Source organism: Chenopodium album, chromosome 8, assembly GCF_948465745.1.
Source record: "Chenopodium album chromosome 8, dcCheAlbu1.1, whole genome shotgun sequence".
Classification (NCBI taxonomy): domain Eukaryota; kingdom Viridiplantae; phylum Streptophyta; class Magnoliopsida; order Caryophyllales; family Amaranthaceae; genus Chenopodium; species Chenopodium album.
Genome location: NC_137841.1, coordinates 25,139,665 through 25,283,843, shown reverse-complemented (window position 1 = coordinate 25,283,843; position 144,179 = coordinate 25,139,665). Strand labels below are relative to the sequence as shown.

The 144,179-nt window shown below is 36.3% G+C and overlaps 5 protein-coding genes and 3 non-coding genes across 10 annotated transcripts; 5 read left to right on the top strand and 3 right to left on the bottom strand.

Moving 5' to 3' along the window:
* Nucleotides 1-30,158: 30,158 nt before the first annotated feature.
* LOC145556902 (small nucleolar RNA R71) lies at nt 30,159-30,265 on the top strand. Its single transcript, XR_014091993.1, has one exon. It is a non-coding gene; the product is annotated as a small nucleolar RNA R71 (small nucleolar RNA).
* Nucleotides 30,266-40,585: 10,320 nt separating this feature from the next.
* On the top strand, nt 40,586-45,630 carry LOC145641784 (pectinesterase 31-like). Its single transcript, XM_081692741.1, has 6 exons — nt 40,586-41,049; nt 41,167-41,271; nt 41,607-41,684; nt 42,681-42,868; nt 44,032-44,205; nt 45,188-45,630. Exons 1-6 carry the CDS (start codon nt 40,789-40,791, stop codon nt 45,348-45,350), a joined length of 969 nt encoding a protein of 322 aa, XP_081548867.1. The 5' UTR covers nt 40,586-40,788; the 3' UTR covers nt 45,351-45,630.
* Nucleotides 45,631-49,588: 3,958 nt separating this feature from the next.
* LOC145642852 (uncharacterized) lies at nt 49,589-50,911 on the bottom strand. The gene has a single exon (XM_081694015.1). The coding sequence runs from the start codon at nt 50,909-50,911 to the stop codon at nt 49,589-49,591; it is 1,323 nt and encodes a 440-aa protein (XP_081550141.1).
* An 8,639-nt stretch (nt 50,912-59,550) lies between these two features.
* On the bottom strand, nt 59,551-59,657 carry LOC145556846 (small nucleolar RNA R71). The gene has a single exon (XR_014091940.1). It is a non-coding gene; the product is annotated as a small nucleolar RNA R71 (small nucleolar RNA).
* Nucleotides 59,658-60,563: 906 nt separating this feature from the next.
* On the top strand, nt 60,564-62,965 carry LOC145642851 (uncharacterized). The gene is made up of 2 exons (XM_081694014.1): nt 60,564-61,130; nt 62,957-62,965. The coding sequence occupies exons 1-2, from the start codon at nt 60,564-60,566 to the stop codon at nt 62,963-62,965; spliced, it is 576 nt and encodes a 191-aa protein (XP_081550140.1).
* A 2,083-nt stretch (nt 62,966-65,048) lies between these two features.
* On the top strand, nt 65,049-68,973 carry LOC145555952 (uncharacterized). 2 transcript variants are annotated; one of them, XM_081617661.1, is made up of 5 exons: nt 65,049-65,353; nt 65,437-65,523; nt 67,655-67,804; nt 67,930-68,127; nt 68,637-68,973. In XM_081617661.1, the coding sequence occupies exons 1-5, from the start codon at nt 65,129-65,131 to the stop codon at nt 68,736-68,738; spliced, it is 762 nt and encodes a 253-aa protein (XP_081473787.1). In that variant the 5' UTR covers nt 65,049-65,128; the 3' UTR covers nt 68,739-68,973. The 2 variants fall into 2 exon arrangements, with proteins under 2 accessions (XP_081473787.1, XP_081473788.1); XM_081617662.1 differs by lacking the exon at nt 67,655-67,804.
* A 928-nt stretch (nt 68,974-69,901) lies between these two features.
* TRNAA-UGC (transfer RNA alanine (anticodon UGC)) lies at nt 69,902-69,974 on the bottom strand. The gene has a single exon. It is a non-coding gene; the product is annotated as a tRNA-Ala (tRNA).
* A 17,669-nt stretch (nt 69,975-87,643) lies between these two features.
* LOC145555951 (hyperosmolality-gated Ca2+ permeable channel 2.3-like) lies at nt 87,644-103,844 on the top strand. 2 transcript variants are annotated; one of them, XM_081617658.1, is made up of 11 exons: nt 87,644-87,737; nt 90,640-91,057; nt 91,165-91,317; nt 91,531-91,594; nt 91,831-92,040; nt 94,811-94,981; nt 95,807-96,105; nt 97,571-97,847; nt 99,446-99,721; nt 100,745-100,978; nt 102,726-103,844. In XM_081617658.1, the coding sequence occupies exons 2-11, from the start codon at nt 90,777-90,779 to the stop codon at nt 102,885-102,887; spliced, it is 2,127 nt and encodes a 708-aa protein (XP_081473784.1). In that variant the 5' UTR covers nt 87,644-87,737; nt 90,640-90,776; the 3' UTR covers nt 102,888-103,844. The 2 variants fall into 2 exon arrangements, with proteins under 2 accessions (XP_081473784.1, XP_081473785.1); XM_081617659.1 differs by having other exon boundaries at nt 87,687-87,702.
* The last annotated feature ends 40,335 nt before the right edge of the window (nt 103,845-144,179 follow it).

Below are 144,179 nucleotides of genomic sequence, written 5' to 3'. Positions count from 1 at the left end.
ATCCCCTTAATCAAAAGTAATTCCTAAATCCTCTAACTAATGTAGATAGGGAAGTAGGGCCGAATCCACAGAGAAACGAGTCTTTCTATTCCTAATTAATTAAAGTAATCTAAATTATAAAGTAACCAATATGTAAATTTGGATATAAAACTAAACTACGGAGATAAAGAATAAGGAGAAAACAATGAATAAAAGGCCTAGGGCATAGGTTCACCAATAAATAATATTCCAGGGTAAAACATAATAATCAATCATCAATGCATACATTAATCAGATCATAAAGGGCTTTCGCTACGTATTACAATCACACAATTAATTTACTGGTATTAAATCTCATCTCTCGAATCTCGACTTAACCATTCATAAATTAACCTGCCTATTGAAACTAGACCTAAACATTAATTCTCATCTGTCGAATCTCGAATCAATATTGTCAAACTCATGCATAAAATATCTGCGCAAATCTAGTCACAGAGCATTAAATCAATCAATAGGAAATTAATCTAGCATTGACAATTAACAACAATAAATTACCCCTTCATATTATTTATGGATCCCCATAAACCCTAGAAATAGAAATACTCACACATAATAAAAACTAAACTAATCAAAGCAATAAAACAAGACATGATGAAAGGAATAAAATAAATAACTAAGATTAAGAGAAGAGAAATTGTTACCAAAGAAATCAAGAATTAAGAATAAAGTTAAGAACAAAGTATATGAGAGAGATACTAATCTAAAAGCTAAGTAGAGAGACAAAATCTAAGAAAAATTAAGAAAGAGTAAAAAAAAGGTACTAAACTTGCTTAACGGAAAAAAGTATTTATACTAAGCATGAATCCTAAACTAAAACAAACTTAAACGACGCTAATCGTCTCTTAATAATAACAAGCGCCCGATCGGGCGAGGCACCGCCCGATCGGGTGCGCCTTTTCTCCATTAGGTACATTTCTCGCGCCCGGCCGGGCGCGACTTCGGGCACCAGCCTTGCTTCCCTCGCCCGGCAGGGCGCGCCTCTGGGCGCCACATCTTTGGCCGAGCGACATTCTTGGGCCACTATTTGGACTTTGATTAGGCTTCAATTCTTCGGGCCAATCTGGATTTCCTCTTCGGGTCTTGAATACTTGGTCCAAAAGCCCCGGTATCACATATACCGAGCCCTTAATCACCGGTTCGATGGCTCTAACCAGCCCTGGGCTATAGAAACTGGTTGTGCTTCTCCAATGCTTGTAGTTGCTCCATAATATCTCGGGAAAATGCTCCAAAAGTGCAAATCCCTACAAAAGTCAACCAAATCTACGAAAACACTAGAAAACACCAATTAGTAATAAAAGTGGCTCTAAAGAGCCAAAAACACTACTAATTATGACCAAGGGACGGGGGTAAATACTATGTAAAATAAATACATCAAACTCCCCCAAGCCAAACCTTTGCTTGTCCCTAAGCAAAGATCTCATCAATGAATAAATAAATACGCTTTACCCCAAAAAGTAAAATCAAGCACAAACAATTCAAGGTAAATCCAATAAACATGCTTCAAAGTCAATCAATCAAATCCATCCAATTACCCTTCCTCCCTAACAATTGTCAAATAGAGCAAACCACAAGAGCATATAGAATTCAAGACTAGTGCTCACCCACTCAACTCTCATTTATGTGGCGAGTAAAAAATGTACTCAATCGCTCTCCAACCAACCCCTTTATGTGAACAATGCCCTCCCAACTCACACTCTCGTGTGTTTAAAAAGATGTACGCTCAACCTACTAGTCAACTCGAAATATGTCAAATCATAACTTGCATTGATAAACAACACTTTCACATTCATACAACTGTATGCACAACGGTCGGAAGGTCTTTAAAACTTGTAATGTAAGGTTAGGGTAAAAGGTAGGAATCATTTGGGAACAAGTGATAGAAAAGCTATGCTTAAGGGAGCAAATCCTAGTAAAACCCATGATCAAAATAAATAATGATCAACATCTCCTACATAACCAACTCTAACAAAAATCCACCAAATACAACTCCAAACAATAAAAACAATCCCAACTCTTACAATTTCACTCATAAAAATATAATAATAAAGAACTGGAGTGAATAAACAAACTTTATTTTCCAAAGTTGAGTTTTTCATAGAAGCTCAAAATTTTTCTTCCTTTTAATCAACCTCCAACTAGAACATTTGAACATTGAACGCTTTTTCTTTCTTTTTGTTTTTTTTTTTCCTTTTGAAGTTAACTTATTTTAACTTTTTTTTTTCTTGAACTTCTCTTTTTTTTTTCATGACATCATACTTTATTTTTCTCAAGAAGATATAATTTTCAAACTCATCAAAATAAACATGATCAAGAACAAAATAACTTCTCAAAACCCGCCCAAATTGTGCAAATAATAAGCACACTACAGACTCCCTCACCTCACTCACTAATAGATCCTCCAAGCCAAGCTTGGGACTAGTAACCAATGGGGCAAAGTAGGCTTATAATGTGGCTAATAAACAACAAAAAGTCAAGGCAACGACATGGGTAGAAAGAAGGGAACAAATGTATCTACAATCATCTGAAGGCCACCTAAAAGAATGAACACCTTAGTCCTCCACAATGTGCATAATAATGAGTCATACAAACATTACTTATAGTTGCAAATCAATACTCAAATTCATTGACATACCAGGAATTAACACACATTCCTAACCAAATCAACTAGTTGTAGGGAATAATTTCAAGCCTTTAAAATCCCACTAGCTTGAACCCCACTGTGATCATACATTAAAGTACGGTGGCGTCCAAAAGGGAAGAAGATAGAGCAAAAGAGTCGCCAACAAGTTTTTAAGGAACTTGTAAACCGTTCACGAGGTGAATGTTACACCCCTTAACGATCCAAGAGATCGTCAACTCCATAAGGTCTAGAACCAAATAAGGGTTCGGGGATGAAGGTACAAATCCAACCTAAAAGAGATTGAACCTGCCCTAATAATAGGCCTCTACTTTATTCTGCTCGTATTCATGTGCGCTTTCTGACTAACATACAATCAATAGGATTAACCCTAAACCTGTTTAATCTATGTTGGTTGAATATTAATGCACAAATAAACTATTATTGGCGATCACTTGAAATTATAATCAAAGTTAACCTAACAAGATTATTAAATATCTTATTAAGCGTGATTGCAAGTACCAATTCCCTTTAACATGCATAAAAAGGTGATCAAGCAATAACAATAAAATAATCAAGCAACATAATAAATAATCATCATGAATAAAAATAATCAAAATAATCACATTTACCATGATAATCATAAATTATAATTATAATCATGTTAAAGCATAATAAAAATAGCAAGATCCTAGGCATGATACTAACAAGATTAATAAAAAACCCTAGCATGTCACTAAGCAATAAAAATCAAATCTTTAACCCTAACATGATACTAACATGAATAAATATTAGGAAGAGAATAAAAGGCATCATAGCAATCATATTTAATATTAAAAATACCCTAGACATGATACTAGGAGTATCATAACAATGTAAACATGATGTCTACATCATAATATCAATTAAACCATTAAAGCACTTACTTGGATGCCTCGTACCTCTTTCTAATAACAAAATACACACGTTAGTAACTTCAAGGAAAAATAATAATCAAAGCAATTAAATTAAATAATTGAAAGAGAGATTTGGGACCAAACCCTCAGAAATTAAAACCTTTCACGTCTAGGGCAAAGGCAACTTCGAATATGGCTAGGTGTTTCTAGATCTTGCGAATGCGGAATTTTGTATTAAAAAAGCAAAGAAAGAATCTTTATTCTAAAGAATTAAAGAAAGAAGAATGCTAAAGAATGAATATTATTGAAAGTTGATGAATGAATGAATGAAAAGAAAAGAATTGATGAAGAGTATTGATGAATGATGAAGATAGTTGGTGAATAAAGAGAGTTGATGATTAATAGATGTAGATGATGAATGAAAACGGAGTTTTTGATACGATATTTATAGAGAAAATCATCCAAAAAAGATAATTTAACAAAACAGAGTCTGAAGATCGAAAATCAACCTTGGCGCTAGCCCTGGCTAGTTGGCGCCAGGACAAGTGGCTAGCGCCAGGCGCCAATGGCTAGCGCCTGGCGCCAATCCTGGTTCCAGGCGCCAAGGCCTGGGGTTGGACGCCAAACTGATTTTCTACGTGTAGGGAATAATTTCAAGCCTTAAAATCCCACTAGCTTGAACCCACTGTGATCATACACTAAAGTACGGTGGCGTCCAAAAGGGAAGAAGATAGAGCAAAAGAGTCGCCAACAAGTTTTTAAGGAACTTGTAAACCATCACGAGGTGAAGGTTACACCCCTTAACGATCCAAGAGATCGTCAACTCCATAAGGTCATGAACCAAAATAGGGTTCGGGGATGAAGGTACAAATCCAACCTAAAAGAGATTGAACCTGCCCTAATAATAGGCCTCTACTTTATTCTGCTCGTATTCATGTGCGCTTTCTGACTAACATACAATCAATAGGATTAACCCTAAACCTGTTTAATCTATGTTGGTTGAATTTAATGCACAAATAAACTATTATTGGCGATCACTTGAATTATAATCACAATTAACCCTAAACAAGATTATTAATTATCTTATTAAGCATGATTACAAGTACCAATTCCCTTTAAACATGTATAAAAGGTGATCAAGCAATAAAAATATAAAATATAATGCATATCAAGCAACATAATGAATAATCAACATCATTAATAATAATAACATCAATCATAATCAATAATAATCATAAAATTATAACAATTATTATCATGATCATATTCATGTTAAAGCATAGCAAGATCCTAGGCATGATACTAACAAGATTAATAACAAACCCTAGCATGTCACTAAGCAATAAAAATCAAATCTTTAACCCTAACATGATACTAACATGAATAAATATTAGGAAGAGTATAGGAAGCATCGTAACAATCATATTTAATATTAAAAATACCCTAGACATAATACTAGGAATCATAATAACAATATAAACATGATATCTACATCATAATATCAATTAAACCAATTAAAGTACTTACTTGGATGCCTCGTACCTCTTTCTAATAACAAAATACACACGTTAGTAACTTCAAGGAAAATAACAATCAAAACAATTAAATTAAATAATTGAAAGAGAGATTTGGGTCCAAACCCTCAGAAATTAAACCTTTCACGTCTAGGGCGAAGGCAACTTCGAATATGGCTAAGTGTTTCTAGATCTAATGAATGCGGAATTTTGTATTAAAAAGCAAGAAAGAAAGAATGCTAAAGAATACTTGATTATGGAGAATTGGTGAATGAAAGATGATGATCGTAGATGAATGAATTGTTGATGAATGAATTGTAGATGAATGAAAACGGAGTTTTTAATAAGATATTTATAGAGAAAATCAGCCAAAAAAGATAATTTAACAAAACAGAGTCTGACGCTCTCAAAACAGGATTGGCGCCAACCCTGGCTAGCTGGCGCCAGCACCAGTGGCTAGCGCCAGGCACCAATGGCTAGCGCCTGGCGCCAATCCTGGTTCCAGGCGCCAAGGCCTGGGGTTGGACGCCAAACTGTTTTTCAACACGTTTTCGAAAATCTAATAAATTTCCCGTACTGGAAGATAAAATAATATAATTCCAATCGAAAATGCTATTTGATCTTGATTAAGACTCTGAAGAGTCCTAATTGAATTAGGAATGATAAGAACCTTCTAGAATGTTCTAGAAGACTAAAACCATTCCTAATCGCATTAGGAATGATAAATTACATTAGGCCCTCCCCTAGATCATTAGGCCGTACATAAAGCTCAAACCGGGCCCAGTTTAGTAAATTGGCCATAATTTCCTCAATATTCATCGGAATTGGGCTTATAATATATCGTTGGAAAGGTCTTTGCAAGCCCCATCCAACTACACCACTATTGGACCCATATCATGGACCAACCAAACTGGATTGGCTGTTTTCTTAAAATAAAGTTTTCAAGAACAGGGAGAAGAGATAAGAAATAAAACTTTCCGCAACACTAGACCTTTCCACAATTTCGTTTCATTCAATCATGATTTGACGTGAAAGGCACTCATCACTGGGTTTGGTTTTGGGGAGACACAAATGGGTGTCTACACTACGCGTTTTCGAAAATCTGATAAATTTCCCGTACTGGAAGATAAAATAATATAATTCCAATCGAAAATGCTATTTGATCTTGATTAAAACTCTGAAGATTCCTAATTGAATTAGGAATGATAAATTATATTAGGCCCTCCCCTAGATCATTAGGCCGTACTTAAAGCTCAAACCGGGCCCAGTTTAGGAAATTGGCCATAACTTCCTCAATATTCATCGGAATTGGGCTTATAATATATCGTTGGAAAGGTCTTTGCAAGCCCCATCCAACTACACCACTATTGGACCTATATCATGGACCAACCAAACTGGATTGGCTTGTTTTCTTAAAATAAAGTTTTCAAAAACAGGAAGAAGAGAAAAGAAATAAAACTTTCCGCAACACTAGACCTTTCCACACTTTCGTTTCATTCGATTATGATTCGACGTGAAAGGCACTCATCACCGGGTTTGGTTTTGGGGAGACACAAATGGGTGTCTACAGAAGCCCCCACTTTGACTGAGTTTGGAGAAACGTAAGTTTCGAAAATGAAAGCCAAAGTATCGATAGGGACGGAGAATGACTCAGAACGTTCTGCGATCCTAAATCACTCTTGTAACGCCGATACCTGCAAAACTAGCATTAGTTAAACAGATAACAGAGTTAAGAAACGCGTATCTTGCACCGTCGAGCACACGTCTCTAAAAGTAACCGATTTGCCGCTTTACTGTTGTTTTGATGACCTCCTGCAAGCCAGAGAATGCCATCCCGCTTGAAAACCGCTACGCCCGTAACTACTTCCAAATTAGAAGATTGCTTCGCCCGAAACTATCCTCCCCGCTATGATAAAATTCCACGTCCAAGGGAACATCATCGAAAATTATTTCTCTTGAAATAATTCTCATCTGCATTATGATCATCTTCCATGCCTCAAGAACTATGATCGAAGACAACTTCGCCCGAAATTACCTTCAGTTGTTTGTGACAACTTTCCGCAAGCTAGGGAATGATGTCGAAGACATCTTCTCTTGAAGTCATCCTCATTTGATGCGATAATTTTCCCAAGGAAATTACCGAAGATCCACGCCTGTCGATCTTTAAAAGTTCGCCTGAACTTTGCTCTTGTTATGCCTGTATGTCGGCGCTCTTTTGCTTTAAACCTGTATGTCGGTGCCTTTTGCTCTTGAACCTATATGTCGGTGCCTTTTGCTCTTGAACCTATATGTCGGTGCCTTTTGCTAATGAGCCAATGCTTAGGCGCTTTAAGCTAAGTGAGACGATCTTTTCATCAAGTCGATCACTTTACGTAATCAAGCCGATTACTTAATCATGTCAAATTGCTTAGAGGGGCTAACTGGCGTACCAAGGAACCTAAAATATATTGCAGGAGGCTAGCACAACCCCAACAGGTGGCTGACTGCTTTGGCGTCGCTGAAAATCAATCAGCGCCAGCCTAATGGCATTAGCGCCAGGCGCTGGCGTTGGCGTCAGGCGCCAAGCACAGAACGTGACGCCAATGCCTAGGGACTGGCGCCAGCACGGGAATCTCCTTAAATTCCCGTTTTCGTTCATTTTCTTGCTCTGGTTTGTCGCGAACGCTGCTCGAAGAAACCGAAATCTTCAATTGATCGTTGCTCACTCGTTTCTCAACCGAATTCGCTCAAATTTGTTGCAAATCAAAGCTCTTTTCATCTATATTCCCGATCTATATAAGTTTTCCTCAAACTCACACCGGTTTTTATGAATTCTTGGCATGCATATTCACGAATTTCATGAAAATTTGAAATTTATAATGCTCAATTTGCTTTGTTTATCAAGTTTTATGCCATGAAATTGCTTGATTATGTTTGTGTATTGCCTTGGGAGTAATTTGAGACTTGTTTGACTCAATTTGGTGAAGAAATGAGCAATCCGCCATTGTTGAACCTCTTAAGGTCGTGAAGAACAATGTAGCTTGTTCTTGATGTTTTTGCTAGCAATTCTTGTTCAATTTGTCACAATAATCACTATAGTGTCACAAGAAATTGTTTGATTGCTTGAAAAAATGTTGTCATGCTCGATTTGAATTTGTGCTCTGTTTTAGTGCTACGTACTCTGTTTTCTGCGAACATAGTATCATGCGGCTAGGCGAACCTTAGATACTATAGAACCTTAATTTATGATGATTCTGCACAATGTAGCATGACTAGACAACGAGGCTCGGGTTCACGGTCCCGAAACACTAGACGGGAGCATGAGCCTGTGGAGGACGACACCACACCGTCCACTTCGCTTGGTCGGCTCCCAGAGTGGGATGAGCAGACCTTGTTCTTTGCCCCTGTCCACCACATTTCTGAGAGGGTGAGACGGGGAACCGAGCCTGGGAGGACACGGCATCATGGCTCTGGCTGTGATGGTCTAGGCGATTTGTATAGGATGCACATCGCCAAAGACCGAGACACGAGACTCCTATGGGAGTCCTGCGGACTAGTTGCCTTGTTCGAGACCTCCGAAACTATGGTCGCCTCCAGCGGGGGTCACCACGTAGTACGCGCTTTGGTGGAGTTCTTCTGGGACACCACCAACACCTTTCATTTTCCATGGGGCGAGATGATGGTCACCCCTACAAACTTCAGTCTCATCACAGGACTGGAGATTACTTCTGTGCCGTTGCCATTTGACGGCGGGATCGACGTATTTTCTCCAGAGGTCGAGGAGTTGTTGGGGCCGATTGCTGTTCGGGCCCGAGCTGAGGTCGAGACGACTCAGTTCAGTGCTAGAGGGATTCGCCGCTCGACGCTGGCAGCGGCTCTCGATGACGATGCGACCACCCGAGAGCAGCGGGTGCGCATCTTCGTGCTGATGTTGTTGTCAGGGACATTCTCCCCTGACAGGGGTAGTAGAGCATTGCTTTACTACCTCCCTGCTGTTCGCGATCTTCAGCGGATCGGGACTTATGACTGGGCCAGCTTGGCCTACACTGATTTTGTTCGCGCGCTGAGGGACTCGTGTCGCCACCGGTCTTTTGGGACGAACGTCGCTTTGTCTGCTTTCTGAAAGGTCGTAGAGGTAAACATTATTCCCTATAAAGTTTAGCCCTACATGTTAGTTAGCATTTACTCACGCTTTTAACTTCTTGTAGATCTGGTTCTACGAGTACTTTCCTTCCATTGCGCCGGCGAGACCATCGCCGAGGGGATATCCGGTGAGCACCTCTTGGGGCGGCCACCATGTGGACATGTCTACTGCACGTGTCCGGAGTCGGATCATCTCGGTACGACTTTTAGTGTTTATCTTGCTCTTCTGTGATGTTTTAGACATGTTCTTATCTGATTGGTGCTTTTTATAGGGACCTGAGGTAGTATACCGACCGTGGGGTGGTTGGACAGTCCCTGGATTAGCCGCACAGTACTCTGCTGAGCGCCGCTACTTTCTGGGGACCTATGGAGCAGTTGTATACTTAGGGGAGAGAGTTGCTAGACAGCACTCTTCCGATGTTTTCGTTATTCTTGCTCCTCCACCACGTCACATGTTCGACGAGAGAGAGTTGTCGAGCATGGCTGAGGAGTCTGGTTCCCTCTGGCGGTCCCATGTGATCCTTGGGCGGAGTTATGCTGAGGAGCTACTTCCTTTGTTGGCTCCAGCCCCTGTACCGGCCGAGGATGTGAGGGTAAGATCCTTAGCTTTTTATCTTTTGCTGAGTAGCCCCCAAGTAATACCTTGCTGATTTCTTTCCGTCTTATCAGGATGGTCCCACTGAGTTCGTGCCACCCCGTATGTCCATTCACTACCAGGGGACATATGGGCCGATCGAGGAGATGATTTCTCCGGCTCCTGAGGGCGAGCGCTTCGTGGAGCGGTCGATTCCTCGTCACCAGACTAGGGTAAGTCTAGTTTTAATTCAGAATCTTGTATTCAGTTATCATGTATTTTCACTGACTTATTTTCTTGACAGTTCCCACGCGAGGTGGTTTCGGCTATGGCACGATGTATAGATGCCTTCCGGAGCCAGCTCGTCCGGATGAGGAACGCGGCTACCTGTCGTCGAGACGACGCTGTACGAGAGGTAACTTTTCTTCACTTATTATTTCTGCATTATGCTTCAGTTTTACCTTGTTTCTGATTTAATTCTTTTTGCAGGGTCAGCCGATCGCTTCTCACACCCGTACGAGGCCTGAGGGGCGGAGAGATCCGACGAGGTCTAGCTCGAGACGTTGTCGTACTTCGTCCGGAGGTAGAGGTGGTCGTTCTGAGGCTGCTCGAGCCGACGTTGCTGAGGGCTCAGGATCTTCTTCTGAGGGTGCTCTTGCTGCACCGTTAGGAGAGGCTACCTCGGCTTTCAGAGGTGGTGGGATGTACGAGGTTGGCTCGTCATCGCAGCAGCCTCCGCGGTCTCAGCCTCAGGTTGATCTTGGCTGGAGCGGTCCTGTCTTGAGTTTTCCTCCTCCTACGGAGACTGGAGCTGGTGCTGAGGCCGGAGCTGGTGGAGAGGTGACTCCTCGGACGGCGCAGTTTTATGGCATGATGGGCCTACGTCCTCCAGCGCCGTAGTTTGTTTCTGTATATGTATTTTATTTTGACTTTTTATAGAACTTTGCCTTAGACTCATTATTTAGACACTTTTTTATGTTATTGTAAATTCATTATTATTTATTATTATGTTAGTGTATGTTAGTCTGTGCAAGTGTGATAACAATTTTGCGCAAAAATTCCGTCATTTTTATTATTGATGGAGGGTATTATCCAACTCTCTCCCCCAAAAAGAAAAAATAAAAAGGGAAAAAATGCTGGTTTGGGTGGAAAAGGAAAGCTACCACTACAGACAAAAAGGTTTGGGTGGAAAAGAAGCATGGGGTGCTAGCGGAAGGGGAAACAATCTATTCCAAAATTGAATGTAGGTCCTCTAAAGGATGCCTACTAGCTAAAGTAATGGATGAAGAGGAGGAAACAGAAAAGAATTGGAAAAGAGCTAAAAAGGAGAAGAAAGATTAGAACATTGCTTAGCTTTAGATTTATTAGATTGATAAATTTTATTTAAAGTTAATTTATTTCAGCCTTATTTAAATTCCATTAACAATGTAATTTTATTTTATTAATGAAATTTCAGCTTTCAATTAAATTGCTACTTTAAATTTATTTTATTAAAGCAATGAAAAACCGAAAAAAATTAATTTCCCAGAAATTCTTCGAGTACGGAAGTCGAAAATTTTCCGAAAAACACCGAAATTTGCCCAGATTTTATTACTGAATTGGCGCCAGTAATTGCAGATTGGCGCCAGATATTGAGTTTTGGCGCCAGGCGCCAATACCATCGGCTGGCGCTAACTACCTATTTCTGGCGCCAGACACTGTTCTGCGACGCCAATAGTTTTTTGATCTTTTGTTGACTTCTAGTTGATTCTGGAACGCGGAGATGTCGAATAATAAAGTGGCCGCACACTACAAGAAAAATCACTTTTCGTAGCGATTATTTCGTAGCGATTGTTCATTCGCTACGATATGTAAGTATGTTTGTGAAATAATTAAGGATGTCGTATCATTTTTACAATCGCCTTGGTTTTCCCATATAAAATCGATACGGAAAGCATAATAATACATATCCACACTATTTTTACACATTTATATAATTTTGAGAAATCGTATCATTTACAATCGCCACTAAATCCTAAAAATCGATACGAAAAGCCTTTTCAACACTAGATATATAAATATTGTTTGACAAAGAATACATAAAATATGTCATAGCTTATTGGTGAAACATTTAATATAAGAGTTTGAGGTTGCATGTTCGAATCTTGTAAAGATCATACGCATGTTTTTTTTTTTTGAAGAAAATGAGTTAAACATTTATAGCGATTGTAATCGCTACAATAATCACTACGATTGGATGTAGTTTTTTGTATCGATTATTGAGGTCAACCCCAGCGATATTGAAAACCACTACTAAAGGCTAAGGCAACGGGGGATATTGTATCGAATGACCATTCTTTGGGAAAGCTTTTTGTTGCAATTACAATCGATACTAAAGGTTAAAATAATCGCTACGAAAAGGTTATTTTCTTGTAGTGGCACCCGTAATGGGTTGCCTACGTATCCTTTCCTAAGGAATCAGGCCGAACGTAGCTCTCTTGAGTGTCCTACTCAAGTAATTATGGGTAGTATTTTTTAAGTTGGTCAAGATTGGTCATGTTTGAGAATTCATTGCCATCCATGTCAGTTAATTTTGCTGCACCACCTGACAGTATTGTTTTGACAATGTAGGGGCCAGACCAATTAGGTCTAAACTTTCCCCTTGGATCTAAAACATTTTTCCTTAGTGCTTTTAATACCAAATCTCCTACTTTGATATTTCTTGTCTTGACCTTCTTATTAAAATGTCTAGCCATACGAGTTTGATAGCACTGAGTGTGATGTAGAGCTTCTAGTCGTTTTTCGTCGAGTAGGATCAATTCTTCATATCGTGCCCTAGTCCATTCGACTTCATCAAGTTTACTCTCTAGCGCAATGCGTAGAGATGGTATTTCTAGTTCGACAGGTTGTACGGCATCCATTCCATATACCAAAGAAAATGGTGTATTTCCTGTTGACATACGGATTGACGTGCGATAACCCCACAGTGCGAAGTGGAGCTTGCCAGGCCAATCTTTATAATTTTCTGTCATCTTCTCAATGATAGTCTTTAAATTCTTATTAGCTGCCTGAACTGCTCCGTTTGCTTGAGGTCTATAAGGGGATGAATGATGATGTTGGATACCATATTTATGTAGCAATTCTTCACATTCGGCTTGAAAGTGAGTTCCATTGTCACTTATCATTTCATGTGGGACTCCATATCGGCAAATGATGTTTCTCTCGATAAAGAGTGCTACATGTTTTGCAGTGAGTTTAGCGTATGATTGCGCTTCAACCCACTTTGTAAAGTAATCAATTGCTACTAGAATGAATTCATGGCCTCCTGTCCCTGGAGGAGTGATCTTGCCGATTATATCAATTCCCCATGTAGAAAATGGCCATGGTGATGTGTAGGTGTAGAGCAAAGATGGAGGAACGTGTTGTAAATTGGCATAAATTTGACACTTAGGACATCTTTTCACGTATTGATGACAGTCCCTATTCATGGTAGTCCAATAATACCCTTCTCGCATTATTTTCTGGACTAACATTTTGCCATTTACATGAGTTCCACATATTCCTTCGTGGACCATTCTCATTATTCTTTGTGCATCCACCTTTCCTACACATAGGAGAGCTCGACCTTTAGGTACCCTTTTATGTAGCTCGTTGTCTATGAGTACATATTGAGAAGCCAAAAGTCTCAAGGCTCGTTTTGCTCTTTTGTCAGCATGAGGAGGATATTCTCCATTGGTGACATAGTTGAGAATGTCTGTGTACCATGGTTCTTCTTCTTGTTCTTCATCTTCGTCTTGGACTGGGTCGTCGTCTTCTATAGCCTGTATATATGCTGGTTTGTGCTTTTTTTCGATAGTTAGAGGCATTTGCTCGATATCCGTGGGAATCCTAACCATTGAGGCTAATCTTGCCAAGGCATCAGCAAATTGGTTTTCTTCTCTAGGTAGATATGTGTATTCTACCTTCTCTAACTGGTCGGTAAGAGTTTCCAGATAAGTTTGGTAAGGGGCTAGGCTTTCGCTCCTTACTTTCCACCTTTTAGATATTTGATTGATAATTAGAGAGGAATCTCCGAATATCCTTAACTTCTTTACTCCCAATGCCAGGGCTGTTTCAAGGCCTACCACACATGCTTCATATTCAGCAGCATTGTTGGTAACGTCGAAATCAAGCTTTATTGAGATTGGGACGTGTTCTTCTTTAGGTGATACTAGTAGCACTCCGACGCCACATCCCTTTTGGTTTGAGGCTCCGTCGAAATACAAGGTCCAAGTATCATCTTCGGTGACCATCAAATCTTCGTCTGGAAATTCAATGTCCTGTATTGGTGTCGAGTCTTCTATTGGAAAATCTGCCAGAAAGTCTGACACCACGGATCCTTTAATAGCTTTTTGTGGCATAAACCACACATCGAACTGGGCTAAGTTGACTATCCATCTTGAAATTCGTCCATTGAGTGTTGATTTCTCGAACAAGTATTTGAGTGGATCCAGTCGAGATACCATGAAAACGGTATGCACCAACATGTAATGTCTTAACTTAGTTGTGGCCCACACCAAAGCGAGGCACAATTTCTCGAGTGGTGTATAGCGTGTTTCGTATTCGAGCATCTTCTTACTTAAGTAATAGATTGCATTCTCTTTGTTTTCTACCTCTTGTGCTAGCATGGCTCCCATTGTCTCTTTGTTAACCGTCAGATATAACCTAAGAGGTATTCCGGGAAGTGCTGGCGCTAATACGGGGGGATTTGCGAGATAGGCTTTGATCCTGTCAAAGGCTTTTTGACACTCATCATCCCATATTACTAGTACATTCTTCTTGAGCTTTTTGAAGATTGGTTCACATATCGTTGTCAGTTTTGATATGAACCTACTTATGTATTGCAACCGGCCAATAAATCCTCGAATTTGTTTCTCGGTCTTGGGCGGTGGCATCGACATGATTGCTTTAATCTTGGTTGGGTCTATCTCTATTCCTCTAGAGCTTATGACGTATCCCAAGAGCTTGCCTTAGGTGACTCCAAAAGCACATTTTGATGGATTCAACCTAATATTGTATTTTCTTAGCCTTTCGAAAAATTTCCTTAAGGCTACTTGATGGCCTGGACGGTCCTTTGATTTCACAATCATGTCGTCGACATATACTTCAACTTCTTTGTGCATCATGTCATGGAGTAAGGCAGTTGCTGCACGTTGGTAAGTAGCACCTGCGTTTTTCAACCCAAATGGCATTACTGTGTAACAGTAAGTGCCCCATGGTGTGATAAAGGTCGTTTTCTCCATGTCTTCTTCCGCCATGAGAATCTGATTGTACCCTGCATGTCCGTCCATGAATGAGAGAAGCGCGTGATTTGCCGTGTTGTCTACCAGAATATCGATGTGTGGCAAAGGGAAGTCGTCCTTTGGACTTGCCTTATTTAGATCTCGATAGTCGACACACATCCTTACCCTTCTGTCTTTCTTTGGAACTGGGACGACGTTGGCGACCCATTCGGGGTATTTGGATACCTTGATGAAACCTGCAGTTATTTGTTTTTGAACTTCTTCTTTTATTTTAAGTGCTACGTCGGGTTTCATTCGACACAACTTTTGTTTTACAGGTTTCATTCCTGGTATTAATGGTATAGTGTGTTGAGCTATTTCTCTGTTAATGCCTGACATATCTTCATATGACCAAGCAAATACATCGATGAATTCTTTAAGCAAGTTAATTAAATTGGTTCTTTCTTGTTTATTCAATGTTAGTCCGATTTTAACTTCTCTTTTATGAGTTGAATCATTTGAGATGTCAACTGTTTCAGTCTCTTCAATTACTGGTGTTTTCTTTTCAAGTGTTTCCATTTCTTTAATAATTTCTTTATCTTTTTCATCGTTAGCTAAGCAATGTTTGTCATCTTGGGTTAGGGAAGAACACGACAAGTAAGAAGAATGAGCGATATTATTATACTCTGAGATCATTACATCAAAGAGTGATATGTCCTCAGGGACTGGATTACTAACTATCCTAGGAGAAGAAATAGGAAGGGGAGGCATTATAGCTAAAGACTTAGAAGATTCTAAAGGGAAAGACTCTGACTCTGACTCTGACGATTCTTCAAACATCGGCCCTTGTCCTGTCGTGATTGATATCTTCCTTCCACTCAGAGTAGTCACCTTGATAGTCTTGCGCCACCCTTGCAATAATCCTTCAGCCGGAGTAATTAGCTTTGAGGGGTCGAAGTTTTCGCTTTGTAGGACCGTTTGAATGAGTGAGGAGTTACCTTCCTCATAAGCTGGCTCATTCTTTTCTCGCCCAAACAGTAATCCCATGACGTTAAAGTCAAAGCATGGGGGTGCTTTCTCTTTGTGGACGGGAGTTGGGATTTCGTCAGTGAAGTAGAAATCCAAGAAAATCTCGAATCCTGGTTGTCGTATGCCATTTAAAACAAATGGTTCGGGAAATTCATGGCATGGATAGTCCTCTCCTTCTTTTATAAACTGACCATTAAGCGTAAGAGGGTACTGATCCATTGGAATTGCTTTCTTTTGAATGCGAGCATCCCTACGTGCTTTCAACTTATCCTAGGCTCGCTTGAGATCTTTCCGAGTCGGTTCGAAACCAAGTCCGAAAGTATCTAGTTTAGGGAGGCCAGGTGACTCTATCGATTTTGCTATCCCTTTCTTCTTTCCTAAGGTCATCCCAGGGAAGTGTCCTTGTTTCTTCAGCATAGTGTTGATAATCATAATGGAATGGGGGTCGTGGCAAAGAGATGTCCTTTCATCCTCTTGGATTAAGGAGACTTCTTCGTTAAAGCCCCATAGGTCTTCATCATCTTCGTCGTGCTCCACGTTGATGATTGGATTTTCTATTGATTTGATCCTCATCGGCGAAGCGTCAATAGTGATGGGGATTCCTCCAACTATGGCTTTCACTTTTTGGTGGAGAGATGAAGGGACGGCCTTTAGATCATGGAGCCAAGGGCGTCCTAACAACAGATTGAATGAGGCTTTGATGTCTACCACTTGAAAAGTAGTAGCATGTTCTATTGCTCTTGCCGTCACATTTAGGGTTACTTTCCCAAGAGCTTGACGTCGAGTATTATCGTAGGCTCTTATTCCTTGTGTGGACGGAGTTAAATCCTCATCCTTTATGCCGAGTATCCTCGCGGTCCTAAGTGGACAGACATTAATAGTCGATCCATTGTCTACAAGAGTCATAGGAACATTCATCCTTTTGCAGACTACCGTGAGGTTTAATGCCTTGTAGTGTTTGTCACCTTCTGGGGGTAAATCTTTGTCAGAGAAGGTGATTAGATTAATCGGACTAGGGAGGTCACTTGTGAGGAAGTTAGCTAGTCCCTCAGGAGTAGTGTCAGAATCTATCCCGATTTTATCCAAGGCATTCATCACAGCCAACCTATGTTCTCGAGATGTTGCCAGAAGCTTCCATACATTCATCTCAACTTTTGTCTTCTTGAATTGTTTAACGATGTCATTGTCTTCGATGATTGGTATGGGAACTTGTTGTACAGTAGGCATAGGTTGTGTTGAAACGGGAGGTTGCATTCTCTCGGATCTTGTGAGGACGTCTATTGATGAATCTTCTTCAGCCCAAATGTCGTCTGTGGTGTATAATACAGAAGGTGAAGGTCCTACTATGTCTTTTAGGTAGACATCTTCTTCATCACTGTCCCATACTCCATTAACAGTTATGTCCTCTTCTTGTTGAACTTGGATTAACTCTTTTTTATCAATCATTTTCTGCACCAAATCCTTGAATTTGAAGCAGTTTTCTAGGGTGTGCCCTCCTGACTGATGGTACTGACAGTAATATCTATCTGTCCATTTTAATGATTCAAATGGTCTCGGTTCGAGAGGTTTGACCTTGCCCCTCTCGGAGAGCATTTCAAACATTTGTGCATACGGGATCCCAATTGGAGTATAAACTTTACTGCTCTTCTTGGGTCTTTCGGTGACTTGTAAGGGAAAATACTTTGCCTCATAAGTCGTTTTCACTGGTGTGGACTCTTTTTTAGGAAGTTCATCATATTTCTTGTGAAGTTCGTTCATAATTTTAAGAGTTTCACGTAATAGTTGCGATGTCTCCCTCATAAACAGTGTGAGCACTCGTATGTCTTTCTCGTTTGCTGGTTCTGGAAGGTTATCTTCGACATCGAAAAAGATCTCTTCTTCTCCTTCTTCGACATTGGTTGCTTTGACAAGCTTAATGAGATATGAGGGGTCAACTTCGCTTTCTTCATCGGAGATAGCCAAAGTATGAGCTAGAGGCGCATTGTCAATGCTTGGCTTCTTACTGGCAGGGGGCAACGGCAGCTTGTTATTGTCAATTAGGTCTTGGATAGCTTCCTTAAGCTTCCAACAGCTTTCAGTAGAATGGCCCCTACCTTGGTGATATTTGCAATGTGCGTTGGGGTTCCAGTTAGGCGACCTCTTCTCAACTGGTGGATCTCCAAATGGTCCAATGGGAGTTATAAGACCTTTTGCATTTAATCGATCAAATGCGGTGTCATAACTCATGCCAATAGGAGTGAAATTCCTCCTAAATGGTTTCTTTTGTCCTTGGTTGTTCATGGCGAGGACTTCTCCTAGATTAAAGGTGCTAACATTATTTGAGTGGGCGGTTTTGGAAGAAGAAGGATTGTCGCTCTTCTTTCCTTTCCAGCCACTGTTGGAGCTATTGTTGGCAGATTTAGATTTAGCCAAATCATCTTCAATATTAATCCCAATATCATAAACAGCCTTAAAAGTATGAAGGTTATTTTGATATTTAAGATGTTTTGAATATTTTTCTTGGAGGTTTTTAATGAACAGTCTCACGGACTCTTTTTCACTTGGTACCTCGATCATTTTAGCTGAGGTTTCTCTCCACTTGTTAAAGAAAGCAGTGAAGCCTTCATTCTCTTTCTGTTTGAGGATTTCAAGTTCTCTATGGTCAGTTTCGAATTGAATGTTGCACTTGTACCTATCAACGAAAGCGTTTGCTATGGATTCCCAGGTAGAGGTCTTTTCTTTTTCAAGAGAAAAGAACCATTGTTGGCAAACGGTCTCGAGAGATAGTGAGAACAGGGAAGGGAAGACTTTCTTATCGATACCCTTGATACTCATTATTGTTTCAAATGCTCTTAGATGGAAGTAGGGGTTATCGATTGCCCTAAATTTTGGGATGTCGTTGGCACTGAACTTCTGCGGAAGAAGATCTTTATCCACCGAGACCCCTTGGGATGTGAGTTCTTGAAACTTGTAGTCGCTGGACAACTTGCTTAGGCTCTCTTGCATGAGGTCCATTTGTTGTTGTTTCACGGGATCCTCGATCTTAAGTGCGAGAAGCTTCAGTGTCTCAGTTACAGTAGCCAGTTGGTTCTTGAGATCATTGACTTCTTCTTAAGTTACCATTATGACTCTTGCTTTCCTCTTGCGGGCTATAGGTTTATCGAAAAGTTGGACTTGTACGAAGAGGTTATCTTTGATTAATCGTCCTTCTTTTCTTGACCACGCGCTGTAAATTAAGCCAATTTGCATTTTAATTACTTGACTCGAATCATTTTGACTTTATGTTTTTTTTTTTTTAAAAAAGTATGCATATTTTTAGGGAACAATAATGTACATGTGTTTAGGGAACTAAGTATTATTATTTATTGGAGGATTAATATCCGACTTACCCCCCTAAAAAAAATGACGAAAAAACGTGCGCACACAAGACTCTCTTAATCATGGTCAAGACATGTGTATTGGTGTGTGTATTGAGTGTAAGTGACATGTTTGGACTCTTGTGTAAGACCATGGGACTTAGTTCCTAAACTCGAACATTGATTCAATTAAGCATCATTGTCGGCAAAATTAACCGAATTAAACAGAAAACTGACTAATTAGACATTAGGTGATGACTCGACAAATAATCCGAACTGTCGGCCAAGCGACAGGACTGGAGTCACAATATGGTGATTGGCGCCAGACTATTTAGTTAATGTCTGGCGCTACACACCATACAGTGGCGCTACAGCTCAGACTTTGGCGCCAACATTGGAGCTTCAGTCTGGGACTGTTTTCGGCATTATTAGTCAACTGGGGTATGCCTAAAGTCGTACTAGGTCAATTCCGATTAAAAAGAAACTTTATTGACTCAAATTAATTAATTAATTAATTAATTAGGCAAAGTTCTTTAAGTCATTAATTTTAATCTCAACACAAATCAACAAACGGTTAAGAGGAACATAGAATATATATGCACAACAAATAATGCACAATTAGTCAAGTAGGCACAGTATGATGCAATGAGTTCGCAACCTAACCATGGCTCTAGTTCTCTAAAGTTCGGGATATGGTTTAGTCAAATAGGGTCCATGGTTAATTGTCCAGATGCACCGCGTAGAAGCCTAACCGTGAAGGGTTAACGCGTGTGGATAGGACACCGCGAGTTTTTAGAAAAAACAACTCACTTCCATGGTTTGGTGAATTCAACCTCTCAGATTTACCCTTTGTTGCCAGGATCGTTCAATCGGGTAGATAGAGCATGAATTCCCAGAGGGTTATGTCCATATGTAGAACACATATGGGTTTCAGAAAAGTGAGAAAAAATTCAATCAGGAAGCAGGATCGAGAAAACAATACGAAAAACTGGTCGAAATTAGAACGCATATTTCTGGCTCGGTATTGGGGGAAATTGGCGCCAGCAAACAGAGACTGGTGCCAAATTTTAACTGTAGCGTCTGGCGCTACGGCTAAAAGTTTGGCGCCAAGCTTTGGCCCTTGACGCTACTTCCCACATGCCTCAGCAGCTTTCTGTGCTCAATAAAATCACCCAATTTCGCGCGGTGTTATTTCAGTCCTAGTTGTGAAAGACATTTCTCAAATTTCCTACGTGTAAAATCCTATGTTTTTGACTCATTACGGATGGTCTTTCCAATGAGAACCTTTTTATGCATATGACAATAATGTTAATCAAAATTACGCACATGAAATACTTAGAACTTTTCGAGTCTCATCCACTCATTCTAAATCATTGCCGAAACAAATTCAGGAATTAAAATAGAAATCCTCCCCAGTGGAGTCGCCAAAAACTGTAGGGAATAATTTCAAGCCTTTAAAATCCCACTAGCTTGAACCCCACTGTGATCATACATTAAAGTACGGTGGCGTCCATAAGGGAAGAAGATAGAGCAAAAGAGTCGCCAACAAGTTTTTAAGGAACTTGTAAACCGTTCACGAGGTGAAGGTTACACCCCTTAACGATCCAAGAGATCGTCAACTCCATAAGGTCTAGAACCAAATAAGGGTTCGGGGATGAAGGTACAAATCCAACCTAAAAGAGATTGAACCTGCCCTAATAATAGGCCTCTACTTTATTCTGCTCGTATTCATGTGCGCTTTCTGACTAACATACAATCAATAGGATTAACCCTTAACCTGTTTAATCTATGTTGGTTGAATATTAATGCACAAATAAACTATTATTGGCGATCACTTGAAATTATAATCAAAGTTAACCTAACAAGATTATTAAATATCTTATTAAGCGTGATTGTAAGTACCAATTCCCTTTAACATGCATAAAAAGGTGATCAAGCAATAACAATAAAATAATCAAGCAACATAATAAATAATCATCATGAATAAAAATAATCAAAATAATCACAATTACCATGATAATCATAAATTATAATTATAATCATGTTAAAGCATAATAAAAATAGCAAGATCCTAGGCATGATACTAACAAGATTAATAACAAACCCTAGCATGTCACTAAGCAATAAAAATCAAATCTTTAACCCTAACATGATACTAACATGAATAAATATTAGGAAGAGAATAAAAGGCATCATAGCAATCATATTTAATATTAAAAATACCCTAGACATGATACTAGGAGTATCATAACAATGTAAACATGATGTCTACATCATAATATCAATTAAACCATTAAAGCACTTACTTGGATGCCTCGTACCTCTTTCTAATAACAAAATACACACGTTAGTAACTTCAAGGAAAATAATAATCAAAGCAATTAAATTAAATAATTGAAAGAGAGATTTGGGACCAAACCCTCATAAATTAAAACCTTTCACGTCTAGGGCGAAGGCAACTTCGAATATGGCTAGGTGTTTCTAGATCTTGCGAATGCGGAATTTTGTATTAAAAAAGCAAAGAAAGAATCTTTATTCTAAAGAATTAAAGAAAGAAGAATGCTAAAGAATGAATATTATTGAAAGTTGATGAATGAATGAATGAAAAGAAAAGAATTGATGAAGAGTAGTGATGAATGATGAAGATAGTTGGTGAATAAAGAGAGTTGATGATTAATAGATGTAGATGATGAATGAAAACGGAGTTTTTGATACGATATTTATAGAGAAAATCATCCAAAAAAGATAATTTAACAAAACAGAGTCTGAAGATCGAAAATCAACCTTGGCGCCAGCCCTGGCTAGTTGGCGCCAGGACCATTGGCTAGCGCCAGGACCATTGGCTAGCGCCGGGCGCCAATGGCTAGCGCCTGGCGCCAATCCTGGTTCCAGGCGCCAAGGCCTGGGGTTGGACGCCAAACTGATTTTCTACGCGTTTTCGAAAATCTGATAAATTTCCCGTACTGGAAGATAAAATAATATAATTCCAATCAAAAATGCTATTTGATATTGATTAAAACTCTGAAGAGTCCTAATTGAATTAGGAATGATAAATTATATTAGGCCCTCCCCTAGATCATTAGGCCGTACTTAAAGCTCAAACCGGGCCCAGTTTAGTAAATTGGCCATAACTTCCTCAATATTCATTGGAATTGGGCTTATAATATATCGTTGGAAAGGTCTTTGCAAGCCCCATCCAACTACACCACTATTGGACCCATATCATGGACCAACCAAACTGGATTGGCTTGTTTTCTTAAAATAAAGTTTTCAAAAACAGGAAGAAGAGAAAAGAAATAAAACTTTCCGCAACACTAGACCTTTCCACACTTTCGTTTCATTCGATTATGATTCGACGTGAAAGGCACTCATCACCGGGTTTGGTTTTGGGGAGACACAAATGGGTGTCTACACTAGTCAAGCACTATATTCACAAGTAGTTGGGCAAAATTGACTCATGTTAAGGTTTCAAGGCAATCAAACATCAAATCATGATCAACAAATCCGCAATGCTTATCATCATATACCAAGAATCAAAACAAATTTTCTCAAGTATGGAGCACAGGGAAGCATGATTTACAATTCATTTGAACGTATTTTTGAATTTTTTTTTCAATTTTTTTTTCATATAAAAGAAAGCAATAAAACTAACCTAGAAAGCAATAAATCTAAACTAAGAAAACACACCAAAACAAAAGAAAAGAGAAAAAGAAAGATACCAAATCCAAAATCTCCCCCAAGCCAGAATCAGACAATGTCCTCATTGGCTCGGGAACTAGCCCAGCATAGCTAGTCCTGATCATCCTCATCCATGGAGCCGAACCCTGCACCTCCACTGCCACCTGCACCACCTGCACCAGAAGAGCTACCACCAAAATAATCAGCATGAAAATTCCCCCCCCCCCCCCGCCGGTCCCCCGAAAGGAATGTCCTGGCCGTACCCATGGAAGGCAGAATAGTCATTATAAATGTCATGGGCAGTGGGATCCCTATCGTATCCCTGGGGTGGAGGCTGAAACCAGTCAGGGTAGATAGCATCGTCGGGAATGTTGCCCCGACGAGCATCATCATCGTACATAGGGTAGAGAGCTCTACCCTGGTTCTTCTCAAGGTACCCTAACCTCTGGTCAATAGAGCCTACCATCCTCCTAAGGTCAGTGGGAATGCTCGATACAACCCAAAGCCTGACCTATACTCTGAAGGTCCTAAACTAGGTCAGAGTCAACATGGGGCATGGAGTGAGACATGCGAGGTGGAGAAAACGCTACCTCGGGCTAAGGTTGGGGTGGTGGAACTGGTGGTGGTACTGGTGGTGCTTGCCCCCTAGCGTTGGCAACTAAAAGGTCATACATGTAGGATGCTTGCCCGGGGGGAAAACGGTCAAGTCAGGACTAGGTAGGGAAAAGATGGGCAAAGGCTGCTCGGTCCCAGTCCTAATACACCAGTGGGGTGTCTGCTCACTGTCCAGTCGTACCCACCCCAACTCCTCAAAATACCTAGCAGTCATATAGGTATCCGATCCACAATTGGTAAGTTGGTGGGGTCCACTCTCAATAAAACCGACCTTTTTCACTGCTATTCTAGTGATAAGGCCTCCTATATGAATGGGGGTGCGAGACTGGGTACTGGCTGTGACATGTCTGTTCAGATGGTAGATGATGTACCTACCCATGTTTAGTTTCCCAAACCTATACACATAGTGTCCTATAACAGCTAGTTCGTTGGTTTGGGCGTTATGGGGCTCATTCCTACCCAGAAAACACAAACCTGCAAATCTTTGCCAGATTTTTGGAATAGGGTGATGAATAGGTTTGGTACTAGCATGTTGGGGGTCGGGGGTAGGCAAACCAGTAAGAGCATATTAAATGTCACCCATTTTATATTCAGCATGCCATTTGTATGGTAATTCAGAATTCAATTCATACAATTTACAAAATTCCACATATGTCAAACTAATATTTCTATTGTTCAATCTAAAATATAAATTCGGCCCATTTCTACTATTTACAACTTTCAAATAAGACAAGAATTCACAAGTTAATTCACGGTATGTAGGATAATTCATATCAACAAATTTTCTCATTCCTATGTCATTCAAAAATCGTTTCACAAAATCATACAAACCATAAGTTTCTAAAGTAGGGCGGTGTAACCACCATGAAAGAATTACCTCGCGCCAGGCTAGGTGTTCTAGCCGTTCCTTTTGCTCCTGGCTAGCAATACGGATCGTTGGCCAGTAGGAGAGTTGTAAATCTGGATCATACTCCTCCCTCGAGCTAGAACTCCTATCGAAAATAGATTAAGCCCTCTTTGAAGCCATAGTAAAAATGGGTATGAAAAATAATTTGAATGGAATTTGAAAATTTTTATATAAGATTGTAGAGGATGAAGAGTGGATTAAGAATATGTAAAAATATCTGGATTTGGGTGGGAAATGGAGAAGAAAACTTAGAGAGAAGGTAGAGGTTTTAAGTTTTTAGAGAGAGAAAGTTATGGAGGAAAGAGATAGGAATGAGAAAAGAAAGAAGAAAGAAGAAAGAAGAAATAAACCGGATGGCTGTCGCGCCCGGTCGGACGAGTGTTCGCCCGATCGGGCGATCTGAATTTTTTTCTGCTATGCTCTCGCGCTCGATCAGGCGATCTAAATGCCCGATTTTCTTCTACTCTCGCGCCCGGTCGGGCGCCCTTCGCTCGATCGGGCGATCTGATGCTTAAATTTTCATCTCTTCTTGCGCCCCGATCGGGCGATCGAAGATGTCCGTATACGACGAGTTTCACGCCCGGTCGGGCGGTCGTCGCCCGGTCGGGCGAAAAAACCGATTTTTTTAACCCCGCTCTCACGCCTGATCGGGCGAGCTTCGCCCGGTCGGGCCCGAGGCTAATTTGACGAATTTTCTACTTTCTTCTTTTCTTCGATTTTTTGGCTAACTCTTTTTTTTTAAACCTGTACAAAAACTCGTAAAACTCATTAAATTCTCTCATCTCTCCTCTCATAAGAAAAAGTGGTCTAAAAAGCATTAAAATACGGGTTGACTCCCGCAAAGCGCTGGTTTATCTAGGTCCCGCACGGCCTTCTTACCAAGTACAAGAACTAGGACCCTTGGCCTAACGCTTGGTCGGGTGGTTCCTCACCCGGTCGAGCGTTGTTTAGGCTACGACGCGGCTTCCTGACATACCCTGTGGGACGCCAATTCACTTTATCTGGTGGATCCTCCTTGACTTGGATTGGGGGATCTTCAATGCAACACACTAAAGATCCTTCTTTGATCGAGGGTTGCTTCAAATTTTCATTGCATTTAGCACTTGCAACTCGATCTGGCGGAACACTCACCGTAGGCTCAATTTCCACAACTTGTGTAACACCCTAGAAATTCCTTTCCTTTAAATACACACTTTACTCTTTTTTAAAATACGTTTTAGGAATATCTAAGACATTACCGCCACCGTGAAAACGGCTAAGGCAACTATCAAAGATACACAGCGGAAGACTTGAAAACCAAAACTATTTAAATAACACAATTTAAAAACTAAACCAACGAAGGTAAAGTTTAAAATCAACAAAACCAAAGTCAAATAAAATCCACTACAACTTGGAACCATTTAAGGCCCTTATTCAAAACCGAAACAACCAAACTTTTGTGTTAGTCCATAAAGTAATATAATAAAATATTCAATGCATAAAACACATCATATTCTAATGGAAGCTAGCATGATTCTCTCTTCACTCATGCCCCATCATGAACATGCTTCAATACCTGAAAAGTGTATCTCTACTTGCCCCCACTACTCTCCATTAAAATGGATCATCGTAGGGCCAAGATAAAGACATGGCCAGCCACAAACAACACACACAATCAGCAAATCTGAGTACATAAGCGTAATTAAACACACTAACATGCATTCTCCTATCATCACACACACACTTACCTCATTGCACCTGTTTACAAGCACACACAACAATCAACAAGACACTCTAACTAGACACTAAATAATTCATTTAGCGTTTATTACGCATCGAACGGGTTTCCAGCTATACCTATCCCAATAAATTGGGGTTAACTGACACGGGAGCTAACCGTGCCGGCAACAAACCTGTGCCACACATAGGTGGCGGAATTCCAGTGCATAAAAATAAAAAGGAATATACAGCATCCTGTACTCCGTTGGAAGTTATGGTTAAATATAAAACCCCATAACTCCCCCCATTGTTCATACTCAAGGTATATACGTTCCAAGAGTTTTGGTGCGTAATCTCTTTCACTTTACGTTATTTACATATTATTAGACTTGGTGATGACTCTCAAAGCATAATAAGTCAATCAACAATAATTATACAATCACACAAACATACCAATTTACTTCTTGAATAATTAATGACCACATGTTATTTATTGTTGAACCCTTTTTAATTCTACCTCAGTGTCAAAGACATCTTAAACGCATAATGCGCCAAAAATCCTATCCCTCGGTGTTAAAAACACCTTAAGTGCACAAAGGCACCAACATACAATTTATTACTTGTGTACATAGACACTTATATAGCTCCTTCCTCATGCTTAAAGCATCAATAAAAATTATTTGAACCATAATAAAATTCCTTTTCAATATTCCAAACACAATTAAACATGTAGTTTAATTAATCATGCCTTCTAACATGCCAGAAATAAAAATGTGGTTCAAACACAACATGCCCAAAATATAATTTTCCAATCCATAACCATCACGAATAATTCATGCTTCACAATTTAATCGCAAACACCATAAATTCACAATTCCATACATAAACCTTAGCATGATACTACTTGTAATTGATTGAAATCCAACCTAGCATGATTCTACATCATCAAAATATGCTAAGTACGCGTACGTACCTTGAATACGATCTTAAAATCGTCACGACTAGTAAAAATTGCTCACTTCGAAGTCTCCTACACATTAAAATTATAGTAGAGCATTAAACCCACTCTAAACAAATTTCCAGCAATATATACTATTCTAAAACCCCTCTTAAAATAATTAGAATAAGCTGAAATTATATTTAAAACACCCTAATTAAGTCTCACTTAATGGGTAGTTTAAATTTCCTTCAAAAACATAATATTAAGTGTTCTACATAAAATTCCAGCACTTTATTTCTAATTAAAACTTGTTGTAATTTAGCCTTAAAACACTTAAATTGAAGATCTAAACATTAATACCTCATATACTTTCATAATTTTCATAAATCAAGGACCTAGGGTTTCAAAAATTGGGGCTTTTTAATTAAAAACCAAATCTGAAAATTAATTCATACAATTACAATTATCAAACATCAAAATTAAACCCCCAAACTCATAATTTATATTTAGATCCAAGAATAGATAAAATTAAAACAAGAAAGCTTAGTTTTTTTTTTTTTTTATATATGTAGTTCGAAAAAGGGGAGGAAGAACGGCAGCCACCAGTGGCTACCGGCTGCTGGCGGCGGCGGTTGTCTGCTGCCGGCGGCTTGCGCTGCTAGCAGCGGCGGCCACCAGCTGCCGGTGGCTGGCAGCGGTGGTGAGGGGGGAGGGCAGCCGAAAAAAATAAGGGGAAGGGGAAAAAGAAAAAGAAAGAAAAAAATAAGGAGGAGAGGGAGAGAAGTTTACCTTGGGTTTTCTCCACTCTGGGCAAAGTTTGATTTGCCTCATAAGTGGGATATTTATACCCCTTCTCTACTAACCCTCTTCCAGGTTTTCCTAATTCCTTCCCTAATAAACTTGTTGAAAAATTAAACTTTCCTAAAATAAAACCCCAACTTTTAAATAAAATAATTAAATAAACTTTCCTTTAATAATAATATTAATTAAAATACTTTAATTAAAATAATTACAACTATTTAAATACTTTATAAAATACATACTTTAAATAAAATACGTATAAAAATACGGGTATTACAACTTGCTTGATTGATTCCACCTTTTCGTCCTCAAAACCAAGACTGACAGTATAGTGGGCTCTTTCTATCGCATCAACTTCCTTCTGCCATTTGCCTATCTCATCTGAAAGGGATGCAACACAAGATACCGCCTCCAAGGGATCTTTTACAAGAGCTTGAGGCTTGTTAGAATAACTTTGAACCACATTAACACTAAAACACTTCTCCTCTCTCATGGGGCTTTTAGGGGTATTATTTAGATTAAAAATAATTTTATCGTCCCCTACTGATAGTGTTAATTTGCCACTTCTCACATCTATAATTGCTCTTGCAGTGTTAAGGATTGGTCTACCCAAAATGACTGGAGTTTGCATATCCTCAGCCATATCAAGAACAACAAAATCAACAGGTATGTAGAATTTACCTGCTCTAACAGGAACATCCTCTAAAACACCTAAGGGGTATTTGAAAGAACGATCGGCCATTTGTAGAGTAATATTAGTAGCTTTTAATTTACCAATATTTAGCTTGCAACACACATATAATGGCATGACACTAACGCTAGCACCTAAATCACACAATGCATTATCAATCATTAGATTGCCAATATGACAAGGGATAGAAAAGCTACCCGGATCTTTTAATTTAGGTGGAGATTTATTTTGAAGTACGGCACTACACTCTGCAGTGAAAGCTATTGTCTCTACCTCATTAATAGACCTTTTTCTTGTCAATATTTCCTTCATAAATTTAGCATATGCAGGAATTTGTGTGATTAGTTCAGTGAAGGGAACTGTTACCTTCAAATCTTTTACCATCTCCAGAAACTTACCAAACTGCTTGTCCAAGTTTGTCTTCAAGTGACGATTGGGGAATGGAAGTTTGATAACTGGCTTTGGAGCATTATTTCTCTTATCTAGAGTGGCCACCTTCCCTGGAGTCGTACCCTGCAATGTAGAATTAGATATATTAGTACTACTCTTTAGCCCTGCGGGGTTATTAACTACATTGTCTGGTTTAACGGAATCAAGATTAGCATTATTTAATAAAATAGGTTCATCGTCTCTGGGCATAGGGGGCCCTTCATAGTTTAAACCACTCCTTAGAGTAATTGCATAGGCTTGATCCGTAGGCCTGGTCGGCTGTGCTGGCAGAGCTCCATGTTGGCGGGCTTGTAGAGTAGCGGAAAGTTGCGTGATTTGATTATCTACAATTTTATTGTGTGCTAGAATTGAGTCAATTTGGGCATCTCTACTCTCCATGTGCTTCTGCATATTAACCAGTATCGCTCTAATTTCTACCAAAGCAGGGTCGGAAGATGAGGAGGGTTGTTGTGGTTGGTTCTTCTGGCCAGCATTGGGATGGTAATATTTCTGTTGTTGTTGTTGTGGCGCCTGTGGTTCTTGTGGTGGTGGATTTTGAACATTGGTACTCCAGTAGGAAAGGTACGGATGATTCCGGTACCCAGGATTGTAGGTGTTGGAGTATGGGTTATTCTGCATATAAGCTTGAAAGGCATTAACTTGCTCCACAGAACTCCTGCAATCTTGTTCCCAATGACCTAAAATTCCACAATTTTCACAGAAAGCCTCATTAGCATTATTATTAATTGCAGAAACATTAGCTACATTAGCAGTGCTAAGATTATCTAATTTCTAGCAGATAGAGGTTAATTGAGCTTGCAAAAAGGATACAGAGTCAACACTATGCTTCCCCTTGTTAGCAAAGCCTCTGGGATTCCCATATTGGGAATTATGTATCGCCATATCTTCAATAACCTGACCTGCATCATCAACATTAAGATTCATAAATCTCCCACTAGCTGCAGAATCTAAGATTATTCTAGATGAATTTCCAATGCCATTATAAAAGGCTTGGATTAATTGTCATTGTGCCAAATTATGGTGGGGGCATTCTCTTTGTAGGTCCTTGAACCTCTCCCAAGCCTCATATAAAGTTTCATCGGCTTCTTGAGCAAAATTCTGAATTGTACTCCGTAGTATGGTTGTTCTCTCTGCAGGATAATATTTGTTATAAAAATTCAAAACAAAAGTTTTCCAGTCAGTTATACCAAGTGCAATTCTATTTAATCCATTAAACCATAATTTGGCTTTTCCAGTCAAAGAAAAAGGAAAGAGAATCTCCCTGATTTGGTCTTGTGTGACCCTAACTTGCCTGATGGTATTACAGTGATGACAATAGTCTGCAATATGAAGATTTGGGTCTTCACCCTTGGCTCCACTAAATTGCTTCCTTTCTATCATCGTTATAAATTGGGGTTTAATCTCAAATTGTACCCCATCAAGAGCTGGAGTGGGAGTGAGGTGTGGAAAATCTGTAAGCTTTGGTTGTGAGTAATAACTAAGCTTCTTTGGAGCCGTCATCTCTGATTCTGGATCTGATTATACCTCTGAATCGCTAGTATCAGCTGGAGGATCTCGGTGATTATTATTATCACCAGAATCCGCCAGAATTTGCTTGTAAAGGTTCTTCTGTCTATGGAAGGATCGTTCGATCTCAAGATCGAATGGGATGTAACCTAATCTGGAACACCTTGGCATAAACAAAAAAAAAAAAAAAAAAAAAAAACATAGACTACAAAAATAATCAGAAATAAAAAATAAAATCGTTTCCCCGGCAACGGCGCCAAATTTTGACAGGGTAAAGTCGTATCCCCTTAATCAAAAGTAATTCCTAAATCCTCTAACTAATGTAGATAGGGAAGTAGGGTCGAATCCACAGAGAAACGAGTCTTTCTATTCCTAATTAATTAAAGTAATCAAAATTATAAAGTAACCAATATGTAAATTTGGATATAAAACTAAACTACGGAGATTAAGAATAAGGAGAAAACAATGAATAAAAGGCCTAGGGCATAGGTTCACCAATAAATAATATTTCAGGGTAAAACATAATAATCAATCATCAATGCATACATTAATCAGATCATAAAGGGCTTTCGCTACGTATTACAATCACACAATTAATTTACCGGTATTAAATCTCATCTCTCGAATCTCGACTTAACCATTCATAAACTAACCTGCCTATTGAAACTAGACCTAAACATTAATTCTCATCTGTCAAATCTCGAATCAATATTGTCAAACTCATGCATAAGAGATCTACGCAAATCTAGTCATAGAGCATTAAATCAATCAATAGGAAATTAATCTAGCATTGACAATTAACAACAATAAATTACCCCTTCATATTATTTATGGATCCCCATAAACCCTAGAAATAGAACTAGTCACACATAATAAAAACTAAACTAATCAAAGCAATAAAACAAGACATGATGAAAGGAATAAAATAAATAACTAAGATTAAGAGAAGAGAAATTGTTACCAAAGAAATCAAGAATTAAGAATAAAGTTAAGAACAAAGTATATGAGAGAGATACTAATCTAAAAGCTAAGTAGAGAGAGAAAATCTAAGAAAAATTAAGAAAGAGTAAAAAAAGGTACTAAACTCGCTTAACGGAAAAGTATTTATACTAAGCAGGAATCCTAAACTAAAACAAACTTAAACGACGCTAATCGTCTCTTAATAATAACACGCGCCCGATCGGGCGAGGCACCCCCCGATCGGGCGCGCCTTTTCTCCATCAGGTACATTTCTCGCGCCCGGCCGGGCGCGACTTCGGGCGCCAGCCTTGCTTCCGTCGCCACATCTTTGGCCGAGCGACATTCTTGGGCCACTATTTAGACTTTGATTGGGCTTCAATTCTTCGGGCCAATCTGGATTTCCTCTTCGGGTCTTGAATACTTGGTCCAAATGCCCCGGTATCACATATACCGAGCCCTTAATCACCGGTTCGATGGCTCTAACCAGCCCTGGGCTATAGAAACTGGTCGTGCTTCTCCAATGCTTGTAGTTGCTCCATAATATCTCGGGAAAATGCTCCAAAAGTGCAAATCCCTACAAAAGTCAACCAAATCTACGAAAACACTAGAAAACACCAATTAGTAATAAAAGTGGCTCTAAAGAGCCAAAAACACTACTAATTATGACCAAGGGACGGGGATAAAATACTATATAAAATAGACACATCATTCACTAGTCTCATCACATAGGTGCTGAATTATTTTCCAAGTTTGGTGCTTGTTCCCCGAATCCGGCTTACTAGTAATCCACAAACATCCATATCTCAATGCCCTTAGCTACATCACCACATATGTGGTTTTGAGAAAATGAGATTAGAGTAAAGTCAACATCCTCTTCATTCAAAAATAAATATAAACCCCCAGCCTTGCCTTTGCTAGCCACCCCATAAGCATTTGTAAAACCAACTCTCCCTTTAATGCTTTCAATTGCTTGCTTACTAGTTTTAGTCTCTGATAAGAAACCTAAATCTGGGCTAACTGCTCTATTCCATTTATGAAGCCTTCAAACTATCCAAGGGTTGCCCAGAACCCGATAGTTCCAGCATAGAAGACTCATTTCAAGAGACGGGGTTGGAACTCGCTAACCTCCGTCAATAAAAAGATGGCACAGGTGTTTGGGAACTACTTTCATTCATTTCCTCACTCCTTCACTGCCCTCCATGGTATTCTCTGAGTCAACACTACTACCTCTCTTCTAAGCCACGGGAATTAAATTCCTACCTCCCTCATCCACCTTCATTGCCCCCTCTTCCTCCTCCCCCCCCCCCAATACCTCTTTTCCAGCTCTTCCCTCCACCTTTCTTTCCAATCGCACCAAAAGTAAAGGAAGGAGGCAATATGACCCCTTTCTTAACTCTCACTTCTTCCTCCAGTCCTTCTTTCACATACTCTATTTGCCCCTCCTGTAGCTCTTTCTTATTGGCAGGCAGAGCAAGCTGCAACTCCATGCCCTATCTCTATTTCACGATCCATCACAGTACATTGATATTTTACTCTCTTCGATTAGCCTTGCCTTCCACCTAGTCATCACTTGCGCCAAAAGGATAAGTCAAGGTCTGATCATTAGCATCCAAGTCTTTCTCCTTAGTTATAAATAGTTGTTTTTTGCTGCTGACAATGTGGTTGAGCTCATCAATATGATTTTTCACACCTTTCGGTGGGGAAGCATGAAGGAAAAGTCCCCACCCAAGTCTTCTAGTCCTCTCCTCTTCCGTCATCGTAGTGCAACCTTTCTCAAAGTGTCCTATGATACCATAAGCGAAGCAAAAATATGACAGTCGTTCATATTTGAACTCAATTCGCACCTCCTCCCCCTTTTTATCTTTTACCCATTGATACCTACGCAAAGGTTTTTCAATGTCCAACTGCAATCTAATTTGCCTAAAACAACCAAGTCCTAAGGTGCATGTCCTCCTCCAACTCCATGAATTCACCAAAAATGGATGGTAAGACTTTGACATAAGCATCAAACATGCAATTGAATGGGAGGTTCATAACTCGAATCCAGAAAGGGGATCGAGATAAATTGACACGATCATGTTGTTCATTGCCCTCTATTTCATTCAAAACAAGCAATTATTCTCCTAAAATCACGGTCTTCCCTTCATAATTTTCTCTTTATCCTTCCAATGGAAAAATTGGTGTAATCCCCCATATTTTCAACTTAACTATAATATATTTATTTGTTATTTATACAAATATTTTAATTTTAATTTTATAGTATGAATTATTTTGATGTAAAAGTAATAAGATTTTCATTATTTGTAAGCTAAAACTATTAAGTTTTTAGTTTAAGTCATAATCTTCTTTTAGTTAGTAGCCCAATGCCTAAGTTTTACTAAAGCCCAACCCACACAATCCTTATTCCTAATAAAATTAGGAAACTATAGTCCAAATAAAACCCCCCCAAAAACCCTCTCACCCTTTTCCCCTCTCACGTAAATAAAAAAAAAAACTCATTCACTTATCTTCCTCCTCCTTCTCTGTTTCTCACGTACTCACAACACAAAAAAAAAGTTGAACACTTACCTGCTGCCGCTGCCAGCTAGTCGCCGACGCACCCACCTCTGGCGCCTCCACCAGACCGTCGCCGCTGCTCCACCGCAAACCACTAGTTCACCCTGTTCTCCTCCTTTCTTTCATTTTCTCTCTTTGGTTAATTTAATTAAAGATTTAATCTTTGTTTAAATTTTGTTCTAAATTATTATTACTATGACTTGATTATGCATATAATTTGCAAAAGATTATGAAATTATAAATTTTGATATAATGCATATAATTTGCAAAAGTTTAAATTTCAAATTTGCAAACCACTACTATGACTTGATTATGCATATAATTTGCAAATGTTTAAATTTCAAATTTGCAAACCACTACTATGACTTGATTATGCATATAATTTGCAAAAGTTTAAATTTCAAATTTTATATTATGCATAATTTATGGTTTAAATGTTGATTTTTCATGTTTTAGGGCTTGAAAACGTGTTAAGCAAGTTAATTATCAACACTTGACAGGGTAAAGTCGTATCCCCTAATCAAAAGTAATTCCTAAATCCTCTAACTAATGTAGATAGGGAAGTAGGGTCGAATCCACAGAGAAACGAGTCTTTCTATTCCTAATTAACTAATATAATCTAGATTATGAGGTAACCAATATATATATTTGAATATGAAACTAAATTACGAAGATTAAGAGTAGGGAGAAAACAATGAAGAAAAGGATCTAGGGCATAGGTTCACCAACAAATAATATTCCAGGGTAGAACATAATAATCAATCATCAATGCATACATTAATCAGATCATAAAGGGCTTTCGCTACGTATCACACAATTAATTTACCGGTATTAAATCTCATCTTTCGAATCTCAAGTTAACCATTTATAAATTAACCTGCCTATTGAAACTAGACCTAAACATCAATTCTCATCTGTCGAATCTCGAATCAATATTGTCAAACTCATGCATAAAAGATCAGGCCTAATCTAGTCATAGAGCATTAAATCAATCAATAGGAAATTAATCTAGCATTGACAATTAACAACAATAAATTACCCCTTCATATTATTTTTGGATCCCCATAAACCCTAGAAATAGAACTAGTCACACATAATAAAAACTAAACTAATCAAAGCAATAAAACAAGACATGATCAAAGGAATAAAATAAACAACTAAGATTAAGAGAAGAGAAATCGTTACCAAAATAGATCTGGAATTAAGAATCAAGTTAAGAACAAAAGTATAAGAGAAAGAATTAATCTAAAAGCTAAGTAGAGAGAGAAATCTAAGAATAATAATTAAGAGAGTAAAGAAGAGAGTAAAAAGAGATGCTAAAACCGTTTTACGGAGAAGTATTTATACTCCATACGAATCCTAAACTAAAACAAACTTAAACGACGCTAATCGCCTCCTAACAATAACACGCCCCCGATCGGGCGAGGCACCGCCCGATCGGGCGCGCCTTTTTGCTCATCAGTACGCTTCTCGCGCCCTGCCAGGCGCGTCTTCAGGCGCCGACCTTTGCTTCCCTCGCCCGGCCGGGCGCGCCTCCGGGCGCCAGCCTTTTTGGCCGGGCGGCTCTCTTGGGCCACTAATTGGACTACGATTGGGCTCCAATTCTTTGGGCCAATCTGGGTTTCCTCTTCGGGTCTTGAATACTCGGTCCAAATGCCCCGGTATCACATATACCGAGCCCTTAATCACCAGTTCGATGGCTCTAACCGGCCCTGGGCTATAAAAACTGGTCGTGCTTCTCCAATGCTCGTGATTGCTCCATAATATCTCGGGAGAAATGCTCCAAAAGTGCAAATCCCTGGAAAAGTCAACCAAATCTACGAAAACACTAGAAAACACCAATTAGTAACAAAAGTGGCTCTAAAGAGCCAAAAACACTACTAATTATGACCAAGGGACGGGGGCAAAATACTATATAAAATAGATACATCAATACTATGATTTCATAATGACAAAACCCACAATTGTATAATTAAAATTATTTTTCAGATTTTATATTTTGTGAAATTGGAGTTTTATGTTGTTTATTTGAAGGATTTTAAGGTTTTAATGTGTAATATACTATTACAACTATTGAATTATGAATGTAGATCTTTAAAAGTTTGAAATTTACAATTTAATTTGTTTTTCAGATTTTATATAATCTGATTTTAATTATTTTTTATCCAAAAATAAAGGTTTAGAATGCTCCTATATGTTTTAAACAGCTAGTTATTTAATATGATAAGTATAGATTATTTGAATTGCAAAACTATTAATAAAACAAATTTTCAGCATATGTTAGTAAGCTAATGGAATTTTATAATTACGCTATATTTTCATGATTTTAGCATATAAACTTATAGTTGGAATATTATAATATTAACTTTGACTAATGGGAACAATTTAAAGAAATTATTTTGATGGTTTAAGAGGTTTTAAAATAGTTTGGTATTGCTGTAAATTTAATTGCTTGAGTGTTTATTTAGTTCTTGTTGTTTGGTTTAGGAGAGGACTTTGTAGAAGGCTACTTCTAGTTCCTAAAGTGTCCAACCGACTCCTTTATACAAGCTAAGGTACGTACGAGTTACGAAACGTTGCCTTTAGATGCATGTTTAGGGATGTATTGAGAACCTAGTATCATGTATAGAGAAGAGTGGACTAAATTGTTTAGTTATACATTGTGATTTTCGTGTGTTGTGCACTATTCAACATTGCAAGTATTATTTATGCATTAATTTTGCGAGATACGCTTAAGTATTATTTATGCATTAATTTTGCGAGATACGCTTAAAGGCAAAGGTATGTGATTTGGTGAAATGATTTATTTATTACTCGTTCATGATTATTGAAATAGAATGTGTAAAGGAAGAATGTAAGTCTTATAGGACGGGGTTAAGATTGTGGGGTGCTTTATGCACTCAAGGTGTTTATACACCGAGCTAGTTAAAGGAATCAATAATAAATATTGCTTGTCACTAATTAATCAAGAATTGAAATTGGAAACTTGCTTTACTTGATTGAATTGATATTAGACTGTCTGTATTGTTTTGTATACGAGTCATCACCAAGTCTAAACATGTAAATCACGTAAAGTGCAAGATGAATGAGCAATAAATAAAACTCTGGATTTGTGTACATCTGGAGTAATGACAATCAGGGGTTGGGGTACACGGGGTATTACTCGTGCACTTTTCTAGAGGTCGTCTGATCTACGAGTCTCTTATTTCAAATACTTTTCAAAAACTAGGAGTTAGATGAGATCTCATACTAGCTACAGTCACGGAGTTGCGCCCGTGGTCGTTAGATGTTTTATTGATGTTTCCGAAAGGAGGCATGTGGTTTTTCTTTTATCGATGTTCCAAATGGAGCACGCGCGGGATGGACAACCTTGTCTATTGCGTAATCGAATGAATAAAAGGAAATGATTTAACTACTATTAACTAGTGAAGTCTTAGTAAACTGACAGTTGAGTCGTGTGTTGAGTCTATAATTTAATGATGCGTGATGATTGATTATTAGTAGCATGCTAGGGATTTCTTATTATACTTCGCAGCTTGTATGTACTCAACTTTGCTGATTGCATGCTTTGTGTGTCTTTCTTTGGTCATGGCCTTCGCCTTTCAATGACCCTGTGACGTTCCAATTTTTACACTTGTAATATTGGGGAGCAGATTAACCATAGGTTCTTACACATGCAGCATTCGCATCTAGGTGGTGGGATTTTGAGTGGAGTGTTGGTTGCTTTTCACAATTTACTTTGCTACTTACTTTGAATTTATTTAAACTCGGTTACACTTTTATGCTACTTTTATTATGTTGGGCTTTGAATAAGGGTCTTAATGGTTCCAAGTTGTAAGACTTAGTTTGGTTTTGTTTGTTGGTACAGGTTTTGAAACTTATTTATAACTGAATTAGTTTTTCCGCTACCAATTTCTGATATAGCATTAACGTTTGAACACGTGGCAATAGCACGTCAGTAATTCTCTTGGATTTTGTTCAGGGTTCTCACAGGTTTAAAGAGAGAATTATTGGGGTGTTACAATTGGAAAGCATATAAATTAGGGCTAATAACCCTTCACTGGATCATTAGTCGAATCCCAAACCTTCATCATAGTTCTGTTAAAGGCTTTAACATTATACGGATGAGACGTATAGAGACTCCCGATTAGCAATAGGTCAATGTTTTCAATCAAATCACCATATTCAACCTCTCCTAAATCAATTAAACCTCCTTCATCATCATCCATACGGAGAGTTGAACACTTCTGAATCAATTCATCGACCATCGTCGAAGCAAACGTGGTCGTGACGAAGGAAATCGCTCGCAGCGAAGGGACGTCTTTCTTTCGAGGAACAAGGCCCTTTCTTTCAAGGGAGTTTATTGCTTAATTTAAGATTTGAATCAATCAATAATAATAACTATATACTAAAGGACACACCAACAATAACACGTGTCGTTTTTTGGTGTGTCCTTAGGTTTTTATTTTTTAATTTTTTTTTTTATTTGAAAGCTTATTTTGGGTAAAAATTTTAATGAAGTTAAAAAATAATTAACTAAAATTTAAATAGCCATAATGATAGCAAATTAATTATAACAAGAATTTATGTACTCGCAAATCAATCATAGCAAGAGTTTTTTTTTTTTTTTCTTTTCCAACAATATTCTCTACTTTTTATACTAGATTTAGGCTAGATCATATTTCATTGTTTCTTAGTTAAAAAAAATTAATTGATAAAATAATCAAATACTAATTTTTTTAAAAAAAAAAATTCAAATAATCATAAAACGTATTCCAGTCAAGTTTAATTGCACTCTAATATTTTAATTTAAGCAAAACAATATGTATATCTTCAATAATTTCTAAGTAAAAATTATAAACACTTTTTTAATGGTAACTTTGACGACTTAAAATATTGAGTATAGTATTCCCTCCGTCCCTTAATACAAAGCTTCTTTTTAGCATTTATTACTTATATAATAAAGAGAAAGAGGCATTGTATTAAGGGAGGCAGGAAGTATTAAACTAATGATAAATTATGAAGATTACCGTGTATGACACGCGATCTAACCTAGTTAGATTATATTTAAATGTTTATCCAACACCTCGGGAACATTCATTAATAAAACAACTCGTCTTGTGTGCGGCCGATCACATCGTGTGACCCTATAACATTGATTAAGTAAACCCTGTGATACCAATCAAGTAACCCATATAACACTGACCGAGTAACTCTATAACAATGATGAAGTAACCCCTTTAACACTTATCAAGTAACCCCCATTACACTAGCAAAGTAACCCCTATAGTGGCTGAGTACACGGTGTGGCAATATATAAGACTTTGTGTTAATCAAATCTTTAATAAAAATTTGTTGATTTATTTTTAAAAATAGGGAAATTCTCACTGGTAGCCTCGTACTTATATGTATTTTCATTGGTAGCCACTTTTTATATGAATTATCTTTGGTAGCCTTAAACTCTTAACGTTTTCACTTCCGTAACCATATTTAACATAAACCGTTAGTGGGTGTTAAAATTTAACTGAATTAATTTTAGCTTATTTTTAAAAAAAAAAAAAAACAAAAAAAAAAAAATTTAACACACCCTTCCCCTACGCACTAGCCCAACCACCTCCCTCAACTAGTCCCCTCTTCCGGCGCCGCCGCTCCGTCTGTCGCTATCGCTGCCGCTGCCCCCCCCCCCCCCCCCCCTAATCCACCACAATCACCTATACATCACGAAATCACCTATTTTCTCTTTCCCTCTTTCTATGAAAACCCTCAAACCAACCATGTACTTCTTTCCTTTTCTTAGGCTGCTCACGATCTAACCCAATTTAACCATCTTCATTGGTGCTCACCAACTATCTCCATTAGTCAACATTATCATAAAAAATATCAAAACCTTGGTTGTTCGCTGGCTAGTGTTGCGGAATTTGCCGATTTGGTGCGCGAGGGAGAAGGGGCTTGGGTGTTCGGGAATTAGGCTGGGGTTTTCGGGAATTGGGGCAGGGGTGTCGGGAAATGGGCGCCGGTGGGAGGGGAAGCTTGGACACCGGCACCAACGCCGTCGGTGGAGGTGGAGATGGTATGGGGTGGTTGGGCAAGTTAAGGGAAGGGTTGGTTTTTATTTTTATTTTTTAAAGCATTATTTTTTTAAGATTAATTAAATTATAATATAACTAATCTTAGATCTTAGTTAAGTATTTTTTTAATTATTATAAAGCTAACATCGGTTAAATTTAACAGTCAACTAACGGTTTTATCTCAATAAGGTTATGGAATTAATTTCTTAAGAGTTGGCGGCTACCAAAGATAATTCATATAAAAAGTGGCTACCAATGAAAATGCGCAAAAGTACGAGGCTAACTATGAGAATTTCCCTAAAAAAATATCATTAAAAACATTTTTTTTAACGTGATGTTTGTATTATCCCCCTAGATTCCATAAACACCCGACAAAAAAGCTAAAATTTGATCATCGCCATCTTTCCTCTGTTTCTCAGCGTTTACTCTCCGCACCTCTATTCCATTCCCACCATTTTCGGGATTCGATTCTCTCTCCTCCATTTTATACTCCCCATTTCATACAAATCCATTTATCCCAATTCCAAAAAAACAGGTGAAGGAGGAGAGACAATGGCGGCGTCAGGCGCCGCATCCGCGGTGGTGATAACAGTGGCGCAAAATGGTAGTGGCGATTATTCCACTGTGCAGCAAGCGGTTGATGCTGTCCCACTTGGTAACACGCGTCGCACCATCATTCGTCTGTCACCTGGGGTTTACAGACAGCCTGTTTATGTACCCAAGACCAAGAATTTCATCACTTTTGCGGGCTTGTCTCCTGAACAAACTGTTCTTTCTTGGAATAATACTGCTACTAAAATTGAACATCACCAGGTTTTTTTATTTAATATTTTTTTATTTAATTTTAATTTGGGTTTTTTTTTTTTTTTTTTTTTGAAATTTTTGTGGGTTTTTTTTTTTTGGTAATTTTTTTGATTAATTTATGAGCAGGCATCAAGGTTGATTGGAACAGGAACATTTGGATGTGGGAGTGTCATTGTTGAAGGGGAGGATTTTATTGCTGAGAATATTACATTTGAGAATTCTGCACCTCAGGTAACAATTTACTGATTGTTTCTTATTTTTATTTGTAAAAAAATAAATTATGAACTTGTATTCTGAGTTTTGTGGAATTAAGCATGTATGAATATATGATTGAGGGTCAGGTTTCGAACTATACTTATTTCGAGTTGTCGGTATTTTTTAGGAATAATTATAGTGGTAGGATGTGTTTATATTTTGTCAAAGTTGAGCTTGCTGAATTGTACATGTATTTGGTTATAAAATGTGAACTTGGAAGAAAAAGAGGAATGAATGTGTTTGAGGTAGAGGTACATGAAATTTATTCAAGGTGAAATACTTTGTGTGTTTTTTTTGGATGTTTGTTGTAGGGATCAGGACAAGCGGTGGCACTTAGGGTGACTGCGGATCGTTGTGCATTTTACAATTGCAGGTTCCTAGGGTGGCAGGTATAGAACACTCTTATTGTTAGAACTGATAAATGTATCTGTAACAATCACTGTTAGTTGATCAAGATGTTATGTCCTTCTCAGAATCTGAAGCTGCAATTATGGTATCGATGGTTCTGTGTTTGTTAGCAACTTAGCATTGTACTACAATGCATTCTAACTATTTAGTGTGATAGCGAATTAAAGAAATGTTGCTCTGCCTATGCTAGCATGTGCTTGAATGCTGTCCTAGTATAAAAAAGTAATCAATTTGATAGCCAAAATTAATAAATGTCACTTATCATTTTGTGCATATTGGTTGCTGTACTGTAGGAATAATCTCAGGAATTCATTCAATTCTACCTCTACTATGTTTATGCTTTTGTAATCAAGGGTCTGTAGAGTTAATACATATGCCATAGGGTTGCAAGACTGAGACTTTTGATGATAAAAAAAAAAAAAAAAAAAAAAAAAAAAAAAAAAAAAAGCTTTGCATGAAGTTTAACCAATTGGTAGATTACTGGTCAAGGATACTAAAGATTGTTTCCCCTTTATATAATGGAGTTTTGTTAGAGGCACCAGGTCTGTGCCTTGTAATGGATGCTAGGGTGTGCTTCCTAATACTGATGTAGGGTTAGGGTCACATGAGGCATAGCTGATGAAGTAACTAATTACTTTCTCGGTTCATTGATAATGCCAACTCACTTTATATGATATTTGAAGAATTTATGATGAGACTAGCCAAGTTATTTTTCTTTAAATCTATGCAGTCAAAGTTAGTATATGACTAATTGACTAGTGCAATGTCCAATTTCTGTGATGATGAAAGAATGGAACATATTTTTCTTTGGTTAATCATATGTACTTAAGCCCTTAAGGATGTTCAAGGTGGACTATGGATTGAAGATCATTCTAATTAGTATTTTTGCTTCTGAAAATTAGTTTACGTTATCCTTAATTTTGGTTACTTGAAAATACCCATGAAAAATTTATTGCCCTTTTGTGCTTTGTTATCAGGATACTTTGTATTTGCATCATGGGAAGCAGTATTTAAGAGACTGTTATGTTGAAGGAAGTGTAGACTTTATCTTTGGGAATAGTACTGCCTTATTGGAGCATTGCCATATTCACTGCAAGTCAGAAGGTTTTATAACTGCACAAAGCAGGAAGTCATCTCAAGAGACCACTGGTTATGTTTTTCTAAGGTAAACGAGAGGCTTCTTTTAAGTTCATCTGCTTTTCAAATCTGTGTTACACATTGAGATATTAAATAAACATTAATCAAACATTCTTGTCTTGGGTTGAGGTGCATATATCTTCATTTTGTGGCTAGAGCTGATTTATTTTGGCATCTATTTCTTTCAGATTTTTGCATCTCTTTGAAACCCAATTTTAAACCATTGATTAGTCAGATTTATTATATGGACTTTTGTATGTCTTGTTTAAAATTAGAATTGTAGTGCGATGACAGATTTACTTGTCACTGGGTGATGTAGGATTTACTTTTATTGCTGATACATGTTTGCCTTTTGCTTTTAATGGTAACTATTTCTCTCCCTTGTTCTTTGCTACTTCCTCCGTTTCTTTTAGTTGACACGTTTCTTTAGTCACGTTTGCCAACACTCAACTTCAATCATTCATATCTTTAATTACCGATAAGCAAAAATTATGAAAATTTGATATTTTGAAAAAATAATCATGACGAATCTAACAAGATCCCACTTGACTTTATTTTTCATTATGTATAAACCATAAAAGCTCCATGAAAATGAAAATTGTACTCCATGTGGATAAAAGCTCCATGATTTCAATCCAAAATGAAGTGTCAAGGATTTTCTATGTATGCATGAGTTTCCAAAATCTGAGTAAAATGAAGGGTCTAACTATCTGAGTAACATACTATATAACAATGAAATGTTGCTACTTTAGGCACATGAAATAGTTTGTGAAACGTTTTAGGCAATGTTTCTCTCATTTATTGGAGAAATAGTTTCATAAACATTAGACAATATACATTCCAACATATATCCATGAACTGAACCCATATTTCAGTTTCCAGTTTCCAGTTTCCCTGGTTCGAACAAAAATGTTGTAGTCCAGTTGTTAAAAGTAGAAATGAAATTTAATGACAGCATATTTTGAATGGGCTACTCTTTATGCCGAGTTACACCCTGAACAATATATTGGAGCTGAGGCTTGAAATTTCAATCCAGTTGCTTCAGTTCCCTGCTTAAAATATAATATCAATGATGGTTCTAATTATTGCAACATACTGGTTTATCTCTTATAAGTTTTTCACCATCAAGCTTAACATCATTATCCTGTGTATTTTTATAAAAGCGATGGTTTGCAACTTTCTTTTTTTCAGATGTGTGATCACCGGCAATGGGAAGGCATCATACGCATATCTTGGACGGCCATGGGGACCTTTTGGAAGGGTGGTTTATGCCTACACTTACATGGACCAGTGTGTTAGGCATGAGGGTTGGCATAATTGGGGAAAGTGTGAGAATGAAAGAAGTGCTTGCTTTTATGAGTACAGGTATGTCTACTTGCTACATTTATGAGCCTCTGTTTTATACAGATGATAATCTCTTCATGTACTTTTATATGGACATTTAGTGAAGTTCATGGGCAAGCTAAGATAGATTTTTACCTGAGTCTAGTTTGTTCAGATACTTAATTCCACTTTTCATTTGACAAGTATGGCTGGAGCTCTTTTATTGTAGTTCTAGCAAAATTTACAAGCTGTGATTGTGAATCAAAATTCTGGTTCTGCTACCATAAATTCCCAAACTGTGATGAATGGCATAAGAACCGACAATTTCTTACATAAACTTAGTATTAACAAGATGATATCATTAGTGGCACCATAAAACTCCCTCTTGTCTTCAAATTTTTTCAAGGCGACTCAATTAGTAGGGGGATCATTTATAAGAACTCAACACCTTAACTTATGATCTTCGTGGATATTATTAAGTTTAATACGGGACAAAGTTTGTTTTGCTAAATTAAGAAAGTAGACTGTTTAATTTGAGACATTTTACCATAGAAATGTGGCCTATTATTCAGGGATAGTGGAAGTAAGGGCCTGTTCTGATTTACTGAACTGAATTGTTTATGAGAGAAGGAAATTAGGAACTAAACTGAATTGAAATTAAGCTGAAGAGAACAGGTACTAAGTCTAAGTTTTTTGCTTAAAAAAAAAAAACCTTTAATATTCAGATTGGACTAGTGCTTGACCTTTGAAGCTGTAGCATAGAAGAAGAAACAGTTCCTGATCAAGAATGTGAATTTGCTTGGAATTTACAACTTGTAGGGTTTGCACCTTCTATTATTGGTGGTTTAATTTATACCAAAATACAAATGTCCAAGAGAGAAACTTGTCATAAGTACTTTCAAATAGAACTAATTTTTGGGTGGAAATTTACTAGAGACTAGGAAACCTTCTGTTTGAAATTTGATGCTCCCTCTGATATATGTTGATACTAACGAACAATTTGACATGTTTGTGCATGACAAAGATGTTTCGGACCGGGATGTTGTCAATCAAAGCGGATTGGGTGGGCAAGAGAATTGATGGATGATGAAGCAATGCAATTTCTTGTCCATTCTTACGTGGATCCTGATCCACAAAGGTCGTGGTTAGCCCAGAGAATGGGCATAAGGATACCTTACTCTGCTTAAAGGCGCCTTATTCGCAGTATCTATATAGCTATATTATTGAATTGGTGTTATCAGATGAATATATTTGGAGGCCCTTGTGAATGAATTTACTGGATTACTGGGTGGGGAATTTTCAGGAAATAGCTTCTGTAAAGCAGCTGTAGAAGTTGCCCTGTAATATAATGATGATCTGCAGTAGTAGTCATCTGGAATGCAAATATTGTGAACTGAAGTTGTGCCCCTATGAGAAATAGCAAATATATAAAATAAAATATAAAAGCTAATCCCTCTATTTTTATAAGTGTTCTATTTTGATTGGCATATATACCCAAAGCAAAACTTTGACAAATAAATAATCCATCTTACGATACCTTAGTTTCTCAAGTCTTACTCATTTTTCGTTTTATCTGTTTTCTAAAATCTACTCGCTTTTAGTGTATTCCTTTTATGATAGCGTTTTATTCATTTTTATCGTCCACAAACCTACTTTGTGGTGTCTAAATTTATTTAATACGAAGTAGATTTCTTAATCTCTATCTCTGTTCTTTGATACGGAGTACAAAAATACTCACATGTATGGTCTTCGTTTTAACTTAACTAAAACTAATATTCAACAAAATGGAGGTAGTATTAATTATGAGTATAAAAATTTGATACTGGAAAACTATATGGATCCTGCTAACGAACGTCCCCGGGGCGTTAGATAAATATTTAAAATCTTAAAGTGGTATTGATTTGGGAAAGTATGACAAAATCACGCGTCGATCAGTGTTATTAATGTTAATTTTAATTTAATTTTTCTACTTTTAACTAGCTTATCCAACGCCCTCGGAGCATTAGTTAGTATTTTCTAAACTATATATTGCAATGATAGCATTTATTACATCTATGAATATGAAACACCACAGAAACTTTATTAAAAAAAAAAAAAAAAACATTGGTAAAAAAATGAGTTTGTGAATAGTGTTACAATCAAATTTAAATTTTACTAACCTCATAACATTTTGTAAAAAATGATTTTGTAAAATAGTGTTACATTCAAAATAATACTTTTTCTGCTTCGTAATAATCGCAACATTAGAGAGAGCACAAAGTTTTAGGAGAATTAAGGTGGGGACCAAATGGGAAATTTTATACTCGTATATAAAGTGTATTTTTTTTAGGAAAAGGCTGTACATAGTCCTATAAGCATTAAATTTACACTTCAAAATCGTAAAAAATTAAGAAATCATAAAAATATAAACGCTAATTACACTGATGTACGCGTGTTTTTGTCATGAATTCGTAATTTTATACAATTTTCAAAAATGTATTTAATGCTTTTATATAGCCCTTAGGGCTACATATATCATTACCCATTTTTTTTATAGGATTATGATGATGATGATGATGATGATGATGATGATGATGATGATGATAATAATAAAGAGATGGTTATATACACCCGAGTGCACCGTACACCTATGAGTATTTTATTCTCATTTTGATGATTATTGTCCATTAATCATCAATAAACACTACTACAAAATAGGCAATATAGAACGCCCGAAATAGGCAATATAGAACGCTTTAGAGGCGTCCTTCAAGTCGGGTGCCTTATAAAGTATACATGACGCCTATTTGAGGCGTTTTATATCTAATACAATACTAAACGCCTATCTTGGATAGGCGATTATTATTCTATGTACAAAACATATAAAAATCAAAGAAAAGAGAACTGTCAACTTTCGAAAGGCGTTCTATATTTAATAAAAAAAAAGGAGCGTTCTCTTTTCTAATTTTTTTATTTAAAAAAAATAGTATTATTATCATCATCATCATCATCATCATCATCATCATCATCATCATCATAATAATAATAATAATAATAATAATAATAATAATAATAATAATAATAATAATAATAATAATAATAATAATAATAATAATAATAATAATATCTACATTCTGTAAATAAAAGTCCACTATGATATGATACATTAAAATTAAACTACAAATTACATTATCTTTTTTTTGATAAAATTTGACAAAATTAGCTAACTGATACATTTAAGCTACAACACACATAGGATACCATCATCGTTTAATCAGAAACTCAATGAGCTACCTTGTGATCATTATCCTCCAATTAACATCCTGAGAAAAAAAAAATTATTAGCATAAATCAAGCAGCAAACCAAATATTTAAGATTCAATCACGAAGAACTACAAAATAAATGTCACCAAAATCATCAAACATGCTAATTTACAGAACATAAAACATGCTAACTTACAAGAACATAATCAAATTTCAATTTAAAAAACATAATCGAACTTCTGCTAAAATTTTAATTTGCTCATTTACAAGAACAAAATCGAAATTAAAAAAAAAATACAGATGCACAAAAATCAGTTGAAATAAACTAATACAGTAAATTCTAGCCCAAAAAATCCGATAGAAATATTACAACCCAGTTATCATAGAGACCCAGGAAAAAAAACCAGTTAAACAAAGAAAACCCAGAAAAATAACTAGCAACCTCATCAATTAAAACTGATATGTGATTGTCAACGATGATACGACAAAAATCCATCCAAAATCAACAAATTCAAATAAAATAAGCAACAATACATACATCTACAAACTGTAAAAGCCAATTCAACTTTGACAATAATCAATTCCAAATCCAAATTCTGCAATGAAAATCGATGCTCATCATATGGAACCAAATAAAAGAGAAAGAAACTAGCCTATTTGTCGGATCCGACGATTTCAAGGCCAATACCATCGTCAGGGAAGAGTATGGCGGTGATGGGATAGCGGCGGAGAGGGGAGGAGGCGGTGTTGCTTCGCCATTGTTAAATCCCCAAGGCGGTGTTGCTTCGCCATCCCCAAATCCCCAAATCTGGATCCACTCGATCTCCACCAAAACTAGAGCGAACCACGTACATACCTCGTCGTGGTTCTGGGGTGATGAAGCCGCTCCGTCGTGCTTCTGTAATTGCAAGGAGGAAGATTGTTGGTGCGAAGCTTGCTGAATACATTTTAAGCGACGAGGATGAGAAGTCGATTAAGGTTTCTGGGTCCAAAAGGTCGGTTCCGCCACCTCACAGCCTAGATCTAAAGGTTGTGTCCACCAAAGAAGGTGGATTTGCTGCTGTCATGGCTGTTCCAACTGCTTCACCACCACCAGACGCCAAATCTGAAACGGGATCTTCTTTGTTCCAGGAGCTGACTGTCGAAGAAGTTCTCCAGCCACCCTCTTCCCATCCCATGATGGGTGGGAGTACTTCTGGGTCTGGCGCTGGTACTAAGCACTTGAGGGGCTTACCTCTAGGGGGGCAGGAGCCAGATGACGTACTGGAGGCTTACCTCTAGATCTACTACCCCCAGTAGTCCCTTCCCCCATACTAATTGGGCAGGGTAATTTCTAAAACCCTAATCTTCTTCTTATGTTCCAATTTATGCTTGATTATGCTATTCATGAGTCCTCTGTTGGTTGTTATTCCTAGTCTGATATTGTTGGTTGGTTGGGTTTGATTTGATGTGTTTCCTTTTATTTTTGCATATGTTGTTTGTGTATGAGTTGTTGGTTGTTTGGGTTTGCATTGTTGTTTTATAAACGAATTTTTGACTCCCCTGATATGTTAGGATATGATGTTTGGGTATGAGTTGTTGGTTGTTTGGATATGAATTGTTGATTTGGATATAATATGATGAGTCCCCTGTTATTTTTGGATTTGAGATGTTGGTTGTGTGCTTCTGTAACTGTGCTTGGATTATGAAATGGTCTGTTGGTGGAGTTGTGGAGTTGTGACTGTGTGTTGGTTGATTGGTAGGATGATTTTGTTCCTTGAGTCCCCTGTGTATGATGCATTGAGTCCCCTCACCCAACAGATTGCATCAAATTAAATCCCATCCAAATGATGAAGGGACTCATCTGATAGCTATTTGAGTGTCATGGCTGCTCTAATTACCTCTGATTGAGGTATCTATTGAGGTACCATAACTCATTGATGCCTTGAAAGAGAAATGTAACCCTATCTGATGGATTATTAGTGCCCAAAATAGATTGAATTTCCATTAATAACAAAAGGTTGTGATTTGTCTCAAACCAAAGTAAAGTAGCATACAAGACTGCCTAAGAATGTTACATTAAGTATGTACCAAAATACACCTAACCAATACCAACAAAAACTACTAAAAACATGTTCAGATTGTACTGGTTATGTGTGGCAGTCTTTGGCTCAGATGGTTTGATTGTGGTTCCTTATAGTCTTCAATCTGCATCTACTTCCATTTGAAATTCAGTTGCATTTGTACTTGGAATTGTGATTGAATCAAGATAGAAAACAACCTCTGCAATTAATTCCTTGTCTACTTGGAGCAATTCTGGTAGAACACCTTGCCTGTCTAGACTTCTTTTTTTCATGTGTGGTATTGTGTAGTTGTTTCCTCCTTTTCTTCTTAAGACCTCAACCATGCATGACTGAAGTGTAATCCAACTGTATTTGTTCAACTCTGGATCAAACCCTTTGAATGCTATTTCAACTTCTTTGATGAGATCATCTAAATTTTGAGGAAATGACTGATACTGCACTGATTGAATGACATTGAAAAGTCCTATGTCTAGAACATTCATGTCTGGTGATTGTGCTGGTTGAAAAACAAATTGTATGTTGAATCCATATGCTTGACATGCTTCTTGAAATTCTGCATCTTGTGGTATTTGGTGAGGCCTAGCATTATCCCATTGAATAGTTATGTCTTTGGGAAGTTGGGGTGGCCATTGTTCATGTATTGTTGGCAACACATGATTAAGTAGCATGTCCCTTATTGCTTCCTTGTTAATACTCTGGACTGCCTTAGCCTCAATGGTTCCCTTGTCTCTGTTTTTACTCTTTTTCTTTGCTTCCTCATACTTCACAAAAGGGAAAAGACCATACTTCCCATCATGTAATAATTGTTTGTTTGTATCATACAATGGTTTCCCAATCATGCCCATAAACATAGCCTTTATCTTGAACCTTTTGGACTGTTGTGCTCTGTATGGATTGTCTTCAGCTGGGAGGAGTAGAATGTCCTTGTTTCTGGGTTTATAAAAAAAGCACTTTTCATCAATGTGTATCCATTGTTGCATGTCTTCAAATGAAGGATCCCCTTCTGCTGGAATTGGGGTAATGTGACTTAGAACCCATTTCAGTCTTGCTATTTTATGCTGGTCAGTGAGTGCTGGTTTGTTTGTGCTTGTGTGTGTTCTTAATCTACCCCTTTTCCTTAATCTGTGAATAGCTGACTTAGACACATGAAGTGTTGCAACATATCCTCTTTCAGTTTGTCTTTTGTACAAAGGCACTGATGTTAAGAATTCATCAGTGTACTCCTTTTGTTTTCTGCCCACAGTGCCTATTTTTTTGGTCCTTACATATACATCATTGCCTTCTAACATGTGTTGCTTAATTACCTTAAACCATCTTGTTGTTGTTGATCTATGCACATGATGCTTTCTAGCCAAACTGGATAAAAATCCTCTTGGCAATGAGTCCCCCTCCATATTGAGCATGATCTCATCAACTAGTTGGCGCTTTTCTTCTACTGTCATTTCTATGCTTTGTCTGTCATACATATGCAGTGGACCATGTAATTCACCATCATCATCTCCATCATAACCAGCTTCTTCTTCTGAGTTGCTGTTTTCTTCTTGAGTTTCTTCATCTGTGAAATGATGTCATGCTTCCATTGTCTACTCCTCATTGTACAGTTGGTTTTCATTTTAAAAGAGTTCTTCCAAGAACTCTGCCATGAGTCCCTATCCTTTTTTTTTTTCAGGCTGACTGTAGGTGATGAAGTGGTGGCTGGATTTTTTTGGATGGTCTTCAACGGAGCCTAGAAGAAATGAACATGGATGCTGCTTTTGTTTTTTTAAGCACTGTGAATTTAGGCTAATTATGAACTAATTTTAGGCTTATGTAATTTGTAGGGTGGTGTTTTGTAAACAATAAACTACTCATCCTAAACCCCCCCAACCCCTCCCTGTTATCTCTTTTGAATGAAAAACAAACTGAAATGTGTTTTGGAAAGTCCTCTTTTTATAAGGGGATATGATTTGAATGTTAACAAGTTCAGATTTTGGGGTATTTGGCAAATTTTTTGAAATCGCCTTGAAATTTTGGGAGGGAATTTCGTAGGAAATAAAAAAAAAAGGGGGGGGACCCCCTCCTCAACTTGGCTGAAAAAAGGGAGGGAATCCCCACCCATGTGCAAAGTCAGGAAAATTTGGGTGGAAAAAGTCCACCTCACCAATTTTTCCCACTACTTTTACTTTATTAAAAAAAGACCCCACATGGTTTACCTCCTATTTTACTCCCTTAATTACTTAATCTTCACATGCTTAAAGCCCCTTAAAAGTTTTGCCTAGATTTGCGTAAAATTGTCCTTTGTTGCAACTAAAATGAACCGGAGATAGTATTTGTTTATTGTATAAATGATTCTCTTCTGTATTTTTATATTGCAAGAAAACAAGTGAGGGGGTGTAGGGGACTTGGGGGTAGTGAGGGGATAGAAAATGTGGGATTTAATTGGATTTTGAGTAAGGGTAGTATTATTTTATTGTTTTACAAAAAGTTGTGGGTCGAAAGTGAGTATTGTAAAATATTTTTTATTAGTACTCTCACTTCATATTACCTTTGTTTTTTTTAGTTGACAATTTTTTACTTTAGTATTATTCACTCACTTCCTTTTGATGGTGTTTTGTGCTTTATACGTAATAAAAAAAAAAGTCACGTGGGATCTTGTTAGATTCATCACGACATATATTTGCAGAATATCAACTTTTTTATAATTTTTTATCGGTAATTTAAGATATTAATGGTTGAAATTGTGCACTGGCAAACATGACTATAATGTGTCAGTTAAAAAGAAACGGAAGAAGTATTTAGTAACGTGTCAAGTATTTTGGGACGGACGAAAATGAGAACTTTATCAATTATTTTGTGACGGAGGGAGTAGGAAAGTGTTGCCATTATTTTGAAACGGACGAAAAAAAAATTGTTGTGATTATTATGAAATGGAGGGAGTGTGTAATTGTCATAAATTTTTTCAATAATGAAATTAAAGATATTTAGCAATTAAAAAAAACCTTTATGATAAAGGATGTTAGAACTTATTTATTCTAATCGGATATGATAAGTAAAAATAGGGTGAACTAGAGCTTGTTTTGTTCAGCTTAATTTCAATTATGTTCAGTTTAGTTCAGATCCAATCAATTCAGATAAGTTCAATTTTAAATTTCCTTCTCTCATAAACAATTCATTTCAGCTCTATTCAGTTTAGTTTAGTTCAGTTTATTTTAGCCCCAATCAGTTCAGTTGTATTTGATAAATCGTAACAAACCCTAAATATAACCAAAGTATTTGGGTGATATATAAAAGGAAAAATTGCCCGGAATAATCCCACCTTTGGGCCGTCCGCCCAAAATAATCTCACCTTTGGATTATTTTTTAATAATCCGACCTTTAATTACAATCTTCTTTAAATGGTCCCAGGTGACTTGTAACCGGTTGAGTAGGTATTTTTTTTTAGAGTTTAATTTACACTTATCGTCACTTGATTGGTTTAAAATAAAAAATAAAAAGAGAAAAATTAATTAAAAAAACAAAAAAAACACCACCACTACCTTAGCCACGCCACATCAGTCACCACCACCAACCAAACCCAAACCCAAAACCTGGAACTACCATCTCAGACAAACCTGAAACCACCGCCACCTGACCGCACCGACCAGAATCCCACCACAGCCAACCCAACCTCAAACCACCTTTGAAAAATCGATTCCCCATAAACCAAGACCATTCGAAAACCACCAAACCAAATCTCAGGAAACGGTTGGGGAGTTCATTGCAGACGGAATCGGGGGTAGAGGAGGTTAGAGAAGCCGGAATCAAAAAATGAGAGAGGTTGGCGTGGCCAAAATCGGGGGACGGGGATGGAGGAGATCTGCGAGTCTGGAAACGGGGGTAGGGGTGATCATCGAGACCGGCATCGGGGGACAAGGGAGGTCGGCGCGACCAGATTCGAGGGACAGGGGAGGTCGGCACAGCCATCGGTGCGATGGCAGGAGTGGTCGCCGCAGCAGGGTTGGTGGTTTGGCTGGTGGGTGGGGTTGGGGTTGGGTTGGGGATGGAGTCACGTCGGGGTTGGAGTCGCGATGCATGTGGGGTTGTTGGACCCCGATGTCGGCGCTGGGGTGGGGTTTTTTATTTATTTATTTTTTTTTTTGAATTTTTTTTTTAAAAAAATATTAATTTTAATATTAATTTTTTGTTAAAAATTTATTTTATTTTTATTTTTTAGACCAATCACAAGCCGCCACGTGTCAAGTAACTTGTTATAACAAGTTACATGACCGGTTGGGACCATTGGTGGCGGATCAGCTATAAAGGTCGGATTATTTAAAAATAATCTAAAGGTAGGATTATTTTGGGCGGACGGCCAAAAGATGGGATTATTCCGGGCAATTTTTCCTATATAAAAATCTAACAATATTGCAAAACTAAAGTAACTAAAATGAATGGTTTCCAAAAAAAAAAAAAACATAACTAAAATGAAAATATCAAAACTTGAGACATGCAAAGTTAGATAATGCCAGCCAATATAAAAATTCCATACAATTAAATTAAGACTAGATGAAACCCGTGCGATGCACGGTTTGTTTGATTTTTTTAAATAATATTTTTTTTTGTATTTATGAGCCTAAAATTTGTTATATAATTAGATAAAATTCCTAATATTAAAAGATAATATATAATATTTAATTAATTTAAACTTAAAAATCTCATTCGCCAATTTTGCTTACATGACATTTAAATTATTTAATTCTTAAAGAAATTAATAATCTCTTATTTAATTGGCTACTACTAAGATTATAATCCTACATGGCGCGCTGAGAAAATTAGATCCTACGTGGCTCTCTAAAAACTCGGGAATAAACTCCCCTTTATATATATATATATATATATATATATATATATATATATATATACTAGGTTAAATCCCGTGCCATGCACGGTAATAATTAAACTTTATAACAAAAATTATAAAGAATGATATTTTGTTACAAATATTTTTTTTATTGGTAAATTATTGTTAAATTAACATCATTCTTTATAATTTTTGTTATAAAGTTTAATTATATTAAGGATATTGATGGTTAAAGTCGTGTCTCGACAAATGTGCAAATTTAATTATAACATATAAAAAAACGAAGGAGTATAATGTAATAAAATAATTTTGTTTGGTTGTTCTTATAAACGTTATGCATAATTTTAAGATTTATACAAAGTATGATACCAAAATATTTTTTTCTATTTTTAATTAAAATAAATTTTAAGTTGGAGGAAAAAAATTGATGATATTATACTGTAATAATCTTGGATAATGATGTACGAAGTATTTCAATACCTTAATTTTAATCTATGTTACTGTAGTTGTAACTAAAAGATTTTTAGTAAATAAAATATGTGTTAAAAAATAATTAAAAAAAATTATTGAGTATGATTGGATTAAATGTGTTGTCAAAATGGAAATAAGTATTGTAGGTTAAAAATTGGAAGTCATACAAATTTGGGAAAAAAAAAAAGAAAAAAGAAAAAAAAGCGGGAAATTTTTTAATGACATCATGACAAGTGTCATTTTAGGTTCGCTTTTAGTATAGGTTAATTGATATATATATATATATATATATATATATATATATATATATATATATATATATATATATATATATATATATATATATATATATATATATATATATATATATATATATATATATATATATATTAGAATCCAATCATTAAATTCACGTCAATTTACTAAATCTACAACTTTACATGGTGAATTGACTTACTATGTTGACATCTACTTCGCAGTTCGCACAATAATCATCACTAGTCATTATAAAGATGCCAATTTGAGTTATCATTTAGATTTTGATCAAGTCTAATTAGATCGAGACATTTCGGGTCAGGCGACGATTTTAAATCTACTTAACTTTACTAAAATATGTTTAAGTCATGCTAAATTATATGCTTCCTATGTTAAGCCGTTTCAAATTATGTTGAGTTATTTGAATTGGTTAGTTTTTAACACTTCTACGTAAATTTGTCAATTTTCGACCGATCGAACCCGACCCGCTTTTTTGGGTCTTGAACAAATTTTTTTTGACCTGTAACCCGATATAACCCGAACTCATTTAATCCATAAATTTGTGGGTCAAACTCGACCCGAGCCCAAACCCAACCCGACAATCCGATTTTATGGTTTTCTTTTTTTTAAATAAATAAATACAGTTATTTGAAATTAATATTAGTTTATTGATAAAGTTTGATTGTATGCCATCGGACATTCATTTTATCTCTTTCTCATTTATCTAACTCATAATTCCTCCTTTTTTTTTTTATAGTTGCAACCGTTTGACTTTTACACTATTCAATTGTTTTACTTTGAATAGCTTTAACGATTTATGCTTAAGTAAAAACATAGTCATGTGGGATCTTGTTAGATTCATATTGATTTATACAATATTAATATCAAATGTTTATAATTTTTACATATTGCTCATTAAATATATAAACGATCGAAAGCGTGCATTGGCAAGCGTGAAAAGTGAAGTGTTGCAATTATAAAAAAAAACAGAGAGTTAAGTATAAGAGTGGGTACTAAACTTTGGCAAAAGTTGCAAATAGGGGACTCAACTTTCAGAAGTAGCAAATTGGGTACTAAACTACGAGATAGCACTTGCCGGAGAGAATATTCCGGCCACTTAACCTACACTAACAGGTTGTAACAGGTTTATCCAAAGAAAAAGGAAAAAAAAAAAAAAAAAACAATACCCTTTTATCATTCACAACTTCCTCCACACAATTCATCACTAAACCTTTATCAAAATTCTCCAAAACCTCACTTAAATCACCTCGCAATTACCAAAGATACCCAACAAAATTACTCCTAATAGTCGTAATTACAGTATGAGCATTTTGCCTGAGGCGAAAACTGTGTGGTTTCGGCGAAAATCTAGACTCAAATACAAGTTCAAGAATCAACAACAAAGCCTCCATAACAACACGGTCTTGAAACGATAGGTAATTAACTAGAACTCAGCTTCATCAACATTGGTTTAGAGGTAATTTCAATAATGGGTTTTTCAATTAGACCATACGATTATGGTACAATTTAGTTTTCCTATTTCATTGAAATTGACTTTTAACAAAGCATTACGAAGCGATAGAAGATGATGCAATGTCTACGAGTGAGTAGCGCTGGAGTTAGGAAATGAATAGTAAATGCTTAACAGAACACTGGTATGCTAAAACCCAGGTATCAAATTTGTAAAGAAAGCATGTAAGATTAGATAAAGGCTGGAGTTGAAAAGGATTTTACCCAGATTTATGAGCAAATTTGGTAAATTTGGCAAAAAAAAAAAAAAAAAAAAAAAAACCACAATTAATTTGAACTAATCCTTGAATACAACATAACTTGTGGTTTTTTTTTTTTTTTTTTTTTTTTTTTTTTTTTTTTTTTGAATAAATGTGGTTAATTTTGCATTCAAGAATTAGTTATTTTGTAAAGCTGAAAAAAAAAATAATGAACTAATCCTTATCATTATAATCTGAACTAATTCTTGACATTGTAATTTCTCATAGTTGATAGTATATGGATTATTTTGGATCATATAAGTCAGCTTTCCATTAAAATCCTTTGTATAAAATAAATCTGATCTACCACACTACCACAACTTCATCTTAGACTTCAAGGTATTTGAAAAAAAAAAATTAGTTTTTTTTACAGCTAATAAAAATTAGTTATTAAATTGCTTGTATAACCTGCTACAACAGGTAAAACAAGTCGAGTACAAAGTTTAGTACTCAATTTGCAACAAGTGAAAGATGAGTACTCAATCTGCAATAAATAGCAAAGTTTAGTAATTAGTTTTATACTTTACTTAAAAAACAGAGGAAGTATAAGTCTTTCTCTAATCCGCACCAATCACCTCATACAGTAATTATCGACCCACATTAATTGCATCCGTATAAGCCACATCACCGTCATACCACCGATCGACTAGTCTACCGATATGTCATCAAAAGATATTATACTTGATGTACACATTCTATACCATATTTTACCCTCATTTTATAGCTATGTTCGTATGATTTCTAAGCTCTACGAAGCTATTTCTCACTAATATCCTCCTCTCTAGTGTGGCTTGGTCTATTTGATTGATTTTGTAGGCATATGAAGATTTCCGGATGATTTGGACTTGTTTTGGATAGCCACGAAAGCTTATTAAGATGGAGGAGAATTATACCCGTGTCCGCCCTGGAGGGCAACATTGCCCTGGCAACTAGGACGAAGAAGGAAAGAAGAAAAGTCACAATAGAGGAAGTATGAAGAGTTAGCATTTGTCCGCCCGAACCGGGCAGCATTGCCCTGGCAGACCGGGCAGCATTGCCCTGGCAGACCGGGAAAACAAAGAACTGTACAATAGAGGCCATATGAAGAAGCGCAAAAAGGAGTTGCTTCGCGCGCCCGACCGGGCCGCCTTGCCCGGTCAGACCGGGCGGAGTGTCGAAGACCCCGTTTTCCTATTTTTTTCGGGATTTCTTAACTGAGGGATATAAATACCCTTTGTAAACCCCGACTAAAACATACTTAGTTATTATTTTCTAGTTTTTAAAAACCTTCATTAGAACCCTAATATTCTCTCTAGATCTAGATTAATTTGCACTTTCAAGTTTTGATCTTTGTTCATCAACAATTGATACTTTCCTTCATTCAAGTAATTGGTTTTCATCTTTACTTTCTCTTTTACTTTTAATTGTCTTTTAATCATTTTTTCTTCATTAAATATTGTTTTTGCTTTCGTTAATATGTGTGAGTAGTTTTCTTATTCCAAGATCTAGCGGAACCCGAATATGATTAATGCATGATTTAATTCTTTAAATTCTCTAATAATAATTGTAATTGATATGCTTAATTGATTATGCTTATGCCAATACTAGATTATGGATGATTAGTATTGTTATTAATCCTTTGTTTTAATCGCAACGGGAGTTGGGTTTTGACGGATTTGAATAAATCAATTAAGGGTTTGAAGTTCATCACGGGAGTAGTTGAATGGATGATTAGGAAGTTAGAGTAATGTGCTTAAGGTCTTTAACATACATGATTCCATGGAATTAGGCTCTATTATGATTAGAGAAGCCATTGATAACTCGGGAGAGACCATTGGTATTATTCATGGATTACTTTTCCTCTTTAATCAATTAAATTATGTGTTAGGGGTAGAATAACTATTGCATTAATTGTATTCGTGGTGATGCTTGATCTTGGATGTTTTTAGCATTGATTTATCATATTGTTTTGATTTAATTGTTTTAATTAGTTCTTTAGTTATTGATTCTCACTTATTTGATTTGGTTACTTGCTTAGTAATTGCTTGAGTCTATTTAATTAGTTGAACCATAGTCTCTTGGGATCTGACCCTTGTTTGCCCGTCTACATAGTAGTGGTCCAGTTAGGTTTATTTTTGTTAGGTACGCGACACGCCTATCAAATTTTGGCGCCGTTGCCGGGGACTAACAGTTTCATTCTAGTTATTTGTGATTCGTTTTACTAAGCATATATTTTGTTGCTTCGGCTATTGTTCCTTGTGTTTTTGATCTCCCGTTTTAGTTTCTTTGTTGCATGCAAACTCGAAGTTCAGGTTCAGATGATTTAACACCTTTTGATTTTGAGATCGAAGCTACTGCAAAAAGACGAAGAGGTAGAAGAAGGAGAAATCGAAATATAAGAAATATGGTCGACCCAGGAACAAAATCTCTTTTGGAGTATGGTATTCCGGATACAACAACCGGATTTCTCTCCAGTATTGTTAGACCACCTGTCACCGCTTAGAGTTTTGAGTTAAAGCCCCAATTCATACAGTTCATCTCCAATGATTCTTTTGCGGGCTCATCAAATGATTGCCCTGTGACTCATATTGATAGTTTCTTGAAGAAGTGTGACACTATGAAACTTAACGGTGTCACTGATGATGCTATTAGACTACACCTTTTCCCTTTTTCACTAAGGGATAGGGCAAGGGAATGGCTATGAGATGAAGGTATTGGTTCCTTTGATACGTGGGACAAGCTTGCTAAGGCCTTCCTAGTTAAATTCTTGGGGCAAGAGAAAACCGCAAAATTAAGGAACGAGCTATCTACCTTCCATCAATCTAATGACGAATCCTTATATGAGGCATGGAGAAGGTTTAAGAGATTGCAGAGATAATGCCCTCACCATGGTATTCCAAAATGGATGTTGATCCAAACATTCTATAATGGTTTAACCCATGAATTTCGCATATACATTGATGCTGCGTCTGGAGGTTCTATCATGACGAAGAATCCAACCAATGCGAAGGATTTGATTGAGAAGATGGCGGCTAATGATAATTATCATCCAAGGGGAAGAATTGCTATCAACACAGGTAATAAACATGATGTTGATGCTCTAACCATGTTGACTAGTTCTGTGCAGGCACTAACTCATAAGGTCAATCAACTTCAAGCTGAGTCCCCTCGACCCTCGATGGAAACTTGTCAGATGTGTGGATTGCAAGGCCATACTGCGGGGGAGTGTCAACCCAATTATGATGGAATGACGATTGAGCAAGCTAATGCTTTCTATACCATGACCTCAACAAGGCCATTTGATGAAGGGTGGAGAAATCATCAAGGGTTCTCGTACAAGAACACTCAAGCTGTAGAAAATCCTCCACCACCACCAGCTTTTCAAGCTAGGGAACCTTTCAATCATCATCCCATGCACCAACCACCACCTCAATCTTCAAATCTTGAATCCATTATGGAGACTTTTGCTACCTCCCAACACCAACAACAAGAGCTTATATCAAGCAATTTGAGTTACAAGCAAAGCAGAATGAATATTTTGAAAACTTGATCCAACTGCTCGTTGCTCAAAACAAGAGGATAGAAACTCATCTTTCTCAACTATCACAACAAGTGAGTCATCTATCAACTCTTCAAGATCAATCAAAAGTCCAAACGAAACAATGCAATGCATTTTTCGTGAAGAGAGATGGATTGACTACGGGGGGATTAGAGGAGAAAGTGTGCAATCTGGAGTCAAAAACTGAAATGCATGAAAATTAAGGTCCCAAATATGTTTCTCCACAAGCCTATGAGGAATCGATGCCTTTCCCGCAAAGGTTATCAAAAGTCGTGCTCGATAAGCATTTTGGGAAGTATTCTGAGACTCTTAAGAAGGTATATGCTACCATTCCTTTTTCCGATCTTGTAATTCAAATGCCTCAATTTGCAAATTTTGTGAAAGGAATCCTAGATCATGATCATAATGATAAGAAATTAGAAAGTTTGGTAGTAAAGGAGAAATGTCTTGATCTTTTACATGATAGCTTACCACCTAAATTGCATGATCCTGGTAGTTTTACTATCCCTTGTATGATAAACGAAATATATTTTGATAGGGTCTTGTGTGATTTAGGTGCTAGTGTTAATTTAATGCCTTCTTCTTTGTATGAAAAATTAGGTTTGAAAAAACTTAAACCCTCTCCCATATCTCTTCAAATGGCTGATAGAACTGTTAGACTCCCTAAGGGTGTAGTTGAAGATGTATTAGTTGGGATTGGTGAACTTTTATTTCCAGTTGACTTTGTTGTAGTGGATATGAAAGAAGACCTTAAGATCCCATTAATCTTTGGTCGTCCTTTTCTTGCTACAAGTCAAGCTTTAATAGATGTTCCTAAAGGACAAGTGACCATTAGAGCTCAGGATAAACAAGTTGTGTTTAAGCTTTTCAATGACCATAATTTTACTTTTGATGGTGGTACCTGTTTGAGAATTGATGCTACTAACCCTTTGGTTAATAAGTGTGTTTATAATAGAAATCATGTGCGCAAAAAGGACAATATTCCACCACATGATGGGTTTAGCTACATCCGAATAAGCTCGGATACAAAGCACATCAACTCTAATTTGAAGGAGTCGTTTGGAGGTGGATATATTGATGAGAAATACCATAGAGTATCTTCTCCGTGCGATGACCCAGGTTGAGCTACTAAAGAGGGGTCGAGCTAAAGACCTTAAACAAGCGCTAAATGGGAGGCAACCCATTCCGTTTTTTAATTTATTTTATTTTCCCTTTATTTATTTATTTATTTTTCTTTTTTTTTAGTGTCTTGGGGTTATGATGCGACGTTATTTTGAGGGCGGTCCCAGCTCCGCCCTTAGGTATGATCCCTCCTCTGCCAGTAGGGCCTAGTTTTCTTTTTCCTTTGCTCGTTCTTATTCGATATATGTTCACATTGAGGACAATGTGAAGTTTAGCTTGGGGGAGGGATTATTTTTGGCTTTGGGCAGTTACTTTGTGAATCATGACGATGAATAGCTAGTAAACTACTTCTCTGTGCCCCTATCCTTGATGATTTAAAGGTTTTTGGCTTGATTTTGATTGAAAGACTTGCGATGCGGATTAAATGTTCATGATCTGATATTGGATTGTCTTGGCCTAATGGAAATCAACTTTGTGCAACTGTGTATGAATCTGGAGCTTGACTGTGCTAACTGTGAGGCTTGAGCCTTTATTATTTATTCATGTGTGTTAGTTCCTGGTGTGACATTGATCTTAGTTTTGTCTTGAGACTTTTAGTAGTGTGTCATAGTACATTGCACATGCACGATGAGGAGGACGAAGGCCATGTTCATTAGGTAGCCTCCAGATGAATTTAGAAACGTTTGTCCCCTTCTTGCTTACCCATGTTGTAGCCTTGTCCATGTTTTTCATCTAAGTCACAAAATTAACCTATCGGCCCCAATTAGTAACTTATCCCAAGTCTAGCTTGGGGGAGCCATCTATCTTGGTGTTCTCTATGGTTTGTGATGATGTTTTGGAGAAGATTAATTTGAAGCTTGAAGGTTATTTTTGCTATATGATCTATTTTTTAAGCTCTTATAGTTTGTTATAAAAAAAAAATAAAAAAAAAAAGGAAAAAAAAAGAAAAAAAGAAAAGAAAAAATTTCAGTTTCTTGGAGGATAAATAAAAGAGCTTCAAAAATAAGAATAGTGCGATGAATTGTTATGTAGGGTGAATAAGGTGGTAGTTGCTCTCAATTCAAGTTATGTTTGGAGTGTGTATTCTTGTGAATCAGTTTGATGGGATTTTGATGTGTATTGTTCATTTTTGATGGCTTCCCTGAGGGACTATATTTACCTACATTTTCCAAAATTTTCCTACCCATTTTCACCCGACTTACATTACAAGCTTGAAAAAGACCTTCTGACCATCGTGCATAGTATTGTGTTCATGTGAAACGAGTCTTTTGTCAAAATGCTGGAGTATGTGTCACATTTCGAGTCGACTTTTAACTAGGTTGAGCGGCATCATTACCCTCTAAACACATGAGTGTTGTGAGAATGGGGGGTTATTATTATTAGTGGGGATGGAGAGAGATCGGGCTCATTTTTAGCTCGCCACATAAAATTGTGCGTAGTGACCACTAAGTGAGATATTCTAGTCATTGATTCCTTATGTGTATATGGTTGACTCTGTTTGATGGCCATTCAGGTTGATTGATAGTCTGAATGAGGTGATTGGTTGGTTAAGATGCTTGTGTGTCCGATTTCGATTTTGAGTATGATATTTTCAAATGTATTATGGGGTGAAGTATGTTTATTTAGTTGTTGATAGTCATTGATTGTCTTGCTTGAGGGCAAGCAAGAAGCTATCTTGGGAGAATTTGATGTACACATTCTATACCATATTTTACCCTCATTTTATAGCTATGTTCGTATGATTTCTAAGCTCTACGGAGCTATTTCTCGCTAATATCCTCCTCTCTAGTGTGGCTTGGTCTATTTGATTGATTTTGTAGGCATATGAAGATTTCCAGATGATTTGGACTTGTTTTGGATAGCCACGAAAGCTTATTAAGATGGAGGAGAATTTTACCCGTGTCCGCCCTGGAGGGCAGCATTGCCCTGGCAACCAGGGCGAAGAAGGAAAGAAGAGAAGCCACAATAGAGGAAGTATGAAGAGTTAGCTTTTGTCCGCCCGGACCGGGCAGCATTGCCCTGGCAGACCGGGCAAACAAAGAACTGTACAATATAGGCCATATGAAGAAGCGCAAAAAGGAGTAGCTTCGCGCGCCCGACCGGGCAGCCTTGCCCGGTCAGACCGGGCGGAGTGTCGAAGACCCCGTTTTCCTATTTTTTCGGGATTTCTTAACTAAGAGATATAAATACCCTTTGTAAACCCCGACTAAAACATACTTAGTTATTATTTTCTAGTTTTTAAAAACCTTCATTAGAACCCTAATATTCTCTCTAGATCTAGATTAATTTGCACTTTCAAGTTTTGATCTTTGTTCATCAACAATTGGTACTTTCCTTCATTCAAGTAATTGGTATTCATCTTTACTTTCTCTTTTACTTTTAATTGTCTTTTAATCATGTTTTCTTCATTGAATATTGTTTTCGCTTTCGTTAATATGTGTGAGTAGTTTTCTTATTCCAAGATCTAGCGGAACCCGAATATGATTAATGCATGATTTAATTCTTTAAATTCTCTAATAATAATTGTAATTGATATGCTTAATTGATTATGCTTATGCCAATACTAGATTAGGGATGATTAATATTGTTATTAATCCTTTGTTTTAATCGCAACGGGAGTTGGGTTTTGACGGATTTGAATAAATCAATTAAGGGTTTGAAGTTCATCACGGGAGTAGCTGAATGGATGATTAGGAAGTTAGAGTAATGTGCTTAAGGTCTTTAACATACATGATTCCACGGAAGTAGGCTTGATTGTGATTAGAGAAGCCATTGATAACTCGGTAGAGACCATTGGTATTATTCATGGATTACTTTTCCTCTTTAATCAATTAAATTATGTGTTAGGGGTAGAATAACTATTGCATTAATTGTATTCGTGGTGATGCTTGATCTTGGATGTTTTTAGCATTGATTTATCATATTGTTTTGATTTAATTGTTTTAATTAGTTCTTTAGTTATTGATTCTCACTTATTTGATTTGGTTACTTGCTTAGTAATTGCTTGAGTCTAATTAGTTGAACCATAGTCTCTTAGGATCCGACCCTTGCTTGCCCGTCTACATAGTAGTGGTCCAGTTAGGTTTATTTTTGTTAGGTACGCGACACGCCTATCAATACTCCACATATATAATTATGTTGGTCGCTTCCTTGAATTTTGGGATGTTTAAAAGTTTTATTTTAAAGTTTATTATCACTTTTATTATTTAGGAATTGATGAGCTTTAGTGAAATGGTGACGATTTAAATTATGTAGTATGTAATGGCTAAAAATAATATGGTGAAAATGTTGGATTAAAAAATTTTAAAAAATAATAAAGTAAGCTTGAAAATTCAAAATTTTTTAATACAAGCCAAAAAAAATTATTCTAAACTCGTTGAATTGATCCAATCTCAAAACTTTGGATTAGGATTGAATATTTCTCAACCCGTGATCCGACCCAAAATAACCCGTGATCCGAAGCCACCCGACCCGACTGATAGGTTTACCTCTAGTCCTCTTCGTAATCAAACATAAACATCAATCCACGTGGCTCCCTGCTGCCATGTTGTCCAATCAACTTATAACGTATGATTACACTCATATTTCCACTTATCGTCCTTGAACAGAAAAAACTCATGATTTCTTTTTCCTTCCTTTCCTAAAATAAAAACAAAAACCCCCAAAATTGCCCAGAAATTCAACAATGGCTGAAATTGCAGTAATCCCTAATCACAAATTTCCAGGTATAATTCACATTAATGCTCAATTTAGTGAAAAACAAGGAAGCAGGGCATTTCTACCGTGCCATGCAGTCAGCAAATTCAAGTCACAGCAGCCAATCAGATTCAAGTGCCAGGCTGTGAATCAACGCCCTTCAACTTACACTTCCCGGAATTCCACAGATATTCCCTTTTACGAAACTCCTGGGGTAAATTTTTTTTATTTTTTTATTTTCCTTTAATTTATTACGAAATTAATAATAATTTTCTGGGTTTTTGGGTATTTTTGCAGGCTACATTTGATCAGTATTTAGAGGATAAGCCCAGAGTTTTTAGAGCAATTTTTCCGGATAAAAAAAGATGCCAACAAATTAGTGAGGTATTCCTTTTATTTTATTAATAATGCTAACTATTTTGTGAAGATTTTCCACAGCTTTGAGTGTTCGAGGCAAAATGAATAGTTCTGAGTAACATAGATAAGTGTAATTCCAAATCTCTCTTATTCATAGACGAAAGATGTTTTTCAAATGACAATCTTGTTATTAAATAGACTAAAATTAGTAGAACCGCTAACACTAGTAGTAATTTTACTGTAAAAGTTGCACCTGTTCATGATAGAACAACTAACATAAGTAGTGGTGTTGTTCTATCATGAACAATGCAAATTTTAGATTATTTATTTAGGGCTGTTCTCTTCGGCTTAAGTTCAGTTCAGTTCAGCTCCAATCAATTCAGATCATAATTTCCCTCTCTCATAAACAATTCAGTTAAGCTCAGTTCAGTTCAATAAACCCTTGCAAGTTTGCCATTTGAGAAGCATCTTTCATTCATCAACTAGAAAAACCAGGCTCGCTCCATAGATGATGTGCCAATTGTACAATATTGTCTATAATACTGTAATGTCCATGTAATGTGAGTAATAATTGCATTGTCTTGGATCATTAAATTGTTTTGTTCGTTTGACATGATGGATGGCACGTCGGTCCTTAAGAATCTAGATGTAGTAATAAATGGAGTGTATGGGTTTTGTGGAAATTGGAATTGGTATATTCAATATTGTCAAGGAGATAGTAGTTGGAAATATTACTACGAGTCTACGAGTAGTCGAGTATGTAATACTTAATTTTTGTCTTGGCAACAGTGAATATTGTCTTAGAGTTCATTTTGGGTTATGTGTAGAATTAAATATTTTAATATGGTTAATTTTTAAATTACCACCAGATAAATTTTTTATTTTAAATTACCAGTTTACCACCCTTAAATTAAATAAATGCTCAGATTACCACCCATTTTAAAAATCTGGTGGATTTTCCGTCTGAAGGCCCCACCTAACACTTATTTTGACCCTTTTGACTGATTTTTTCCCCGATTTTTCTCTTTAAAAAGCTTTCTAAACTTTAATTCACATTTCCCTCACCAAATTGTACCAAATTTTAAAGAGAAAAATGTGAATTGAAGTTAGGAGAGCGTTTTTAAAGAGAAAAATCGGGGAAAAAATCAGTCAAAAGGGTCAAAATAAGCATTAGGTGGAGCCCATAGACGGAAAATCCACCGGATTTTTGAAATGGGTGGTAATCTGAGCATTAATTTAATTTAAAGGGTGGTAATTTAAAATAAAAAATTAAACGGGTGGTTAGTTCGAAAATGGTTACATTTTTGGGTGGTAATTTAAAAATTTTCCTTTTAATATTTGTAAATTGGCTTATGATGTTATTACATGTTCAACAACCTTTGAAACTCTTGACCTTGGTGTCATTTGCATATCATAGATAAAGAAAATGCTTCCTAATAGTGTTGTATGAATTGGATGGATGTTTGAATCTTTTCAAATTCTGTCGTGACATGCATATTGGAGATTATACCCTTGAACCGCGATCCTAACAACTTTGGGTGTGAATTCTAATCATTGAAAAGACCACGACGTATGATTGTGTGCTTGTGTAGCCTTGTGAGAAAATTATAATCATGGTAAAAGATTAAAAGGTTTCTAATTCTCTGCTGCTTCTGTTATATCTGTTAGCTTAAGCTTCTGTTCCCTGAGAGCATGATGATTAGCTATCATATGTAGACTTTTTTGTAGTTCCCAGCATATTGTTGATAGCATAAGGCTTAATTAATCAGCGCCAACTCTTGAACCTTTATATAATAGATCATTGAACATTGTCTAGATGGAATGATAAATGCCTCTTACAATAAACGCCTTTCTGGAAATTTTGAATGTCAGTCTCAATCTGCAGATATGTATGGGCCTTCATAGCTCCATTTTAATCTGATAGTCTTGTATGCAATGGTTAGAGAATAAGATTTACTCCATAGCTTAGTTGGTTCTGAGGTTGAATGACATCCTTATTTTTCAACCAAATCAGCTTTTGACAATTTGTAGTATTAAGGTCTTACATATTATAGGAGATGTAGTTCAGGATTTTATCTGTGCTTGTTGGCTAAACTACTATGGTCCAACTTTAGGTTTTCTTTCTTCTGACCTCATTGTTTTTCTTTGCTTTTTGTAGGGAGAATGGAGAGTACACATGCTACCCATACAGTTTTTCTTCTTTACTGTATCACCTGTTGTAGATATGAGGTTAAGGTGTAAAACAAACGGCAAAGATTATCCATCAGGGATTCCACCTGTCATCTCTAAAGTTCTTGAGCTTGACATTGTTCGTCATAAACACTTTATGAATAGAAGGACTTGATCCTTTATGTTTTGTTTTGTCTCTTTAGAGCTGCTGATTTTGTTTGCTTCAAACTAAGGGAGTATCACTAGTTATTAACTCTTATGCAGGTGAGATGGGAGCTTCAAGGGCTAGATAATGTGGTGGAACCAGATCAGTTTAGTCTCAGTGTAAATGGAATTTTATATTCAGATAGACGAGGGGTAAGAAGCAGATTGAAGGGTCAATTGGAGATGAAAATAAGTCTCATTCTCCCACCAGTTCTCGCCGTGGTCCCTGAAGATGTCCTCCGAGGTGTCTCAGAAGCAGTTAGTTTCCTAAACTCATTTTATCTTATTGAAAAATGTAAGGTTTGATTGTTACAATGATACAACTATGATGTTTTGACTCAAACATGATTGCTGGACATAACTTATAAAGGGACACTGGGATATGCTTTATGTTTCCAAGGCTAATAACTTACTATACGGACACAAAATACGAAGCTACTTCCTATGTACCAACTCAATGCTGAACCAATAAGGAATATCCATCAAGATTAGTTTAGCCGAGGCGACTAGTTCAAGCATCATAGAATAACAGCTTTACACATACTTCCTCCGATTTTTTTTGCTTGCATCATTTCTGTTTAATATGCATTTGTAAAATTAATCAAATATTATATATTAATAATGTAGGCATTGAGACGAATCTAACAAGATCTCATAATACTATGTTTTCTTTAACTGTAAATCGTGAAAATGTAACTGAAGTTGAGTATGTAAAATAGTGTACGCTATTGAAATGTTACTAAGAAAATTAAACCTGTTGTTTATAGGTGCTCAGGGGACTTGTTGAGAACATGAAAGACAAGGTCAACAGCAATTTGATAACTGATTACAGTAAATTCCGCAGAGAGCAACAATTGAACCGAGTCTAGCTTGTAGAACTGAGAAAAGATATCACTGTGTGAAGTGGACAATCTGGGAAAGTAGCTTTGTGAAATTGTAGATTAACCCCTCCCCCTGTTTTCTTTTTTTAATTTCGAGTTTTGTAAAGCAGAATGAGTTCCAGTATGTGTAAGAGTTGAATATCAAATTCATTTAAGCACAGATGATATCTTGTATATTGGCAATTATCCTCCCCAATAGTATCTGGTGTTTAAACATGTTCAAGGCTTCCTGTATTATAATTTCACTAATCATGCTACAATGTGATGCAGACAATTTTGGTGATAGTGGTTACATATTTATTCTTTTCAGCAAATTTATAAGATTATTGAATATTTTATCATCATAGAAAACAATGTCATTGGTTATTAAAACTTGCTCAGAGCTTGTTCAACCAAGAGGCTGCATACCTCAAAGTTTTCTTTGAAATGAAGTGTATTGGGCATTTCAACTCGTGTGGAAGACAGTATGAACCATGTTACAGAGAGATGAACCCTATGGAAGGGTTGCACCATTCACGTTCTACATACAACAGGTCTCACACAATGTGCTGTGCCACTTGCAGAGTCTATTTGCTAAGACTCCCAAAAAGTAGCGCGCCAGTTCTACTCAAAGGGTATGACTCGTGATTGATCGTGTCACTGCAGCAGGCCAGCACGACAGGTCAGTTGTGGAAATCGGAAATTATTCTCATTTGAACCCTATAAATTCTCACTTGGATGCATACATGGATCAACAGCCAACTCCAAGAGCGAAAATGGGTGCACAGAAATCCCAGTTAAGTGACAGGGATATAAATAATGTGACCTATAGAAATGAACCAGTTCATCATCTTGATCCTGACTATTCCTTACAACAACCATAGACAGGTTCGCGGAACGCTTGATTATCTTCTCCTCTTTGAGGCTTCTTGATCATTTTGATAGGGTAATCAAATTGGTCAATGAGTATCCGGCATAAACATACCCTCTTGTAGGCATATCTCATCGCTTGATTTTGAGCTCACAACAAGCGTTATAGTCGTCGGAGAGTAGTCATGAGGTCTATGAGGAGGTATTCCTTGATTTTGGAGGGAGCAACAAATCACAACTACAGTTTGAAGCTAATTTTTTTATACTTCACTTGCACAGCATTATAAGATCAAAAAAATATATGGAGATGCGGGGGATCGAACCCCGTGCCTCTCGCATGCAAAGCGAGCGCTCTACCATTTGAGCTACATCCCCATTTGGTACAGATTACTAGGAAGTCATTAATAGGTCGAAAATTGCAATAAATCTCATGCCCATACTTGCATTAGCATTAATACTGAACAACGTGTTTTTTTTAAAAAAAAATTAGGAGTTCACTCATTTCACTGAACTAGTGAGCTTAGACTTATGAGGGATGATGGATATTTTAATACTACGTAAATACGTAATAGTTATTGCATACAGTGAGGTTTAAACTTCTCTTAAGCGGCACCAAACTGCTTACCATTTAAACGTCGTAAACAACATGCAATAATTTAAAATTGAGTCATTGGTTGAATTCAAATTGAGTCTATCTAGTTGAATCGAGTTTTACCAATTTTGAGCCATGTTAAATTATGAGTATAGCCATGTAAATCATATTCTATATTAGATTAATCATGATTCATGAATCAAGTTAATTTTTGACACCTCTATTATTGTTACAATATCGAGGTGTAACACTGTAACCCTTAATTATATTCTCTTCCGCGATGCTTTGTAATGTCTGCAACAACTTATAAAAGCTTGCTTGAATTTAGTGAAGTTTAATTTGTCTACTTTATATATATAAGCACCACGATAAATCATAGATGGTCAACGATTGAAGTGTCAAGCCTATATAATACTCGTAAGTAGAATAAGCCAAAAATAACTATAAAACTCTTTACCTTGATGCAATAAAGTGTTACGTGAATGACATTAAATGATGCTAAACATTAAATAGATACAGGTTACAACGATGACGTCGATGAGTCCTAAACAGTTGATGACATTTAACAATCATAAATTCATAAATCATACTCCGTAATATTGAGTAAAGTGCTTCATCAATATATATGTGTATCATAAAAGTTTTATGCTGCTTTCTTTTGACTCCTTAATCTGGAGTATTTGTCATTGATTCATAGATACAGGTTACAACGATGACGTCGATGAGTCCTAATATATCATACAGAGTAATGAATATAAATCTTATACAAAATTGTCCAGGTTTCTGTTCATATTAGATTGCCCGTATCCGAGATCCGTAAATACCCTATCGTTTGGCTAAGCACCCACACAAGAAGAGAGGATTAGCTAACCCTGGGGTGAATTTGGGGATAACCACTCCGATGATAAAGTTAAAAATTATTTGAGAGAAAAGAAGAGACAATATGAAGAGAGAGAGAGAGTAATAAATGCTACCTTTTGATTTAGAGAATCCTACCTATTTCCAGGTGGTTGCATGCCATGCAAACCACTTTATGCCTAGTGTCGATTAGCCAACGCCATGTGCTCAGTTTTAAGAGGTGTCGATATCCATGCCGTTATATCACTACTAGAAAATAGCTCATTTTCGACGGAAAAATTCCGTCGGAAACACCCAGAAATCCGTCGAAAAACCCATTTCCGACGAAATTTCGTCAAAACCGGTTGTCGAAAAGGCTTTTATAGGAAAACTGACTTCTTCCGACGGAAATTCTGTCGAAAACACTTTTTCGATGGATTTTTCCGTCGAAAGAGGGTTTCCAGCACCGGAAAAGTCTGTCGGAAATTTTCAACATAATTTACAATTCCGTCGGAAATTTCCAACGGAAATTCTATCGAAAAATGCTTTAACGAAATGAAAAAAACACGCCGCTGTAGGGAATATTTCAAGCATTAACCCCTATCTTGAACCCCACTGTGATCATACACTAAAGTACGGTGGCGTTCAAAAGGGAAGAAGATAGAGCAAAAGAGTCGCCAACAAGTTTTAGGAACTTGTAAACCGTTCACAGGGTAAAGGTTACACCCCTTAACGATCCAAGAGATCGTCAACTCCATAAGGTCTAGAACCAAATAAGGGTTCGGGGATGATGGTACAAATCCAACCTAAAAGAGATTGAATCTGCCCTAATAATAGGCCTCTACTTTATTCTGATCGTATTCATGTGCGCTTTCTGATTAACACGCAATCATTAGGATTAACCCTAAACCTGTTTAATCTATGTTGGTTGAATTTAATGCACAAATAAATCTATTATTGGCGATCACTTGAACTATAATCACATTAACCCTAAACAAGATTATTAATTATCTCATTAAGCGTGATTACAAGCATTAAATTCCCTTTAAACATGCATAAAAGGCGTGATCAAGCAATAAAAATAAATATCAAGCAACATAATAAATAATCAAAAATAATCATGATAATAAAATTATAATCATCATGATAATAATAATAATAACAATAATCATCATAATAATAATTACGTTAATCATAATAATAATAATTATAGCAATAATAAAATTATAATCATAATCAAAACAATTATAAAAATAATCATAAATCATGTTAAAGCATAATAAAAGCAAGATCCTAGGCATGATATTAACAAGATTAATAACAAACTCTAGCATGTCACTAAACAATAAAAATCAAATCTTTAACCCTAACATGATACTAGCATGAATAAACATTAGGAAGAACATAGGAAGCATCGTAACAATCATATTTAATATTAAAGTTACCCTAGACATGATACTAGGAATATCATAATAATAATTTAAATATGATTTCTATATCATAACATCAATAAAAACCATTAAAGTACTTACTTTGATGCCTCGTACCTCTTTCTAATAACAAAATACACACGTTAGTAACTTCAAGGAAAATAATAAACAACACAATTAAATTAAATAATTGAAAGAGAGATTTGGGACCAAACCCTCAGAAATTAAACCTTTCACGTCTAGGGCGAAGGCAACTTCGAATATGGCTAGGTGTTTCTAGATCTTGTGAATGCGGAATTTTGTATGTAAAAGCAAGGTTAGAAAAGAGAGAAAGAGAGAGATGAATGAATGAATTAGAAGAGAATGAGAGTTGAAAACTGATTGTAGGTAAATGAAAACGGAGTTTTTACGTCATTATTTATAGAGAAAATCAGCCAAAAAGATAAAATTACAAAACAGAGTATTGGCGCACGTGAAACAGAGCTGGCGCCAGCACCAGCTCATTGGCGCCAGGCGCCAATGCTTAGCGCCAGGCGCCAATGCCTGGCTTTTGGCGCCAACACTGTTTTTGACACGCTTTCTCAAATTAGATAAAGTTTGCCGTACAGAAGGATAACATCGTATATTTTCCTCGAAAATGCTCTTTGATTTTAATTAAAACTCTGAAAAGTCAACAAAAGTCAATTTATCAATGCTAATTGAATTAGGAATGAAAAAAACCTTCTAGAAGAATCTAGAAGACTAAAACCATTCCTAATTGCATTAGGAATGATAAATCATATTAGGCCCTCCCCTAGATCATTGGGCCGCATATAAAGCTCAAACCGGGCCCAGTTTAGTAAATTGGCCATAACTTCCTCATTATTCATCGGAATTGGGCTTATAATATATCATTGGAAAGCTCTTGTCAAGCCCCATCCAACTACACTACTATTGGACCCATATCATGGACCAACCAAACTGGATTGACTATTTTCTTGAAAATAAGTTTTCAAAAACAGAGAGAAGAGAAAAGAAATTAAAACTTATCCGCAACACTAGAATTTCCACACTTTCGCTTCATTCGATTATGATTCGATGCGAAAGGTACTCATCACCGGGTTTGGTTTTGGGGAGAATCAAATGGGTGTCTACAGCCGCGCCACCACCGGCACGGCGTATCACCACCTCCAACCACCAAAAAAACCCTAACCCCAACATCAGACCACCGCCACTACCACCCATATCAACCACCGCCACTAGACCAGCCCCTAACTAACCCCCCACCACCAACCCTCTAACCCGTATCAATAGTCCCGAACCCGTTCCACCACCCACAACCACCATAACCCATACCCACCTAACAATATCCTACACAAATGAGCCTAGATCTACTACCCCACCAAGGCAAACCACCCCACCACCCACCTAAACCACCACCGCCACCGACAAAACAAACCATCACAACCTAAAAATTAACAAAAAAAAAAAAGAAAAAAAAATAAAATCCCAACACCCAAACCCGAACTCCAACAACCACCACAACCACATATTCGATTTAGTAAACTTGAAACCCGAAAAAAATGAATACAGAACAAAAAAAAAGTTGAAATTCAGAACAAAAAACTTACAACAAATATTTGACCATGGTTAGTCTTGAAATTGGTTATATAAGGCCAAATTCGACCATAAAAACGCTAGATCTAGCGTTTCCATGGTCGAACTTGACCTTAAAACCATAATGCCCGTGAACATGGCCGGGAAATAAATCGGGGATACTTCGTGGGCTACCTTCGGAAATCAACGGCGAAGGAGAGATAAAGAGAAGAGAGGGAGTAGAGAAGGAGATCAAGAAGAGAAGGAGTAGCAAGAGAGGAGAAATAAAGAAAGAAGATACATGAAGAATTAAGAGAGAGAGGGAGTGCGGCGATGTAAGGGAAAGAGGAGAGAGAGAAAGAGGAACTGAAATGAGGGGTTTGCTTTAGGGTAAGTTATTTATACGAAATTTTCTTTTTTTTTTTTATTAAAATAAATATAGTCAGATGCCTTTTCGACGAAAAATTCCGTTGAAAATTTCCGACGGATCTATATTCTCCTACGAAATTTCCGTTGGAACTGTTTGAAATCCGTCGGAAAGTTCCGACGGAATGATATTCCGTCGAAAATTTCTGACAGAATGATATTCCGTCAAAAATTTCTGACAAAATGATATTCCATCGGAAATTTTCGACAGAATTTTATTCCGTCGGAAATTTTGCGATTTAGGTCGGATTTTCGTGTCCGTCAGAACACTTATTTCGGAATTCGGCCTGATTCTAGTAGTGTGTGACGTTACCGATATGGATTTTATCATTATAAGTCCGAACCCATTTAGACTGTAATCGAATAGATATCGGCATTGTACTATATATCGGTATCTTCCCACACAACTAGCCCCCCAAGTGAGGACGTTAGAGTAACTAATGTTCTCACTTATGTGCCATGTTTGCGATTGTTTAATGTATTAGATGAGCAAGCGTGTGTTGTATGTTTCTTGCACTATGTATAACACTTTTGTTGTTGATTTAGGATGTGCACATTTGGTTTTGTGAGGACAGTTGTTGGCCCTTGATGGCATTTTGTGACAATAGGCCCCTCCCTAATTTGTTTGGGGTCCGGGTGTTACACAACTGGTACCAAATCTTCTGTTCCAAATACCAGATTGAAAGGGGATTCACTTGTTGCTTCTCTGCTTGTTGTTATGTTTTCCCACAATATCTATGTCACGAGATCTGCCCATAACCCTTTTGCATCTTCAATTTTCTTTTTGATTGCCATTATGATCTGTTTATTTGCTGCTTCTGCCTGGCCGTTTGATTGCGGATGACATACCGCAACATATGCAAATTTAACCTTGTACAGGGCTAGAAGGTCTTTTATTGGCTTACAATCAAACTGAGATCCATCATCGAAGAGCATTGCCATTGGAAATCTGAATCTTATGAAGATATCTTTCCAAATGAACTTCTTCACTTCAGATGCCGAAATCTTTGCAACTAGTTCTGCATCTATCCATTTTGTGAAATAATCAATTCCCACCAAAAGGAATTTCCTTCCACCTATAGCTAACGGGAACGACCCTACGATATCCATCCCCCATTGTGCAAACGAAATTAGATTAAGTATTGTCATCAAGTCATTCAGAGGGAGATTGATGGCTAGGGAGAACTTTTGACATTTTTCACACTTTTTCACATACTGGATAACATCTTCATTCATTGTTGGCCAGTAATATCCTCTTCTCATTGCTTCTCGAGATAAAGCACGAGCTCCAAGATGATTTCTACAAGTGCCTTCATGAATTTCTTCAATGAGTCTTGCGGATTCTTAATCTGTTATACATCTCTGCAAAGTGAGCGAGAATCCTTTTTAGTATAGATGCCCTTGATGTATAATAAACCATACACTATCCTTCCTCGGCTTTCTTGACTCTCCTTTATCAAGAGGCAACACTCCATAAAGGATATACCCCAAGATCTTATCATACCATTGATTGTCGTTATCAACGTACATAGAACCTGCTCCGAAGCTTCATTTATACTCCTTTGCTTCAAGATTTCCACCATTACCATTCTTTCCAGATCATTGAAGCTTGAGCTTGCCAACTTTTCCAAGGCACCATCTTGCGCATTCTGTGCTCTCGGGACCAATTGCACCTCGAAATGTTGTAACTTTTCCCTTAGCTGATTGATCTTTTCATGATACCTTATCATTGCCGACTCTTGTTCTTCATAGTCTCCACTGAATTGGCTTGACACCAACTGGGAATCGGTTTTCGGAATCAAAAGCCTAGCTTCTAATGCTATGGATAACTAAATTCCAGCTATGTCCGCTTCATACTCTTCTTCGTTGTTGGTAGCCTTGAATTTGAATTTCAAAGCATACTCAAAGATACCCACCATCTAGCGCTGTTATTACTATACTGACCCCTGATCCAGTTGATGTCGCCGATCCATCTATTGACACTTGCCAAGTTCCTAACGACTCCTCTTCATCATTATAAGAAGTCTCCACAGTGAAGTCCGATAAGGCCTGCACCTTAATCAACACCCTGGGCTTATAATGTAACTCATACTCCGATAATTCAACTGCCCATTTTAACAGTCGGCCTGATGTATCCATTTTTTGCAATGACCTCTCTAGCGGGTGGTTGGTATCAAAATAAGGGAGCAATTTTCTTGTCGCGATCACCACAACAAGTGCCATTTTCTCTATCACTAGATACCTGCGCTTAGCTGCGTTGGTTTAATACATGACTAACAAAATATATCGGCATCTGCTGCTTCTTCCTTTCTACAAGCAACGCTGCAGCCACTGTTTTCGGTGAAACCGATATGTACAATTGTAATGACTGCTCACCCCGTTCTGGTCTAGCAACTGTCAGAAGTTTTCTCGGGTGCTCTCTTACCACCTCTAAAGCTTTACTTTGGTCTTTTTCCCACTGAAAAGTTTTTTTTTCTGTTAGAGGACTACAAAGAATGGGAGTGCTTTGTCAGCTAATTTGCTTATAAACCGAGTCAATCTTACCATTCTGCTAGTAAGCCGCTGTATATCACGAATTGTTTTTGGCTGCTTCATCTGTACTTGCTGCCTTTCAGGCCTTGCCTCTAGTTGTTGACGTTCCAACTGCCGATACAATGGTGGTTGATTTCCCCCCGTATGCAGCCGGTATTGAGTCAAATGACCTTTCCTTATCAGCTCCTCAATGTTGTCTTTCAACTGCGTGCATTCTTCAATATAATGCCCGACATCTCGATGCATCGAACAAGCAATACTTCTTGGCATCTTTTCCTTTAGCCTTCATGGGCATGAGTCTCACCCATCCCTCCCTGTTTTGGTTCACTAAGTATATAGAAGCTCTGGGCGTATTCAGTGGAGTATATGTGTAGACACCTACTTTTTGAAGGAGTTATGTCTTCGTCGTGTGCAATTACTAGATATATAAATGGATCAAATTATGGAGATAATTAAGTTCGTACATTTGGGTCGTCATTTTTCCATAGCTAGAGGTACTAACGATCTTTGGACTAGTAAAATAGCCCAAAGCCCAATTAGACGGATCCTATAAGGTCACACAAAGGGGCTAGATCGAGCATTAGAGGACGAGGCCCATCACGGGCCTCATCACTCTAGGTGGCCAGCCATATGGAGTGGACAAGAGAGTTTTGGGCTTCGTGCCCTAGTCTAATTATAATGAGATTATAAATAGACTAGGTGCCTAGGTTTGCAGCAAGTAAGCAATTAACTGATCAGTGTGATCAAAACCCTAATTAGCAAACACGAAACCCAACCCCTCTCATAGTCCTCTCTCTCTCACGGCTCTCTCCTCCTCTCAGGCGCCGGTGGTGTGTCGTGGTGGTAGTGGTTCGTGCGGTGGTCGGTTGTCCGTAAAGGTGGTGATCGCGGTTTTCCTCAATCACTCGACCAATCTAGTATTGGTGGACGGCTCGTTCGAATCTCATGGACTAAGTAGAGGAGCAACGCTTGGGGCTCTATTCTCTCCCTGATTTGCCTGTCGAATAGCTTCGTGGAATTCACGCGTCAAAGGTATGATTATGTGTCTTGTGTGTTATGCATGTGATTCTTGGGATTGGTACTAGATTGAATATGATTCATGTTTTTCCGCTGCGTAGTACCTACAAACTCCTACACTTTTGGCCTCCTGTCCCAACAGGAAGTGAGATGATGTTACAAAAATCCGTTCTTGATGCTAGATCAAAATTGAAGTGTTTATGGACTATGAAATGCGTTATGATGCAATTTAAAAACCAAATTTGATACCAAATTATCTTAGATCCTTGTCCGATTAATAAGTATGCCTAAAATGTGCTCATACATGTTTAAACTTGATTAATAACGGACCCAAATGCGTCAAGTGCAATGATTAGATCCAATGGATCTTACATTGTTGAAAACCAAGCCAATAAGATAAACCAACCATCAAATTTCCATGAAATTCCTATATAGATGGATATCCCTTTCAAAGAGATTTCCAACGGTATATTATAATTAATCCCAATTCCGAGTTAAAACAAAGAAGTTATGATCAAAACACTAAACCGGGCCCTAAAACTGACACCCTTGCACTCCAACGAACATATATTTTGATCCATAACAGATTTTAACCTAATTATAACGGCATTGGAAAGTAGAAATTCAGAGATTTCCAATGATATCTCACATGCCTTAATACAACTTTTCAATCAAAAGTTATAAAAGTTTTAAAATCGCATTTTTGTATAAGGCAAACCGCACTAAGTGCAACTCAGACGCGTACCACCTGACGCTGCGGCTCTAAAACCCTAAATCTAGATTCCTACGCCTATAAATAGGGATCTTCGTTCAGCCCTAATCACAACAGAAAAACCAGAATTCGAACCCTACCATTCTCAAAACCCTAATCTCTCAAGTTCTCTTACTATCATACTATTTTTCTTTCTTCCCAAATACTTTCCAACCCTAATTGAATCCATTGAAGCCCTTGGAGGTAAAAAGAAGAAAGAAGGTCTATAAACATCTAAAACGGAGATCTAAGCATACAAAAAAAAAGTTAGTTTCATGAGCACTTAGATAAATCAATTTTCTTTTCTTGTTTAAATAACTTTTATTGATTAATTAGTGTTGTTTGATCGTTGTTTATTTGATCACTTAAACAAACTTTTAATTAATTAATTCACATAGTATTCTTTTATTAATCAAGACTAGAAATTTATAATTAATTGTTGTTTTATCACTTAAGACAAGGCGAATATTGTTTATTTTTGTTCTTTTCATGAATGTTGATTAAATAAGAATAATGAATTTTGAAATGTAATTCCTATGTGATTGACACGTGTAAATAAAATCAACTAACTTAGTTTTTAGGTATCACGTTGCATATATTGTTTGGTGATGAAATTGTGAAATAGAAAGATCTAGTAGAGGCCGCACTACGGCTAGAATATCGATTCCTCCCTAAAAGGAACGTTACTTTTAGTACCCTTGCTCCCGAACTCATTTGTGGTACACGTAGACAAATTTGGGCATGGGTAAGCTTATAATTCGTGCTAAATATCCCTTGAACTCTACTTGGGAGAAAGGCATGAACGAGGTTTATGAGTTTTCCTAAAACTCTTTGGAAAATCCTACTTGTTTCTTACAAAAAAGTGTAATGATAGGATCAATTCTAATTCAAGGTCCCCTAAACAGTTAGGAATTCAAATCCTAATACACCCTAACAAGTGTAAAGTCCTAGGATTTTAAAGGGCCATGGGCATTTAAGGAGAAGGTTCCCCTACGATGGGCACACCCTCCTTACAATATGTGATGTATCGCATCGGTGCTTTAGCATCCCTGACCTCCTGCCGATTTCCTCCTCCCCTCATTGGGGCCGGATTTTTTGGCCTTCCATTTCCTGAGGTCGCTCCCTCAGACGAATATTGCACTCTGTCTGTTGGGGCGACCCAGCTGCTTGTTTTCATTAGCTCTTCGCTTTTTATGTAGTCATAAGCCTTGTTAAAAGCTGCTGCTAGTGTCGGCAAGTTTTTTTCTTCTTAAGTACCACTTAAACTCAGAATCATTTAGGCCATTCATTAACGCCATAACGGCTATTTCCTGTTATAACTTTGGAATTGTGTTTGCTTCATTATTGAACCTCCTGATGTAGTCCCTTAGAGACTCATCTGCTTTCTGCCCTACGACCATTAACTTCTCTACTGAACGCTGTTATTGATATATTGCCCCACAAACATCTCCATTAGCTTCTCAAAGCTATCCACTGTACCACTTCCCAGATTGTTAAACCAATCTGCTGCTGCTCCGGTTAGGGTGGTCGAAAAGACCTTGCACCAAACCGCATCCAAATTAGTATACAAAATCATGTGCCCCTTGTTTTGGGTAAAAGTACCCTATTCATGTGTACCAATCAGAGACGACAACATGTTCATCCTAGGCAGGTCTATTTGGGCTAATAGCCAGCTGACACGTGTCAGCCTCAGATACCTTCTGGAATAGCGGCCTTCAAGGCCCAATTCCCAAGAAACGCCGCAAAGCGGCGCAACCCACCAAATATAGGTCAAATGACCTAAGAGAGGGCACCCATCCCAATGACCCTATAAACAGGGAGATATCCCCCATTTTTGGGACACATTCAATGATTTATTACACCTACCCTACATTCTCTTACATCAGAGAACACCTGATCTCGGAATCCGAGAAGATCTCACTTTAATTTCCGCATCTTTTCCTTTTCTCGCTCAAGTACTAACTTGATCGTCAAAAGCGGAGCTCCAACCAGCCGGAGTCTCCGTTGTTTTGCAGGTACAGGCCGCGTTCAACCAGTCTTCGAGTTTTAAATTTTTTGAGGGACAAAAACACCCAAAACACCCTTGATAGGATGTTATGAACCTGCTTGGATCACCTCTTCCATCATATCTACATGTCGGCATTTTAACCTTTTCCATCGGCTGATCCAAGATTCCTGTGTAAACGGTGATGCCCTTAGCTGAACAACTGTTGGGATCACCCTTTGCCCCGAATTCCGCGAGCTTCTCTACCGCTGATTTTTGGTATTAATGGCACGACTAGAGGATTGTGCCTCTGTCTCCTGGGCGGTTGTATGTGTCCTTGGCGGCAACACTTCCCTATGAGGGTGCCTCGGCGAGCTCACTGCTTGGTTAAGTTGACTATCAAGATTTACAATGGGTACTCCTCCTGCAGCCCTGGTAGTTCCAGCCTCGGTTTCCTTCCTCATCTTGCTCAGAGCCGACATCACCCTGGTCGCTATCTCCAAATCCTTCAGGGTAATCTCAGCCATGGGATCTCCCACTACACCAAAATGTTGTTCTGGGGTTATCGACATATTAAACTGATTTCCTTCCAGGATGTGAGTTTCATCCTCTATCTGAACCTTTGGCTGTGCTCCAATCCCAAGGTTAATTATCCTGCTTTCCCCATTGTTACTTCCAGGTGTTTCTTTGGTACCGACTATGGTTTCTCTGTGTAAGGTCCTTAGGCGATAGAAGTAATCATTGTCCCCTCCTTCTAGCACCAAATTTTTTCTGTTTAGATCCGATTGCCCGTATCCAAGATCCGTGAACACCCTATCGTCTGGCTAAGCACCTACACAGGAAGAGAGGATTAGCTAAGCCCGAGGTGAATCCGGGGATAACCACTCCGGTGATAAAGTTAGAAAGTGTTTGAGAGAAAAGTAGAGACTATATGAAGAGAGAGAGAGAGAGAGAGAGAGAGAGAGAGTGTAGTAAATGCTACCTTTTGATTTGGAGAATCCTACCTTCTTATAATGATTTCAACTGCCAGGTGCCATGTAAACCACTTTATGTCAAGTGTTAATTAACCAACGCCACGTGCTCAGTTTTAAGAGGTTCTGAATCCATGTCGTTATGTGACGTTAGCGATATGGGTTTTATCAGCATAAGTTCGAACCCATTTAGATTGTAAACAAATAAATATCGGCACTGTACCAGATATCGGTATCTTCTCACACACTCCCTTTGTTTCACAATGATCTTCTCACATTAATGTTTTCCATTTCCAATATACTTGTAGTATTTTGACCATAAATATTTTTAATTACAAATTATTGAAATATATAATACGACTATTTCACCAAATGTCACTGAACACTTTAATAATTCACCAAATGCCATCAAGGTTTTCAAAATTCACCAAATGCCACCCAGTTTTAAAAAAATTCACCGAGTGCCATTAATGACTAACGACTGGTTAACTTCGTTAGTCATTAGGGTTTAATCATGACACATGTCATGATATGATTGATCCATTTATGTTAATTCATAAAAATAAAAAATAAAAAAACAAAAACAAAAAATCCCAAAATTTTCCCAGTCACCTACTATAGGGAATATTTCAAGCATTACCCCAAACTTGAACCCCACTGTGATCATACACTTAAGCATGGTGGCGTCCAAAGGGAAGGAAGCTAGAGAAAAAGAGTCACCAACAAGTTTTAGGAACTTGTAAACCGTTCACAGGGTGAAGGTTACACCCCTTAACGATCCAGGCGATCGTTAACTCTAATAGGTCTGGAACCAAGACTGGAAGTTCGGGGATGAGGGTACGAATCTGTAGACACCTAAAAATGTCTCCCCAAAACCAAACCCGATGATGAACAACCTTTCACCGTCACTATTGGTCGGGTTCAGTATGTAATCCCGAGAGTGCTTAAAAAATCGTATTTAATTAAATTCAATTTTTGAATAGTCCATGGATCAGTCTTGATGTTTAGTCAAAGCATAATTTTTAATTTTAGCCCAAACCTTTTTTTTATTTTATTGTTTTATTATTTATTTTGGCCTAAACCTTTTATTTATTTTATTTACTTATTTTCTTTTTTTAGCCCAAATAATAATAAATCAGAAATGGCCAGAAATTATCAATCGGCACTTAAAATGCTGAACGAAATTAGGATTAAAAATGAATTTAGACGGAAAAACGGACTAAAAACTCCTGCGTCACGGCAATAGTGACGTTCCCTGTGTGACGGTGGGTTTTCCCGTGACACGGGGAACATGATGTGACACGGGGGTTTCCGTGTCCTTTCCGCGTAAATCCTTAACGCGTTTTCTCCCCTGTTCACTGAATATTTCCCGCGTCACACAACAGTACACCGTGTCACGGGAATGTTTCCCGTATGACGGTGGGATTTCCCGTGTCACGGTACACTTTGCCGTGTCGCGGTATACTTTTTTAGGGTTTTATCATTTTAGGGTTCCGTGTGTTCTCTCAGCACATTTTTTCTATAAATACCCCCTCATTTCTGATGTACGGGGCATCAAGGAATTCTCTATTTTTCTATCTTATATGCTCTAGCCTAAACACGCACTACCCTACCCTTATTCCTTCAAAATTCCTTCTTCAAGCACTCCCAGGAGTCCATACTTTACTCGTGGTTCGGTCCTAAGGCCAAGGCGTGAAAGGTAGAACTGTTTGAGGGTTGGCCCCAAATCAACTTTACTTAATTTAATTTAATATAATTATTGTTTTATTATTATTTCCTTGAAGTTACTAACTCGTTTATTATTTTATAGTTGCAAGCAAACAGAATCAAAGTAAGAATTATGTTTCTTTTATTTCTATTATTTTTTCTAACGATTTTTATTGTTGGAATTATTGTTGAATTGCTTCCAATATTAATGTTTATTTTATTATATTTATTGATTACAATATTGCATGTTTAAAGGGAATATGTAATTGAAAATCACGCCTAATAAGATAATTTGGACAATCGATTTAGGTTCCTTTTTAATCTTGTTATTAATTCAAGTGATCACAAATATTTTAGAATTATGTGTTGCATTAATATTTAACCAATTTAGCCTAATAATAGTTTGGAGCGAATTGAATATTTTGTTTGTATGCCTTTGAGATAGCAGGAATCTCTTTTCACTTTAAGAATCGAGTAGAGGCCAATACGGGCGAATGTGACTCCATGACTCACTTCGTACCATCATCCTCGATCCTCCTTTCGTGGTTCCGAACCATATGGAGTTAGTAATCTCATGGATTATGAATGGGGTGTAACCTTCACGGGCCAATCGTTGTTGCCTATCGTTGTCCCTTATCGTGGTTGCCTTTTTATGATCCGTGAACGGTTTACAAGTTCCTTAAAAACTTGTTGGCGGCTCCCTACTTTATTTGTCCCTAATCGTATTATGTCAATTCCCACTTCCTATGATTACCAAGCATATTCACACATGCTTTAACGTAGGCGCACTTCGAGCGACGCCTACAGAATCCAATATAAAAGAGAAAGAACTCGCCCTAATAATAGGCATCTACTTTATTCTACTCGTATTCATGTGCGTTTTCTGACTAACATGCAATCAATAGGTTAACCCTAAACCGGTTTAATCTATGTTGGTTGAATATTAATGCACAACAAAACTATTATTGGCGATCACTTGAATTATAATCAAATTAACCCTAAACAAGATTGTTAATTATCTTATTAAGCGTGATTACAAGTACAAATTCCCTTTAAACATGTATAAAAGGCGTGATCAAGCAATAACAATATATATATATATATATATATATATATATATATATATATATCAAGCAACATAATAATAATCATGATAACAACCATAATTAAAATAATCATGTTAAAGCATAATATTTATAGCAAGATCCTAGGCATGATACTAACAAGATTAATAACAAACCCTAGCATGTCCCTAAACAATAAAAATCAAAGTTTTAGCCCTAACATGATATAAGGAAAGAAATAGGAAGCATCATAATAATCATACTTGATATTAGAAATTTTAGTTATTACCCTAAACATTGCATGATACTAGGAAGCAATAAAACATCCTAACATGATACTAGGAATCAAAATATCAATCTAAACATGATTTCTATATCAAAATATCAACAAAGCAATTAAAGTACTTACTTGGATGCATCGTATCTCTTTCTTTCACATCTAGGGCGAAGGCAACTTCAAACTTGGCTAGGTGTGTCTAGTGCTAATGTATGAGGAATTGTGTTTGTAAAAGGCTAGGCAAGAAAGAGGGAGAGAGAGAATAAGCTTTAGCTTAGAGAGAGAGAAGAATTAGAGAATTTTGGTTATTGAAAAACGGAGATCCAGGGACCCTATTTATAAGAAAATAGTCCGGAATCAATAAAAAGAATCAGAGTTTGAAAAGGAATAAAACACTCTTCTGTAGCCAACGACAAGGCTCATCGCTAGGCGACAGGCTTTGTCGCCAGGCGACGAACATGTCGTTTGGCGATGCAGAAGGTTTTCCACGCGTTTCCAACGCGGAATCTATTTCTCGATAAAATCAAGTCGTAAAATCCGTACAAAGGGTAAAATCGTACTTTCATATAAAACACTTCTTTTATTCCAAAAAACTCATAAAACATAATTATCAATCCTAATCCCATTAGGACTTAAAAGAACCTTCTAGAAGATTATAATCAATCCTAATTGCATTAGGAATGATAATTCATAATAGGCCCTCCTCTAGATCATTGGGCCGCATATAAGAACCAAACCGGGCCCAATTTAGTATTTTGGTCATAACTTCCTCATTATTCATCGGAATTGGGCTTATAATATATCGTTGGAAAGTTCTTTTCGAGCCCCATCCAACTAAACCTTTATTGGACCCTTGTCATGGACCAAAGTAAACTGGATTGACTATTTTCATAAAATAGAGCAGGTTTTCGAAAACAGAAAGAAGGATATTTAATAAAACTAACCACAACATTAGACTTCCACACTTTCACTTCATTCGATTATGATTCGACGCGAAAGGTATTTATCACCGGGTTTGGTTTTGGGGAGACACAAATGGGTGACCGATTTCGAGGGTGGGGAAAGGGAGGAGGAGTGATTTTGGCGACGGAGGAAAGGAGAGGGTGCTTGATCAAAGCTCGTATTTGTGGGTTTGGGGGTCAATGGTGGGTCAGGTGGGGCATTAAAGGGCCGATCGGCCGATTTTTGGTGGTTAAGGGGGTGGCCGACCATTTTCCGGCGAGATAAGGGAAAGGGCTAGGGTTTGGCGGTGGTGGGTGGGAAAATTTTGGTTTTTTTGGTTAATTATTAAAGTACTCAGTGGCATTTAGTGAAATAGCCGTATATAATAATAATAATCGGATAGTTTTTGATGGGTTTCGAACATTAGACCTCAAGGAAACAATATCTATTTCTTTACCATCTTAGCTAACAACAATTGATGTCATATATACATATAAATATAACTATAAATGACATGCATCAATTAAAAAGGAAATACGAGATAAACAGTTTGAAAAAAAAAAAAAAGAGGAACAAAATGAACATTTCACAAACAATAGAGTGTTAAAAATTATCTTTCTATACTCTTTATCAATTAGTAACATTATGAATAGTTGGTAGTTTATTTAACAAAAATGGATATGAATAGTTGGTAGTTTATTTAACAAAAATGGAGATGACATTTTGGTTAATTATTAAAGTACGGAATTTAGTAAAATAGCCGTATATAATAATAATAATAATAATAATAATAATAATAATAATAATCATCGGATAGTTTTTGATGGGTTTCAAACATTAGACCTCAAGGAAACAAGATCTATTTCTTTACCATCTTAGCCAACAACAATTGATGTCATATATACATATAAATATAACTATAAATGACATGCATCAATTAAAAAGGAAATATGAGATAAGCAGTTTGAAAAAAAAAAAAAAAAGAAAATAAGAGGAACAAAATGAACATTTCACTAACAATAGAGTGTTAAAAATTTTCTTCCTATAATCTTTATCAATTAGTAACATTATGAATAGTTGGTAGTTTATTTTACAAAAATGGATATGAATAGTTGGTAGTTTATTTAACAAAAACGGAGATGACATTTTGGTTAATTATTAAAGTACTCAGTGGCATTTAGTGAAATAGCCGTATATAATAATCTTATATATAATTGCAGAGTTAGTGAATGAGGAGCCTCCAAAACCTCATCCCTCAACTCTCATGCATTTAGGTGTTTTTTTTTTTTTTTTTTTTTTTAAATCAATAACTACCCATTCTTTCCTTTTTATTTTTTTGTTTTTCAAGGGACTACTAATAACATTTCACTTTGTTTTTATTTTTTTTTGGTATATAGTATAACATATGACATGCATTAGCACGAGTATACAATTCCTTTATCAACAATTTACTATAGCACTCAAAATCCCCAACATTTCATTTTTTTTAAACACTACGTACTAACATTTCACTTTGTTTTATGAGTATTTTTTTTGGTACATAGTATAATATATGTCATGCATTGGCACGAGTATACATTTCCTTTATCAACAATTCACTATAGTACTCTAAATCCCCAACCCTTCAATTATGCATTTTTTTAGGGACTACCCTCCAAACATTTTCCACATCTTTAATCATCAAAAGAAAAAAAAAAAAGTACAACACGTTTTTGTGCAACTGGCCTCAGCAAATAACTGAAAAAGTAAACCCCATAATAGCATTGCTTGGCCACCGACATAAAAAAGCATAGAATATCATATTTCAGCATGGATCGAACCCCATGCCTCTGGCATGCAAAGCGAGCGCTCTACCATTTGAGCTACATCCCCTAATTTGTTAGAGTAAGCTCTTTATTTAAAATTTATTAACTAAAAATCTGATTATTAAACCATATTACAAAAACTCGATTCGATTTCAATTTGTTACTCTATTGATTTTACTTTCCTTTCACAGACGTAAGTTCCTACTTATGCGCCAACACCGTTTGCTGGTTTGTTTGTTCATCTCATTTTTTTTTTTGATTTCTTCCTATAATTTTTTTTGATGTATTAATTTTTTCTGTTTAGTTTGTATAATTGTTTACCCTTTTTCATGTACTTTTTTTTGGTTGATTTTTATGTTGAAACATAGTAACGAATGATCAGAACATATATTGATTGATTTTAATTTTTAAATTGCATAAATTTATAGATGTATGAGCTTTGAAGATAATTTCACAAAATTTTGAGGAATTTAGTAAGGGAAATTAAAGGGGGTGTTATGTAAATGTATGAGAGGATAAAGAAGTACAATGGTAATCATTATTGTGGTGTGTAAGGGAGCCGCAAAGGGCAATGATGTAGACGAGATTAGATTGTAGGAAGAACGGAACCGTTTCGGCTTACAATTAGGGTGTTATTGAATGATGGGTTTTGTAATTACTTTGTATCTTTGTCAACTTGAAGCAGAATAAATAAGGGTGGATTGAGGAAATTGGTATGTAAGGGAGAAGAGCAAAATAAAAGCTCAAAAAAAATTTATTTATTTTGCAAATCCATTATGATTACTATGATGTAAATTGAAATGGACCCTATGAATTTGCTTCATTATTAATGTTCATCGCACCGCAGGCCGTGTTTATTAGTGTTCTTGAATTGAATTAATAAAAAAAATTTATTTATTCTATTCATGTTGTTTTAATGAGTAAATTGAATAGTGAGTTATGGATTCTTAATTATGTTTAGGTCTTTTAGCTAAGCTGCCTAAGTGGTGATGAAGATTTGGTTCTTGAGAAGATTGTTAGGGAGAGAGGGTTTTTGCTTATTTGGTGCAGAATTTCTTCTTAATAAAGATTCTAGGTTGTTCATTTGAGTCGGGATTTTGTCAGGAAGGGTATTGCTGATGCTAGTAATTTTATTGCTGCGTCTTGGTGTGCTCCTATGAGAGAGTGTTTGGTTTGATCCTGATCCAGAATGGTATATAAATTATGCCATTCAGATTTTTAGATTGATTATTCGGCTCAAAGATTTATTTATTTTTCTCCAAGGTTGTCCATGCGATGCCAAATTTTCATTTAACTGTTCATTCATCATTAGTTCGAAGTTATATTTAGTCATAACACACACACAAATACACATGTTGCCTTGTGTAAGTACAATAATTATTGGAATTCTTACCTTTGTTTTATAGAATTTCTCATGGAGGTCACGTGTCTCTCTCGGAATAATGGGAATTGGAAAAAACTCAGTATAAGTCTCTTAATTGTCTACATTTTTCTCATAGTATAAACTATAAAGCTCTCCCAAAGTCCAAATGGTTTTTTGTAATTTTAGTTATATAATTCCTACTATATATCCAAACTAACTCTGTTACCTTCTTTATCCTTAACTATGATCTTTAATACCAAAGAGGTATTTATATCTCTCAATCTCTGGATAAAAGATATGAGTCATTGTTTTACTTTTTATGCTTCCACGTTTCCTTACCGCTTGGATAGGAAGTTGCAGATTACATGTTTCAAATCTAATCGTATTGGATCATTTTTTGGTCAGTATATAGGTGATTAGATAAGTGGCTCATTTGGGATATTGTTAAGGTGATTAGATAGTCTTTAGTACAATATGAATTTCAGGTAAGATACCAACAAATAATTTTTATTTTAAGGCAATGCTATTAAAGGAGTTTAGAAGGTTTGAATCTGCCTTTCTACTAAAGATTGAGTGTATGTTTTTCTTGAATACATGCTTATAAGCCTTTGTTTTGTAGAATCAACTGAAATGAGTGGGTCATATAACACTGACTCTTAAAGTCCCACTTTTGCCTATAATGTTTAGTTGAAGTAAACATATGAAAACCTGTACAAAAAATAATACTTCGTAATATGAAGAAAAGAAGACATTATTTAAGTACATTGTATTTTTGATGTAAGAAAATATTTTAAGATACATACCTCAAAATAACATCCACATTGATGAGATAGCTTTGAGTTAATTGAATACTGAGTAACTACTAATTTATCTCAGGCAGTATCGACCAGTTTCATGAAAGACATCTTCTATTAATTCCAGATCTTTTTCAGAAGTAATAATTTGAATTTTTTTTTAAAAGTAAACTGTATGTAAGCCTGGATACTATTTTAAATATAATTTCATGAATGAACCAAACTCTCCCTTTCATGACCTTTTTTGGAGTTTAAGTTGCAATGCCATAACATCTCTCCTATGTTTGTGTGATGGCTAATAACATTTGGGGGAAGACCATGGTAGCAATGAGTCCAATGACTTACTTTCATGTTTCAACTCTATTGATGAAGCTAGTAGTTGTTTTGTTGGTTTCTGTTTTCATGACGTGACTTTTGAATGCTAGCTTTGAGAGTTTAGTTAAGTCCACTGGTATATTCTAGCCTTATTATGGTTTTTTTCTTTAATTTTGTTTTAATTATGTTTGTGAGTTGTGACATTGGACGGGGTTTTAGCATTGCTAGGAGGCTGATAGGGAGATTTCAGTTTGCAAATGGTGTTAATTTATTGTTCTTCTACACAAGCCATCATTGTCAATGCTCTTCATGTGTTAGACTGATAAATTATACTTGCATTTTGGAAAGACTAAACTTTTGGTTTTGGGTCATTGTGCTGCAGTGCTGTTACATATTACAATGTACCAGTACAAAACGTAAAGAAAATTTTAGGTGCTTGTGTGAAAAATCTTCTTCTGAGAATGATAATATAGTGATCATGGATTTAGTTTGTGCAAGGCAACAATGGCCTATGCATTTTATCTTTTGTATGCATTATTTTTGCCAAAACTTACTAGAATAGAGTTTTTTTTTTTATGGCATGTGTCCATATTATGTATGAATTAAAAGTTCTTAACTATTATATCCAGCTAACTTACAATTTTTCTCTTCATTTCAGAGAACTTGTTGTTTGGAATATTACAGATTTCTTGTGGTCACTCACTAGTCTCTATACTACTTGTGGGTAACGTAAACATTGGGATTACAAGGACTGCAGTTTGCTGCTGAATTTGTTTCTGATATTATCTGAAAGGAATGATCCTCTCAGCACTTTTGACGTCTGTTGGAATAAATCTTGGCCTTTGTTTTCTGTTTTTCACTTTGTACTCTATTTTAAGGAAGCAGCCGAGTAACCTCAGAGTTTATGCACCACGTCTAGTTGCTGAAAGAAAGCTTAAACAAACTACTGATTTCAACTTAGAGAGGCTTTTGCCTTCAGCTGGTTGGGTAAAAAGGGCATGGCAACAGTCAGAAGAGGACTTGTTGGAGAAATCAGGTCTGGATGGTGTGGTATTCATGCGACTCTTTACCTTCAGGTAGTCTGGAACGTGGAAAATCTACAAGTCTCTTTCGTTAGTAGAAAATTAATTTTCCTATTTTAAGTTGACTAATTTATTTTATTTTATTATTTTATTTTTTACAGTTTAAAGGTATTTTCCGTTGCTGCTATCATCGGTGTTTTCATTCTTCTTCCCATCAATTTTTTGGGAAATCAGCTGGTTATTGATATTTCTGATCTTCCCAACAAGTCTTTGGATTCTTTCAGCATTTCTAATGTCAATAATGGCTCAAACAGGTGAATATTCTTTTTCTTATGAGATGTGCAATTGCAGCATCTACCATGTGGTAAAAATTTGATACTAAAAATTTGAAAGTTTAATTGAAAGCATAGAACAATTTTGTAGAGAGTTCTTGTAAGAATTCCTGCTTTCTATGGTCCATTATTGTAATCTATGAAACAGTTGTCCCTTCAAGTCTACTGATTTTGTGCATCTTTTCTCTTGTGAAGGTTATGGATTCACTTTTGTGCTGCATATGTTTTTACTGGGGCTGTGTGCTATCTTCTTTATAATGTAAGTAGGTCTAAAACCACCTAAGGGTTATTATAAACTTGTCAGTTAAGGTTTATGTGTTTTACTGCGAAATTGTTCATACACTTGCTATTACTCTCGCTTCAGAAAAATTATAGTTTTGCAAGATTCTTTTGCCTTGTGTGTTAATGATATGTTATTTAATGAGCTGATATTAAAGGGAGTGTCTGAGGGGAGTGTACATTCTTGTAATATTCCTAACTGGTATTTCAATGCAGGAAAATAAGGTCATTGCTCTGAAGCGGATTGCTTATTTTTATGCATCCCAACCTCAGTTTCACCACTTCACCGTTTTAGTTCGTGGTATTCCTGTCCAGGCTGGGAGCAGTTTAAGTGAAAGCATTGAACAATTTTTTAGAGAGTATCATCCTTTGACATATCTTTCTCATACAGTTGTTCGTCGGACAAGCAAACTTCAACAACTTATGGTAAGTATAAATTTATATGTTATAGATTCTTAGCATAGCACAGATCCTAAATATAGATGACAACCAACTTTGTTGAACCTCTTTTTGTAGTCTTATCTTTCATATACTCTGAAATTCGGACTTATTATCACAAAAACCTCTTATTTGTTGTTTGCTATTCCTTTTAGCATATTGATATGTACTACATGATTGGACATGATTTGTAGATCAGAGTTGTATGTGATGGGTTGTTTTTGCATCGATTAGTCACTAGCTAGCTAACTACTTCGAGTAAATACTTGTTGATCTAGCAAAAATTGTCAATCATTAGGGTGTAGTTGGGATTTCCATCATTTTAATCAGGGACAGTATGGTAAGTTTGTTGCTGAGAGTTGGCATTCTTGTATCACTACTCCAGCTTGGAGTAATGGATTTCACACCGTTAATAACAACATTTTCCATCCAACTTTCTCTTTCTTCACTCTTCTATGTCTCTCAACAATGGAGGGAGCTTCCAAGACAAGAGCTCACTTGATTGGCATCTCCAAATGCAAAAGCACTCCACCACCACCACCACCACAACCACAACCACAACCATCATCACAACCACCGTCATCTTCTATCTCCTCTCCTTTAGCCGCCGATTTCACTTCTTTTACCATTTTTGACCCAACTTTGAAAATCAAGCTCAATGGAGGGAGCTTTGCTTCAATGGAGGACATGATCACCCCTACTCTTAGAAGTTGACCATGCCCTTAATTTCATCCTTTATTCATAGGGTTTTTGTTTAGATCGGGGAAGCTGGGTGTAGATTGGGAAAGCTTTAATGATGGTGTCAGAAAGCTTCAATGGTGGTGGAGATGGGGAAGCTAGCTTCAATGGTGGTGGAGGTTGATGAAGCTTTAATGGAAGAAGAAGGAGGAATCTTTTCAATGGTTAATGTCATGTGACACAACTTCGGTTACAGCATCAAACAGATGTTGCTTCATCTTGCTGATTCACAAAAGCTGAGGTGGAGAAAATGATTGACAAATTATGTCAATCATGAAGATTAAACGGGGCGGGTTCAATTACTTCCATTTCTATAAGTCATACTTACATTGTGCAAATCTTTTGTGTATTTCACACCCCATACCAAAGCTGTTTGTGTTTGCTTCTCTTATGTATTCCATAAAAGGTTAATAATTACCACCGCTTAAAACTCTTTTTTCTCTATTAAATCTCTACTCATTCTAAAAGTTTATCTTGATGTTTTTGGCCTATAACCATACCATCTTCAAGTAACACACAATTTGGTTACAAATGTCATACATATGGCTAGCTAGTTCGTGTGCTTGAAAGTTTTATTAGCATAGTTACTGTATAAGAAAGTTGTTGGGCTTCCTAATGGTTTAAAAACATCTACTCCCAATTTTCATTTTCATAGCTCCCAGAATATTACTTCAATGGTAAAATGGATAATAAGTTTGTTAATCAATCATTGCCAAAGCTTTCTTTGAGTCTCTTGTGATTTCCTTTACCCTATCTTTCTTGTTTGCTACATTCTACTGGTTTCACATCCTACATCTTTTACTTTTTATTGTCACACAAAGAAGTTCTTAGTTGCTATTAATTCAGCATTTTGGGATTCTCCAACCAAAATTCTCACTTTCATTTTCCAGTACTAAACCAATAATTCTCTCTCTCTCTCTCTCCACAAATTTCCTCTTACGGTTTCTCCCTGTTAGTATGTTGTAACTTGTAAGACCTCTTACATTTTCTTACATTCAATTTATATTTTAAAATTCTCTGCCAATATAAAGTAGGAACTTCTGTAAGACAACGACAACAACAACAACAATAAAGTCTTATTCCCAAAGTGATTTGGGTTGGCTAACATATCCTAAGGAATCATTCTTGAAAAGCGAAACACAAAAGGTAAAGAAATAAGTTAAGGAAACTAAACAAATAAAAGTGAGAAAGTGAAAGTGGAAGAAAACTGGAGAAAACTTAGGGATCAAGAAAACAAGGGTAGTGTAAAGTGAAACTCAACAAAGGGAACAAAAATTAAATTGAGGAAATCCAATAAATGAGGGGTAACAGGAGATGTAAAGAGAGGAAAAAAGAAAATTTTGAATTAATAAATATTAATATGAAATATGTATAAAGTCATGTCATATACAAAGCTTTCTTCCTCCATTAGTCCTATCCAATGCCATATGCTCCTCAAAATATATTCATCACTCTCAATCGCCCTCCTTTAAGTTTTTCTAATGTCTTCTCCTACCCCTCACAATCTCATTACCAGTGCATCACTCAAACTCATCGTACATGGGCAAACCTCCTTAGGAGATTCTTCCTCATCTTATTTTCAAATGGTGAAACCCCGAATTTCTGTGAGATAGTTGGATTGATATTTTCAAATATCTTTATTATTTACTTTGCTTAAACCCAAAAATTTCTGTGGAACATGTTACATCATGAATTCATGATTGATTTGTAAGGCAACTAGAAGACAAAGGGAAGGATGGTTTTGGAAATTAAAAGTAAGAAATCACAGTTTTGGTTGTTTTATTTAGTTATTATTTTTTTTTAAAAGTAGGCTTTAAAGGGAATCATATATATGTTTGTCTAGCTGATTCAAAAAGGAAGTGAGAAAATGTAAGGATTTTGTGTTTGACATCCAAACAACTGGTTATTTGAACAGTAAATTGTGTATTTTGTGCTAGCTTTTCCCTGCTGCTAAATAGAGATCAATTCTGAAAGATGTATTAATTTTTTGGAGCGTTAACATCTGCATACTTTGTTTTAGGAAAATGCTGAAAAACTTTACGGAGCAGTTGACCAGCTAAAGTCTGAAGAACGTTCTAGTCAAAGGTTAGGGCTGTTTGGTAACAAAGATCGTCATTTACGTACATTGGAGAAAAAGTTAGAGGTTACAGAGGACAATATGAGGATGGAGCAATCATCATTACATGAAAAGGTGTGTGCCTGTGTTCTGCTTGTATTTAGTAATTATACCTTTGGAAGAGTCATAATTATGGATCAACATAATTATGTTCTATTGTCTCAATTGTGTGGAAATTTGCTGTATTAAATATTTTGCTATTTGTATGCACTGCACCACAAAATCTCATAATTATTTTCTGTCCTTTGTTGCATGTTGTTTTTGGGAAATCCCACAAACATGTAAACGAAATGTAATTGTTAAAAATGTTGATATAAGAAATATAGACAATAGATTTTTGCATGCTAAAGTGATTTTGAGACTTAAATTTTGGACAGAGTCCAGTAATACCTACAAAGAGGGGACAATCTCCTTAAACTGTTACTCATTAATCCTACTTTGTTTGGTGATTTGCAATCCTTTTTTATGTTCATGGATTTCGTCTCTAAATTCTAGGAGTCGATGATTTATTTATTTATTTATTATTTTTTTTGAAGTTAGAGGCTAGACAGAATGTTCAAGCTTTTTTTTTTATCCAGATGTACAGGCTATCACTTTATGAAAAAGCTAAATTACCTTGAGGAGAAGTAGAAAGGGTTGAATAATGAAGTGTTCTGATATTCAAGGCAAAGAAGTTTATAATGTATTCAACACATGTTTCTGAAACATGTGTTGAATTCTATAAAATATCTCCTGGACGCGCCTTTAAAAAACAGAATTTATAATGTATTCAACACATGTTTCTGAATCATTTTACCATCCACTCAACTGTTGTGACTTTATTTGGTTGTACTATTTTAGCATTATCTTATAAAGATTATCGATATCTGATAGCTCCTGCTCTTAAGTTGTGATTTTTAGGAAGTTCCAGCTGCTTTTGTTTCTTTTAAGTCACGATATGGTGCTGCATTAGCAATACACATTCAACAAGGGGTCAATCCCATAGAGTGGGCCACTGAACAAGCTCCTGAACCTGATGATGTTTATTGGCCTTTCTTTTCTGCTTCATACTTCCGGATATGGATTTGCAAGTTGGTGGTTTATGTTGCTTCGGCTGTTCTTACAATTCTATTCCTCTTTTTTGTCGTGATCGTGCAAGGTCTTACTCATCTGGAACAACTGGAGAGCTATCTTCCTTTCCTTAAAAGCATCTTAACAATGTGAGTGGTTAGCTTTACTATTAGAAACACTTCAACAAAGAAGTCATCCCTTGGAAACTAATTCCCATATTTTATAGAATTGAGATTAATAGGGGTGGGGCTTGGGTTGTTCATATTCTATGAAACCCTATTATTATGAGAAGTTATTCACCGTTTAATGAAAAAATACTTTACCCTTCGTCCCAATTTACTAAATATACTTCTAGACTTGAAACGAATGGAGGCATCTGATCTTGTTTGTAGAATGGGAATGGAACTGTGAAAGTAGTATTGAAAGTATTAAGAAGTAATTCATCTATTTGGACAAAGTTTCTTCTTAAAGATATCAGTGCATGAAATTACATATCAACCATGCTCGATACCATAAAGATTTAACGTTTCGTGAAAACCTTATTGGATAGCATCAGAATAGCAGCAAAGACTACTCTGTCTCACAAGAAGCTACACCTTGTATATCTGCTGATTTAAAAATTCTATCCTTTGGTTTATCTACAAAACCCATAGATGTTTAATTGAACATGAGATCTCCTGGGTGACAATTTTTGGATCTGACTTAAGTAACCTGCAGATGTGCCATGATAGAGAAATCCAGTAGGATGCTTATGATCTTAAAATTTGGTTCCAAGGACATGTAATTGCCACCTAATGCGAGAAAACATGGTTGCCTGCATCACTGTACCAGAGGCACAACAAATATTAAGGGTTATACACTTGTTTAGTTACAGAATCTGTAGATTACCATTGGTTTTGAGCCTTCCAAATAATTATCATGTTTCCCCTTACAGCTTTCTAAATTTACAGTTCCCTTGATGGGCTTGATCATACTTTCTATATGCTGTAGTATGTTTGAATAAATGGAATTCTCTCACTACTTGATATAAGTTTCGAACTTTATTTAGGCACTGGTAGTCTGGTATGCCATCAGAGACCCTAAAAATGTGCTTGAGTAACTAGATCATGTAAAAAGTGTGAGAATATATATAGTAATAGATGGTTTATTAGGGACCAATTGATTGCGGTAGCATATTATATTAGCTTCCTTTTTGCTGATAACTAGTCTGACAGTTGTTCACATTCCTGGTCTGCAATTCTAGCCTAAGCATTGTAGTTAAAAACTTAAGCGAGAGTATATAGTCAATCCATCTAATTTATAGGTGTAAGTTGTGAAAACATTATATCGTATGGTTTATAAATTACCTATGGACTTTAGAGTATTTTATTGCCCAATGAGTTTGTTTTAATATATTTTATAAATATTTCATGATATATTTATTAATTTTTAGGTATTATCAATATTTTTTTTTGAGAATTCACCATTTATCAGGGTGGTTGTTTTTTTTTTTTTTTTAAAATAAACTACAAGGTTTAATTTTGTCTTTTAGAATGCTGTTCATTTTTTCATTAGAAGCAGTATATTTTATGTTTGATCACTTATTTACTTGTTTATTGTGGCATTGTTTTACAGAGCTTTTGTCAGTCAAGTGATAACTGGATATCTTCCAAGTCTCATTCTTCAGTTGTTTCTATCATTTATACCACCCATTATGAAGATGCTGTCCTCTATACAAGGTTACATTTCCATGAGTGCGATACAAAAAAGTGCGTGTAGTAAGGTGCTCTGGTTTACGATATGGAACATATTTTTTGCAAATGTGTTATCAGGAACAGCTTTAACTCAAGTTAATGTGTTTTTTGAACCCAAAAAAGTTCCTGAATTACTTGCTCGAGGTGTTCCTGCTCAGGTAAATATCCCTCTGGTAAATTTGTGCTGTTTTAGTTTAGTATATCTGCTACAGCTGTCCATTCTTTCCTGTCAATATGGAGAGGAAGGGAGGTTGAGAAAGTTTGGCATATATGTGGTTTTCTCGATGTAAACACATTCTGTCTCCTATAAGCATGAATCAACTATCGTCTTGAAACGATTTCAGTGGTAGTGTTATATTGCTCTCAAGATAGTATCAAGCACCTAGTGCCATTCAGGCATTCACAGTGCCCTGGCTCTTAGAAACTCTTCCTTGAAGGGTAGAAATGTTCTAAGAAGTCCCTAAATTTTCAACAGAAGTTCACCAGTTAAACAAATGAATATGCTAAGATAACTTGGAATTGAAAATTCAACTTTCATCTTCGAGTTGTATGGAGACTACGTATCCCAATTATTAGTATATGTGTAATTGAGTGAGCTTTGGCCTACATTGACTATTTATAGGTTTTTAATATTGCTGAACCAAGTTTGCCTATGAGTTAATCATGTGATAGATAAGGTTAAAGCAGATGATTAATTCAACGTATGTGATGTGGATGTGAAAATTATCGAGCAATGAACAATGTATTAGTCTACACAAAATGATATAAATAAAAATGAATGTCATTGGGGATTTGGGGATACCTTGTATTGACATTTTGTTGAATTAATGTTCATTCATTGATATGTTTTTTAGATTGTGATAGTTTGTACTGGATGAAGAAATTCATTTGTATAATTATATTGAATATCGAAGACATTATTATTTGTAAAACTTACTCTGTGTCTTTGGTAAATCGGTCTGACTATAGATAAAGTCTAAATTAAAATTTACTTTTAACTATCAGCTTTTTGAATGGAAATTTCCAAACGTCCAATATGTACATCATTAACTTTATAAGTATAGCACAAGATCTTCTTAGAGTACTGTACATAAATATAAGATCTGGGGTACCTTTGACATTCTTCGAGATGGTTGAATACAACAGCAACAACAATACCAAAGCTTTATTCCCAAAATTACAGGGTTAGCTAAGTGATATAAATGTCTCTCTGACTCGCTGCTTGATAATGTAGGTGGGCATATCTTGGTTCTTGGCCAGTCCTGGAATCAGACTGGTTTTTGGTCATCTGTGGGGTGTATTAGATATTTGCACCGTTTTAGGTCCAATATCTACTTTATGCTCACCAGGTATTTGGATTGATCAGAACTAGAATGGATCTATTATGACCCATGTATTTCAGACTTTTGAAATAATTTAAAAAAAAAATACCTTTGGGAGTCTCGATTTGTTCTAGACCTGGCTGGTAAAGTATGTTTCCCTTTTAACCTTGAATCATCCATTGTAATTTGTACAGAAGGTTTGGGCTGTCTGCGAATAGACCTGATATTCAGCTTTTTCCTTGCAGGATATAGATGCTATCTTCTTGAATAATGTGCTATCTCGTGTAGTTAATAATTATTAGAATTGAGTATCTTTTGCTTATTTCCTTTTACTCAGGAGTATTGTTTTATTCTGAAGTAATAATAGTTTCTAATAATACTCACCTAAAATTGCAAAAGCTGGGCAAGTAATTAGTTGGCAACTTCTTCTGCAGGCTTCATTCTTCATTTCTTATGTTGTGACGAGTGGATGGACTAGTTTATCGTCAGAGCTGTTTCAGCTAGTGACTCTCATCTGGAATTTTCTGAGAAGAATATTTGCTAAAGAAGAGGCTAATGATTTAATACTCTCATCAGTTCCGTATGAGAGTGAAATTCCCAGGATACTTTTTTTTGTGCTTCTTGGAATAACATATTTCATTCTTGCCCCGCTGATTTTGCCGTTCCTTCTAGTTTACTTTTGTATGGGATATCTCATCTACCGAAATCAGGTAATCTTGTTTTCTTTACTTTTAAACTAATTGTAATTTTTTTGCTCTCGGTATAACATACACGAGAAGCATCTGGTGTCAGAAGCCCATGTCAACCTAATATTAGAGCAATTGCAGACTGTTCTGTTATTTTTTTTTATTTATTTATTCTTGCATCTTTCCTTTAAGAACGCCACACGTTCACTTTAAAATGGACAAATGAAGATTGTCTAGTGTGGCTGGTTTCGGGTATACATACTAATATACTATTGGTTGAACTTCATTTGGAGAGTATTTATGCCTTATTTTTGAAATTTGTTCAACATAAAGGTGTGTTCTATTCACCTTATATGGTGTGTTCGATTCACCTTATGTAGTGTGTTGTGTTCTATTCACCGTATAAGGATGACTTCGTTCTCCTCAACATAAAGGTGTGTTCTATTCAACAAATACAGCGAAATAGGTCTGCATTTAGTAGTACAAGATAACTCAAGGGTAGTCTTCTGAATCTCGAACTAAATAATAAAATTTGTGAGAACTGAATGGATATTTCCTTGCTTTAATGGCATCATTCATGGAGTCCCTTCTTCCGTTATTCCAAAAGAGTTGGTTAAAGCTCACAATAGTCACAATTTCTTGTATTCTAATGGATGTCCGTTTGAAATTTTACTTTGAACTATTCTTGGAGTAATTTAAAACTCTTGGCTCCATAATTCTTGATTGGTTATTTTAAGGTTTGCTATGCAAGATTTATTCTTCCTTGATTGTCTTCTATGTCAGTCATGTTGCTGGTGATTCATAGTGTGACTCTTAGGTCAATAGTCATTAATGGAGGTTGTAGATTACATTTCAGTTTCTTATTTTCTTATCTGAATTGTAATTGCTGAAACTTCAGCTTCTTCTGCTGGATATTGTCCAGAGGGTGAATTAGGGAGTTTTCCCTTTACTTAGTTGTTTGAATATGTTGGATTTCTAATTAGAATAACTTCTAACATATAGGCCTTTGTGGATCATATTTCTGATGTATTTTGCCCATCATTGCAGCTTCTGAATGTCTATGCACCGAAACATGAAACTAATGGCAAATTCTGGCCTATAGTGCATAATTCAACTATATTTTCCTTGGTCCTCATGCACATTATTGCTATAGGAATATTTGGGCTTAAGGATCTCCCTCTGGCATCTAGCTTAATCATCCCTTTACCTATACTCACACTATTATTCAATGAGTATTGCCGCAAACGCTTCCTTCCTATATTTCAGGCGTATGCTGCTGAGGTATTTCTCTCTCTCTCTCATTTTCTTAATTTGTTATTTAGCTGAATAATTTATTTACCATTGGGTTATTAAGGCTTTCATCTACGTTTTCATCCAAAACCGACCTTATGATGAGTATGTATACAAACCATTGTTACTGAAAAATATGAACCGACTCCTCCCATAACACTACACATACAAGTTATTCAATTACCGGTTTCGTTTTTCTTTATTTAGCCATTAGTAAGTGGTGGTATTCTTAATAATGACTCCACTTAAGAGGCTATTTATATAAAAACTAGCTTTTCTTTTTTGGTACATGAGATGCATTACAGTTCATAGACGAAAAGATAATATTAATTTTTTTTTTCTTCAGTGTAATCATTAATGAAGATATGTTAGTATATAATTAAAATGGGGAAATAATCATCTTCTTGTGTTTAGGTAAGAATCGGTAATATTACTGAGTTGGGGTGTGAGCTATCTCTAGATGAGATATGTTGAGGCTTTATCTTATTTGCATGTATTTGATTTGTTTGCTCATTCGGAGAGGGCTCCTGTCTACTCAAAAGTGTCCACTATAATTCGTCAAAACCGGTTACCCATTCTTAATTACCAGACATTTTAGCAAATCCTGGCTATGTTCTTGTTTATGTTTGGTTAGTGATTGAAATGAAGCTATGAGTAAAGGAAAGTACTAGAAGGTACAGTGATTTTCTAGATTGCTACCCCTAAATTTTTTAATGTTTGCCTGCTTCTGATTTGATGTCAGTAGTTTTGGAACATGCACGGTCTTTGTCCAGCCATTGTCTACATTTTATTCCAGTTCATAATTTTTTCATTAGAATTAACTCTATGGGATGAATATGTAAGATCCATCTTTGTTCTGTTCATTCTCCTCATTTCTCTACACTTGTCTTACATTATAAGTTCTCTTGGCATTTCCACAACCATGATTGTTTTAAAACCAAATTCCTAGCTCAATGACCATGAGAGTTTTTTCATCCTCTCATTGTCTTTCCATTTATTGTTACCAATTCAAGGGAACGGCAGCTGCAAAGATCAAATGAATGAATGATAGTGTTCGTTGCTCTCTATCAAAGATGAATTAGGCCAGTTTTCATGATCAACCTCTTTCAGACCTTAGCTGCAACCAGATTTACCGTAGCAATAAGATTAAAGTACTCCCTTTTTTATGTCAGATACTATTTCAAGGCACTTCAAATGGCCTATTCAAAAGCTCTACAACAGACTTAAAATAAATACATCCTCACTGGAAGCCATATAGGCTAGCTAAAAACGTCCTCATTGCAACTTGAATTATTAAGTCTTAGAACCTTATCATCCATTTTAATTTACATGTGTATTTTTTTTTTTCTTTTACCTAAACTCGTTGCGTTTTTCACTTCTTTACTTGTTCAAACTATTATTTACATAGGATAAATTTTCTCGAACTTTTCTCTTTTATCTTCCCTTACTCTTTCATTAAACATTCTCAAATTTTATTTTTTATATCCTGTTTGTCTCCCCTCCCCTCTCTTCTATGGTTTATCTCGTTTTTCTGATCCACTTAATCACTTTCCTATCTTTGTTCTATTCTTTGCGGACACTTCCTTATGACAATTTATGTTAATAGACTCAATCATTTTTTGGACTAAGGATTTGTTTTTGCTTTACTGGTATCATTTTTGTTTTGTACCTAATAAATTGCCCTCTATACCTATAGCGTCTTTCCTGCACTAATATTGTATAACTGTTCTTGTTGCAGTGTTTGATTAAAAAGGATAGGGAAGAACAGAATGATCCCAGAATGACAGAATTTCTTGATAAATTAATCGTTGCGTATCAAGATCCAGCTCTAAAGCCAAGTCAATATTCTCGGAACACTGATAGTCAAACCTCTCCTCTTCTTCAATCTACTGAAATATGAAGTACCAATGTTTCTCCGCGAGGGGTATGTGGAGAAATTGCAGAGATGAGGAATACTTGTTTGAGTTACAAGTGGAGATAGATCATCGTACTTCACTTGTTTGAGTTATATCTGGGGATAATACGATATATCGTGGTTTGTAAAGATTTTCCGGTGAGCTGCAATTCTTTTGTAAACGGTTTGTTGTTGATGGTGAAGACTTGATAGTTTGGGTTCATTAAAATTTCCATATTTTAATTTGTTGGATTTAGGCAAGCTTTTAGCAATTTTGTATAAAACTTATCTGTTTGTATTAGACATTCTCCTCTTGTATTTGTTTTTTTCTTCTTTGGAAAATTTGTGTAAAATGACCACGAAAGTAGCTTCTTTTGTTCAAAAGGACCAATTAAGCCAAAAGTTGTTTAAAACGACCACAAAACACACTTTGGGTTGTTGAGGAGGACCTCTTTTTATTTTCAGGTTTGTCAACATGTGCCAATCACGTGACTCATTAAGTTGAGTCTATTTTTTTTTTTTTTTTTTTTTTTTTTTTTTCACGATTTCCACCCAAAATTCCCAATTACCCCAAAAATTTTTCATTTCTTTCTTCTTTCTCTCCTCGCAGTATAAATCCTAGATTCACGTGACTCATTAAGTTGAATCTATTTTTTTTTTTTTCACGATGTCCACCCAAAATTCCCAATTACCCCCAAATTCTTTTCATTTCTTTCTTCTTTCTCTCTCCTCAAGCAGAAATCCTAGATTGACTGGAACATGCAATTTGCGTCCTCTTTCTCCTAACAAATTCATCCAAAGTGCAATTTAGGACAAGTCGCAAAAGGTAAGCATTGTGAATTTGTTTCGAATTTGTCGAATTTAGGTAATGTGGTTGATGTTGTTCATTTTTTTGTTTTGTTCAAAATTGGATTTGTAGCTAAATGAATTTGGGTGAAATGAAGAGAACTAAGTGCAATTTCCCCTTTCCCTTGAACTAAGTGCAATTTCCCCTTTCCCTTGCGCTTTCCCTTTCCATTCGCCATTGATAAGGTTGAAAAACAAAAGAAGTCAAGAAAAATGGCGAGGAAACAACCCAAATGAGTTAAAAAAAAAAGTAACAGGAGATAGTAGAACATAAAGACTTTACCTTAAATAGCCTATTAAATTGTTGCTCTGATCTCACCAACAATAGCAGACACTAAATTCCATAAACAGTCCTTCAAGGAGAGAGAAAGAAGAAAAAAATGAAAAATATTGGGGGTAATTGGGAATTTTGGGGGGAAATAGTGAATAAAAAGGGAAAATAAATAAATAAACGTGACGGGCACATGATGGTCAATGTCGAACTCTGGCGTTGACCCACCTGAAAATAACAAGTGGCCCCCCTCAACAACCCAAAGTGTGTTTTTTGGTCCTTTTAAACAATTTTTGACTTAATTGGTCCTTCTAAACAAAAGAGACCACTTTCGTGGTTCTTTTAAACAAATTTCTCTTTTTTTTATACTAGTTGTTCTCACGCACGCAATGCGCGCGCTCCCCCCAATGTTTGGAAATGTTTGATGGTCGGTTTTTCCATGTTGTTGTCAAGTACTAATGCAAAAGGGTTATGATTCGACATGCAATTATTCTACATACAAAAGTGTTAGATTATCGAGCACAAGTGTTAGTTTTAAGGTTGAGTTTCTGTATTTGTTTCTATTGGCTTTTATTGTAATAAGATACTATAAAGAGTTGATTTTAGTAGTTAGATTTCATGCTAAAGTATTGTAAGAATATGTAAGCTTGTTATGTATGTATTTTGTCTATGATGTATATGTTACTTGTGAAGATCTACAATGAGCTATTTGTCTCGTCTGAAGTTTTGTTGATAATAGCATTTGTTACATGGAGAGCTGTGAAATTTGATTTAGGTCTAAAAGTTTTAAAAGTAATTAAGTAATAATGTACAAAAAACAAAAATTATTAATAGAATAGAAGTACCGTGATTTACTAATTTTATATATCATAAGCTTGGAATCAGGATTCATTACACAGGTTGATATTTCATACCGTGACATATATGCCATTACTACTTTGTACATTGCATAGTTGCTAGCCTAGAGTATTCCCTTACCCTATGCCCAAGATATTATCCTAGGTGCATTTAAGCTTAGTAGTAGTCATGCATATCATCATTACTATGTACATTAAGGAACAATTTATAGCTTATGTTCCTTTTAAACACCCAAAAGATTTATGCCTTTAATAAGTAACGCAATACAAGTATTGCATCATAGTTATTACTAAGATCAGATCATTAAGAGTAGCAAAAGGTACTGCCTATGCACAATGTAGACCTTGCTGAAGTTCATGGCTTGCCAAGAGTGCTAGTAGTGAAGCTTCTTTTTCAGTGGTGTCCTTCTCATCAATTTCAGTGGGAACAAGTGCTTTTAATTTCTTATTAGGTACATGATCAATAGGTGAGACAGATAGGTCTGAAGTACTAAACAACAGGCCCTTTGTTCTTGCTGGAGCTTCGTTTACGAGAATTTTGTGCCCATGTTGGCATCATTCTCATTGAACCAGTTGGTTCAAAGCTTTCTGGTTGCTTGATTTGCAAGGGGCTTAGCATCATTTGTCCTGCAGCTGGACTTATAGAAGCTTGATTAAACTCTTCAAATTGAACAAGCTGAGCAAATATATCATCATGAAGGGTATCTGGATCTTAACATAGTCCAAAAATAATACCGTAGTCATTAACCAAAGGTTGCTTGCCATGAGCGTTGATTTCTAGATTTAGTTCATGCTCAAGTTTCTTCAGGGTTTCAATTAATAGCAGTGCTTCATTTGTGGAAGAAGGTTTAGATGATGAATCTGCAACTGTGAGCTGAGTGGTGGGTGATGAACCCAGACCTGTGGGCTATGCAGATTCTTCCTCAACCTCAATTTCTTTCAAAGTCCATATGAGCACAGTGTTTGTGGACAACTCAACTGTTGGCCCTACTTTGATGAAGAAAGGTGTTGTTGAAATTAGCCTTGCAATATATTATAATAAAAGTTAACTACTGTAAATTATTTTGATCTTTTTTGTGTACATGCATGTGAATGTCTTAATTAGGTAACTGTTATGTAAAAAGCAGTATTAATGTGGGTGAGTTAGAATTTTTTTATGGTAAAGGGTTATTGAGTAGGATAGCTTATTCTGAAATGTAGGTAAGCAATGAAATCTTACAGTGTTTTTAATGCTGCAAATTTCAGTTACTGGTTTTCTGAAAAGCTTTTCCGCGTCAATATTGAAAGAAGTGAATGACATTGTACCACTGTCATTGCTTCGAACTTGAAAATGACTTTGGTGAGTACAAAAAGTGTGAGTGTATGAACAATGTATACATTACAAGTTTAATGTACTGCAAGTTAGTTTGATTACCTATGAGCAGAAATGCTATCGTTTTTCCTACAAGAAGCACATGGAATAGGAGTGCCTACACGAAGATTAGTTCATTCACTGCAATTGTAACAACCAGCATAAGCATTGATCCAAAATGTTTCTTCTTGCCGAACATTTCTTGGTTAGGTACAGTTAAACAAATGGTAATAATTCATTTAAGTATTCATGTAAGTTATTGAATTCGGATTTTGGTTTGTCAAAGAGTATAAGTGTTAAACAAATGGTAATAACTCATTAAATAATTTACATAAAGATAACCTTTTTGTTTCTAAGATCTACTATGGAGATAACTGTTTTATCACAGCTTGGTTATTTGATGTTCATGACATTTGCTTGCCTGTTTTGAAAAACATGTGGATATAACTTAATCATGTAAAAAAGAGAAAGGGAAAGCTTTTACTAAGAGAATCAACACAATATGAATGTTATTACAAAAAGAGAAAGAGAAAGCTTTTACTAAGAGAATGAAATCTTTATTTAACAATGCACTATGAGAGTTTAAGGTTAAATTGTATACCATTCACGAGCATATCAGTTCTTGCTGCTTCTAGTTCAAGGATAATTCGAGTTGACATAGTTGTGGTTAAAGTAAATCCTACACAATAAGTTACACATATGTAAGCATCTTGCATTTTATTTGTTTTTGTTTTGGTTTGAAAGGTTTTATAAACTACCTCTAGCTGTCAATGCTTTGAGTGCAATAAGTCCAACAACGTTAAACTTTGCAGCCCAATTACTGAGTTCATAACAAGCATTTATGGTGAGATCGTTCCATGCAGAAACCGTTACAGAGTGATCTTGGCTGGTATTTTAAAAAGTTAATGTAGTTAGTGATATGATGCATTTTGAATGAATTATGTCTTCGATAAGTGCAATTACTAGATATATAAAGGATCAATATTATGGAGACAATAAGTTCATTCTTTTGAGTCGTCATTGTCTATTGCTAAACTATGATAAATGATCTTTGGGCTAGTCAAATAGTCCAAAGCCCTTTAGAATGGATCTTATGAGGTCACACAACAAGAGTATTGGGTCAAACAAGTTAGAGGCCCATTAATGGGCCTCATGAGGATATGACTAACCATGAATTGGATTGGGCTAGAGTAGTTATGTTAGAGTTAGGATTTTGGGCTTGACATGGACTCTAATTTAGAGATGTGATCTATAAATAAGATTCATGCCTAGGGTTGCAATGAAGTCACAATTAACTTATAGTAAATTGGACATCAAGGCAACCAATCCCAAAACCCTAAGCTCTCTCTCTCTCTCTCCTCACGCACACCCTCCCCCTCCCTTGCCGTTCGTACACACGGCCACTGCCCCTATGTGGCGCGTGGTGCTTTGTGGTGGTGGTTCTTGGCTAGTTCGTTCTTCTCCTCTCCGTAGAAGGTTGGCTGAAGCTTTTAGTCAAGACTAACTAGCATTAGTGGAGGTTTAATCCGTGCTCGTAGACCAAGGTATAATTACTCATTCTTTATGTGTTATGAAATGATCTTGTTATTAAATGCTTATGAATTTAATTCATAAAATTCCGCTTAGAGTATCTAAATCCCTACACATTTGTCAATGGAAGATCAAATAAAAGTTCAAAGTAAATAAGTAATAGTTGAATTTTGAACCAGTTATTACTATTTCATGAATAGGACTCTCACGGCCACGGGAATCTGAAATCATTCGTGATTGGTCTTCCACAAAAAGAATTACTACAACCACATCTGAATAATAAGGAAAAAGATTATATCGATGAATTGTCACAAGACTATGCAGTTGGAAATTAATGTATTTGTAAATGATAAAAGAATGGGTTACCCTATCTAGCGTCTGGTTCTCTTGGAGTAGTTGCAAGAGATTGATACCTAGGCACTATAAGGCCAGCTTCTGGATTCAAGCGTTGCACAACAGTTTGATGTCTAATAGTCATTTGGTATGGAAACTTTTCCAAATTGATCTTGTATTGATCATCAATAGCAGAAATAGGTGCTTTAGAAATTTCATATTCTCCAGTTGTTTGGAAAACTTGTTCATAAGCTTGTATTTGTTCTCCAAACAAGGCACAATGCATTTTGTTTTTTTGTTAAATATAGTAAATCAAAGAACAATATCACGAAAAGTATTTCTTCTTTTTTTTTTGTTGCAGAATAATGTAGCTAAATATTTAAACATCTATTTATTTGTACTTATATATTGAAGTTTTTAATATCATACTATTGTGAAATGGTGTCATGATCAGTTTGCTTTCCTTTTTAAAGTTCTTCTTTAGGTTAATCTATTTCTGTAAACTAGTTTTACTCTTAATATAGTATTAATTAAATTCATTACAAATGCAAACTATATGAGCATGTAAGCATGATTCTAGTTTTTTTTACCATTAGCATCATACATGTAACCATGCATTATATATAGTTGACAGTTCTCAGTGCTTATTGAATAGTAATGATTTTTTATGATGGAATGAAACAAATAATTGAGCAATATTGAACTTTTAGGAAGATGTAAAATATATTTAACAAATGAAGTTGCTTTTCACACTAAGGAATTCATACCTTTTCATCTTGAAGGATAAGTGTTTGATGCAATATCCCAGATTTTTTAGAAGAAGGTTGTGCTCTACCTTTTTCAGCCACTGTGACTTTGACTCTATAGTTTTTAATTTGTGGATTTAGTTCATCAAGATACACGGGTTCTAGCTTCATAGTTATTTGTTGTTTTTTTTTTCCAATCTACTTATATATGCAAATCTATAAAATCAAAATCAGGTAGATTATTCACTAAGGATAGGTTGCTTCAATGGCACATCTCTTGTGATCCAAAGTGTTTCCTATGTCTGAATGGCAATGAAAGTGTTCAGCATTTATTTTTTGATTGTGATTTCTCTAGGAAGGTTTGGAGCAAGGTATTGGGTATCTTACGTGTTTCCAAGCCTGTTCAGCAGTTTAGTGATGAGGTCGATTGGATGAAGAAAATCTGCAGAAGTTCCAGATTGAAGAATAAAGTGATCCAGGTGGCCTTCACTGAGACGGTTTATGGTATTTGGATCCAAAGGAATGCAGTTCTCTTTACTGGTTGTTGCAAATCTGTTGATGCCCTTGTTCGGGATATTGTCTTCAGTTTGTAGAATCCCGGCGGGAAGCAAATATTTGATTGTTTAGGGCTTGTCTTGGGCTCCTAGTGTTTGCGTTATGGTTTTTTTTTTTTAATCAGCTGAGGTTCCCGTTGCATCTTTTTTTTGCTGTTTTTTTTTTTCTGATGACTGTTTTTCTCTGTTGTATGTTGGTTGCTGCTGTTTGCCTTGCTGTCTTTGCACTTCTGGTGCTGTGTTTTGCTTGGTGTGCTGCTGTGCATTGCTGAGCATTGCTGTCTTGCTGCTGCACTGCTGGTTGTGCTTCTGCACTGTGGTTTTGGTGCTGTTGTTGTTGCTGCAGTGTGCTGTCTGCTGCTGCTGTGCTGCTGTTTTGCTGCTGCTGCACTGATCTTTGCCTTGCTGTGCCTTGCTGCTGGTGCTGTGCACTGCTGTTGGTGCTGCTGTGCACTGTTGTCTTGCTGTTGCACTGCTGGTTGTGCCTCTGCTCTGCTGTTTTGGTGCTGTTGTTGTTGCTGCAGTGTGTTGTTGTTGTCTGTTGATGCTGTTTGTTGTTGCTGCACTGCTGCCTACTGCTGCTGTACTGCTGGTTTGCTGTTGCTGCACTGTTCTTGCCTTGCTGTGCCTTGCTGCTGGTGCTGTGCACTGCTGTTGGTGCTGCTGTGCACTGTTCTGTGCCATGCTGTCTGCTATTGGTGCTAGCTTTGGTGCTCTTTTTGTTGCTTTTGTTTTGTTCTATTGGTTTTCTGGTCGGTTTGCAGGCATGTCTGCTCCTGACTGTTGTTTTTGGTGACTTTTGGGTGTTTGGCTTTGTTGTTTTTCTGGTTATTTTGTTGTCTGGTCCTGGTTTCCGGAACCCTTCCTAGAAGGTGGCTGGAAATCTGAGTCCAGTTGTTCTAGGCCCCTCCTAGAACCCTTCCTAGAAGGTGGCTAGGTTTGGATCTAGAACTGGTTGTGGGGTTGGCCTGTTGTTTTCAGGTCTTTTGGTGTTCTGGTGGTAGTTATAACTTAGCTTATGTAAGTTGTAACTTTCTCTCTTTAGTAATAAAATCTTATTTTCCAAAAAAAAAAAAAAAAAAAAAAAAATCAGGTAGATTATGAAATGATAAATAAACTAATAATCGAGTCATATCTGATAATTAACATAGTGTAAACTAATGGAGACAATATAAAAACCATGAGAACAAAAAAAATCATCAATATATATGTGAAAAGTGTTTATAATTAAAGCTATTAAATAGAAAAGATGTATAATAAATGAACATTTTATACTTAAAAACAGGTGTTGTTACTTTTTTGTCATTCAATTTACTGTAAAAGCTTTCCTATAATGGAAATTTAAGGTATATCAAGAAAAACAAACTAACATAGATGCTAGTAGGCAGACTAAGTAGCATAATCTGAATAAGTAACAACTAGGGGTGAGCATGGGACGGGTACCCGTACCATTAGTACTAACGGTTCGGGTACCCGATAACCAATATCACTAAAAGTGATACCCATAAACCGAACCGATAAGTTTGGGTACCCGGACTTCGGGTACCCGGATTTTCGGAACGGTTATCGAGTACCCAATAAACTATCCAATAGTAATTATTAAACTTAATAAATTAGTTATTATGATATATTTTAACACTAATTAACAACAATACCACATGATCTTGACCAAATTATTAATTATATTACTAATCATTGATATTATATAGTGATTATGAAGTAAAGTAAGAGTTTAGATTTTGGAAAAAATAGATTTAAGTAGGATAAAAAAAAACAAAAAATTGCTTATCGGTTCGGAACGGGTAACCGTTAATTTTAAAATGATACCCAATAACCATACCCGATAACAAATTATCGGAACGGGTACCCGAACCATTATGGTTATCTGATCGGGTACTCTAATTTTCGGAACGTTAACGGGACGGGTTTTTGGGTTTTCGGTTTTTCGGGTAGTTTTGCTCAGCCCTAACCATGTAGGATGACAATAAATATAAAAGCAAAAGGCAAGGAAGGAAATAGTATTGGAATTCTAGCATGCAAAATTGTCTAGCAGATGTATACAAGGAATAAATTGATATAAATGCATGTTAAACATGTAGTAGCAGAGCATATTTAAATTAGATAGTCCAAATCATCATGCAACATATCACTACAAGAAAATTTATCTATAGAGGCAAATAATTTTTCATAGCCTCTAAAAGAAATATTTAGCATCAATTAAACTATGATTGCCTCTAAATGTTAGTTTTTGCAACAGTGGGTTATATGATGCCTCTAAATGTTCTTTTTTGCATCAATGAAGTTATTGTTGCCTCTAAAAGTTAGTTTTAGCATTAGTGAATTTAAAATTGCCTTTAAAAGTTCATTTTTAGCATTAGTGAAACTTTGGTTGCCTCTAAAAGTTTTTAAGTGGCCTTTAAAAAAATCGGAAATTGTATGTATAGTGATGCATGAAAAGAGAAATAATTAAGTGGTTATTCTTCTTATGCAAGCCTTGAACAAGAGCCTTTTATTTGGCAACCTCTTAAGTTTTTTAATTCCAATTTGCAACAATTACTTGGTAAGTTTTCTCTTTATAGATCTTATCTTTTGGTTAGTTTTCTCTCTATAGATCTTATTATTATCACCCTCCATCGCTCAAATAAAATTAGCTTAATAATTTTCAATTTTTCGGAGTAAATTTGTATGTATAGACTATATATATCACTGAATTCATATGCGAAAATTTTCGATTTATATAGGATAATTATACTATAATTCAAGTAATTCAGAATTTTTAGTAATTAATCAGCTTGATAATTCGTTAAGCTATGATCATCAAGGAATTGAAGAAGAATCCGGATATTTAAATCAATTCAATGGTGTTCGAAGGTTGTTTAGTTAGAGTCAATTATTATGCTCTTCTTCATATCACACTTTTCGTGTAACATGTACAATTGTCATCCATGTCCCCAAAACTATACCCCTGTATCTATCCGTGCCTCTATATTACTTTTTTTCAATGTATTTACAATATACTTTTGGTATTTCTACAATGAATTTAAAGTGTATCTAAAATATATTCCTTAATGTATCTATGTATTTATAATGTATAGATAATTTAATTATAATGTATATTTGATGAATCTATAACCTATTTTTGACGTATCTCTAATGCATTTATAATGTATCTCAAATACAATTTTAATGTATCTCTACTTCTCACCTTCTCACAACAAGTGTACTTCTCACCGGATCCCAAACCTATATAAAGATAGTACTCCCTCCGTGTTTTAATAAGTGTTACAGTTTGACTTTTTCAACTATTCACATAATGATTCTGACTTGATTAATTCACTAATATATCAAAAAAAAAAACAAATGATATTGTATAATACATCATTGGATTCGTTATAATGTATACTTTAATATGAATTTTCCTATAATTTTATTAATATATGATTAGATTAATTAATGGTCAAAATTATATCTCGGCATGCGTGTTTGGTCAAACAGTAACACTTATTAAAACACGGAGGGAGTATGTAGTAATGGCTCTATTTGGCAATTATGATGTGTAAAATGTACGACATAGATGAGCACAAAAAATCATAAGTAGGTTTAAAATAAATATTACGAGTAGAAAAATAAGGCAGGACTATCAACTATTCCATAGCTACTAGCACATACAATAAGAAAACTGCAAAATTTCTATAAATTACTACTCATAAAATTCTTATTACGGCAATATAATATTTCAATGATATTTCAGTATTTTGCTCATTGAAAAGATTAGTTTTATTGAGACAATCCCTTATGGCCAATTCCATTATGTAATCTCATTCCACCAATGTCAATTGCTAGGTTATTAAGATCAAGTAAAAAAAGACAGGCAAGAAAAGGAAATAAAAATGCTGATAAAACCAGAAGAGGTATACAAGGTTTCTTTTTATACACTTATATTTATAATTTCATATACGATCAATATATGCATTAATATTTCATGAATTTTTTAATTTTAATACTTGCTAGGATTTGAAAGAAGAAATGATGATGAAAGTAGTTGTCAATCTCAACGTAAATTTATTATTAATGTTATTATTTTCATTATACAATCATCCATTTTAAAATATTCATGCAATTTCTCAATTTTTCATATTTTACTAACTTGACCCCAAAATGTACTTGGTATAGGACGAGATGAAGTGCAACACTCTGAAAACAATAATGATAATGATTTGCAAGGTCGAGAAGGTGATAAGAGTTTAGATCAAACAAGAGACGACATTAATTTAGAAGGAGAAGAAGATTTCAACAATGCAGACATGATTAGAGGTTATGATGATGAAATACCTATAAATGAAGGAGAAGACAACAATGGTATTATTTGTTTTTTATTCAATGGTTTTTATTTACAATTCACGAATTACTACATTTGGTAATGCTTTTATATTATAGGAACTAAAAAAAGAGAAAAACTTATAAGACTAACAATCCTAGAGGCCCTACAAGAAATCTTCAAATGGCAAAAATGATACCCGGTGAGAAAAAAAAAAGTGGATGTTAACATAAAAGGTCAGCCGATTGGTGTATATAGGGCTTGTTTGGCAAATTATTGTGGTGCCCTTGTACGAGATTCTCTTAATGCTCCACTTTATGAGAAAGAAAATAAGGAGATGTGGCAACCTGTTCTGGTATTTTATTTTATTTTATTTTTAAATTTATTTTGATTTTTACCACCTTCAAATAACGACTTTATTGAATTTACCACCTCCAAAAAAAAAAAGATTTACTTTACCACCTCATAAAAAAATTAAACATCAGTTTTCCCACCTAAGCCTAACTCCGGTGACGGAAACCGCCAGTGGGGCCCGCCATAAGAGCTAGTTTTTAAAATTATCCCCAAATTCTCTCGATTTTCCTTCTATTTAAACCAACCTTCTACATTTCCACATCAAATTGTTGAAGATTGAAGTTTTTTTTTTGCGATTTTCTTCACAAATCCTTAATTTGGGTAGTAAATGAGCCAAAGTTCATCTTATAATTTGCTTATAGCTTGGTTTTTGGTCTGATTTGTATCCTTAATGGCTTAAGGATTGCAAACAAAAACGTGTTTGATCTTATAAATACCGAATCCGTGGATGAGCAACAACAATTACTCGTACCTGAGCTGCTTCAATTTCTGTTTCCTGAACCTGATTGTTATATGATAGAGGTTTCAGAAAACAGACGGCGACGAAAAATAGATTTGACTTCTGGAAAAAAATTGTTCTCGTAATTCAGAAGTAGTATTGTCATTTCTACTGCCAAATTTTCATTGAAGTTAATTGTATTTGAACACAATTACCATAATCTAACCCTAATTTTACTGCCCAATTGAAATATCAAAAACCCCCAAATTAATTTACACTTACATGAACCCTAATTATTTACAATATGAAATTGGGGTTGAATTAATAACAGAAAACATGCAATTTCAATTATACTTAGCAATTGTAACATAATCACGCAAACAATTGCAAAAAATTACAACAGAATTCATGAAAATTTCTTACCTTTTCGCTGTTTGTCGTCGAACAGTTCAATTGATTCAGGGCCGAGTACAATCTTCAATAATTTGACAATTTGAGGATGTGGGATTGTTAAGGATCACCCAAAATCAGAATTTGTGAAGAAAATGGCAAAAAAAAACTTCAATCTTCACGAAATAGATGTAGAAATGAAGTTAGGTTCAAATCAAAGGGAAATCGGGAGAATTTGGGGATAATTTCAAAAACTAGCTGTTAGGGTGGGCCCCACTGGCAGTTTCCGTCACCGGAGTTATCCTTAGGTGGGAAAACTGATGTTTAATTTTTTTATGAGGTGGTAAAGTAAATCTTTTTTTTTTTGGAGGTGGTAAATTCAATAAAGTCGTTATTTGAAGGTGGTAAAAATCAAAATTTCCTTAAATTTATACCTTGTTATAAATAAATTATGTTTTTTCTTGCAATTTTTATTTATTTTTTATTTTTTATTTTTTTATTTTTTTGGCACTAATAACTTCATTTGTATGTATTGTCAAGGGAAATTTTGATATCGGACTTGAGGATGAAGAGGAACGTGAAAAGAAGTAAAAAGAAATAAAAAGTTTATCATGGAATCTTCGAATAAGAAGTACATGAATTATCGCGCAAGATTGAAGAATACTTATTATGATACAGTTGGTACAGATGAAGATTGACTTAAAGAAGAAAATATGCCTCCAAATGTTGATGAAAATGACTGAAAAAGGCTTGTTGTACATTTTGGGTCAACAGAATTTAAGGTATAGTATAATATTATCATATATTTCTTTATTTCTCTTTTAGTTTTGGACATCAATTATATATTACTTTTCATATTTTAAAGGCCATAAGTTAAAAAAAAAATGTTGAAAATCAGTCTTACCAAGATGTTGGACACACTGCTAGGACAAAGAGTTTTTCTTAAAAAGCCGAAGACATGGTAAACTCCTTTTTTTCTTTTTTTTTTTTACAAAAAAATTAATTTTATGATGTGACTTTTTATGATATTAGTTCAATCGTGACAAAGTAATGCCAAGCATGTTGGATTTGTACGAGGAAACTCATTCTAGAAGTGATTAAGCACCTATCACTGAAGTGGCAAAAGAAACCATGGTAAGAATTTACGTAGTACATATAGTAAGAATAATAGTGAAAATCCATACTGTATCTATAATGTATTAGAAAAGCTAATGAACAAATCCTATCAATAACTTAATTCATTGTATTTTCATTTTTTATTCCTATATTATTAAAGGTATTTTGAAAGTAAATTGTGGAGGTGGTATATGTGTTGTGATTAAAATGATGTTGGAGTTGTTCTATGTTTATTGTATGACAACAGGTTGAAATGACTATATTAAAGTTGGTTTTCAGTCATATTATACGGGAAATGTTGTCCAAATTTTTGTAGAAGTAAAGATACATTTTATTTGTTATTAGTTAAAAAAACTTGTGACCTTTTTTCTCTCTGTAGGATCAATCTTGTATATAATTAATTAATTGATTTCATTTGTAAATATTAGTGTTTTTAGTTTTAGTTTTTCCCCTTTTTGTATAATCTTACATTTTTTTATACAGTAAAAAATTAACGGAAATTTCACCAAATGCCCCTGAGTTTTTTTTTATTCACCAAATACCCATCAAAACTTTTAAATTCACCAAATACTCATGAGTTTAAGAAAAATGTCACCAAATGCCCTTAATGACTAACGGCGGTTAACACCATTAGTCATTAATGACTAATATGCCACGTGGCAGCCTCTAATTGGTTGTTGTAATTTTAGTTAATTAATTATTAAAAAAAACTTTAAAAATAAAAAAAAATTAAAAAATTAAAAAAAAAACCCACCACCCCCAACAGCCCACCACCAGCCACCACCGCCACCACGCCAAATCCCACCCTCCCCCTGCGCCGGTGGTCCATAATCGTCGGCGAGGCCAGCCCTCCACCCTCCGACACCCCTCCCTTACCCCCAGCCCCTTCTCCCTCCGTTTCCCCTCCCCTTAAACCCCTCCCCCACCTCGAAAACCCCCCCTCCCTTCACGGCCGGCGCCCAAACCCCCTCCCCGGCGCCGGCGAACCAATTTTGCCCCACCCCCTGCCATCCCCACCCCCTTTCCCCCCTAAACCACCACCCAAAAAAACCAAAAACCCCCCAAATCGAAACCCTAGATTTCGATTTGGGGTTTTTCGATTTGGGGGGTTTTCGGTTTTTAGGGTGGTGGTTTAGGGAGGAAAGGGGGTGGGTATGGCGGGGGGGTGGGGCGAAAGTGGTTCGCTGGCGCCGAGAAGGGGGTTTGGGCGCCGACCGTGAAGGGAGGGGGGTTTTTCGAGGTGGGGGAGGGGTTTAAGGGGAGGGGAAACGCAGGGAGAAGGGGCTGAGGTAGGGGAGGGGGTGTCGGAGGGTGGGGGGGCTTCCTTCGCCGGCGAAAATGGACCACCGGCGCAGGGGGAGGGGTGGGATCTGGGGGTGGTGGTGGTGGTCGCTAGTGGTCGGCCGTTGGGGGTGGGGTGGGTCTTGGGTGGTTGGGGTATTTTTTTTTTAATTTTTAAAGTTTTTTTCAATAATGAATTAATTAATATTACAACAACCAATTAGAGGCTACCACGTAGCATATTAATCTAACATCATTAGTTATTAAGGGCATTTGATGACATTTTTCTTAAACTTAGGAGTATTTGGTGAATTTGAAAGTTTTGATGGGTATTTGGTGAATAAAAAAATAACTCAGGGACATTTGGTGAAATTTTCGAGATCTCCTTATGCAACGTGAGGCGGGAGAAATAAATATGACTGATGAAGAAATCTATGCAAAAGTTAAGCCCATTGGTAAACGTGGTCGTTATCGTGGAAGGGGAGTTAGTCCTTCTATTACATCATTATAAAGGACATTTAGTGAAGGAGACAAGTTACGCAAAGAAGTTGATGAAGCAAAGAATAAGGCAATAGAGGCTAAACAAGTGGCAAAAGAAGCTAATGTGAAAAAAAAAACCCTAACTAAAAAGATGAGAGGCCTTTAGAAGGAAATGGAGGTCATGAAAGATTTCATGGGGAATATTTTGAACCATCTAGGATATGATTTGCCTAAAATAAATATGGATGAGGTATATTTCATTATTTAATACTATTATATGATTATTTAATTAAATTTTAAAAAAAAAGTTTATTTGTCATTGCATACTAATTATGAAAATATAGGTTATTAATGATAACGACGATGACAATAAGGATGAGAATGACGATGAAGAGGATGATGAAATTCAAGTAGATGAAGAGTAGTTATTTTCATTCATTGTAAGTTTTAGTGAAATACATTTTTTAATATTTATTTGGATGTGATAACAATTAATTATGAACATTTATAGCTTTTTTTTTTATTTTTTTATTTTATGAATTAGTGATCTATACTTATTTTGATTTAATTTTTCATCATTGTAACAAATATTAAATTTCATACTTTTCAATGATAGGAATTTATATAATGAAGATGGCTAGAGATGAAATTGGAAGAAATTGAAGAAATAATGTTGTTTTCAAGCTTATAGTTTTAGATAGAAAACTCTTTTGTATTCACATTATCCAATTTTTTTATAATTATTTTGAAGTTAAGTAGTTTAGTAACTTAATTAAATTTTTTGGGATCAATAATGTAATAATAACTATTAAATTATTAATAATATCATTTTTTTTTATTTAATGAAATCAAATTGCTTTACATATGTTATACTGACATGATGATAAATCCTTTAAAATGATTTTGCCTATAAATGTACAACAAAAATTATATCATGACATGAAAAATTATCGTAATATAAATTTTTATACATTTTGAATCAATATATTAGAGGCATATATAATGCTTTTTGCCTTTAAAAACGTTTCTTGTCAAATTTCTAATTTGCATCAATATCATTAGCATTAATATACAAAATTGCATCTAATTATATTTTGAGACAAAATTATATGATTGCTTCTGAATGTATATGGTATTTAGAAGCAAATAGATATAATGTCTCTAAATATATTTTGAGGCAAAATTATAAGATTGCCTCTAAATATATATGGTATTTAGAAGAAAATTTTCATAATGCCTCTAAATATATATTTAAGGACAAGATTAAATTATACGGTTGCCTCTAAATACATTTAGGGGCATGATTATATATTTGCCTCTAAATATACGGGTTTTAAAAGCAATACATTTTATTGCCTCTAAAAGAGGCTTTAGAGGCAACCATCAATTAGCGACGAAATTTTTAGAGGCACTTGATTAATTATCACTAAAAGTTATTAGAGGTAACATCATTATTAGAGGCATTTTTTACTTGCTTCTATAAGAGTTTTTTTTTTTTATTTTTTTTTTTTTTAGTGACATGTAGCAATCAACAAAAAGAATTTTGTGATGCTTGAAAGTTAGAAGATATACCTTTATGTTGAGCAGACTTTAGTGAGTGCAATGGTGGTTTGAAAGCAATAACTGCTAATGTATTTATAGGGAAGGAGAGTATGTAAAAGGCATTGTACTGTAGGATCTGTAGCCAAGAAAAAGGATATGTCACTGTAGCAGCCATACTTGTTAAATCGATCACAATGATGTAGTACATAGCAACCAATTACTTTTGTTTTTTTTTTTTGTTTTGTATTTTTCTTTCTACCTTTTTAAAATCAAGTAAAAGGGAGTAGGTGGCTTTTTTTTATGGTTGGAAATGAATTGCAAGACATAAATGTAAGAAAGAAAATGACTTAATGTATAAAAGTAGTTGTACTTTTCACTAATTTTACAAGTTATACAATGAGCTTGACCATTCTTGACATTGCTTGTTTTAATATTGTAAGACATAAATGTAAGAAAGAAAATGATTTAATAAAAGTAGTTGTACTTTTCACTAATTTTACAAGTTTTACTTGTACAATGAGCTTGACCATTCTTGACATTGATTGTTTTAAAAGCTATTTACTATTGTATTATTTATACAGTTCTATAACAATTTTTTTGTTGTTGCTTGGGTTCCCTTTTAGCACGTGTCTATAGGTTTAAAACATAATAGAGTCCAGCACATTCAATGGAATATTGGACCATTCTAAACCTACGTATATATGTTTATAGTGGCCCAGTGGAAAATTTGTACCATTAATTGCATAGTGATTGGACTTATTAACAAGGATAATTTGCCAATTACTGCCGCAAGTTAATATCACTTTGTAAATTACTACCGCAAATTAAAAAAGGTTGTGAATTACTACCGCAAAAAATTTTAAGATGTTGCGATTACTACCAAACCCCCATTAAACCCAACTATGACGTCATTATATCCCTTTAACCCATGTTTGACCATGATTAAGGGCTTTAACTAGACCCTCCCAAAAAAAGAAATTTAGGGATATAATGACGTCATGGTTAAGGGCTTTAACCCATGTTTGACCATGGTTAAGAGCTTTAACCATGGGTTAAAGTGATATAATGACGTTATAGTTGGGTTTAATGGGGTTTGGTAGTAATCGCAACATCTTAAAAATTTTTGCGGTAGTAATTCACAACTTTTTTAATTTGCGGTAGTAATTTACAAAGTGGTATTAACTTGCGGTAGTAATTGGCGAATTTTCCTATTAACAATTCAAATGCTTGTCATGTTTTGAATAGTGAATAAAGCGTCAAACAAAATATTACATGCTTTTTCTCTATAAGTGTTTATATTAGCTATAAATAATCATTTGGTGGGAAAGCAAAAGAAGAGTCTGTAAACTACAACAATATACACGTTAGCATCCTTTGTATTTTTATTTATTTATTTTATTTTATATTGTTTTAACTTTTATTTTTCCTTTCTTCCACGTTGTTATTCATAATTAACATGTGATGTAAGTTTTCCAAAGAGTATATAGAAACAACCATTGACATCTGACAAAATAACAAAAAGTGAGCAAAATATACTCTTACCACAAGATGAGTCAGATATTACAAAGTGTGATTTATTTTATGCTACACTATAGTGTTGTGATCTTCAGTCTCTACAGAATACAAAAGCAGGATACTTTGCATGGCGAAGCTGTAAATATTAGCATAAACAATTTAACATTTAAAGAGAACTAACTCTCAAAACAAGAATAAAATTAAATTGAGAGTATACTTGCTTTTACCTTCCAATCTGAGTAGAGTACATGAGGAATTAGTAACTTCAATGACAGTCAGAAATCTGTTCAGGTATCACTTTGCCTAGCATCTTCAATAATACCAGCTAATCTCAGCACTTTATATGATATGACATTTTTTTACAGTGTTCTGCGAATATTGATCTGGTGGTTTAGAAGAAAAGACTCGGACATCATTTTCTTTTTTGGCATGAGACAATGCTACATATAGCTGACCATGGGAGAAACAAAATTGCGGTAAGTATATTGACACTTGATTGAGAGTCTGTCCCTAAGACTTGTTTATTGTCATGGCGAAGCTCAACTTGATAGGGAATTGCTTTCGTTCAAAATGGAATGGATAATTAGTAGAGCTTGAAGGCCTTAAATTTACTCTGTGAATGAATACATGTTTCTTCTTATAATGTTGTAGACACCCATTTGTGTCTCCCCAAAACCAAACCCAGTGATGAGTACCTTTCGCGTCGAATCATAATTGAATGAAACGAAAGTGTGGAAAGGTCTAGTGTTGCGGAAAGTTTTTATTTCTTTTCTCTTCTCTCTGTTTTTGAAAACTTTATTTTAAGAAAACAGCCAATCCAGTTTGGTTGGTCCATGATATGGGTCCAATAGTGGTGTAGTTGGATGGGGCTTGCAAAGACCTTTCCAACGATATATTATAAGCCCAATTCCGATGAATATTGAGGAAGTTATGGCCAATTTACCAAACTGGGCCCGGTTTGAGCTTTATGTACGGCCCAATGATCTAGGGGAGGGCCTAATATGATTTATCATTCCTAATGTAATTCGGAATGGTTTTAGTCTTCTAGAATCTTCTAGAAGGTTCTTTTCATTCCTAATTCAATTAGCATTGATAAGTTGACTTTGTTGACTTTTCAGAGTTTTAATCAAAATCAAATAGCATTTTCGAAGAAATTATATTATTTTATCCTCCAGTACGGTAAATTTATCAGATTTTCGAAAACGCGTCGAAATCAAGCTTGGCGTCCAACCCCAGGCCTTGGCGCCTGGAACCAGGCTTGGCGCCAGGCGCTAGCCATTGGTGCCTGGCGCCAGCTAGCCAGGGTTGGCGCCAACTCTGTTTCCTGAGCGTCAAACTCTGTTTTGTTAATTTATCTTTTTTGGCTGATTTTTTCTATAAATATCGTATTAAAACTCCGTTTTCATGCATCATTCATCATCTATCATTCACCAATTCTCACCAATTCTCACCAACTCTCATCAAGATTTTCTTGATTATTCCCTCTCTCTTTCTCTTTTCTAAACTTTGTTTTCAAATACAAAATTCCGCATTCGCAAGACTTAGATACACCTAGCCATATTCGAAGTTGCCTTCGCCCTAGACGTGAAAGGTTTAATTTCTGAGGGTTTGGTCCCAAATCTCTCTTTCAATTATTTGATTTAATTGTTTTGATTATTATTTTCCTTGAAGTTACTAACGTGTGTATTTTGTTATTAGAAAGAGGTACGAAGCATCAAAGTAAGTACTTTATTGATTAATTGATATTATGATGTAGAAATCATGTTTACATTGTTATTATGATATTCCTAGTATCATGTCTAGGGTAATTTTAATATTAAATATGATTCTTGTGATGCTTCCTATGTTCTTCCTAATGTTTATGATTGTTAGTATCATGTTAGGGTTAAAGATTTGATTTTTATTGCTTAGTGACATGCTAGGGTTTGTTATTAATCTTGTTAGTATCATGTCTAGGATCTTGCTATGTTTATTATGCTTTAATATTAACATGAACATGATTATGATTATAATTGTTATAATTTATGATAATTTATGAATATTATTATTATTATTTTGATAATGATTATTTTTATTCATGATTACTATTATTATTATGATGATATTATGATGATTATTATTATTATTCATGATTATTATTGATTATGTTGCTTGATACATTATTTATTCTTTATTGCTTGATCACACCTTTGATGCATGCTTAAAGGGAATTTGTACTTGTAATCACGCTTAATAAGATAATTAATAATCTTGTTTAGGGTTAATTGTGATTATAATTCAAGTGATCGCCAATAATAGTTTATTTGTGCATTAATATTCAACCAACATAGATTAAACAGGTTTAGGGTTAATCCTATTGATTGCATGTTAATTAGAAAGCGCACATGAATACGATCAGAATAAAGTAGAGGCCTATTATTAGGGCAGTTTCAATCTCTTTTAGGTTGGATTTGTACCTTCATCCCCGAACCCTTATTTGGTTCTAGACCTTATGGAGTTGACGATCTCTTGGATCGTTAAGGGGTGTAACCTTCATCCTATGAACGGTTTACAAGTTCCTAAAAAACTTGTTGGCGACTCTTTTGCTCTATCTTCTTCCCTTTTGGACGCCACCGTACTTTAGTGTATGATCACAGTGGGGTTCAAGCTAGTGGGATTTTAAAGGCTTGAAATTATTCCCTACAGTTTTTTGGCGACTCCATTGGGGAGGATTTCTATTTTAATTCCTGAATTTGTTTCAGCAATGATTTAGAATGAGTGGATGAGACTCGAAAAGTTCTAAGTATTTCATGTGCGTAATTTTGATTAACATTATTGTCATATGCATAAAAAAGATCTCATTGGAAAGACCATCCGTAATGAGTTAAAAACATAGGATTTTACACGTAGGAAATTTGAGGAATGTCTTTCACAACTAGGACTGAAATAACACCGCGCGAAACTGGAAGATTTTATCGAGCACAGAAAGCTGCTGAGGCATGTGAGAAGCAGCGTCAGGGGCCAAAGCTTGGCGCCACACTTTTAGTCGTAGCGCCAGACGCCAGTATTGGCGCTAGGCGCTACAGTTAAAAGTTGGCGCCAGTCTCTGTTTGCTGGCGCCAATTTCCCCCAATACCGAGCCAGAAATATGCGTTCTAATTTCGACCGATTTTTCGTATTGTTTGCTCGATCCTACTTCCTGATTGAATTTTTTCTCACTTTTCTGAAACCCACATGTGTTCTACATATGGACATAACCCTCTGGGAATTCATGCTCCATCTACCCGATTGAACGCTCCGTGCAACAAAGGGTACATCCGAGATGTTGAATTCACCAAACCATGGAAGCGAGTTTTTTCTAAAGCTCGCGGTATCCCATCCACTCGCGCCAACCCTTCACGGTTAGGCTTCCGCGCGGTGCATCCGAACAATTAACTATGGACCCTCTATTGACTAAACCATATCCCGAACTTTAGAGAACTAGAGCCATGGTTAGGTTGCAAACTCATTGCATCATATTGTGCCTACTTGACTAATTGTGCATTATTTGTTGTGCATATATATTCTATGTTTCTCTTAACCGTTTGTTGACTTGTGTTGAAATTAAATAAATTAATGACTTAAAAAACTTTGCCTAATTAATTAATTATTTAATTTGAGTCAATAAAATCTAATATTTTAATCGGAATTGTCCTAGTACGACTTTAGGCATACCCCAGTTGACTAATAACACCAAAAACAGTCCCAGACCGAAGTTCCAATATTGGCGCCAAGGTCTGAGCTGTAGCGCCACACGATGGAATGTAGCGCCTGACGACAGCTATGTTGTCTAGCGCCAAGCTCCTCGGTGTGACGCCAGTCCTGTCGCTTGGCCGACAGTTCGGATTATTGGTCGAGTCATCACCTAGGGTCTAATTAATCAGTCCTCTGTTTAATTTGGTTATTTTTCGCTGTCAATAACACCTTGTCAAGTCATTAATCGAGTCTTAGTCACATAGTCTAGCCACATGGTCATGACACGAGTCTTAACGTACCATCTACACTCACTAGTCTTAGCACACACGTTGAGTACATCACCATGGCCATGTCTTAGGTCCATGCATGAGTCGGTCTTTCCGTCATTTGAGTTGGGGGAGTACATTCTATTCCTAATTCTTCATATCCCTCCACCTAAATCTTCTTCACATTCTTCCATCTTTCTTCACTTCCTCCATCCATTGCATGTTGAATAAAGTTTGAGTAAAATAATTAACAATCAGTACCCCCAAATTCCTTTTCCACAGTACTTGGTCGAGGAGAGAAGGGCGATTAATCAAGGACAACCTCTTTATTCAAGTCTCACTCTTTGATAAACCGATTCGTCAAAAGAGGAAGGCTAAGAAGATAATGGCAACTCAAGAAGAAGTCAATGATCTTAAGAACCAACTGGCTACTGTGACTGAGACACTGAAGCTTCTCGCACTTAGGGTCGATGACCCCGTGAAGCAACAACAGATGAACCTCATGCAAGAGAGTCTAAGCAAGCTATCTAGTGACTATAAATTTCAGGGCATGAGTTCACAAGGGGTCTCGCTGGACAAGGAACTCCTTCCGCATAAGTTCAACGCCAACGACATCCCAAAATTCAGAGCAACTGATAACCATACTTTCATTTAAGAGCATTCGAAACTATCATGAGCATTAAGGGTATCGATAAGAAAGTCTTCCCCTCTCTATTCTCACTATCTCTTGAAACCGTTTTCCAACAATGGTACTTCTCCCTCGACAAGGAGAAAACCTCTTCTTGGGAGTCGATAACAAACACTTTCATAGATAGATATAAGTGCAACATCCAAGACGAAACAGACCACAGACAACTTGAGATGTTAAAACAAAAGGAAAACGAAGGGTTCACTTCTTTCTTCAATAAATGGAGGGAAACTTCTGCTAATATGGTCAAGGCTCCTAGCGAAAAAGAATCTGTGAGGATGTTTATCAAGAATCTCCAAGGGAAGTATTCAAAGCACTTAAGGTACCAACACAACTTGAATACTTTCAAAGCTGTCTATAATATAGGCATTGACATTGAAGATGACCTTCTGAAAGACAATGGTGCGAGAGGAAAGAAGAACGACTATCCTTCTTCTTCCTCTCCCATTAATGAAGTACATGCCACAAACGCCTCTAAAGCACGAATCCAAAGATCAAAAAGGGTGTTCACTCCACTTGGTATAAGTTATGAAACGGCTTTCGAGAAGCTACATCACAAAGGACTAGTCATGCCCATAGGGCCCATCAAAGATCCGGTTCCAGAAGCCAGGCCACCTAAGTGGGATCCTAATAAGCATTGTAAATATCATCAAGGAAAGGGTCACGACACCGAGGAGTGTTGGAAACTCAAAGAAGCCATTCAAGATCTGATCGATGACAATGAAACTTCTGAGATTCTAGCCATCGAAGATGACCAAGCATCCTTTGATCCATCACTTCTTATCACACCTGTAGGAGAGCCCGTGATCGAGACAGCTTATATGACCTCTCTCGATGAAGTGGCCATAATTGAGGAGGATGAAAGTCTTTTCTTAGATAATACCAAGGAAGACTCGTCAAGTCTAAAAGAGGACATTTGAAAACTGCAAGATGTCATTGCCATGCTCTTGAATGTGGTAGAAGGATTAGCGAATCGGGTGATGGCCATTGAACAAAATTCTCGCCAAGGGTTTAATGAAGAACTCAATGCTCCTAAGCCACAAGCAAAACGGACCATTGAAGAATACACACCAATAAGAATGACTTACAATGAAGCTTTCGACTGTCTTCACAATCAAGATCTTATCCACCCCATTGGTCCCAGTCAAGACACTCCACCTGAAAAGCGGTTTCCCAATTGGGATCCAAATTCTTATTGTCGATACCATAGAGGTCGTGGTCACACCACCTAAGTATGTCTCGCCCTCAAAGATCGTGTTCAAGATCTCATTGATTCAAATCTCCTTCATGTTCCTCCGCGCGACAAGAAGGCGAAGATTAGTAACAATAGTATCAGTGGCTGTAAAGGGAAGAAGAACGACTATCTTTCTTCTTCCGAAAACACCTACTCTAGTAATAGTGTTGGTACTTTCGACCTTAGTGAGATCCTAGCCATGGGTAATCGAAAGCAACCGAAAAGGGAATTTACCCCTATTGGAATTAGCTACGATGATGCTTTTGATCGACTCCATGCCAAGGGAATCATTAATCCCATTGGACCTATTAAAGATCCCCCACTCAAGAAAAGATTGCCTAGTTGGAATCCAAACGAACACTGCAAGTACCACCAAGGTAAGGGTCATACTACTAAGAGCTGTTGGAAGCTAAAGGAGGATATCCAATATTTGATTGATAACAACAAGCTTCCCATACCTCCAGTTAACAAGAAGAGCGAGTGATGATAAAGGAAACAACACAAGACAAGAGGCGAGCTTCAACGACAAGATTTCGCGACCTCTTTTTTCTACCCTTTTTCCAATAAGTCTAGCATAGGCACCCTTTTTATTCTCCTTAGATTTATGTTTTAGGATCATTATTTATTTTCTTTTAATAAAATGAGCACTTATCTCCTTGCATATGACCATTTCATTACATTGCAAAAAAAAAAAAAAAAAAAATGTGTCGAATTAAACACAAGGTATACCAATTATTTAAGGCAACCCTTGTAGCCACATCATATCTCCTTTTACCTTTCATATATACAATCCTTTCTTCATAAACCACTTTGAGCCTCGTCTAACGATAGACCCTTCTTCTTTCAACCTACATCTATCTAATCTTGGGATGAGACAGTGTGTAACTTATGCAATTCTAAAAAGCTTGAGTGATTTCAAAAGATCAAAATAAATAGCAAAAATAAGCAAGCAAAAAGAAATAAAAGTGTACAAAAGGGTAAGTGTTCCAATGTCTTTGATATGAAAATATCTTTGATATGAACACGTCTCAGATTGCGTCTCTTATCGAGTGCTCGGTACCGTGCCTGAGAAACATGAATGCCAAGTGAGTGATAGACCGCATGATCGGGATTGCCCACACTTATTAAAATAAAATAAATGCTAAAGCAAAGAGAGCTAAAAAAAAGAATAGAAATTCAAGCATAAAAATATAAAGATTCAAAAGCGAGGTTGCACACCTTGGGGGCTAATCGAGGGTCTTGAGCCTTTTATCCTCTTCTTCTATAACCTTTAGCTTTAACCACGTTACAACCCTTAAAAGACCTTTTGAGGTATACACACTTGTGCAAGGTTCGGCTAGAGCTACGTTCGGCCTGATTCCTAACGGATACGTAGGCAACCTCACATCGAGGTGCGGCCGTAATAAACATGCATTCATATTCACATTCACACACTTACACCATGATCATATCAAGGAATTCCCTATGCTCATCCCTTTTCATTTAGAGCTAGACTTGGGGGCTTGATCCCTATATTATTAGCTTACCTAGCCTAAGAGTCACCACCATTTGACTCTTTTCAATATTTTTTCCACACACTTAGCTCTTGCGGCCTAGCCTTAGTGTCACTTTCACACACTGCACAGATACATGACCAAATATACTTCCCTTAGGAACCCTTTGTCATGAAATCTTAACATAGCGCTGAAGCATGCCATGTCAGAATCACTCATAATTGTCATCGCATTACGAAGTATGAAGTGCTTAGCCTCCGTGCCTAAGTGTTGGACTTAATGATTTTGATGATGACACAACCTCAATTACTTACAAACTAATAAGTGCTTGATTGTTTAAGTGTGTACTCAGTTATAAAGACCAGGAGAATTAAGTGTCTTGTAAAAATACCATGAGGAACAAGAAGGCCAGAAGCAGAGCTAGCCATATAGAAGAGTTCCCTCACAGGAACTGGCGCTTCAGAAATGAAGACTGGAGAAGAGAAGGTTCCCTCAGGGAACAGAAGCTTCAGAGAAGAAGCCTCATCAGAGAAGAGAAGTTCCTCCCAAGGAACAGAAGCCTCGGAGTAGAAGCTTCATCAGAGAACATGAAGACTAAATATATTTTTATATTTTAGGATTTATGTAAGTATAAGATATTAAATGGCACTCGAAAAATCTGTGTGGAATTGGTCTAAAGAGATAAAATTGTGCATGCTAGTTTTTAGATAAGTGGTTAAGTCTTTTAACGATTATCTTTTTCTTAACCAAAAAGATTTTATTTCTGATTTTCTAAAAATATCTTTTTCAAATAAAATCTCCCACATTTTCTAAAAACTTGCGGCCTACTCCTCCATGATTTTCTTCAAGTCATGGTCGTGCACATTAAGGAGTTCATGTTTCCTTAATTTTAGGAACATGATCTTCTTAGTGGGTTGGAGTAGTGGCGTTGTGGATTTGCTGCACAAAGAAGTTTTTCTTAAACGAATTTTGGTCTATAAATAGCTGTTGATTTCAGATGGAAAAACTTACCCTTGCTCACATAAGTTTTCAAGCTTTAAACGAGTTAAGAGTCAAATTCCACACAAGTTCATTAGAGTGTTCTTAATGTCCTTATACTAGAGTTTGTTTTTCTTTCAAGTTGTAATTGGGGAATGGGGAAGTTCGAGTGAACATTTGTGTAAGAGATAGAGAAGAGAGAGAGAGAGAAGAGAAAGAGAAGAGAACAGAGAAGAGAGAACAGAGAAGTGAGAAGAGAGAAAGAGAAGAGAAGAGTAACAAGTTGGGTGACTTGTTCCTCAGGGTCTCAAGTTCGTTGAGGAACTTGAGTTTGAGTCTTTAGCTTGTAATAGGATCATTTGCCCTATTATAGTGAAGATTCTTTTCCCAAAATCCCAAGTGGTCGTGGTTTTTCTCCTTGTTAGGGCCAAGGAGTTTTCCACGTAAAATCTCTCTTGCATTCTTTAGTTCCTTTAGTTTATCTTTCAGTTCCTTTAGCTAACTTAATTTTAATTCCGCAAAAAGTTAGGCTAAATTCTCACACTACAATTCAACCCCCCCTTCTTGTAGTATTCTTTGGAACAACAATTGGTATCAGAGCCTAACTTCTAGGAAAATCAGGAAACCCTGAAGAAGAAAGGTCTTGGAGAAAATGAATACTCATGAGAAGCTCGAGGAAGGATACTCAACACAGAGGCCTCCTATGTTCAACGGTAAGTTCTATACTTACTGGAAGAACCGCATGGAGATCTTTATCAAGGCAGAGAACTACCAAGTCTGGAGGGTCATCGAGGTTGGTGATTTTGAAGTCACCAAAACAAATGCTCAGAACGAGGTAATCCCTAAGCCTATGTCTGAATATGAAAAAGAGGATTTTGATAAAATGGAAATAAATGCTATGGCTGTGAAATTGCTCCACTGTGGACTTGGACCTCACGAACACAATCGTGTTATGGGGTGCAAGAACGCTAAGGAAATCTGGGATTTGCTGCAGATTACTCATGAAGGAACTAATGAGGTTAAACGCTCAAAAATCGATCTACTTATGTCCAAGTATGAAAGATTTGAAATGCAGCCTAAGGAAACCATTCAAGAGATGCTAACCCGTTTTACTAACATCATAAATGAGTTGGTTTCCTTTGGTAGACAGATTCCTACAGATGAGCAGGTTAGGAAGGTTCTTAGAAGTCTTCCACAAGATGAGAGGTGGAGAGCTAAGGTGACAGCCCTTCAGGAAACGAAGGAATTTACCAAGTTCAATATTGAACAACTAGCAGGTTCTCTCATGACTCATGAGCTACACCTTGGAGTCAACAATGAACCCATGAGGAACAAGGGATTGGCTCTTAAGGCTGATGAGGAGGAAGACTCAGAAGTGGACGAGGATGAGGCTGCCCTAATTGTGCGAAGATTCAAAAAGATGTTCAAGAAAGGCCGAACCTCAAGGAACTTCGGGAAAAAGACCTCAAATCCAAAGCCTGACTACAACTGCCACAAGTGTGGATCTCCAGATCACTTTATCAGAGACTGTCCCCTTTGGGAAAATGATAAAGGGAAAGGAAAGGCTAAGGAACAGGGAAGAGAAAAATTCAGCAAAGCAAACTATCAAAAGTCAGACATGAGGAAGGCCATGATAGCAGCCTGGGGAGACTCAGAAAGTGAAGAAGAAGATGATGACCAACCAGAAGAGGAGACAACCAATCTCTGTTTAATGGCCAAATCAGATGATGAAAAGGCTTACCTTGAGGAACTCCATAAAGAGGTATTTCTTGATCCTAAACAGCTTAAAACTCTCTCTAAAGATGTTTTGATAGATATATGTCTAGAAGAAGAAGAATTCTTTAGAGATACATGTGTAAAGTTGAACAAATGTGAAAAAGCTCTTAAGGTTTGCAAAGAACATGGTGCTTGGTTGGAAACAGCCTATGCCAAGTCTCAAAGCAAACTAAGAGAGCTTGATTTTAAATACAAACACATAACTGAGATAGCTGATAGGATTAAGAATGAAAGTATTCTTCTGAATGTTGAACTAACTCAATATAAGCTCATGAATTCTGATATCAGTTCTAGCAGTTCCTCAAGCGATCAATTGCTTAAATTCAATGTTGATTTTGAAAATTTGAAAAATGAGCTTTCTACTTTAAAAACCCAAAAGGATCAACTTGAATCGGAACTGAATGCTAGAAAGGATAGAAGTATTGACCCAAAAGTCATACCTAAGTGGATAGCTGAAGCTCAAGGAAAAAGAACTGAAGGTCTTGGTTATATGACCAAGAAAGGTAAGCAAAATAAATATGTTGAGCTTCCTAGCATGAAGGTATGCACTTTTTGTGGTAAGACTGGACATCTCTATGGACAGTGTAGGATAAGAGAAGAAGCTGATAAAAGAAATGTAAAACAAGTGTGGGTCAAGAAAACTGATATTGCATCCACGTCTAAGGAACCCAAGAAAACCTGGGTTCCTGATCCTAATGCTTAGTTTTCTTGCAGGTCCTAGTGAGGGGGAACAACTCGTGGTATCTCGACAACGGTTGTTCAAAGCATATGATAGGTGATAAATCAAAATTCCTCTCACTAGAAGACTACCCTGGAGGAACAGTAACCTTTGGGGATAATAAGAAGGGCGAGATCATTGGAAAAGGCAAAATTGGTAGATCAAAATCTCATTCCATTGATAATGTGTTCCTGGTCGAGGGCTTAATGCACAATTTGCTCAGTATATCACAATTTTGTGACAAAGGAAACTCTGTAAGTTTTACTTCTGATTCTTGTAACATCATCAACAACAAGTCAGGAAAGGTTGTTCTAGAAGGAACAAGAAGAGGGAACACTTATACAGTTGACCTCAACTTAATCCCAAGGAACAACCTTACATGTCTGAGTGTTGTTGAAGATGATCCCCTGCTATGGCATAAACGTTTTGGACATGCTAGCTTTTCATTACTGGACAAGCTAAGATCAAGGAACTTGGTTGTGGGACTTCCTATTATCAAGTTCCTACAGAACAAAGTTTGTGATGCATGTGTGAAAGGCAAGCATGTTCGCTCATTTTTTAAATTGAAGAAAATGGTGAGCACTACAAAGCCTTTGGAATTAATCCATATGGATTTGTGTGGTCCCATGAGAATTCAAAGCAGGAGTGGCAAGAAATATGTTTTGGTTATTGTTGATGATTACTCTAGATTCACTTGGGTTATTTTTCTTGCTAGTAAAGATGAAACTTTTAACGAGTTTGTTGCCTTTGCCAAGAAAATACAGAAAATCAGTGGTCACTCCATAGTCCATCTCAGATCAGATCACGGAACTGAATTTGAGAACTCAAGATTCGATGAGTTTTGCAGGGAAAATGGCATGAATCATAACTTCTCAGCTCCAAGGACTCCCCAACAGAATGGAGTTATAGAAAGGAAGAATCGAACCCTTGAGGAAATGGCTAGAACGATGCTGATTGCAAGTGGATTGCCAAGGAACTTTTGGGCTGAAGCCGTAAATACAGCATGTTACATCCTTAACAGAGTAACAATCAGAAGTATCATCAACAAGACTCCCTATGAACTATTTAGGGGAAGAAAGCCAAACATATCTCATCTTAGAGCCTTTGGTTGTAAGTGCTTTGTACATAACAATGGTAAGAAAAACCTAGGGAAATTTGATGAAAGAAGTGAAGAGGCCATATTTCTAGGATATGCCTCTGATAGCAAAGCTTATAGAGTTTACAATAAAAGCTCAATGTGTGTTGAGGAAAGCATTCATATAATCTTTGATGAAGTTAACCAGTTTGTGAGTGTACAGGAACAAGAAGATGATAATGATTTTGAAATTGGATTGATAAGAGACAGGGATGAAGAAGAGACCCAAAAGCAAACCAAAGAAAAGCAGCCTGCTCCAGAAGAGGATCATCAAGAAAATTGAGAGGTTCCTCATCCAGATGAACAGGTGAATGAGGAACAAGCAGAAGAAGCAGAAGGAACAGAAACAGAAGCTCCTTAAATTGGAGTTCCAGCAAGGGTATTCCAACCTAGGCCATTCAGGTATCGAGGTTCCTATCCAACTGATCTAATTATCAGTGATATAGGAAAAGGAACTCAAACAAGATCACAGATGAGGAACTACTGCGCATTCCATGCATTTCTGTCCATTCTAGAACTAAGAAATCATCAAGAAGCCTTGGGAGATGCTGATTGGATAGTGGCCATGCAAGAGGAACTCAATGAGTTCGAAAGGAACAAGGTCTGGCACCTTGAGCCAAAGCCTAAGGGAAAGAAAGTAATTGGGCTCAAATGGGTGTTCAGGAACAAGCTTGATGAACATGGCACCATAGTAAGGAACAAGGCTAGATTGGTTGTAAAGGGCTACAACCAACAGGAAGGTATTGATTTCGATGAAACCTTTGCTCCTGTAGCTAGATTAGAAGCTATTAGAATTCTAGTGGCTTTTGCTTCTTTTATGGGTTTCAAACTCTATCAAATGGATGTGAAATGTGCTTTTCTAAATGGTTTCTTAAATGAGGAGGTGTTTGTTGAACAACCTCCAGGTTTCGAAAATCCAAAATTTCCAAATCATGTTTTTAAGCTTGATAAAGCTCTCTATGGGCTCAAACAAGCTCCAAGAGCCTGGTATGAAAGGCTTTCAAAGTTCCTACTGAAAAATGACTTCAAAAGAGGAAAAGTAGACAAAACTCTTTTTCTTAAATCTCGAGGAACTGATTTATTAGTTGTACAGATCTATGTAGATGATATTATATTTGGTGCTACTAACAATGGTTTGTGCAAGTACTTTGCTGAGCTAATGGGTGGTGAATTTGAGATGAGCATGATGGGTGAATTGAATTTCTTCCTTGGACTTCAAATAAAGCAAACAGCTGAAGGAATAATGATTCACCAACAGAAGTATGTCAAGGAACTTCTGAAGAAGTACAACATGGAAAATGCCAAGACAAATCATACACCTATGGGAACAGCAACAAGACTTGATGAGGATCCACAAGGAACAAGTGTGGATCAAACCACTTACAGAGGTATGATTGGTTCATTGTTATATCTAACAGCCAGTAGGCCTGACATTTCCTTTAGTGTTGGATTGTGTGCTAGATTTCAGTCTAATCCTAAGGAATCACATCTAACGGCTGTTAAGAGAATTTTGAGATACCTCAAAGGAACAGATGACCTGTGTCTGTTCTATCCTAGAAGTGATGACTTTATTCTTAGAGGATTCACAGATGCTGACTATGCAGGTGACCTAGTTAATAGGAAAAGCACCTCAGGTATGGTTCAGTTCCTTGGCTCTTGTCTAGTTTCTTGGGGTTCCAAGAAACAAAATACTGTTGCATTATCTACTGTAGAGGCTGAGTATGTAGCAGCAGCTGCTTGTTGCTCTCAAGTCCTCTGGATAAAACAACAGTTACGTGACTTTGGTATTAAATTTAATTGCATTACTATCTACTGTGATAACACTAGTGCAATTTGCATATCTAAAGATCCAGTCCATCATTCAAGAGTTAAGCATATTCATATAAGGCATCATTTCCTTAAGGATAATGTTGAAAAGGGTTTGATTAAATTAGATTTCTGCCAAACTGACAATCAAATTGCAGATATGTTAACAAAACCCTTGAATAGAGAAAGGCATGAGAAGATGAGAATGGAACTTGGGATGATTAAGTTATACTGAGAAAAATGCATCAAGTTCCCTCAGGTATGAAGCTCAAACTGACATGCTTAATCTGTTATATACTGTGCACAAGTGTTATATGTTTAATTACATAGTTAAGACAGGTTGTAAGCAGGAGTAATATTTACTAAGGGCATGTAAATTTGAAAGACATAGAATATGAAAAGTCCAAAATTGGTTGCATGAGCCTTGTTGATTTGTTCTGTGTATCAAGTTGTATTTGCAAGTGTTCTTTACTGATAATATTCAAAAGATAAAATTGTTGTGTTTATCTATTTTTCAAAATTCCAAATTCTTTTTATCTAAACACAAAAATCGGATGAATGCATCTAAATTCATCATTATCTTTTGTTCAAAAAGTAGCCCTCTTACACTACTCTCTTGAAACACGGTTTGCGTTTCCCTAAGCAATAAATATGAGTGTCAAATCAACTAAATTCACCTCACCTCCCAAGCGACACCTCACTTCACCAATTTACCTCCACCATAAAAGATGTCAGCCTCACACAAATTTACACCACACAAAAATTACCTTTTCTCTCATCACTCCGATCAAAACTATTCTCCAATGTCTACCTCTCCAAAAACCCAAATTGAAGCCGACCTTAACACAAACCCAATTCCAGAAATTACCATGGAAATCCCACCGGAAATTAACCATATTGATGACCAAGAGCCTCCAAAAGTGGATTCAACCACCGAATCCCAGTCCTCTCGAAAAAGGAAGTCCGATGACATGCAAGAAGAAGAAGAAAGCGCTCCGAAACTAGGGGTCAATTACCGAGACAAGCCTGTAGCCATGAAACGGCAAGAGAAGATCAGTGATCAATTTGTGACAGGTTTGGCTATTAATATTCCTTGGTGTAAGTCTGTTAAATTGTATGAACTGCTTGATTTGATTGAAGCTCAAAATTGGGTGAATTTGTTGAGTGAATGCTTTAATCGGAGTATGTATGTTGATGCTATGAGGGATTTTTGCAAAAGTTTCAAATACTCTAAAGGTGTTATTCGCTGCTATGTGTATGAAAAAGAAATTGAGTTTGATGCGATGTATTTGGCTGAGTTGTTTGATGTTCCTAATACTGGATATGACTTGTATTTTAAGAGTAATGTGATAAGGAACCCTCTTCCTGATGCAAATATTGATGAGATAGTGGAGTTTCTAGGTGGAGACCCGGAGGAAACCTACATAAATCACAATGACCTAACCCCTCTTGATAAAATTCTGCTAAAATATGTTTTCAATGATATTATTCCTCGCACCCAAAAGAGAGACAGTGCCAACAAGCTTGACTCTGTACTCATCTATTTCCTAGCCAAAAAGATCCAAATAAACTTTCCCTCTATCATGATTCAACACCTCTCTCACTGTGTTCCAAAAGGTTGGAAGGTGGGATATGGTAATCTTCTCACCTATGTCTTTGAAAGCTTTGGTATTTCCTTTGTTGATAAAGAACCCCTGCCCCTCAAAAACACCGAGTACATGCATCCCATTTTCCTTGAAAACCATAAGATGAAGGTTGTAGATGGATGTTTTGAGGTTGTGCTGGAGGAAAAAGATAAAAGGCCAAAGGAAGTAGGTGCCATAGCTGAGGGGGAAGAAGAGAGAGATGCTGGGATAATAGAGGGAGTGGTGCAGGACATTCAGGAGGAGGAAGAGGAAAAGGTGGTTGAGGAAGTGATTGAGACAGGGGGAAGGAAGAAAAGGAAGAGTTTGAGGCTGATGAAGAAAAAGGAGCCCTCTGCACCCATTTGCATTGATATGACTAGGGTGCAAGAGGAATTACAGAAAGTCTCAAGCTCTCCTAGTCTGGGCAAGCATGCATCTGCAGGAACAGGTTTCGCAGCTTTCAGTTCCCCATCAAAGGTTCCCAGCGAGGAGGTCAAGGAGACGAAGGATATGCTCCTGAAAGTGTTGAAGGAACAAGAGGATTCAAAGCAAAACATGGCTGAACTGAAGAAGAGCATGTTCATTCTGAGCACTGATGTCAAGAAGCCGGTCTCAAGCTCTGAACAAGGGAGACAGTCCATTGTGAAGGACATAGTGTCTCAAATCAGCAAGAAGCTGGAGGATCTTGCTGTTGATGATGACCAGAGCATTGCATCTTAACCTGTCTTTCCTTGCAGCCTCTTTATGTTGATGAAACTTATGTTTATTTGCTTTTGGGAACAATTTTTTTGGGTCTGTAATATTTTGGGCACTTTTTAATTTCTTTTGGCAAACTTGCGAATTTGGTACATTTGGCCGATGTTTTTAATCGGTTTTGGATGATGACTGTCTATATTTCTTTTGCCTATATGCTTTGTGAATGTTTTCTCTCTATGCATGCTTCTTGTCTTAACACTAAACCACTAGATGGTGTTGTGTTATGGTATACTATATGCGTGTATGTTAGTTTTTGATAATGCCAAAAGGGGGAAAAGGATGCAAACTATCAAGGAAACTTAATCATTATATGGTCTCTGTTCAAAATCTTCACAAGCTGCCAAATCTCTACAAGCAGGTATAATGTATATACAAGCTTTTTAGCTTTTTCAAGTTTTTCAATTTTTCCTTAAGTTATTTATTTATGCATTGTTTTTATTTTCTTAACTTAGTTTCTATTCTGCATTGTATCTTACTTTTGCATTTTCTTTCTTTAGGAATAAAATGGTTTATCTCTGTTTCCTTGTAAGTAAGTTTGGTTTGTTTGTCATCATCAAAAAGGGGGAATATTGTTGGACTTAATGATTTTGATGATGACACAACCTCACTTACTTACAAACTAATAAGTGCTTGATTGTTTAAGTGTGTACTCAGTTATAAAGACCAGGAGAATTAAGTGTCTTGTAAAAATACCATGAGGAACAAGAAGGCCAGAAGCAGAGCTAGCCATATAGAAGAGTTCCCTCACAGGAACTGGCGCTTCAGAAATGAAGACTGGAGAAGAGAAGGTTCCCTCAGGGAACAGAAGCTTCAGAGAAGAAGCCTCATCAGAGAAGAGAAGTTCCTCCCAAGGAACAGAAGCCTCGGAGTAAAAGCTTCATCAGAGAACATGAAGACTAAATATATTTTTATATTTTAGGATTTATGTAAGTATAAGATATTAAATGGCACTCGAAAAATCTGTGTGGAATTGGTCTAAAGAGATAAAATTGTGCATGCTAGTTTTTAGGTAAGTGGTTAAGTCTTTTAACGATTATCTTTTTCTTAACCAAAAAGATTTTATTTCTGATTTTCTAAAAATATCTTTTGCAAATAAAATCTCCCACGTTTTCTAAAAACTTGCGGCCTACTCCTCCATGATTTTCTTCAAGTCATGGTCGTGCACATTAAGGAGTTCATGTTTCCTTAATTTTAGGAACATGATCTTCTTAGTGGGTTGGAGTAGTGGCGTTGTGGATTTGCTGCACAAAGAAGTTTTTCTTAAACGAATTTTGGTCTATAAATAGCTGTTGATTTCAGATGGAAAAACTTACCCTTGCTCACATAAGTTTTCAAGCTTTAAACGAGTTAAGGGTCAAATTCCACACAAGTTCATTAGAGTGTTCTTAATGTCCTTATACTAGATTTTGTTTTTCTTTCGAGTTGTAATTGGGGAATGGGGAAGTTCGAGTGAACATTTGTGTATGAGATAGAGAAGAGAAAGAGAAGGGAAAGAGAAGAGAGAACAGAGAAGTGAGAAGAGAGAAAGAGAAGAGAAGAGTAACAAGTTGGGTGACTTGTTCCTCAGGGTCTCAAGTTCGTTGAGGAACTTGAGTTTGAGTCTTTAGCTTGTAATAGGATCATTTGCCCTATTATAGTGAAGATTCTTTTCCCAAAATCCCAAGTGGTCGTGGTTTTTCTCCTTGTTAGGGCCAAGGAGTTTTCCACGTAAAATCTCTCTTGCATTCTTTAGTTCCTTTAGTTTATCTTTCAGTTCCTTTAGCTAACTTAATTTTAATTCCGCAAAAAGTTAGGCTAAATTCTCATACTACAATTCAACTCCCCCTTCTTGTAGTATTCTTTGGAACAACACTAAGTTACCCAAATACTTTCATCATTGAGTCAACAGTTGAGATAGCCTAGGATGGATTAATCCTTGCACCTTGAGGGATAGTATCAAATGACATTTGACTAAGCTCATTCAACATGCATCTTCAAACTTTTGATTTTCTTTTTCACGTCTTTCTTTTTCGGGAGAAAGTCGGTACCCTCCACAAAATTGACAGAAAATTTTTGCTTTTTTGTATTTTTTGAGTCGCACGATCACATTACAATGCACACACGAGTCATGTACACATTGAGTCATGTCGTGCCACTTCACTTTGATTTGAGTCTAACACATGTGTCATTACAGTTTGAGTCGAGTCAACCTCGAGTCAATCAATTACGGCGAGTCAAGTTTATACCTTGAGTCGTGTCAAGTCGATGAGTCAAGCAACATTAAACCTTAGGTCAACCCTAAGATAATTTTTAGGTCAACCCTAAGATGGCTAAAGAGATTGGCAAAGTTCTATAGTCAAAATAAATACAGGTGTAGCAGAACAGGGAAGACCCTATCACAGCGTTCGGCGACAGAATTAATTTTTGCCGCCAGAAATATCTCAGCAACGACAGAGCTCGAAGCCTCTCCAAAAGGTGGTTTCGACTTCATACAGCAATTTTGGGTTCCTTGGTGCGCCAGTTAGCCCCTATAAGTAATTTGACATGATTAAGTAGTCAGTTTGATTACAATCACAATAAGTGGTCGACCTGATGAAAGACCGTCTCACTTAGCTTGAAGCACCTAAGAATTGGCTCATCACGGAGACACCGGCATACTGGTTTTAGCGGAAGCAAAGTTCAGGCGAGCTTTAGAGATCGACAAACGTTGGTCTTCGGAAATTTTTCTTCAAAACATTATCGCAACAAACATTCAAGCACCGAAGCTCTTTTTCTCCAGAGACGCGTGGGCATATCATCAAAAGCTCTATTGTTCAGAGACGCATGGGCATATCATCAAAAGCTCTTTTGCTCCAGAGACGCGTGGGCATATCATCAAAGCTCTTTTGTTTAGAGACGCGTGGACAATCCTTTTCAAGCTCTTTTGTTCAGAGACACGTGGACATTTCTTTCAAGCTCTATTGCTCCAGAGACGCGTGGGCATATCATTCAAAAGCTCTTTTGTTCAGAGACGCGTGGACATATCATCAAAGATCTCCTATTTTCAAGCTCTTTTGTTCAGAGACGCGTGGACATATCATCAAAGATCTCCTATTTTCAAGCTCTTTCGCTCAGAGACGCGTGGGCATCCTATTATTAAATTCTTCGTTCAGAGACGCGTGGACACCTAATTCAGAAGATCATATAAAAAAAAATCTTTGTATAGAGGCGCGTGAACATATCAAAAGGAAGCTCTTTGTTTAGAGACGAGTGAACATTGAAACAGCAAGGTGGCGTTCCCTGGATTATGGAGAGTTGTCACAAACAACTGAGGATTGTTTCAAGAGAAGCAATCTTCGATAGTATTCCCTTGGACGCGGAATATTATCAATGCGGATGGAGATTGTTTCAAGAGAAGCAATCTTCGATAGGATGTGGAATATTATCATTGCGGAGGAGGATAGTTTCAGGCGAAGCAATCTTCTAATTTGGAAGCAGTTACGGGCGTAGCGGTTTTCAAGCGGGATGGCATTCTCTAGCTTGCAAGAGGTCATCAAAACAACAGAAACGGCAACAATCGGTTACTTTCAGAGACGCGTGCTCTACGGTGCAAGATACGCGTTTCTTAACTCTTTTGTCTATTTAACTAACGCTAGTTTTGCAGGTATCGGCGTTACAAGATTGGTTTAGGATCGCAGAACGTTCTGAATCATTCTCCGTCCCTATCGCTACTTTGACTTTTGTTTTCGAAACTTACGTTTCTCCAAACTCAGTCAAAGTGGGGGCTTCTGTAGACACCCATTTGTGTCTCCCCAAAACCAAACCCAGTGATGAGTACCTTTCGCGTCGAATCATAATTGAATGAAACGAAAGTGTGGAAAGGTCTAGTGTTGCGGAAAGTTTTTATTTCTTTTCTCTTCTCTCTGTTTTTGAAAACTTTATTTTAAGAAAACAGCCAATCCAGTTTGGTTGGTCCATGATATGGGTCCAATAGTGGTGTAGTTGGATGGGGCTTGCAAAGACCTTTCCAACGATATATTATAAGCCCAATTCCGATGAATATTGAGGAAGTTATGGCCAATTTACCAAACTGGGCCCGGTTTGAGCTTTATGTACGGCCCAATGATCTAGGGGAGGGCCTAATATGATTTATCATTCCTAATGTAATTCGGAATGGTTTTAGTCTTCTAGAATCTTCTAGAAGGTTCTTTTCATTCCTAATTCAATTAGCATTGATAAGTTGACTTTGTTGACTTTTCAGAGTTTTAATCAAAATCAAATAGCATTTTCGAAGAAATTATATTATTTTATCCTCCAGTACGGTAAATTTATCAGATTTTCGAAAACGCGTCGAAATCAAGCTTGGCGTCCAACCCCAGGCCTTGGCGCCTGGAACCAGGCTTGGCGCCAGGCGCTAGCCATTGGTGCCTGGCACCAGCTAGCCAGGGTTGACGCCAACTCTGTTTCCTGAGCGTCAAACTCTGTTTTGTTAATTTATCTTTTTTGGCTGATTTTTTCTATAAATATCGTATTAAAACTCCGTTTTCATGCATCATTCATCATCTATCATTCACCAATTCTCACCAACTCTCATCAAGATTTTCTTGATTATTCCCTCTCTCTTTCTCTTTTCTAAACTTTGTTTTCAAATACAAAATTCCGCATTCGCAAGACTTAGATACACCTAGCCATATTCGAAGTTGCCTTCGCCCTAGACGTGAAAGGTTTAATTTCTGAGGGTTTGGTCCCAAATCTCTCTTTCAATTATTTGATTTAATTGTTTTGATTATTATTTTCCTTGAAGTTACTAACGTGTGTATTTTGTTATTAGAAAGAGGTACGAAGCATCAAAGTAAGTACTTTATTGATTAATTGATATTATGATGTAGAAATCATGTTTACATTGTTATTATGATATTCCTAGTATCATGTCTAGGGTAATTTTAATATTAAATATGATTCTTGTGATGCTTCCTATGTTCTTCCTAATGTTTATGATTGTTAGTATCATGTTAGGGTTAAAGATTTGATTTTTATTGCTTAGTGACATGCTAGGGTTTGTTATTAATCTTGTTAGTATCATGCCTAGGATCTTGCTATGTTTATTATGCTTTAATATTAACATGAACATGATTATGATTATAATTGTTATAATTTATGATAATTTATGAATATTATTATTATTATTTTGATAATGATTATTTTTATTCATGATTACTATTATTATTATGATGATATTATGATGATTATTATTATTATTCATGATTATTATTGATTATGTTGCTTGATACATTATTTATTCTTTATTGCTTGATCACACCTTTGATGCATGCTTAAAGGGAATTTGTACTTGTAATCACGCTTAATAAGATAATTAATAATCTTGTTTAGGGTTAATTGTGATTATAATTCAAGTGATCGCCAATAATAGTTTATTTGTGCATTAATATTCAACCAACATAGATTAAACAGGTTTAGGGTTAATCCTATTGATTGCATGTTAATTAGAAAGCGCACATGAATACGATCAGAATAAAGTAGAGGCCTATTATTAGGGCAGGTTCAATCTCTTTTAGGTTGGATTTGTACCTTCATCCCCGAACCCTTATTTGGTTCTAGACCTTATGGAGTTGACGATCTCTTGGATCGTTAAGGGGTGTAACCTTCATCCTATGAACGGTTTACAAGTTCCTAAAAAACTTGTTGGCGACTCTTTTGCTCTATCTTCTTCCCTTTTGGACGCCACCGTACTTTAGTGTATGATCACAGTGGGGTTCAAGCTAGTGGGATTTTAAAGGCTTGAAATTATTCCCTACAAATGTCCAATTGCAATGATGCATTCAATAACATTTGGGAAAAACCCTTTGTAGAAAAGTCGAGTGCCATTACATAATCCTGATGATGGTAAAATGTTTCTCAATAATATCACTGGACAGTTAAGTACAAGTTCATGCGGGCTCATTCCTCCTAGCATCGTCCATTTAAAAACTCAGTGGGATATATACTACATGTATCATTCAACATAATATCGAAGCTTTTATAGGTGACAATGTGACACGGAAATTTGTTAATCATGACTGAATTAATGGAATCAACATCCTCATTCATTGGAGTTAAAATTGCCCTTGTTGTGAAAACATCATCCACAAGATTACCATGCACAACTTCAGGGGGTGTGGTTTCTGTAAGGTCAGATATCATGTCTTTGACATCTTCAATATAATGTGCGACTTCACCAGGAAATGGAATAAATGCAGCTTCAATAGATTGTAATTCACCATTGCCTAAGGCAAGTAAGAAGGAAGAATTCGAACATTCTCTATGCTTAAACCTTATGAGTGTTGGCCATAAATACGAGGTGACAATACTTGTATCTACTGCCTCTATCATAGTCTTTTGAGGCACAACTGGCAATACTTGTCTAAAATCATCTCCAAAAACAACTATCTTCCCACCAAATGAAATTGTTGTATTACATACAGCTTGTAATAAAAATTAAAGGGACTTAATATTTTGTTTCTTTGCCATTGAAGCTTCATCCCATATGATTAATGTAGCTTTCCTTAACAGTGCTGCCAAACTACCTTGTTTAGGGACAACACATGCTAAAGAGTTGTCACTATCTAAAGATATTTTAAACCTTGAATGAGTTGTACGACCAGATGGAATATTTGTTGCAGCAATGCCTGATGTTGCAGGAGGCAACACTACTTTGTTTATCAAACAAAGTTTTGCATACAAGCCGTTGTAAAAAAATGCTTTCCCTGTACCTCAAGGACCATCGATGAAAAAAGCACCTGATTTATTATTCCGTAACGAATTCCATAATACAGTTGAAAGCAGCATTTTGTGCAGAATTCAATCTAGAACGACGTGTAAGACATTATGCTGGAATAGGTGCATCAAGAGCCTTAATGATGTCCTTTGTTTTTCTAAAATGATCGTCGATTTGGCTATTAAATGATCCAAGCCAAATGTGCCTAATGATTTTCCCATTGCTTTCAGATGTTGTTCAAGACACCTAACACTGAGCTAGTGTACTTTGTGCACATCATTTGGGTACTTGTGATTGAAATCTTCACATTAAAAAGGGTAAAACTTGATCCATAAACCTCGCGTACTTGACAGAATATGAACACTGTTGCAAATAGCCGGCATAAAGCTGCTAGGTGTTGTACCTCAAACTCTTAAGTTAAAGCCAAATCTGCTACATCATCTTCTTTTATCA

Coding starts and splice junctions, on each gene's coding strand:
- LOC145641784 (XM_081692741.1), top strand. CDS start 40,789: ATGGCGGCGTCAGGCGCCGCATCCGCGGTGGTGATAACAGTGGCGCAA. Junction 41,272..41,606: donor TTGAGAATTCTGCACCTCAG/GTAACAATTTAC, acceptor TGTTTGTTGTAG/GGATCAGGACAAGCGGTGGC. Junction 41,685..42,680: donor GCAGGTTCCTAGGGTGGCAG/GTATAGAACACT, acceptor CTTTGTTATCAG/GATACTTTGTATTTGCATCA.
- LOC145642852 (XM_081694015.1), bottom strand. CDS start 50,911: ATGACAGTAGAAGAAAAGCGCCAACTAGTTGATGAGATCATGCTCAAT.
- LOC145642851 (XM_081694014.1), top strand. CDS start 60,564: ATGCCTTTCCCGCAAAGGTTATCAAAAGTCGTGCTCGATAAGCATTTT.
- LOC145555952 (XM_081617661.1), top strand. CDS start 65,129: ATGGCTGAAATTGCAGTAATCCCTAATCACAAATTTCCAGGTATAATT. Junction 65,524..67,654: donor GATGCCAACAAATTAGTGAG/GTATTCCTTTTA, acceptor TGCTTTTTGTAG/GGAGAATGGAGAGTACACAT. Junction 68,128..68,636: donor TCCGAGGTGTCTCAGAAGCA/GTTAGTTTCCTA, acceptor TGTTGTTTATAG/GTGCTCAGGGGACTTGTTGA.
- LOC145555951 (XM_081617658.1), top strand. CDS start 90,777: ATGATCCTCTCAGCACTTTTGACGTCTGTTGGAATAAATCTTGGCCTT. Junction 91,058..91,164: donor ATGCGACTCTTTACCTTCAG/GTAGTCTGGAAC, acceptor TATTTTTTACAG/TTTAAAGGTATTTTCCGTTG. Junction 99,722..100,744: donor ATCTCATCTACCGAAATCAG/GTAATCTTGTTT, acceptor CCATCATTGCAG/CTTCTGAATGTCTATGCACC.